Below are 144179 nucleotides of genomic sequence, written 5' to 3'. Positions count from 1 at the left end.
CTCGCAGTCTTAATCCCCATTTCACAGATGAGGTAACTGAGGCACAGAGAAGTTAAGTGGCTTGCCCACTTAAGATGTCATCACAAGATGTCATCTTGTGATGACATCATCTACAACAACATTTTATAAGCACCTGTGGAATATCCATCTCTATCAATCAATCAATCAATGTGTCTAGAAAGAGAATTGGCTTTTGCATTTGAAGCAGCATTGGAAATCAGCATGTCTCAGTGGAAAGAGCATGGGCCAGGGAGTCAGGGAACCTGGGTTTTAATCTTGACTCCACCACATGCCTGCTGTGTGACCTTTGACAAGTCACCTAACATTTCTAGACTTTAGTTTCCCCATCTGTAAAAATGGGGGTGAAATACCTGTGCTATGTCCTCTTTAGACTCTGAGCCCCAGGAGGAACAGGGACTGTCTTGTATCCACTCCAGTGCTTGACATTCAGTAAGCATTTGAAAGTGCCACAATCTTGATTAGTATTATTATTATTTGAAGATGGCACCAACGTTGGTAACGTAAAACTGTGGTTGTCGCTCTCCAATGGCTTCTTCCTGCTGCTTTCAAACATGCCCATGTCTCTCCTAAAAACAACCCTCCTTTTACTCCACAGCTTCCTCCAGCTATCACCCCATCTCCCTCCTGCCATTCCTCTCCAAACTCCTTGAGCGAGTTTCTACACCTCCTGTCTCAAGTTCCTCTCCTCAACCCCCTCCAACCTGGCTTCTGTCCCCTTCACTACACAGAAACTGCCTTCTCAAAGGTCACAAATGACCTACATCTTGCCAAATCCCATGACCTCTACTCCTTCCTAATCCTCCTGGAGCTGAGAAGCAGTAGGAAGCTTCTGGATTAGAGAGCTTGGAGCTGTAAGTGGCTGGGTGCTCATTGCTCTGGGCACAGGGGGTGGCAAGAAGTCCCTTTATTTGAAAAGGAGTGGAGCCCGGGGGTCCAGGTGAGACTGTGCTTTCCCCAGGGAAGGAGTAGAGATGGATGACAGGGGTAGGGGATCCAAGTCTAAGTTCCTACTGTGCCTCTGCACTGACAGCAGGCCACAGGCCCTGTCCCTTCTGGGATCTACCATGTGGTCCCTGGCTGTTGTCCTCAAGGACATGCTCTGAGTTAGACAACAGACCTGAAGCACCTAGCCCATCTGCTGATAGCAAAAACAGAGAAATTGGCATTGGCATGGCCAGTTGGAAATAGCCCTGGCCTGGGAGTCAGGACACCAGGGGTCTACTGCCACTTTGTTGTCTGACTTTGGCAATTCACCTCATTTATCTGTGCTTTGATTTCCTCATCTTTAAAATGGGGATAAAATTCCTGTTCTTCCCTCCCTCTTACAACATACTCTCATGTGGGACAGGGATTGTGTCTTACTTGGTAATCATATATCTAGCCGATTGCTTAACAGGATGCTTAACACAGTAATAATAATTATTATTATGGTATTTGTTAAGTGCTTACTATGTGCCAAGCACTGTACTAAGCACTGGGGTAGATACAAGATAATCAGGTTGTCCCACATGGGACTCACAGTCTTAATCCCCGTTCTACAGATGAGGTAACTGAGGCTCAGAGAAGTTCAGTGACTGGCCCAAAGTCACACAGCTGATAAGTGGTAGAGTTGGGATTAGAACCCACGACCTCTGACTCCCAAGCCTGTGCTATTTCCACTAAGCCACGCTGCTTCTCCTGCTATCTTCCTTCTACCTTCTAGACTGTGAGCCCACTGTTGGGTAGGGACCGTCTCTATATGTTGCCAACTTGTACTTACCAAGCACGTAATACAGTGCCCTGCACACAGTAAGTGCTCAATAAATATGATTGATTGATTGATTCCTGCCTATGATCTCCGATCCCTTCTCTCAACTTATACTTTTAGACTTTGTTTTCCCTGAGGTTCAGGGACCAGGTTTAATCCCCACCTGTGTATCCTCTCCCACCTCTTAGAACAGTGCTCTGCACACAGTAAATGCATATTAATAATTTTTATTCCTACTACTTAATAAATCTTATTCAGTTAACATATCAAGTGCATCCCCCATAAGAGAAAGTTCTTTGTCGGCAGGAAATGTGTCTTCTTTGCTTAATACTTTGAAAGTGCTTTATGTAATTAATTGTGGTATTTAAGTGCTTGCTGTGTGCCAGGCACTGTACTAAGCGCTGGGGTGGATACAAGCAAATAGGGTTGGACCCAGTCCCTATCCCATGTGGGGCTCATAGTCTCAATCTCCATTTTACCGATGAGGTAAATGAGGCACAGAGAAGTGAAGTGACTTGCCCAAGGTCACAGAGCAGACAAATGGTAGAGCTGTGATTAGAACCTTCTGACTGTGCTCTACTCACTACGCCATGCTGCATCATCGTAGTAAAGTACATTGTACCACGGACATAATGTCCCTATCAAGTTAAAGAAAAGCATCTTGGATGCACCCACAATCAAGTCTCCAGCAGAATGCTGGATGGGGCCAGGAATTGAGTGCTGGATTGGGCATTATCCGAGGGACTTCAAGACCACACCAATAATACAGTCATTGTCTGGACCAAGGGCCTCCAAACTGCTGAGACCAGAGCTGATAAGAGACAGGTGGTGTTCAGTTCATTGTTACCTTGTCATCCAGCCACTCTCTTCTATGTTTGGGCATCACTATTAACTGGGGCTGTTATTAAGGTTCATTCATTCAATTGCATTTATTGAGTGCTTATTGTGTGCAGAGCATTGTACTAAGCGCTTGGGAAGTACAAGTCAGCAACATACAGAGATGGTCCCTACCCAATAATGGGTTCACAGTCTAGGAGGGGGAGACAGACAACAAAACAAAACATGTAGACAGGTGTCAAAATCATCAGAACAAATAGAATTATAGCTATATGCACATCATTAACAAAATAAATAGAATAGTAAATATATACAAGTAAAATAGAGTAATAAATCTGTACAAATATATACAGTTGCTGTGGGGAGGGGAAGGAGGTAGGGTGAGGGGGGATGGGGGAGGAGAGGAAAAAGGGGGCTCAGTCTGGGAAGGCCTCCTGGAGGAGGTGAGCTCTCAGTAGGGCTTTGAATGGAGGAAGAGAGCTAGTTGTTTCAAGGAGGAAGGAGGGGCCCAGAGTGTTAAAGACAGGTGAGAGTTTAAAAAACTTTAGGATAGAGAATAACCCATTAGACCTGACTATAAGGAAATTATTGGTGACTTCCTAGAGTGTGAAGGGCTCAAAAACCTGATGATAAAGGGTCAGAAAGAGAGTTGGTTCAGAGGAGAGGCAGTGAAGACAACAGATGAGCATCATGGCTCAATGGAAAGAGCACGGGTTTGGGAGTCAGAGGTCATGGGTTCAATCCTGGTTCTGCCAATTGTCAGCTGTGTGACCTTGGGCAAGTCACTTAACTTCTCTGTACCTCAGTTCCCTCATCTGTAAAATGGGGATGAAGACTGTGAGCCCCACGTGGGACAACCTGATCACCGTGTATCCTCCCCAGCGCTTAGAACAGTGCTTTGCACATAGTAAGCGCTTAATATATGCCATTAAAAAAAAGATTTATCCAGGATTTTGGATAGGATGAAGAGCAGGGAGATGGGGCAATAGCTGGATGGCACTATGGGATCAAGATAAGGCATTTTAGTATGAGAAAGGCCTGAGCATTGAGTGAGAGGAGGAGAGAGAATACAAGTGCTACTGGGGAGAGGGTTAGAGGCTAGATTGAGGAAATGAGTGTAAGTACAGGCTCCTCTGGAGAAACAGCTGTGGAGCAGAAGGATGAAAGGTGGGTGGGGGTGGTGCACCATGCTGAAGAGGTGATAGGAAGACTTTGGGAAGGCAATACCTGATCTTTTCGACTTTGCCAATGATTTTTCCCATCCACATAGACCTTAATTGACCACTGAAACAAAAGTTTACAAAAAATGATTTTTGACAACTGGGTTTTTTTTTTTTAAGCCTACAGCTACCATGCTATAGTAGGCATTCCAGGTTGATGTAGCACAACTTGAATGAGTTTTGGAGGACTTGTGGAGAGTCCAAAACAGAGCAACAACAATGATGGAGGAGGATGGTTTTCAGGGGAAAGACTTAGAGAATCTGGGATCCTTTATTTGAAGAAGTAAAGGATGGAAGGAAGGGAAGGATTTAATAATAGTCTTGAACCACATGACAAATATTATTTAGGAAGCAGCATTGAGAACAATCAATCAATCAAATTATTGAGCCCTCTGAGTGCAGAGTATTGTACTGTTTGGGAGAGAACAATACAACAGAGTTAGTAGACACATTTCCTGCCCGGAAGGAGACTACAGTTTCGAGCGGGAGACAAATATTAAAAGAAATTATGGATATGCACCTAAGTGCTGTGGGGCTCTGGATAGGGTGAATAAGGGGTGATAATAATAATAACGATGGTATTTGTTAAGCGTTTACTCTGTGCCGAGCACTGCTCTAAGTGCTGGGGCAGTACAAGATAATCAGGTTCCGATCACTGTTTCTCTTCCCCACTTTGTAAAGCAAATCACTTACTTTCTCTATGCTGCAGTTTCCCTAGCTGTGAAATGGGGATTAAATACTGGTTACTCCTTGCTGTTAGACAGTGAGGTCATGTGGAACAAGAACTATGTCCAATCTGGTTATCTTGAATCTAGCCTAGTGCTTATCATGCACTGAGAACTGAATAAAATCCATTATTATTATCAATAATAATTCCTCAAAGATAAGAACTGTGCCTAATAAAATATCCGGCAAGCCTAAATGAAAAAAAAAATCAAAGCCACTGCAAAATACTTAGATTTTACCCATCACTGAATGTCACTCTTGTCTCTTCCAGATACTCAATCTGCTCTCTCTTTCCATCCTTGCTCCTCTCCCACTATAACCCAGACTGCAAATTTCCCAATACCAACCTGTTTTTCAATCTCATATCTCTCAATGTTGATCCCTTGCTCAGACCCTCTCTCTAAAATAATCTCTCCTCCAGGAAGCCTTCCCTGACTAATTTCACCCTGTTTTCCCTCCCCACTGTTTCAACTCTGCACTTAATCCCACCCCCTAATGTTACACATTGAATGCAGGGACAGGTTTGAGGATTAGCAAAGGGAGAGTGAGAGACCAGAGTCAGAAATGCTCTGGGCATGGGAGACCCACAGCAGACTGCTGCAAGTCTTGATCCACTTCCCAGAATGTTGGGGGCAATAGGTATTTTTACCTGTCCTTCTGGGCCATTCAGAATTCTGGATTCCATTTTTCCAATCTCTGCACCGTCCTCTGACTCCTCCATACCTTATTTGGTTTGCATCGGGGAGAAGGCCATCGTCTGCATTCCTGGCCTGGGGTGTCTGGTGGCTTTGGTTTTGGGGGCGGTACCCCACCCATGCTTCTGAGTTCTGCATTGTTAGCTCAAGCAGTCACAAGATAGTATTTTGACCTTCAGATGGCAGGTGCCCTGGTTCAACTTGGTACACCTAAGCACTTGGAAATCCCCTTATACTCACCCTTTATACTTATACTTGGTTTCTTCCCTTACCTGCAATTTATTTTAATGTCTGACTTCCCCACTAAATTGTAAGCTCCTGTCTACCGATTGTATTGTACTTTCCCAAGGGCTTAGTACAGTACTCTGCACAAAGTACATTGCCAAGATCCGCCCTTTCCTCTCCATCCATACCGCTACCCTGCTCATTCAAGCTCTCATCCTATCCCGTCTGGACTACTGCATCAGCCTTCTCTCTGATCTCCCATCCTCGTGTCTCTCTCCACTTCAATCCATACTTCATGCTGCTGCCCGGATTATCTTTGTCCAGAAACGCTCTGGGCATATTACTCCCCTCCTCAAAAGTCTCCAGTGGCTACCAATCAATCTGCGCATCAGGCAAAAACTCCTCACCCTGGGCTTCAAGGCTCTCCATCACCTCGCCCCCTCCTACCTCACCTCCCTTCTCTCCTTCTACAGCCCACCCCGCACCCTCCGCTCTTCCGCCGCTAATCTCCTCACTGTACCTCGTTCTCGCCTGTCCCACCATCGACCCCCGGCCCACGTCATCCCCCGGGCCCTCCCTCTGCCCATCAGCCAAGCTAGCTCTCTTCCTCCCTTCAAGGCCCTGCTTAGAGCTCAACTCCTCCAGGAGGCCTTCCCAGACTGAGCCCCTTCCTTCCCCTCCCCCTCGTCCCCCTCTCCATCCCCCCCATCTTACCTCCTTCCCTTCCCCACAGCACCTGTATATATGTATATATGTTTGTACATATTTATTACTCTATTTATTTATTTATTTATTTTGCTTGTACATATCTATTCTATTTATTTTATTTTGTTAGTATGTTTGGTTTTGTTCTCTGTCTCCCCCTTTTAGACTGTGAGCCCACTGTTGGGTAGGGATTGTCTCCATATGTTGCCAATTTGTACTTCCCAAGCGCTTAGTACAGTGCTCTGCACATAGTAAGCGCTCAATAAATGCGATTGATGATGAAAGTAAGTACTGTTGATTGGTGCTTGTTTCTACAGAATGTATAGGCTGAGGAGAGAATTAGATGCTTACCCATCCTCAGATGCTAAGAGTCAGTGTAAGATCACAGCCAGGCATAAGAATAGGGCCATCTAATTCTCAGAAGGGGACAGAGATTGCTATGTTTGACTGTGATCTCCACTGACTTTGACAGGCAGATAGAGGGAAATGGCTGATGGCCTGTCTGTAGAAGCTCTTTTAATCCCCGGGAGAAATCACCAGGTGAAGCACTTGAACCTCACAGAGGAAATACCTTTTTCTTTGAGCCTAAAGCAGGATGATAGGAGGTTTTCAGCCTGAGGACAGCAGCTGGCATGTGGATTTCAGCTGTCTCCCCCAGGGCCAAAGGAAGGTTCCAGAATTGTGGCTATTTGTTTTATATAGCTTAGAATTTGGAACTCAGAGCAAAGATAATTTAGAAATCCATGGGATAGCAACAGTAATTTCAGTGGAGTTGTCTGTCTCATCAATCAATCAATCAATCATATTTATTGAGTGCTTACTGTGTGCAGAGCACTGTACTAAGCGCTTGGGAAGTACAAGTTGGCAACATATAGAGACAGTCCCTACCCAACAGTGGGCTCACAGTCTAGAAGCGGGAGACAGAGAACAAAACAAAACATATTAACAAAATAAAATGAATAGAATAGATATGTACAAGTAAAATAAATAGAGTAATAAATACGTACAAACATATATACATATATACAGGTGCTGTGGGGAATGGAAGGAGGTAAGGCAGGGTAGATGGAGAGGGGGAGGAGAGGGAGAGGAAGGAGGGGGCTCAGTCTGGGAAGGTCTCCTGGAGGAGGTGAGCTCTCAGTAGGGCCTTAAAGGGAGGAAGAGAGCTAGCTTGGCGGATGTGTGGAGGGAGGGCATTCCAGGCCAGGGGGATGACAAGGGCCGGGGGTCGATGGCGAGAACGAGGTACGGTGAGGAGATTAGCGGCAGAGGAGCAGAGGGTGCGGGCTGGGCTGTAGAAGGAGAGAAAGGAGGTGAGGTAGGAGGGGGCGAGGTGATGGAGAGCCTTGAAGCCGAGGGTGAGGAGTTTCTGCCTGATGCGTAGATTGATTGGTAGCCACTGGAGATTTTTGAGGAGAGGAGTAACATGCCCAGAGCATTTCTGGATAAAGACAATCTGGGCAGGCAGCGTGAAGTATGGATTGAAGTGGGGAGAGACAGGAGGATGGGAGATTGGAGAGGAGGCTGAAACAGTAGTCCAGACAGGATAGGATGAGAACTTGAATGAAATCTCATGATTTCTTTGTCTCTGTCTCTGCTTCTGGATCTAGATCTCTGCCTCAATTTCTCTGTAACGTTGTATTTGTGCCTCTCCAGATCTGCATTGGTCTCCTGTATTTTCCATTGGCCTTTCCATATCTATAACCTCTATGATTCTTTTTCTCACTCAACCTGTCAATGGTATTTGTTGAGTGCTTACTGTGTGCAGAACACTCTACTAAGCACTTTGTCTCACTATGTCCTTCTATCTGCTCCCTTTGTCTTTGTCCTTTTCCCATCTGTCTTTTGGAGCCTTTCTCTTTGACTTTTTCTATTTCTGTCTCCCTATGACTATCTTTTCCCCTTGTTGTCTCCCTTCTCTATGTTTGTGTAGTTGCCTGTTCTGGGTTTTCTGTTCTCTCTGTTCTGGGTTTTTTAATGTCAGCTTCTGGATGTGTCTCCCTGTCTCTTTGTGTCTTTCTCCATTTTTCTGGTCTTTCACAAGAGACCGTCTTTAGCTATCTGGCTTTGCCTAAGTGGGGCAGGGAGGGGAGAGGAGAGGGGCAGGCCTGTGCCTATCTCTCTTAGGCTTTGAAGCCTCTAAATCAGTGGGATTGTAGACAGTTAGTGGATATGATAATGAACCCTTTGAGAATATTTAGAATTTGAAGAAAGGTTGATGGAGCAGACCATTAAATAACCCAATCTGGGGAGAGCTCTGTTTTTGGTAGAGGGTCAATCTGTCAATCAATCAATCAATCATATTTACTGAACACTTACTGTCTGCTGTACTAAACACTTGGGAGAGTACAACATAGAGTTGGTAAACATTCTATAGGCAAGTCTAACAAAGCAATGCTCAAACAAGCAAGCCAATCACAATTTCGGTAGTTGGCTTTGACTAAAGGAAGGGCTCCATTCATTCATTCAATCGTATTTATTGAGCGCTTACTGTGTGCAGAGCACTGTACTAAGAGCTTGGGAAGTACAAATTGGCAACATATAGAGACAGTCCCTACCCAACAGTGGGCTCACAGTCTAGAAGGGGGAGACAGAGAACAAAACAAAACATAGTAACAAAATAAAATAAGTAGAATAAATATGTACAAGTAAAATGAATAGAGTAATAAATATGTACAAACATATATACATATATACAGGTGCTGTGGGGAAGGGAAAGAGGTAAGGTGGGGGGATGGAGAGGGGAAGGAGGGGGAGAGGAAGGAAGGGGCTCAGTCTGGGAAGGCCTCCTGTAGGAGGTGAGCTCTCAGTAGGTCCTTGAAGGGAGGAAGAGAGCTAGTTTGGCGGATGTGCGGAGGGAGGGCATTCCAGGCCAGGGGGATGGCGTGGGCCGGGGGTCGATGGCGGGACAGGCGAGGAAGAGGCATGGTGAGGAGATTAGCGGCAGAGGAGTGGAGGGTGCGGGCTGGGCTGTAGAAGGAGAGAAGGAAGGTGAGGTAGGAGGGGCCGAGGTGATGGAGAGCCTTGAAGCCAAGGGTGAGGTGTTTCTGCCTGATGCGTAGGTTGATTGGTAGCCACTGGAGATTTTTGAAGAGGGGAGTAACATGCCCAGAGTGTTTCTGGACAAAGACAATCTGGGCAGCATTGTGAAGTATGGATTGAAATGGGGAGAGACATTAGGATGGGAGATCGGAGAGGAGGCTGATACAGTAATCCAGACGGGATAGGATGAGAGCTTGAACGAGCAGGTCAATCAAGCAATCAGTCAATCGAATAGGGCATTTGTTGAACATTGCCCTACACTAGGCACTTGGGAGAATACAGTTTTACTGCCCTCAAGGAGCTTACAATTTAGTGAGGAAGACATGAATTTAAATAAATTGCAAGTAGGGGGAAACAACAGAGAAATAAGAGAAGGATAAATAAGATTAAGACCAATTAATCAGTAGTATTTACTGAGCACTTACTGGACACAGAGCATGCTACTACGCACTTGGGAGAGTACAATGTTTGCTGCTTTCAGGGAGTTTACGATCTAGCAATGGAGACAGACATTAAATTATTGGATGGGAAGGCAACTGACTCTAAGGATTTGGACCTCAGTGCTATGGGGACGCAACTCATTGGGTAATTCTGGGCCTTAGTTTCTCCATTTGTCAAATGGAGCTAATTAAACCTACCCCTTTCTACCTCACGGGAACATTTTCCAAATAAAGGAGATGATTGATTGGATTACTAACATTGGAAGTAATGAGCATTGGAAGTCCATTTTGCCAGGGCAAGTTTACCCTGTTCCCACACCCTCCAATGGTAGCTTTATGAAGCTACTATGGGTCAGATGAGGGCAGCAATTAGAGCAATGGTGGGGAAGAGTCTTTCCCTTCCTAATATCATTATTATTATTAATAATAATAATAACGATAATAACAACAACATCAGTAGTGATATTTGTTAAGTGCTTACAATGTGGCCAGGCACTGTAATAATAATGGTATTTGTTAGGTTTTACTATGTGCAAGGCACTGTACTAAGTGCTGGTACAGGAGAATAATAATAATAATAATGTTGGTATTTGTTAAGCGCTTACTATGTGCCAAGCACTGTTCTAAGTGTTGGGGCAGATACAAGGTAATCAGGTTGTCCCAAGTTGGGTTCACAGCCTTCATCTCCATTTTACAGATGAGGTAACTGAGGCACAGATAAGTTAAGTGACTTGCCCAAAGTCACACAGCAGACAAGTGGCAGAGACGGGATTAGAACCCATGACCTCTGACTCCCAAATCGGGTTGGACACAGTCCATGTTCTAAGTGGGGCTCACAAAAGTGACTAGCTGAAGGTCACACAGCAGATAAGTGGTGGAGCCAGAATTAGAACAACCCATGACCCGAACTAGCACTGGGGTAGATACAAGCTCATCAGGTTGAACACAGAGGTGACTGAGGCTTAGAGAAGTTAAATGACTTGTCCAAGGTCACACAGCAGACAAATGGCAGAGCCAGGATTACAATCCAGGTCTTTCAGACTCCCAGGCCCATGGTTTGCCCACTAGCCCACACTGCTTCTCCTAATACAATGGCATTTTTAAGCCCTTATTTTGAGCCATCCACTGTGGTCAGGGCTGGTGAAGATATAAGGCAGTCAGATTGGGCTCACAGTCTAAGAAGAAGGGAGAAGAGGTATTTTATCCCCCTCATCCCCCTCTCCATCCCCCCGTCTTACCTCCTTCCCTTCCCTACAGCACCTGTATATATGTATATATGTTTGTACATATTTATAACTCTATTTATTTATTTTACTTGTACATATCTATTCTATTTATTTTATTTTGTTAATATGTTTGGTTTTGTTCTCTGTCTCCCCCTTCTAGACTGTGAGCCCACTGTTGGGTAGGGACTGTCTCTATATGTTGCCACTTGTACTTCCCAAGTGCTTAGTATGGTGCTCTGCACACAGTAAGCGCTCAATAAATACGATTGATTGATTGATTGATTTAACATATGAGAAAACTGAGATGCACAAAAATTAAGTGATCTACCAAAGGTTACACAACAAACGGCAGAGTAGAGACTAGAGCCCAGATTCCCTGACTACTGGTCCTGTACTCCTTTCCATCAGACAACATTGCCATCCTTACCCCTGTATTTTAGAAGGGGCCTGTGGGTTGGGGGGGTGGGGAGGAGGAGGAGGAGGAGGAGGAAGACAGACATAACACAGGCACCTGTCCACACCATCCTCCACTCAGCACAGCACCCTATGGCTCCATTATAACCAGGTCCAGAGGTATGGTGAGGCTTGGGGAGGAAATGAATTGAGTAGGGAGGCAGGGAGGAGAAGCTAACGTTTAATTTGGGCCGGGCAGGGGCCCTTCACTAGCTTCCTCCAAGTGTTACTGTTGTTTATTGTCTGTCTTTGAAAGCCAACTTGAGAAGCTTACATTTTCCAGAAAATAGCCTGCTGTTGGGAATCCGTGTTTCCTTAAAGGAAAATGGCATTTTAAAGAGTGAGATAAATGACTGGCTCTTAAAAGCCACACAAAGGAAATTGGAATGGCACACCACTTTAGACAAACTGTAGCTTCCTGCTGTGCTGAACTTCAGTAATTACTCTGCTGCATCTGAAAAGGAAAGTGATGGTTCCTGCCTGATCTCCACATCCCGGGAATGGGGTCACAGTTGTGCAGAAAGTCATTCATTCATTCAATCATATTTATTGAGTGCTTACTGTGTGCAGAGAACTGTACTAAGCATTTGGGAGAGTACAGTACAACAATAAAGTCATCACATTCCCTGCCCAAAACAAGTTTTTGTCTAGAAGAGCTCTCCACAGCCATTTCTAGAGGAAATGAGGTGGGTGGCTTGCTGCTAGTCCCAAGATCCTCTGGCTATCTACAAGGAGCCTAGATTTGGGACCTTCAACAAGTTGGTTGAGTTGGTCAAAACCCAGTGAGTTATTGGGATTTAAATTAACATTTTGGGTTTGAATGGTCCAATATATAAACTTCTGGATATCGAAGGACATAGCACCTGCCTAGACTGGTCTCCATTTGGTTTGAACCATATGATGATGATGGTATTTGTTAGGCACTTACCTATGTACCACAGGTTGATGGTTGGGTGGTGGTGGGTTTGGGTTCGGGTGTAAATTGGGATAGATGGATCCAAAGAGCAAAAATAACTTTACACTTTTAAATATACTCAGCAGTGAGAGATGCTCTGAGCTTCCCAGAATGACACACCTTCAAAACAAAATGTGGAGGACTTTTTTTTTTCATTTTCATACATTCATTCATTCAATCAATCATATCTATTGAGCACTTACCATGTGCAGAGCACTGTACTAAGCACTTGGAAAGTACAATTGATGGGGGCCCCTCATGCACCATGGAAAGGTTGCAGATATTGTTTGAATGTACGTGGTTCTGTTGCCATATCTGGTACAGGCCTTAGATCCTGCAGCCCACTGGCTGGGTCCAGGAACCAAACCAAATAAGGTGATAGACTCCGCCCAGCTCTGCACCAAATCTGGAACAAATCTGCACCAATCCAGTCCCCACTGTTTTCAAATCTACCAATCACTGTGATCAGCAACAGCAGTATATAAACCCATTGTATCGGGCACTCGGGGCCTTTTCCCTTAAGGAAATGAGCCCGCTGGGTGTGTTACCCCCTATTGGGTCTTCGGCCTTACCAATAAAAACTTTATTAAAACTTTCGGCAGTCACATGCTGTCTGACTAATTCTTTAGTCGCCCGGCGACTTGGTGGCCATCCGGAATAACCGCCGCCATCATTTTGGTGGCCCGTACGGGGAGATCCAGTAGATGTGACTGCCGCCGTCCTGGCTGACCACAGCACAGCATGAAGCCATCGGAGTGGTGAGTTCTTTTTTTTTGAATTGTTCTTGTCTGTGCTCACGGAGGCACCCTCTAGTTCCCGGGTACACTAGTGGGGAAGGAAGGACTGACCGGGTCGGTCCAGGAAAAGGACCTCTCGTCAGGAGGCGGTCCGGGAAAAGGACCTCTCAACAGGAGGCAGTCCGGGAAGAAGACCTCTCGTCAGGGGATGCCCTGAGTTGGAGGGACCACAGCTTGGGCAAGTGGGACGCCACGCGGTGCTCGGGCGTAACCTGAGACAGGCACAGAGCCGGAATTGTTCTTGTCTGCTCTCGTGGAGGCACCCTCTAGTTCCCGGGTACACTAGTGGGGAAGGAAGGCCGACCGGGTCGGTCTGGGAAAGGACCTCTCATCAGGAGACGGTTCGGGCATTTCAGCACTAGTGGGACGCCACTCAGTGCACGGGCATAACCCGAGACAGGCACAGAACCGGGATTGTTCATGTCTGCTCTCAGGGAGGCACGATCTAGTTCCTGAGTACACTAGGGGGGAAGGAAGGCCAACCGGGTCGGTCAGGGAAAAGGACCTCTTGTCAGGAGGTGGTCCGAGTATTCCAGCACCAGTGGGATGCCACGTGGCACTCGGACATAGCCCGAGGCAGGCACAGAACCAGCATTGTTCTTGTCTGCTCTCGTGGAGGCACCCTCTAGTCCCCAGGCTCACTAGGGGGGAAGAAAGGCCGACCGGGTCGGTATTAACCTGAAACAGACACAGAACCTCAAAAAAAGGAACGTTTTCCACCCACTGTGGGACAAATTTTTTCCAGCACCCCAAAGGAGGAATGTTTTTCACCCGTTATGGGACAAGGTTCCTCAATTCCAGGCGACTCCCCATTGGGTTGCCTGCTGAACACCAAGAATAAGGACAAATTTGGTTTGGCTGATTTAAAATGCCAGCAACTGATTTTCCTGTGCACCACGAAATGGCCCCAGTATAAATTAGAGGATCAGGAGGTCTGGCCCGAATATGGGTCCGTAAGTTATAATACTATTTTCCAGCTGGATTTATATTGCAGGCGGTTAGAGAAATGGTCGGAAATCCCTTATGTCCAAGCTTTTATGGCTTTGTCCCAAAGCCCTGAAGGAAAACCTGCCGCATGTGTTTTTCCTGGGCCCCTCCAGGGGGTCCAGCCCTAAGGTCTGATTCCTCAGATATACTGGATGATCCTCTCCTCTGCAGGGAGCCCCGGGGGATGATGGCTTTCCCCCTCCCTCTGGCTGGGAATCTCAGGTACCTTCACCCCACCTCTGCCCCCTGAGGGAATGGGAAACACCAACCCTTTATGTCCTCCTCCATACCAGTCCACCTCCTCCTGGGCCCTAAGCCCTTCCAGCACCCGGGGAGGCATGCTACACCCCTCTGGAAGGAGGGGAAAGGATACTCCCCTTAAGGGAGGTTGCAGGGAAGAGGGGAAAGATAGTGCGGGTGCAGGCTCCCTTCTCTTTGAGCGAATTGGAAATGGCAAAACAGAAATTGGGACAGTATTCTGCAGACCCCGCATGCTTTCGGGACGACCTCCGTAGCCTGACTTTGCAGTATGACCTGTCATGGGAAGATCTTAATCTGTTGCTTTCCTCCTGCCTGACCGTAGAGGAAAAGAGAATTGTTTGGGATTATGCTGAAAGGGCAGGGGATGAAGCTGCTGTGAACAGTCATGGGAGGCACCCACTGGGAGCAATAGCTGTCCCTCAGTCCAAACCAGATTGGAATTATCAGGGAGACAGTACTGATAGACAGCTCCGGGATCATATGATTACATGCCTACTGGCAGGCATGGAGAAAGGAATTAGGAAGCAAGTTAACTATGATCGGGTCCGAGCTGTGACCCAGGACTCTACCGAGAACCCTGCTATGTTTAGACTCAGACTGGCGGAGGCGATTCAAACGTACACCCAGCTTGATCCTGACTCGGTAGAGGGAAGTGTCATTCTGAATGTGCATTTTATTAATCAATCAGCTGAAGATATCCACCGAAAATTACAGAAGGAGCAGTTGGGGCCACAAACCCCCACGGATCAGTTGATAGAGGCTGCCTTTAGAGTTTTTAACAACCGTGACCAGGCATCCCAGGATGAGAGGGACCGCAGGTCCAAAGTGAAGGGCAGAGAGCAGGCCCAGTTACTTGTAGCGGCCCTGATGAAGGGTCAGTCTCACCCTGGAAGGTCCCCCGATGTGGCCACGACGTTTGTCCGTGGCCCAGGGTCCGGGAAGCCCTGTTTTGTGTGCCACCGGTCTGTTTTTTTGGGCTCGGGAGCGCCCCCAGGCATGGAGGCCTGGTCACAGCCGCCAGCCACCTGGACCGTGCCCCCTCTGCCAGGGACACGGGCACTGGAAGCGGAACTGCCCACTACTGGAGGCGAGCACCGACCCTGAGGCTGGCCAGTTCCCGGCTGTTGGCACATCTGAGAGCCGGGACTGACGGGGCCCAGGGAACAGCCGGGCACCCACAGGAACCATATCCGTGGCCAAACCCAGGGTGAGTGTAGTAGTGTCCGGTAAGATTATAAATTTTCTTATCAATACAAGGGCCACCTAGTCTGTCCTTCCCAGTTTTCACGGTCCTACCCATCCATCTTGAGTAAGGGTGGTGGGGATCGACGGCATCTCAAAATCTTGTCGCCAAACTGCCCCCCTATCTTGTTTATACCAGCAAGAACTGTTTGGCCTGACCTAGCCAAACCTTTTGCCTTATATGTAAATGAGCAGCAACACCACTGTGCTGAGGTTCTAGGTCAATCCTTGGGGTCAGACTTTCGGGCGGTAGCGTATTTTTCCAAGCGGTTGGATAGTGTCGCCTCTGGTTGGCCAGCATGTCTCCATGCGGTAGCAGCCACTGCTGTAGCAGTACAGGAGAGCAGAAACCTGACTTTGGTCTAAACCTTTACCGTCTCCATGTCTTACATGCTCATGGGACTATTTGGAAAGAGTGAGGTTTCCTCACTGCCTGAGGCACCCCTATCAAACATGCAAAGGAAATCCTCCAGCTACTTGCAGCAGTTTGGGAACCCTGGGAAGTGGCTGTGATTCACTGTCGGGACACCAAAAGGGGAATACAGAAATAATCAAGGGAAATCGTTTTGCGGACTCAGCTGCTCAACAGGCAGCCCGCACCAAAACTGAGGACACCTCTTGTCCCAGATTTTTCTGATTCTCCCCAGGAGGACACTTCCTCACAATACACCTGTGACCGAATCGGTGACCTCCGCCTCTGGCTCTGCAGGGAAGAGCACCAACCCACGGGACAGAAGTCAACTGACAAACCTGAGGGGGACACTGCCCCCATCTTGCAAATTCTACGAGAAATCACCCCGACCGTGACACCACCTCCATCTCGCTGTCGAGCTCACGGCCGGTTTTTGGTACACCCATACGACCCTGAACACACCTAGTTATGAGTTCATCGCCCACTGTCAGCATGAAGCTGCTCTAGAAGATGGACCATCGACCCTCAGCAACCCCTTAGGAATAAGGGTCGTATGTCTTTGAGGGGGGAATGATTGGGGCCCCTCATGCACCATGGAAAGGTTGCAGATATTGTTTGAATGTACGTGGTTCTGTTGCCATATCTGGTATGGGCCTTAGACCCTGCAGCCCACTGGCTGAGTCCAGGAACCAAACCAAATAAGGTGATAGACTCCGCCCAGCTCTGCACCAAATCTGGAACAAATCTGTACCAATCCAGTCCCCACTGTTTCAAATCTACCAATCACTGTGATCAGCAACAGCAGTATATAAGCCCGCTGTATCAGGCACTCGGGGCCTTTTCCCTTAAGGAAATGAGCCCGCCGGGTGCGTTACACCCTATTGGGTCTTCGGCCTTACCAATAAAAACTTTATTAAAACTTTCGGCAGTCACATGCTGTCTGACTAATTCTTTAGTCGCCCGGCGACTTGGTGGCCATCCGGAACAACCGCCACCATCACAATTTGGCAACAGATGGAGACATTCCCTATCCAACATTTTGGCACTGAGCTGGTGACTGGGGATTCTGGACTGGGGACTCCATGGCAGGATGGGGGCTGGACTACCCCTCCCTGGCATGGTTGTCCATGTGAAGGGACAGACATGGCTCTTAGAGGATACCAGCCCCCACAGACTGTGGTGTGCCAGCAATATCGGTGGCCCTCCACAACAAGCCCACAGAGAGTCTAGAGGGCAGCCTGTGGCAGTGTTATGGGAAAAGGCATTCTTGCTCTTTCTCAGTAAGCAGGCATGAGCCTGGGGACTTGTGCATTTCCCATCATCCTTTCTGGCCACAGGATAAATAGGAGCAGTTCTTATCTCTCCCTTTCCTTATGTTAGCAGGATTGTTTTCCTTTCACCCCTGAATAGATTTGGAAGCTCCTCAAGGGCAGGGATCATGTCCTTATCTTCTCTATGTGTTCCCAAGCATCCAACAGAGGGAGCTTGGCACACAGTAGATGCCTAATCAATACTGCTGCTGCTAGCAATGATCATCAGCAGAGTAGTCTAGTGATAGGACTGGTCATGTGCCTTTAGCAAGTCGATTAACTTACCTGTAGACCTTCTGTAAATATACTGGGGAAGAAACCACTTATAATAATAATAACAGTATTTGTTAAGTGCTTACTATGTGCCAAGCACTGTTCTGAGCACTGGCATAGATACGAGGTAATCATGTTAGCCATAGTCCCTGTCCCACATGGGGCTCACAGTCTAAATTCCCATTTTACAGATGAGGTATCTGAGGCACAGAGAAGTTAAGTTACTTGCCTGAGGTCACACAGCAGACCAGTGGGGGTGTAGAATTAGAACCCAGATCCTCTAATTCCCAAACCTGCACTCTTGCCACTAGGCCATGCATTTATCACATAGAGGGTTGTAAAATACCATTGCTCAAAAGGCAAAGCACAGGGGATACTGGCAATGAGATGTTTTAGGGGATTATAAACTCTAGTGAAACTTTTCCTTTCCCACACCACCCAACAACTTTCAAATCCAGAACAGATACTTGGGCAACTTTCATTGTTTTCAAAGGACAAACTGCAAATCTCTGAAGGGAACTCAAGTGAATTTCAGAGTTGATAGCATTTCTTCACCTATTTATGATGAGAACACATACCCCCTGGCAAGCACAGCCTTCATTTACAGGAAGGGGAGTTGTATAGTTTAAGTGACTTGCTTGAATCAAGGGACTTTAGTTTTAATATATGTACCACAGCTCATGATTGTGATTTTCCCCTAGACAGTGATTGTTTTAATTGCTGTTATTATTTTATTGTCTGGCTGACATCAATCAAAAAAAAAAAAACTGCCTTCCAAACCTGGAGCATTTGCTAAATTAAGGAACATCAGCCAGGCGAACTCAAACCTTTGATGGAGCTACAGGTACAGTGAACTGATGGTGCTGAGATGCTTCTGTTGGTGTCATCTGTATCATCATTGATTCATTCATTCATTCACTCAATCATATTTATTAAGCGCTTACTATGTGCAGAGCAATGTACTAAGCGCTTGGGAAGTACAAGTTGCTTACATATAGAAATGGTCCCTACCCAACAACGGGCTCACAGTCTAGAAGGGGGAGATAGACAACAAAACAAAACATGTAGACAGGTGTCAAAACCGTCAGAACAAACAGAATTAAAGCTATATGCAAATCATTAACAAAATACATAGTAAATATGTACAAGTAATAAATAGAGTAATAAATCTGTACAAATTTATGTACAGGTGCTGTGGGGAAGGGAAGGAGGTAGGGCGGGGTGGGGGTGGGGGGCAGACTTCCATTCCCTAGGAAGCCTTCATTTCTAGCTTTATCTCACCTCCCAATTCTTCTGTTAGAAAAGAAGATGGTTTTCCTAGGTTATTATATTAAAAATTGTCATTTTATGATAAAACAAACTCTTGAAATTCCAACAATCGTACCTAATATTTTCCAATGAATGAAAAATACTCTGAGAATAAGACATTTTTTCTTTTTCACACTAATTAATGTACACCCTGTTTGCTTTCATCAGAGAATGACCTAGTGGACACAGCTAGTGGAAACAACATGGGCTTGGGAATCAGAGAACCTGGGTTCTAATCCTGACCCCACTACTTCCTTGGTGTGTGACCTTGGGAAAGTCATTTAAATTCCTTGCCTCAGTTTCCTCATCTGTTAAATAGTTATTCAACACTTGTTCTCCCTTCTACATAGATTGTGAGCCCCATAGGGGACAGGGGCAGTGTCTGACCAGGCTAGTTTGTATCTAAGCCAGTACTTGATACTTTGACAGTACTTAATCATATTTATTGAGTGCTTACTGTATGCAGAGCACTGTATTAAGCACTTGGGAGAGTACAATATAACAATATAACAGACACATTCCCTACCCACAATGAGCTTATAGTCTAGAGGAGGAGATAAGTATTTTTTATAATGGTATTTATGTGTAAGCACTGTATTAACACAAATAAATAAATTACAGATATATACATAAGTGCTGTGGAGCTGGGAAGGGGGATGAATAAAGGGAGCAAGTCAGGTGATGTGGAAAGGAGTAGAAGAAAAGGAAAAGAGGACTTAGGGAATGCCTCTTGGAGGAGATGTGTCTTCAATAAGGCTTTGAACTGAGGAAGGGTAATTGTTGGATATGAAGAGGAAGGACAGAGGTAAGACATAGGTGAGAGGTCAGCGCAAGATAGATGACTCTGAGGTGCAGAGACAAGGAGTGAGTGAATAATAATAATAATAATAATAATAATAATGGTATTTGTTAAGTGTTTTCTATGTGCAAAGCACTGTTCTAAGCACTGGGGGATACAAGGTGATCAGATTGTCCCACATGGGGCTCACAGTCTTGATCCCCATTTTACAGATGAGGTAACAGGGGCACGGAGAAGTGAAGTGACTTGCCCAAAGTCACACAGCCGATAAGTAGTGGAGCTGGGATTAGAACCCATGACCTCCGCCTCCCAAGCCTGTGCTCTTTCCACTGAGTCAGGCTGTTTCTCTGAGTGAAGTGTGCAGGCTGGGTTGTAGTAGGAGAGTAGCAAAGTGAGTCAGGAGAAGCCAATGTTTTAAAGCCATTGGTGAGGAATTTTTATTGAAGGAGTGGTGGATGGGCAACAACTGGAGATTCTTGAGGAGTGGGGAAACATAGCCTCAACACTTTTGTAGAAAAATGATCCAGGCAGCAGAGTTTAGTATGGACTGGAGTGGGGAGAGACAAGAGGCTAGGAGGTCAACAAAGAGGCCAATTCAGTAATCAAGGCAGGATAGGGTGATTGGATTAACGTGGTAGCAGTTTGGATGGAGATGAAGGGGATGCTCCACAGTGTCAAAGGCAGCTGAGAGGATGAGGAGGATTAGGGTAGAGTGGAGGCCACTGGATTTGGCAAGAAGGAGATCACTTGTGACCTTTGAGATTGCAGTTTCTGTGGAGTGAAGGGAATGGAAGCCAGATTGGAGGGGCTCAAGGAAAAAATTGGAGGAGAGGATATTGAGACAGCTTAATACAATGCATGGCATACAGTAAGGGCTTAACATATACCAATGTTACTATTATTTGAACTTCGGTAAAACTGAAACTGTTGGGCCCCATAAAGCTATCTGCAACAGCAAAGCCAGTTTCTTTTCATTAGGCCATTATCGGTCCTGCATTTTATTAGAATGGAATTTTCCTTTCCTAGTAACAGTTGTTATAAGTACTAATAGTAGCACTCACAGTAATGGTATCCATTAACTGCTTAATGTGCACAAAGCAATGAAATAAGTACTGGGGAAGAATACACTGGAGGGAATTAAACATGCTACCCAGCCCTCACAATCTAAGTGTAGAAGGGGAGAGAGGGGACTATTCATTCATTCATTCAATCATATTTATTGAGTGCTTACTGTACTTTAAGTACAGTACAGCATAGTACAGTACAAAGCACTGTACTAAGTGCTTGGGAGAGTACAATATAACTACAAACACACATACCCTGCTCACAACGACCTCAGAGTCTAGAGGGTGAGACAGGCATTAGTATAAATAAATAGATAAATAAATTACAGATATATACATCTGTGTTGTGGGAATGGAAAGGAGGATGAATGAAGGAACAAGTAAGAGAGGCACAGAAGGGAATAGGAGAAGAGGAGAGGAGGGCTTAGTCAGGGAAGGCTTCAGGGACTGGTAACAGACACATAAGGAGAGATGAAACAATAAAAGTTCAAACAACTTAAGATAAAGACAATTGCAAAGTAAAGAGAAAGAAAGCAAAGCCAACAGACAGGAAGGAGTAGAGTTCTCTTCTTGGAGGAGCAAAGTTTCATGCTTCTGATGGCTCAAAGTCCAGCTACCTCCGCAACCTTCCAGCAGACTGCACTGCATGTTGACTTAGTACTGCCACTGAGTGTGTTCTTCGTGCCACCATGGTACCAGAAAGGACAGGATCATGGGCCAGGGATGGCATGAAGAGACCTGGTGATGATGATGATAATGATGGCATTTGTTGGTGAGGTAGCAGGATAGTCTGGTTGGTGGGAGGCTGAGGACACTGGCACTGCTTCCGACCTTTCCTGTGACGGTGCTTATGCCTGCATGGTGAATAGAATTCCCTGTTCTGCCTGAAGTCAGGGTAAGTCTAAATGGCAGGTGCCTAATGAATGCTGGGTCAGGTGAACAGGAGGTGTTCACTACCAGCCCCGCCTGTGAGTCCTTGAGAATGCTCTAGGTGCCACAAGCTCTCATAATAATAATAATGATGGCATTTATTAAGCGCTTACTATGTGCAAAGCACTGTTCTAAGCGCTGGGGGGATACAAGGTGATCAGGTTGTCCCACGGACATTTTACAGATGAGGTAACTGAGGCCCAGAGAAGTTAAGTGACTTGCCCAAGGTCACACAGCTGACAATTGGCAGAGCCGGGATTTGAACCCACAACCACTGACTCCAAAGCCCGGGCTCTTTCCACTGAGCCACGCTGCTTCTCCTATCCTGTCTGGACTACTGTATCAGCCTCCTCTCCAATCTCCCATCCTCCTGTCTATCCCCGCTTCAATCCATACTTCATGCCGCTGCCCGGATTGTCTTTGTCCAGAAACGCTCTGGGCATGTTACTCCCCTCCTCAAAAATCTCCAGTGGCTACCAATCAACCTACGCATCAGGCAGAAACTCCTCACCCTCAGCTTCAAGGCTCTCCATCACCTCGCCCCCTCCTACCTCACCTCCCTTCTCTCCTTCTACAGCCCAGTCTGCACCCTCCACTCCTCTGCCGCTAATCTCCTCATCGTGCCTCATTCTTGCCTGTCCCGCCTTCGACCCCCAGCCCACGTCATCCCCCTGGCCTGGAATGCCCTCCCTCCCCACATCCGCCAAACTAGCTCTCTTCCTCCCTTCAAGGCCCTACTGAGAGCTCACCTCCTCCAGGAGGCCTTCCCAGACTGAGCCCCCTCCTTCCTCTCGCTCTCCTCCCCCTCTCCATCCCCCCCACCTTACCTCCTTCCCTTCCCCACAGCACCTGTATATATGTATATATGTTTTTACGTATTTATTACTCTATTTATTTATTTATTTTACTTGTACATATTATATTTATTTTATTTTGTTAATATGTTTTGTTTTGTTCTCTGTCTCCCCCTTCTAGACTGTGAGCCCACTGTTGGGTAGGGACTGTCTCTATATATTGCCAATTTGTACTTCCCAAGCGCTTAGTACAGTGCTCTGCACACAGTAAGCGCTCAATAAATACGATTGAATGAATGAATGTTGTGTGACCTTGGGCAAGTCATTAAACTTCTCTGTGCTTCAGTTACCTCATCTGTAAAATGGGGATTAAGACTGTGAGCCCCATGTGGGACAACCTGATTATCTTGTATCTACCCTAGTGCTTAGAACAGTGCTTAGCACATAGTAAGCACTTAACAAATACCATTATTATTATTATCATTATTGTTGTTATTGTTATTATTACCTCCCACCTGCAGAGCCAAACTACACTTTACGGTTTCCATCCTCCAACAATGGCTTCTACTGCTGGCAGAGGGAGAAGAGGAGGCCAGATTTGGCCACCAGGACACTTGGAGAGGACCCCTCAGTAAGGCAGATTCTTTGGCCAACCAGTGTTTCAAATGAAGGCACACAAATATCCCAGGAAAATTACCCTCTTTGCCTGAGTTCAATCTCACATTTTTTAATCTTGTTGAGCTGAACAGCACTAAAAATTGATAGTATCAAATCCTCTCAGCGTTATCATCATTTAAAATCTTTACTGAGCTCCATGGGAGCACAGAACAGAAGTAGTAGACATGGCTTGTGCCCTCAAGGAACTTAAGCCTTAACGGAGGAGACAGGCAGGCATACATGTCCAAGAATCCGACTGGTAAGATTAAGGGCATAGTTAGAGATGATGAAAACAAAAGTATGTAATTAAATAATTAAACTGCTATGCAGAGGAGTGTTGTGCAACAGTAGTCACAGTATTTTTTAAGTGCCTACTGTGTGCAAAGCACTCTACTATGCACTGGGAAAGAACGCACGAATGAGAATTAGATAGGGTCCCTGAGGCTCACAATCTAAGAATAAAAGAGGAAGAGGAGACTGGTAACAGAGATATAATGGGAAGCATGGGAATGCATGACATGCAAAGTGGACATTGATCAGGGAATGCCCACTGGAGGAAGGGGTCTTAGGTGTTTGAAGGATGGGGAGGTCATGATTTTTTGGATTAGGGAGCGGGAGATGGAGGGAAAGTCATGCACTATTAAGTTGGAGAGCATTTTTTTCTGGAAAATGGATAAGGCTTTAAGATAGGTGGATTACGGGGTTGTTAGGTTGGTCCAGTCCATCAAAGCCTCTGAACATATTATCTCTACAGAGACTGAAACAAGGAAGCTCAACTATGCTTTGAGAACATAAAGGGAGAACTTTAAAATCTTCTTGGAACAGGATTACCTTTTTATTGGAAATAATGCTTAGAGCACGGTTTTTCAGGCTTTAAACAAATACTATTGTCTCTTTTTTATTAAAATTCTGGCAATTTTAAAATTATCATCATAATCATCATCATTATCATGGCATTTATTAAGGGCTTACTACATACTAAATGCTGAGGTAAATACAATGTTATCAAAGTCCCTGTTCCACAATTTATACAGATGAGGAATGGCAGATCCAGAGGAGTCAGGTGATTTGCTCAAGGTCACAGAGAAAGACAGCATCAGATCTGGGGCTCATGATTTCAATCAATCAATCAATTTTATTTACTGAGTGCTTACTATTTCCAGTCCCATGTGCTTTCCCTGAGGCCACACTACCTCACCAATGAAAGTAAATGGGAAATCTGGACCATAGAATGAGAACCAGTGTCCACCTGAGGAACAAGCAGAGGGGACAGGCTGGGTCTAAAGGAGCAAGAGCTATGGGTAGAATCAGGTTCCTGAAACTGCCACTATCTCCTTATCCACCCTCATTGCTGGAAGCTCCCAGGGCTCAGAGCAGCAGGAGCCCAGAAACACTCCAGCTCCTCCTCTCTGTCATCTTTCTTCCTCCCTCAGTTCTCATTCTTGTGGGGCACTGGCTCTCTGTACTCTGAATGAAGAATAGACCTGGCGAGGCCATGGATTCATAGCTGCACTAGCCAGGAGAGAGACTTTAGGACATAATTTATGAGGACACCCTCATTGCTAGGACAGTGTTATCGACAAGTAGGGTGCAAAATAGGTTAACCCGTGTAAATCAGCTGCAGGGTTCTTGTACCCAAGGTGAAGCAGATAGGAAAAATGACTCGGAGACATGAGTTCAGATAGAGCAGTAAAGAAGGAAAGTGGCTACCTGCCCGTTCATCTCCCGGTAGAGGTACGAGTGACAAGCAGCCCCGATCCCAGCCGCTTCTTCCTCTTTTATTGGGTTTCAAATCCGAGCTACACAAAGGATTCCCGAGAGTAGTGCCATACTGAGGTCTTGGCATTCCTAGATCCCAAGTTAAAGTACAACCGTTTGTTTGTCATGGTTTGGTTAGTGTTAAAATCCCTGTTTACAAGATGTTATCAGGAGATAACGGTCAACACAGGATCGTATTTATTGAGCGCTTACTGTGTGCAGAGCACTGTACTAAGCGCTTGGGAAGTACAAGTTGGCAACATATAGAGACAGTCCCTACCCAACAGTGGGCTCACAGTCTAGAAGGAGGAGACGGAGAGCAAAACCAAACATATTAACAAAATAAAATAAATAGAATAGATATGTACAAGTAAAATAAATAAATAAATAGAGTAATAAATATGTACAAACATATATACATATATACAGATGCTGTGGGGAAGGGAAGGAGGTAAGACGGGGGGATGGAGAGGAGGAGGAGGCAGAGAGGAAGGAGGGGGCTCAGTCTGGGAAGGCCTCCTGGAGGAGGTGAGCTCTCAGTAGGGCCTTGATGGGAGGAAGAGAGCTAGCTTGGCGGATGTGGGGAAGGAGGGCATTCCAGGCCAGGGGGATGGCGTGGGCTGGGGGTCGACGGTGGGACAGGTGAGAACGAGGCATGGTGAGGAGATTAGCGGCAGAGGAGTGGAGGGTGCGAGCTGGGCTGTAGAAGGAGAGAAGGGAGGTGAGGTAGAGGGGGCGAGCTGATGGAGAGCCTTGAAGCCGAGGGTGAGGAGTTTCTGCCTGATGCGTAGGTTGATCGGTAGCCACTGGAGATTTTTGAGGAGGGGAGTAACATGCCCAGAGCGTTTCTGGATAAAGACAATCCAGGCAGCGGTGTGAAGTATGGATTGAAGTGGGGAGAGACACGAGGATGAAAGATCGGAGAGAAGGCTGATGCAGTAGTTCAGACGGGATAGGATGAGAGCTTGAACGAGCAGGGTAGCAGTTTGGATGGAGAGGAAAGGGCAGATCTTGGCAATGTTGCGGAGCTGAGACCAGCAGGTTTTGGTGATGGCTTGGATGTGAGGGGTGAATGAGAGAGCGGAGTCGAGGATGACACCAAGGTTGTGGGCTTGTGAGATGGGAAGGATGGTAGTGCCGTCAACAGTGATGGGAAAGTCAGGGAGAGGGCAGGGTTTGGGAGGGAAGACAAGGAGTTCAGTCTTGGGCATGTTGAGTTTTAGGTGGCGGGAAGACTTCCAGATGGAGATGTCCTGAAGGCAGGAAGAGATGCGAGCCTGGAGGAAAGGAGAGAGAGCAGGGGCAGTGAAGTAAATTTGGGTGACAGCGTAGAGATGATAGTTGAAGCCGTGGGAGCAAATGAGGTCACCAAGGGAGTGAGTGTGGATCGAGAACAGAAGGGGACCGAGAACTGAACCTTGGGGAACCCCCACAGTAAGGGGATGGGAGGGGGAGGAGGAGCCTGCAAAAGAGACTGAGAATGAATGACCCGAGAGATAAGAGGAGAACCAGGAGAGGACAGAGTCTGTGAAGCCAAGGTTGGAGAGCGTGTTGAGGAGGAGGGGGTGGTCCACAGTGTCGAAGGCAGCCGAGAGGTCGAGGAGGATTAGGATAGAGTATGAGCCATTGGATTTGGCAAGCAGGAGGTCATTGGTGACATTTGAAAGGGCAGTTTCCATGGAATGTAGGGGACAGAAGCCAGACTGGAGGGGGTCGAGGAGAGAGTTGACATTGAGGAATTCGAGGCAGTGTGTGTAGACAACTCGTTCAAGGAGTTTGGAAAGGAATGGTAGGAGGGAGATGGGGCGATAACTAGAAGGTGAGGTGGGGTCAAGAGAGGGTTTTTTTAGGATGGGAGAGACATGGGCATGTTTGATGGCAGAGGGGAAGGAACCAGTGGAGAGTGAGCAGTTGAAGATGGAAGTTAAGGAGGGGAGAAGGGACGGAGCGAGAGATTTCATGAGATGAGAGGGAATGGGGTCAGAAGCACAGGTGGCTGGAGTAGCACTTGAGAAGGGGGAGGAGAGCTCCTCTGAGGATACTGCTGGGAAGGATGGGAGAGTAGCAGAGAGCATTGAGAGCCGGGGGGTTGGAGAAGGTTGGGGAGTGACTTTGGGGAGGTCGGACTTGATGGATTTAATTTTATTTATGAAGTAGGAGGCCAGATCGTTGGGGGTGAGGGAAGGAGGAGGGGGAGGAACCGGGGGCCTGAGAAGGGAGTCGAATGTACGGAAGAGCTGACAGGGATGATGGGCCTGGATGTCAATAAGGGAGGAGAAATAGTTTTGTCTGGCAGAGGAGAGGGCTGAGTTAAGGCAGGAAAGGATAAACTTGAAGTGAACGAGGTTGGCATGGTGTTTAGACTTTCGCCAGCAGCGTTCGGTAGCTCGAGCATAAGAGCGAAGGAGGTGGGCAGTGGCAGTGATCCAGGGCTGTGGGTTAGTGGTACGAGAGCGGCAAAGGGATAGGGGAGCGAGTGAGTGTAGCTGAGTAGAAAGGGTAGAGTTGAGCACAGTAATCTGATCATCAAGATTGCGTAGAGAGGAGAGGGAGGTGAGGTGGGGTGTGAGGCACTCAGAAAGATGGATGGGGTCAAGAGAGCGGAGATCTCTGTGAGGGAGTAATATGGATTTACAGGGGAAAGGAGTGTGAGTGAGGAGGCAGGTGAGAAGATTATGATCAGAGAGAGGGATTTCAGAGTTGGTGAGGGTGGACACAGTGCAGCGGTAGGAGATGATGAGGTCAAGGGTATGACCAAGTTGGTGAGTGGGTGAGGTGGGGTGGAGCCAGAGGTTGGCAGCGTCAAGGAGAGATAGAAGGCGGGTGGCAGAGGAGTCATCAGGGATATCCATGTGGATGTTGAAGTCTCTGAGGATCAGAGTGGGCATGGAAAAGGAGAGAAGGAAGGTGAGGAAGGGGTCAAAATCATTAAAGAAGTTGGAGGTGGGGCCGGGGGCGGGGGGCGGTAGATGATGGCTACAAGAATCTGGAGGGGGTGGTAGAGGCGAATAATGTGGGCTTCAAAGGAAGGGAAGGAAAGAGAAGGGGGAGGAGGGATAGTACGAAAGCGACATTGGGGGGCGAGAAGGAAACCGACACCTCCTCCTTTTCCAGTGAGTCTGGGGGAGTGGGAGAAGAAGAGGCCTCCACTGGAGAGAGCAGCAGAAGAGACCGTGTCGTCCGGAGACAATCATGTTTCAGTTAGGGCTAGGAGTAGAGAGCTGGAAAGGAATAGGTCCAGGATGAAAGGGATCTTACTTATAATGGAGTGGGGGCTCCAGAGGCGACACTTGGCAGTAGCTGTCGAGGGAGGGGAGGGAGGGGGAAGGGTGCGAGGGGTGGGGAGGGTTTGGATTGGGATGAGTTGGCGGGGGGCCTAGGCGGGGAGAGTGGGATGAGGGGTGGTGATGGGAAAGGAGAACTGGGATGGGGTGGGGGCGGGGAGGAGGGGAGGGAGGGGGCTGGGAGGGAGGAGTAGAGGATTGGCGCTGGTAAAGAGGGATCCTTGGTAGGGAGTGAAGGGGCATGGTCTTGGTGGGGGAGAGAGAGGGAAAAAGCTGGGTGGGAGAGGGGAAGGTGAAGAGTGGGAATGGCAGTTGGGAACAAGGGAATTGAAAGTTCATGGTGAGGTCATCAGGAGGTTAATTGAGATGCAGAAGTGATAAAACAGTAGCAATGATACAAATAGGGGATGGCATCACAGGGGGTAGTTAACGATTGACATGCTATGGCAATAATAAAATTTGCAGATAATGATGTCAAGGAGAGCAGATACAAACTATTATGTGCTAGAGTAGGGTGGACCTGTTTAGGGGGTCAGGGAGCAGAGATACCTGGGGAGAGGAGTGAACAGCCAACTAGCATGGGGAGGCTGAGTAGGTCCGAATGAGGTTGTTAAGGATGGGGACATTCCAGACAGAGAGGAGCCACTTTGGTTAATGTTACTTTACAAACACTGGAGTGCTTTCAGTCTGCATAAAATAAAGGGTTACTGTTGGTATGCACAAGATGGAGTCAGTTATGCCAAGTTTGCTGGCAGACAAGAGACAAGGACAATTTTAAAAAGGGCAGAGAAAATAAGGCTTTTGGAAAAGGGAAGAAACCGAATAGGATCTCAGGGACCATTGTTCAACAGACCATATCGTAATCTATGATACAATACTCTATAATTTTCACACTTAAAAAAAACTTTATTCACCAGCTATAAATTGATTACATAAATTTCACATGTAGAAATATTACAATATGTGCCAAAAAACTAGTTTAGCATTATTAGGTTTTATTCCCTGTTTGCCTCTAATGATTATTAATTCTTTTCCCCCCTTCACAACCAGCAGACCATCACTCTCCATTTTCAAATACCTACTAAAATCACATCTCCAGGAAGCCTTCCTTAACGGAATTTTCCTCCCACCTCCCCATTTCCCTCCCTGTTGTGTAATCTACATGGTTGAACCCTCTTTCTCACTAGATTGTAAACTCCTTGAAGGTAGGGATCAAGTCTACTCAACCCATTGTATTCACCCATGCACTTAGTACACTGCTTTACACACAAAAAGTATTTCACAAATACTGCTGATTGATTAGTTGATTAATAGCTACAGCATTTTATACTTTGATCACAAACCACAAGAATTACTGTGAATTAGGGGTGTTGCTAAAATAAATTATTGCCAATCCCTCCTTCAAAAATGGGGTAGTATAGCTCTTCCAGGATGTAGTCAGCTTCAATTCTAATTGATTTGCTTTGGCTTTCCCTATTCTCATGCATCAATCCCAATTTGCATATTGAAAAGCTACAGGGAAGAATGGGAGTAGAGATGTTGTGGTATATAATTCTTATGTGCCAAGAATTGAAGATCACAAATTTGGGGACTGGAAAGAAGCAGTGACATTTCTACCTTGCAAAAGACTAAAAGTTATTATTAATAATAATAATGATGGTATTTGTTAAGCACTTACTGTGTACCAAGCCCTGTTCTAAACGAATGGCACTGTTTTATTACTATGGGCTCTGTAATATCCCACTGCGTAATTCAAACATCCCCACTTTGTGTAATTCCAGAAGCATTTAATCCAATGGAAGTCAAAGTCTCATTGCTTTTACTCTTCATGGGAGAATGTTCAAGCAATTATAGATGATTTTCAAATTAATTTAATTTAGTTTAGTTTAATTAGTTTAATTTAGTTTTCCAGTGCCAAGTCAAAAGTCAAAAGACCTGAATCATGTTTCTTGGTATTCATTGAGAATTTGGACAATGTGTATTTTGCCAGAACTGACTGGAATTTATTAATAAAATTAATACTTGGAGTATTTGTTCAAAACTTACAGTAAGTCAAGTGCCAGGGCAGATATAAAACAATCAGATTGGACACCCACCTAGGGATCACAAAGCAGGTATTTAAATCCCAGTGGACAGATAAGGAAACAGGAGCAGAGAAGTTAAGTGATTTGCCCAGAGTCACACAGCTAGCAGTGACAGAACTGGGTTTAGAACCTCCTGTACTCTTTCCACTGGGCCATTAGGATTTCCTTCGGTTTTAAAACTCAAGTTTGGCAAGAACTTTCAGAAACCAGTTCTTCAGTGTTCAACCAGGATCTAGCAGCAGTTCCTCCTAGAACCTTTGCCACCCTCCAGAGGTTGAATTGTATTGTATTTAATGAGTGTTTATTGTGTGCAGAGTGCTTGGGAAAGAAGTGATTTGAACATAGCCTTGCATGTTTTCCTTTTTCCCATGAGTTCCATATTCAATTCCAACTGAAAGTAAACGCTGGGAATTTTCATCTTTGAGGTTTGTTTTCCTGCCAACTTTGCTAGTGCTAATGAGCATAGGGGCAATGTGTCTCTTCAAATAAACTCAGGAGCACCACTTCTTTTCAAATGAACTTGGGAGCACTGTGTCTATTCATTCTATAGAAAGTGATTCAAACAGAGACGATCTTTTGTTAGGTTCCACCTGAGGCAGTGATTTAGCATGACCAATAACCCTGCTCTTGGCCCAGTGGAAAAAAACCCTGCTCTGGAAATCAGGAGACCTGGGTTCTAGTTTCCACTGTGCCTGTCATCAATGGTGAAGATTCCCCTAGGGAATTTCATGAGGTGAACAGGCCAGCAGAAATCTGAAAAAATAGTTAGCTAATATGGGCAGCAACGACCACAGTACCTACTAAGGCAGAAGACCATTGAGATAATGGCACTCAGTCACAGCATTGGTCTTACACTGTGGTCACTTTGGTGGTTAATAAATAAAGATCTTCACATGCACTTTGCAATGCATTGCACCCCTGCCCGCCTATACCCTCATTCCACTCTGGATCCTGGCAGATCCAGATCCTGGCTGGGATGAGAGAATATGTGTATCGCTGCACAACCACTAGCACTACAATCAATCCATCAATCAATCAATGATATTTCATTCAATCGTATTTATTGAGCGCTTACTGTGTGTGGAGCACCGTATTAAGCGCTTAATATTAATTGAGTGCTCATGCTGTGCAGACAACTCTTCTAAGCATTTGGGAGAGCACGATACAATAGAGTTGCTAGACATGATTGCTGTTCACAAGAAGCGTTTAGAATCTAGAGGGGGAGAGGGATTTTGAAACAAACTGCAGATAGGGGACATCTCAGGGTAAAAGGATATTTACAGAAATGCTATGGGGCTGAGGGTGGAGTAAATATCAAATGCTCAAAAGGTATAGATTCAAGTGCATAGGCAATACTGATGGGAGAGCAAGTAGGGGAAATGAGTGTTTAGTCAGGAAAGGCTTTTTGGAGATGTGCTTTTAATGAAACTTTGAAGAGGGGAGAGTGGTGGTCTGTCAGGTATGAAAGGGGATGGAGTTCCAGACCAGAGGGAGGACATGGGCAAGATGTCAGTAACAAGATGTCGGTGTCAGTGACAGATGACATCAAGGCACAGTGAATACGTTGAAATTAGAGGAGCCAAGTGTGCTGGCTGGGTTGTAGTAAGCAAGTGAGGCAAGGTAGGAGCGGGAGAGCTGATCCTTAAAGACAATAGTAAGGAATTTCTGTCCCATGCAGAGATGGATGGTCAACTGTTGGAGGCTTTAGAGGAGTGAGGAGACATGGGATGAATGGATTTTTCTTTTAGGAAAACGGTCTGGGCAGCAGAGTGCAGTATGACCTGGAGTGGGGAGAGACGGGAGGTAGGGTGGACAGCGAGGAGGCAGGGAGGTTATTCTTGCGTGTGGATTCTTGGTCCTGAGGTTTCTGGACCATGGCTCATCTGTCATTCTCGGTGAAAGTCTCTATCATCACCATCACTGCCACCATTCAACTTCAAATTCAGATTCTACTCTCAAGAATTAATAGGCTAATCCCACTGAGTTCCTTGGACAAATGCAGAAGAGCCAGGCTTTAATAATAATAATAATAATAATAATGGCATTTGTTAAGTGCTTACTATGTGCTAAGCACTGTTCTAAGCTCTGGGGGGGTACAAGGTAGTCAGGTTGTCCCATGTGAGGCTCACACTTTTAATCCCCATTTTACAGATGAGGTAACTGAAGCTCAGAGAAGTCAAGTGACTTGCCCAAAGTCACACAGCTGACAAGTGGCAGAGCTGGGATTAGAACCCATGACTTCTGACTCCCAAGCCCGTGCTCTTCTCACTGAGCCATGCTGCTTCTCAGTTCAGAGGAGGTGAGCATAATAGAAGAAGCAGTGTGGCCTAGAGATAGAGGACAGTCCTGAGAGTCAGAAGGACTTGAGTTCCAATCCCGCTCCACCCTTTGTCTGATGCTAAACCTTGGGCAAGTCTCTTAACTTCTCTGTGCCTCAATTACCTCATTTGTAAAATGAGGATTAAGACTGTGAGCCCCATGTTTGACAGGACCTATGTCCAACCTGACAAATTTGTATGTAACCCAAAGCTTAGTACAGTGCCTGGCATATTGTAGGAACTTAACGCATACCACAATTATTGTTATTGTTATTATAATTACCTTAGGCCTGTCATTAGCCATGATGCTGGGTCCTAATTCTCCCAGCAGCATTTGTCCCAAGAGAAAACAGTACTGGGGCACTAGAGCTTCTCTACAATTTATGAGGGAGCAGAAATATCTAGCTTTCCGACAATATAAGCCTACCACTGAGACTTGTTAATAAATTTCTAAAACCAATAATATTTCAAACAACTACTAAATTGGAATATTAAAAAAATTTGAATGAGAAAAGTAGACTTGCTGAAAAGCATGCTCACAACTCCCAGACTTCTGGAAATTCATATTGGAATAAACGATCACGTACAACTTCAGTCCAAGATACTGGGTGGAGAAACCACACCTGAAGCAATGACAAGTCACGGAAGCACTTATGCTGGATAAAGTAGCCTGCAGTTCATTTATTATCACATTAATATCCCTGACCCGTGTATTAGACCTATTTACATTTAAACTACCTGGTACAATAATGTTGCTTTGTATTATTCCCTAATAGGCACTGGGATTAAGAAATTAAATGTGTTTGGAGAAATAGTTTATGATTTCTTGTGGTATGCTGTCCTTTCCTAATTCTTCTCACCTTATTCAGTTTTTATCATTTAAAGTGACCTTGGAAACAGTTAAAGTACCAATCATTTTTGAAATGAATTGTTTGAAAAATCTTCCTGCATTTTTAAAAACCAAGGAGGAGGTCTCCATTCCTTCTCAGTGGAACTTAAACTCCAATGTTCTTCTTCCCCTAAAAGGGCAGAACTAGAATCTTCTTCTATTCTTCTATGGGAGCTGAAATCAGAAAATAATTTTTTGAGAAGCAGCATGGCTCAGTGGAAAGAGCATGGGCTTTGGAGTCAGAGGCCATGGGTTCAAATCCCAGCTCCGCTAATTGTCAGCTGTGTGACTTTGGGCAAGTCACTTAACTTCTCTGGGCCTCAGTTACCTCATCTGTAAAATGGGGATGAAGACTGTGAGCCCCCTGTGGGACAACATGATCACCTTGTAACCTCCCCAGCACTTAGAACAGTGCTTTGCACATAGTAAGTGCTTAATAAATGTCATTATTATTATCTGGGTCCTTAACTTTTATTCTGAAAGTTTTACAGACCCTGCTACAGTCCTTCCAAAATATGTTCCAATATTTTTTTAGTTTTTTGTTTGTTTATGGTGTTTGTTTAGTGCTATGTGCCAGGCACTGTATTAAGCACTGGGGTATATATATGATAATCAGGTTGGACACAGTCCATGTCCCACATGTGGCTCACATCTTCAATCCCCACTTTACAGATAAAGTAACTGAGGCACAGAGAAGTTAAGAGTTAAATATAGGTCACAGGAGGAAGGGCCTGATTTCTTATTTTTGCATTTTCCTTAGGTAATTTCTCACCAACCCAGTGGAAGCTTTAGATATAAATGACACAAACTGAGTATGATCTTTTCACCCTCTTTCCCCATGGCTACCTTGCTACATCCATTTCAATGATGTGGTGTGTGTAGGACTGATAACCTTTTGTCTTTAAGAGACGAAAAATATGGAAATGATCTTGTGCAATTTGTTTGTAGTTTAATGCAACTCTAAGTTTGATTTACACTCCTTGCCCCAACAATGGGGCTTCACTGGGCAAAAAATAATTTTTCTCTTCCAGGTGAGGTGTTTTGTCTAGTGTCTTCCATATGGCATTTCTTTAATAATTCAAATAATAATTATATTTGTTAAGTGCTTACTATGTGCCAAGCACTGTACTAAGTGCTGGGGGGGATACAAACAAAGTGGGTTGGACACAGTCCCTGTCTCACATGGGGTTCACAGTCTTAACCCCAATTTTACAGAAGAGGTGAAGTGAGGCACAGAGAAGGGAAGTGACCTTCCCAAGGCCACACAGTAGACAAGTGGCAGAGCCAGGATGAGAAACCAGGCCCGTGCTCTATCCACTATGCCAAGATGCTTCCCTTTAGGAGTTTAGCTCTGAAATTTCCTGGGAAAGTTACTGAATTTAGTCTAAAACATCTACTTTAGACCTTGAGAGAAAAGCTCTATAGATTGTGAAGGACCATCCTTGTTCCTCCTGAACACACAAAATTCTATTTCATACAAGTGGCATTGTAGACCTCTTTATGAGGCCATGAAAGAGCTGAGGGAATGTTTTGTTTTTTAAAAATCTATCTGAATCTTTTTATTTGTACAAGAAAGAAGGAGAAGGGGTAAAAAAGGCACAGAAACAACATTTGTCTTTTCTGAATTACTCATTCTAAAATAGATGGTGGCCAAAAAAAAAGATGCAGTATTTTTTCTTTTGAAGTGTAATTTCTCAGGGCAAAAATGTTAGCTGAGGATCATGCGTCTTAACTCAGATGTTTATATGCCAGAAAAATGTGACTATTTAACCCTCTAGTGCCCCAACTTGAAATATAATAATGATAATAATAGTAATAATGGCATTTGTTAAGCACTTCCTTTGTGCCAGGCACTGTACTAAACACTGGGGGTGAATACAAGCAAATTGAGTTGGACACAGATCCTGTCTTATGTGGGGCTCACAGTCTCAATCCCCATTTTACTGATGAGGAAACTGAAGCACAGAGAAGTGAAGTGACTTAACCAAGGTCATAGCAGATAAGTGATGGAGCCAGGATAAGAAGCCATGGCCTTCTGACTCTAAGGCCCATGCTCTATACAGTATGCCACACTGCTTCTCAAAAAATAATTATTGTATCTGTTAATAATAATAAGAGAGTCTTCAATCAGACCTAGCAGACTTTTATACATGTTAAAGCAATTTTGACTTTTGGATCAAATTTTCCATCCCTCTAAATAAGAAAGCATTGAACTTATATACTTTTAAGTTTAACTAAATAAAATCTGATCTGTATGGACTTCACTGTTTTAGTTAAATGATTCTTAAAGCCAGTTCACTTCATAATTCAACAAAGCGAAATAATTGGGTTGTTTCAGTCAATGACTAATCAATATTAGTTCAGCAATTTGAGGGCAAGTAATGAGTAACTTGTTTCTGTGACATTCTCCCAAGAGCTTAGTAAAGAGCTCTGTATTTAGAGCTTGCCCAATAAACACTGTATGCATGACCTTTGTAATCTTATGCCACCACAGATTTTTAAATAGGACCAACCACTCTCATGGCATTTATAATAATAATAATGGAATTTATTAAGTGCTTACTATGTGCAAAGCACTGTTCTAAGCGCTGGGGAGGTTACAAGGTTATCAGGTTGTCCCAGAGGGGGCTCACAGTCTTAATCCCCATTTTACAGATGAGGTAACTGAGGCACAGAGAAGTTAAGTGATTTGCCTAAGGTCACACAGCTGACAATTGGCAGAGCCGGGATTTGAACCCAAGACCTCTGACTCCAAAGCCGGGGCTCTTTCCACTGAGCCATGCTGCTTCCAATACTAGGCTCGTGCCCTGAAGCCTAGTTCTCTTCAGATATTTCACCTCTGTGACTTATTCAGAAATATTTAGTTCCAAGGTAGAAAAGCATTATCTGTTTCATATACAGTAGCATCCTGCTCCTTTCCATTCCACTGCTGCTGCTGCTGCTGGGAAAATTTAGGAATATTCATCTGCAGAAGTATAGGGGGAGCTGATGAAACCGGAGCTGGTGGATGCAGACTTGGAATTTCTGCGGGAGCAGCCGTTGAAGCTGGGATCCCGGGGGGCTCCTCTCAATTTCCGACTAGATTTGGAGTTTTCTGTGTCTTTGGAATCAAACACCACCGTCATGCTCGACTCCATCCTTGACACGGTGTACAGACTGCTTTGCCGGGTGGGATGGAATCTGGCAGCCTGGAGTTCCAGCTCATCATAGCTCGACACTTCGATGAAGGGACACCAGCGGAAAGCCCTCTTGAATCCAGCTCGAAATCTGAGCATCAACAGATGCAGAGGAAGAAAGTACTTAGTTGGATCCACCAAGGAAATTCCATTCAATTCAAACACCCAAATCCACTTAAGGCATTGAAAAAAAAAATCTGCATGTGGGCCATGTTTTGTCGGGGTGTGCTGATATTTTTTTTTTGGTTTAGAATTTAGATTTTAGCCCCCTAAGATGAGGCAAATTGAATACAGGAAATTACCATAAAAGCCCCTCTTTCTGATGCTGAAAATGTTATATTTTATGATAGATTCATTCATTCAATCATACTTATTGAATGCTTACTGGGTGCAGAGCACTGTACTAAGTGCTTGGGAAGTACAAGTTGGCAACATATAGACATATTACAGTAAGCAGCTACCACAATAGAGGAAGAATGAAATATGAAAATTTTTTTCAGGTTGGCATTAATGCATCACAAGTAATGCAGGAAAGAGTTTGTTGTACCTTGTTGAATATTCGTGGAAGTGCACATTACTGTTTCCATTTGGAAATCAAAACCATACCATCTTGCTTTCCTAAGGGCATCCTAAATGTGTTGATTTACAATGGAGAATTGAAATATTAACAGAGCATCTGGTTACAGAATGAATCCTTATTTTTATTAGTGGAAGTTCTTGTAATTCTGTAGAGCAGAGTTGATCAATGAAGAAGTAGATAATCAGACTGCACATTAACAGTCGGCCTGAATAAAACAGGAGGCAATTCTAGTTCTTCACATGATCAGCCAGAGAGAGGTAGGACAGGATTTTTAGTTAAACTGTAATGGTCTACGTCACTTACCTACAGAAAGTGTGTTTGGTTTAATTATTTCTGCAATGATTCTTATAAAATAATGTAAATATTAAAGTAATTATACTTAAATAGGGAAGCAGTGTTGCCTCACGGATAGAGCATGGTTCTGGGAATCAGAAGGACCTGGATTTTAATCCCTGCTCCCCCACTTGCCTGCTGTGTGACTTTGGGCAAATCATTTAACTTCTCTATGCCTCAGTTACCTCATCTCTAAAATGGGGATTAACTTAGTGAGTCCTGTGTTGGACATGGACTGGGTCCAACCTGATTAGCTCGTATCTACCCCAGAGCTTAGGACAGTGCCTGGCACACAATAAGTGCTGTGCACACAGTAAGCGCTCAATAAATATGATTGAATGAATACCACTAAAAAACAAAACAAAACAAAATAAAAAAACCTTGCCACTCAGAAAGACAAATTTCAAAATACTGATTCCCAATTAATTGTTCAACCACCAATTGGAGACAGATTTGATTTGGGAATTTGGCCAATCCTCTTGTTTGTTCCAACAAACAAATCTATAAAATAATAAAAGAAATTGAAGACAGATTTCCATGGCACACTGTAAAACTGGATTAGTTAAAACCAGGAGCAGTGCAGGAATACAATATGTGTATGTCCTGAAAATAAACATATCAACATAACAATATGCCAATATCAAACACAACCAAAAATTATGCCTTTTTGTGGGCAAAATGTGGCCAGCTCTGTGGATCCCACAGTGGGCTTTTCCATTCATTCATTCATTCAATCACATTTATTGAGCACTTACTGTATGCAGAGCATTGTACTAAGTGCCTGGAAGAGCACAATACAACAATAAACAGACACGTTACCTGTCCACAATGAGTTTACAGTCTAGAGAGGGGAAGACAGACATTAATATAAATACATGAATTACAGATATGTACAAAAGTGCTGTGGGGCTGGGATGGGGGATGAACAGCAGGAGCAAGTCAGGGTGATGCAGAAGGGAGTGAAAGGAGAAGAAAGGGGGGCTTAGTCAGGGAAGTCCTCTTGGAGGAAATGTGCCTTCAATAAGACTTTGAAGTTGGGGAGAGTAATTGTCTGTTGGATTTGAGGAGGGAGGGCATTCCAGGCCAGAAGCAGGGCATTCCAGGCCAGGGGCAGGACATGGGCGATGGGTCAGTGGAGAGATAGATGAAATCAAGGCACAGTGAGAAGTTTAGCATTACAGCAGCAGAGTGTGTGGGCTGGATGGTAGTAGGAGAGTAGCAAGATGAGGTAGGAGAGAGCAAGGTGATTGAGTTCTTTAAAGCCAATGTTGAGGAGCTTTTGTTTGATGTGGAGGTGGATGGGCAACCTTTCGACGTGCATTCATGGGTGAAATTTACTATCAGTAATGTATTCTTCAGATGGGAAGAACCACTAGGCCTGGATTACCGCAAGAGTTCACGGGTTTTAACTTCATGGCCCTGGGCTCAAGAGGGCCCATGGGTTCTCAGAAGTCCTCCCCACCGCTATTATATTACCACTACAAGGAAGTCCTTTTAAAGCAGTGCTGCCAATAGTGCCACTACTGTACATGGTTCCACACCACATGTTCCACTTCTTACCTCCCTCCCTGCCCCTGTCCCTAGCCTACGGCTGATGCTACCATCACTTAGACCTCCATCTTGAAGGAAAAGGAGGAGAATGATCTGCCTCTAGTTAAATCTATTGACCTAATCCTCTTTGACTGCTCAGTTGCCTTCGATACTGTTGACAACCCCCTTCTCCTGAAAACATTATCCAACCTCGGCTTTACCGACAGTGTCCTCTCCTAGTTCTCTTCCTATCTCTCTGGCCACTCATGCTCAGTCTCTTTTGTGGGCTCCTCTTATGCCTCCCACCCTCTAACTGTGTGTGTTCCTCAAGGTTCAGTTCTGGGTTCCCTTCTATTCTGCATTTATATCCACTCCTTTGGAAAACTCATTCACACCCATGGCTTCAACTACCACTTGTATGTGGAAAATACCCACATCTACATCTCCAGCCCTGATCTCTCTCCCTCTCTGCAGTCTCACATTTCATCCTGACTAAAGCAACTCCACTTGGATGTCTTGCCATCACTTCAAACTTAACATATCTAAAAGAGAACTCCTTATCTTCCCACCCAAACCCTGTCCTTCCCCTGACTTTGCTATCACTGTAGTTGGCACCACCATCCTTCTTGTCTCAAAAGCCCATAATCGTGGCATTATCCTTGACAGCATGGCTCAGTGGAAAGAGCATGGGCTTTGGAGTCAGAGGTCATGGGTTCAAATCCTGGATCTGCCACTTGTCAGCTGTGTGACTTTGGGCAAGTCACTTCACTTCTCTGGGCCTCAGTTCCCTCATCTGTAAAATGGGGATGAAGACTATGAACCCCACGTGGGACAACCTGATCACTTTGTATCCTCCCCAGCGCTTAGAACAGTGCTTTGCACATAGTAAGCGCTTAATAAATGCCATCATTATTATTATTATTCAGCCCACATATTGAATCCAACTCTAAATCTTGTCATTTCAGCCTTCGCAACATGACTAAAATCAGCCCTTTCCCCTCCATCTGAACAGCTATCATGTTAATCCAAGCACTTATGCTATCCCTCCTTGATTACTGTATCAACCTCCGTGCTGATCTTCCAGACTCTGTTTCTCCCCATTCCAGTCCATACTTCACTCTGATGCCTGGATCATTTTTCTTTCATCAATAATATGCACTGAGCATTTACTGTGTGCAAAGCACTGTACTAAATTCTTGGGAGAATACAATATAACAATAAACAGACTCATTCCCTGCCCACAAGTTAACAGTTTAGAAAAGGGGAGACGCAAGCCTGCGTTAGTGGAAAGCACATGGGTTTGGGAGTCAGAAGTCATGGGTTCTAATCCCAGCTCTGCCACTTGTCAGCTGTGTGACTTTGGGCAAGTCACTTAGCTTCTCTGTGCCTCAGTTCCCTCATCTGTAAAATAGGGAGTAAGACTGTGAGCCCCACCTGGGACAACTTGATAACCTTGTCTCTCCCCCAGTGCTTAGAACAGTGCTTGGCACATAGTAAGTGCTTAACCAATGCCATCATCATTATTATTATTATTTCAGTAAGTGCTCAATACATATGATTGAATGAATGAATGAATGAAAAGTGTATATAATTTATTTATCTATAATAATAATAACAATAACAATAATAATGATGCCACTGTTCTAAGCACTGGGGTAGATACAAAGTTCTCTGGTTGTCCCACATGGGGCTCACAGTCTTAATCTCCATTTTACAGATGAGGTAACTGAGACATAGAGAAGTTTATAGTGACTTGCCCAAAGTCACACAGCTAAGTGGCAGAGGCAGGATTAGAACCCACGACTGATGACTCCCAATCCCATGCTCTTTCCATGTCTGTCGCCCCCTCTAGACTGTAAGATCGTTGTGGGCAGGGAAGGTATCTGTTATACTGTACCCTTCCAAGCGCTTAGTACAGTGTTCTGCATACAGTAAGTGTTCAGAATATAATACTGACTAACTGACTGACCTTCATGGGGCTCCTGCTGGTTTCTCTAGACACTGCCATGGGCCTTCTAACCACTGCTGCAGCCACAGACACATGGACAAGGATGGGACTGCTAGAGCAAGGAGCCTGCATGTCCCCAGGAGGTCCTGTTCAAAATCTTCCTCCTCAGCCTCATCACCAGTGCTTATCATCCCCCTTCCCTGGCTCTTCATCTCCAAGAGGAATCTTCTTAATCCCTCGGTTGGGAGAGGCCACTAAGGTGATAGTGTATAGAAAGGGGAAACATATTTTTGCTGTGTAAGTGGTATAAAGATGACACTTGCCTCCTGGCCATTTGTTTATTTGCTCATTGGGATTTCACCCTGCTGTGGGATGTCAGTGGGATGAGGGGGACTCTTCCACTGCTCTTCCTCCCCTCCCCTGCCCTGCCCCACAGCAATCTCTGCTTTCGGAAGAGCTAGCCATAAGGCGAAATGTGAAGAGAGAGAGAAGAGGAGAGGTGAGAGAGGAAATGCCACTTGGTCACAGTAGGAGGCCTCCTGATTCCCACTCTCTCCTTACTTTCTCCTCCTTCCACCTTCCCCACACCAAGACCAAAGGCCTCCAGTTTCCAGCTGCCTCATTAGCTTCTTTACATCTCTGCCACCACGCTACCTAGTGGTGTGTAATGTTGCCAGTGAGAGCCACGTGATAGGAGGCCACAGTTACATGATCCAGCCCAGGATCCCAACTTCTCTCAATATAATCATTCATTCATTCATTCAATCGTATTTATTGAGCGCTTATGTGTGCAGAGCACTGTACTAAGTGCTTGGGAAGTACAAATCGGCAACATATAGAGACAGTCCCTACCCAACAACGGGCTCACAGTCTAGAAAGGGGAGACAGACAACAAAACAAAACATGTAGACAGGTGTCAAAATCGTCAGAACAAATGGAGGAATTATAGCTATATGCACATCAATAACAAAATAAATAGAATAGTAAATATGTACAAGTAAAATAAATAGCGTAATAAATCTGTACAAATATATACGAGTGCTTTGGGGAGGGGAAGGAGGTAGGGTGGGGGAGGAAAACTCTCTGTGTGTGTGTGTGTGTGTGTGTGTGTGTGTGTGTGTACACACATATCTAATCTAAAACAGTAGATTCTTTCCCAAAGGTTTTTAATTGTGTACACTCAAAAAGTAAACATAAAGGTGCTTTCCTCTGCTATGGACTAATGAGTTACCTTTTGAGAAAGCAGAAGACAGAAGTGGCAGATTTTAATACTAAAAAGCCACTGTGTCGGCTCAACTGCACAAATTCACACAGCTTTTAACATTGAAAAGAGCAATGTGAAGAATTTGAGAGCGATCTTTCCTTTGATCACAAAGACAGAGGAAAAAAACGTTTAAGAAGCTATTTCCATAGTGCTCCCAATAGCAGAAACCAGCAGTATGTAGCTTGAGAAATTGACATTACAGTGCCTCACTGTGTGCAGCATCATCTTTGAAAATGAAGTATATTCATAAATAATGCCATCTTTACTCTGCACTGAGAGTGTAGTTTTATGGTCTCCTAAATAGGGATTAAGCTCACCAAAGCATCCTAATTATACATACAATATTTTCCAATTATAGGGACAGCACAAAAGGGAACTGAAAATGAACAGCTAATCCTTAACTGGATTCTTAAAGATCTGATTGTGCTGTTCTTAAGGAGCTGAACTGAAAGTCAGTGTATATGGAATTATGAATGAGTGGGCAATTGGAAAAGTCCTGTATCCTGTATTCCTGTATCAAGAACCTTTAAGTATATTTCTACAAAATATGAATTGCTAAGATTGCATTTTGCCGTTTGGTGGCATCCTGGTAAAAGTTCTTTAAGCCAAATTTAGGATAACAGTAATGCACTCCAAGAATAAACACAAACCAATGTTCATCTCAGGTATTAACTTTTGTTCCCTTTGTGGGTGGGGAGAAGGGGAGAGCCAAGAAACCGAGTGAATGAGTTTGGTATTTTGTGGTGAAATTCACACTTAAGTTCTTGAATCTGCTGTGTGCTTCTCCCTTACCTCTTATTTAGACAGCAGTAGATGATGGGATTGTACATAGTGGAACTCATGGCTAACCAAAAACTGGCCAGGTAGACTTGCTGGATATATTTCCACCGATTCAAGTGCTGATAGATCCCAGTGACTATGAAATAAATATGGTAGGGCAGCCAGCAAATTGCGAATGTCACCACGACGACAATCATCATTTTTACCACCTGTAGAGAAACATTTCCAGTTAATTTAAAAGTTATCTGAGATACATACAAAAAAAGAAAAGCCTATGTAGAGAAGCAGTGTGGCTCAGTGGAAAGAGCACGGGCTTTGGAGTCAGGGGTCATGGGTTCAAATCTTGGCTCTGCCAATTGTCAGCTGTGTGACTCAGGGCAAGTCACTTAACTTCTCTGGGCCTCAGTTACCTCATCTGTAAAATGGGGATTAAGACTGTGAGCCCCCTGTGGGACAACCTGATCACCTTTAACCTCCCCAGTGCTTAGAACAGTGCTTTGCATATAGTAAGTGCTTAATAAATGCCATAATTATTATTATTACATATACTACAGAAAACTAATTTTAATGGACCTCTGGGAATCTGGTTTCATTTGCTTAATTTAATATACATTTTCCTGAATTTAATGGAGCAGAGCTCAACTTTTTAACTAAAAGTTGCTCTCGATTATCTGGCCTCTGACCCCTCATTTACCAATCAATTAATCAATGGTATTTATTGAGTGCCTACTTTGTACAGTGCATTGTACTAAGCACTTGGGAGGGTACAGTACAACAGAGTTGGTAGACATGATTCCTGCCCTCAAAGAGCTTGTAGTTTAGAGAGAGAGACAGACATTAAAATAAATTACTGAGAGGGGACTCCTCTCAGGGTGGCACCTGGAGAGTTTCCAGTACTCTGCCAGTCTTGGTTACAGGAGGGAGAGTCAAGCAGAGGCATGCCCATTCCATTCCTAGTTTGACCAGTGGCTGCTGAGTGGAAGGCAATCTGCTACAAGTCAAAACTCACCCATGTTGGGCAGCAGTGGCACGGGAGAGAGTCAAGGGTGGAGACTCAAGTTTACTGTGTGGAAGGAGGCGTTGGTAAACCCCTTCTGTATTTTTACCAAGAAAACCCCATGGATCCATTACCAGAATGACGGCAGATGGAGAGATGGGTGTTCTGGGAGAGATGTGTCTGTGGTGGTGCTTTGGGTCAGAAATGACTTGATGGCATAAGACAAGACTGAGAGAGGTACTGGGAGAGTATAAACTCACTAAGGACAGTAAACATGCCTCCTAATTCTGCTGTATTGTACTCTGCCAAACAGTACAGTGTTCTGCACATAATAAGTGCTCAATAAATACCACTGATTGACTGATAGATGCATAAATGTTGTGGGACAGGGGGTGGGTGAGTATCAAAATGCAGCCTCAAATGAGGAGGTCATGTTGCTCCCCTTGGCTTGGGACAATCTCCCAAACCACTGCATTCCATCTTCAATCCAATCAATCAATCAATCAATCGTATTTATTGAGCACTTACTGTGTGCAGAGCACTGTACTAAGCACTTGGGAAGTACAAGTTGGCAACATACAGAGACTGACCCTACCCAACAGTGGGCTCACAGTCTAAAAGGGGGAGACAGAGAACAAAACCAAACATACTAACAAAATAAAATAGAATAGATATGTACAAGATAGAATAGATATGTACAAATCCATTGTATTTACTGAATGCTTACTGTGTGCAGAGCAATGTAATAAGCACTTGGGTGAGTACAATATAACAGAATTGATGGACAACATTCCCTGCCCACAAAGAGCTTACATTCTAGATGGGGAAGCAGACATTAATATAAATTTATAAATAACTTTATGGATATACTCATAAGTGCTTGTGGGACTAGGTGGGGTGAATAAAGGGAGCAAATCAGGATGATGCAGAAAGGGAGTGGGAGAAGAAGAAATGCATGGGCTAGTGGCAAGAGCAGGGTCTTGGGAGTCAGAGCATGTGGGTTCTAATCCCAGCTCCACACCTGTCTGTTGTGTGACCTTGGGAAGTCACTTCACTTCTCTGGGCCTCAGTTACCTCATCTGTAAAATGGGGACTAAGACTGTAAGCCCTATATGGGACTACCTGATTACCTTGCATCTATCCCAGTGCTTAGAACAGTGCTTGGCACTGTAGTAAGTGCTTAACAAATACCATGATTATTATTATTATCATTAGTCAGGGAAGGCCTCTTGGAGAAGATGTGCTTTAATGAGATTTTGAAGTGGGGAGAATTATTGTCTGTCGAATATGAGGAGGGAGGGCATTCCAAGCTACAGGCAGGACGGGGTGAAAGGTCACTGGTGAGATAGATGAGATCAAGTTTCAGTGAGTACTGCTGGCATTAGATGAGCACAGTGTTCATTCATTCATTCATTCAATTGTATTTATTGAGCGCTTACTGTGGGCAGAGCACTGTACTAGGCGCTTGGGAAGTACAAGTTGGCAATATATAGAGATGGCCCCTACCCAAAAACAGGCTCACAGTCTAGAAGGGGGAGACAGACAACAAAACAAAACATGTGGACAGGTGTCAAGTCATCAGAATAAATAGAAGGAAAGCTAGATGCACATCATCAACAAAATAAATGGAACAGTAAATATGTACAAGTAAAATAAATAGAGTAATAAATCTGTACAAACATATATACAGGTGCTGTGGGGAGGGAAAGGAGGTAGGGTGGGGGGATGGGGAGGGAGAGAGGAAAACAGGGGCTCTGTCTGGGAAGGCCTCCTGGAGGAGGTGAGCTCTCAGTAGGGCTTTGAAGGGAGGAAGAGAGCTAGTTTGGCGGATGTGCAGAGGGAGGGTATTCCAGGCCAGGGGGAGGATGTGGGCCGGGGGTCGACGGCAGGTCAGGCAAGAAGGAGGCCCAGTGAGGAGGTTAGCGGCGGCAGAGGAGCAGAGAGTGTTGGCTGGGCTGGAGAAGGAAAGAAGGGAGGTGAGGTAGGAGGGGGTGAGGTGATGGACAGCCTTGAAGCCGAGAGTGAGGAGTTTTTGCTTGATGCGTAGGTTGACTGGTAGCCAGCCTAGGTTGTAGTAGGAGAGTATTGAGGTGAGATAGGAGGGGGCAAAGTGAATAAGTGCTTTAAAGGCAATGGTGAGCAGTTTCTGTTTGATGAGGAGGTCCTTGAGAAGTGGGGAAACATTGACTAGATGTTTTTGTAGAAAAATGATCTGGGAAGCAAGTAAAAGATGGACCGGAGTGGGAAGAGACAGGAGGTAGGGAGATGAGCAAGGATACTGATACAGTAATCAAGGCTCTTTCTGAACATGGGCCTGGGAACAAAAGGCTTGAGTTCTAATTCCAGTTCAGCTACTTGTCCGCTGTGTGATCTTAATCATGTCACTTATCTTCCCTGTGCCTCAGTTTTCTCATCTTTAAAATGGGGATTCATTACCTGTTCTCCCTTCTACTTGTAGTATAAGCTCTGTCTGAGACAGGAGCTGTACCTGACTAATTTACATCTACCCCAACACTTAGTATAGTGCCTGGTACATAGAAAGCAGTTAATAAATACCACAATTATCATTATTATTATTAATAATAATAATGATAAATATAATCGACAACACCCTAGTCATATCAGCCCAACTGTCACATTTAGCCCTTATGTAATATATTTTATTTTCCTATCCCCAGTACTTATGTAGTATACATTTTTATTTGGATTTTCATTTATTTCTTCAATTGCTCTTTCTCCTATTCAATCCTGATGGACTTGAATCATTTCCTATCTCCAACCCTCCACCCCCAAGTGCACTGATTACACATAATTTATGTCTTCCCCATTAGGTTTGAGTTCCTGGAGGGCAGGGAGCATGTGTCATACTTCTCTTGTCCTCTCCCATTACCTAGCACTCAGTAGGGGCTGAACAAACACTAATGATAGACTGGTAGAGGAGTCCATATAAGCCCAATTTGAAAACTTTCTTAATTATTATGAGGGCATTCTATTGAGAGAGGACTGAACTACTAATGAAGTGCACAATGAGTGTGGGAGTAACCACATAACAAAATGACTTAGCACAGACTAGTTTGATGACGTTATTAAAATGCCTGGTGACCTATATATACAACATTCATCAGCTTTGAGAGGATTGAAAAATCTACTTAGAAATCAAAATTACATCTAGTTCTCCCAACTAGTGCTCCTCTAGAACCCCACATCAAGTACCACTCTGTAATACTGAGCACAACACCGCACAAATGTGCACAATCATTTAAGATTCTGTTAAGCTATTCTGTTAAGCCCTTACTAAACGCCAAGCACTGTGCTAAGTGCCGGAATAGAACCAATACAATCTGGCCAGACACAGTCCCTGTCCCACTTGGGGCTCAAAGTCTAAGGGGGAGGAAGAACAGGTACTGAAGTCCCATTTTACAGATGAGGAAACTGAGGCCCCAAGAAATGAAGTGACTAGTCCAAGGTCCCATAGCAGACAAGTGGTAATGCCAAGATGAAGACCCATGTTTACTGACTCCCAGTCCTGTGCTCTTTCAATCAGGCCATGCCGCACCATTTCCGCTTGCCACCGGTTGTGCTCCATGCAGGCAGGAGCCAGCATGCTCAGGAATTCTGCCATTGCTTCCTAGACAAAATGTGTAAAGAAAGTACATGTTACAGCAGAACTGAGTTCATTTCTCCCAGACTACACAGATGGCTTTTCCAATATATTTTACATCATAGGTGTACGCCACAATTCAGCTTGATACATTCCCTGAAAATGTGACTCTAGTGTGGGGTGAGACATACTGCATGGTCCAATTTAAAGAGCACAGACCTGGCCGTCGGAGGACCTGGATTCTAATTCCAGCTCCACCACTTGTCTGCTGTGTATCCTTGGGCAACTCACTTAAGTTTTCTGTGCTGCATATTACCCCAGTGTTTGGTACAGTGCTTAATAATAACAATGATGATGGCATTTGTTAAGCGCTTACTATGTGCAAAGCACTGTTCTAAGCTCTGGGGAGGTTACAGGGTGATGGGGTTGTCCCACGTGGGGCTCACAGTCTTAATCTCCATTTTACAGATGAGGTAACTGAGGCCCAGAGAAGTGAAGTGACTTGCCCAAAGTCACACAGCTGACAATTAGTGGAGCCGGGGTTTGAACCCATGACCTGTGACTCCAAAGCCTGGGCTCTTTCCATTGAGCTACACTGCTTCTCTATGCTTGACACATAGTAAGCACTTAATAAATACCATTATTAATATTATTATTATTAATGTTCAGAAACAGCTCTAATATGAAGATCGGTCCCTAGAGAGAAGCAGCATGGCTCAATGGAAAGAGCCTGGACTTGGGAGTCAGAGGTCATGGGTTCTAATCCCGGCTCTGCTACTTATCAGCTGTGTGACTTTGGGCAAGCCACTTAACTTCTCTATGCCTCAGTCACCTCATCTGGAAAATGGGGATTAAGACTGTGAGCCCCATGTGGGACAACCTGATAACCTTGTATCTCCCCAGTGCTTAGAATAGTGCTTGGCACATAGTAAGTGCTTAACAAATACCATTATTATTATTATTATTATTATTATTATTATTATCAATAAATATTACACTGAAAATCCTTTTCTGATGCCCTCTCTTCTTATCCTTTTCCCTTCCTTACTCCAAGGGCCTTTCCAGCCCTTTATATCCTGAACTCAGTAGTCGTAATAGTATTTATAAAATGCTTACTGGATGCAGAACACTGTAGGAAATACTGGGAAAGTAATACGGAGGTGGGAATTACACACAGTCCCTGATCCTCAAAAGTCTCACATTCTAAAACCATAAGGGCAGGAAATGTGTGTACCAACTCAGTTATATTGCACTCTCCCAAGATCTCAGTACAGGGCTTTTTCTCTGTAATAATAATAATAATAATAATAGCATTTATTAAGCACTTACTATATGCAAAGCACTGTTCTAAGTGCTGGAGAGCTTACAAGGTGATCAGGTTGTCCCACACGGGGCTCACAGTCTTAATCCCCATTTTACAGATGAGGTAACTGAAGCACAGAGAAGTTAAGTGACTTGCCCAAAGTCATATAGTTGACAACTGGCGGAGCCGGGATTTGAACCAGGATTTGTACACAGTAAGCACCCAATAAATATGTTTGATTTATTGATAAGAGGGGAAAGGAGAAAGGAGACAGACACATAAGGAGCAATGAAACAACAGAACACTAAGACAAGGACAAATATACACAATAAAATCTCAGTCCCCTCCTCTTCTAAATCCCTCTATGCACTGTTGTTTTTATGTTAACTTTGGTGTTCCTGCAGGGGTAGACAGCTCCTTGGTCTCAGATGTCCTCCCTCCCTCTCCCAACCTTGGGCAGGAAGGGCAAGGGAAGGGGACTGGCCTCCCGAGGAAGCTGGCAGTTGCAACCACAGCATTCTGACTCTGTTCCTGTCTCTAGTCCCATGGCTGGGGTGGAGGGGGGAAGGAGGAAGTGGGGTCACAAGAGGGAAGGAGGGGAGGGGCAGTGAATTTTGCCCAGGGTGTGAGCGCAGCAGGTGTGGATCGGTGATGATTCAATCGCTGACACAGGGGTGGGAAAAAGAGCACTTGATCTGACCAGTTTTGGGCTGGCAATGGTGGGGGCAAACACACTTAAAGATGGACTAGTAACCTCCCCAGCGCTTAGAACAGTGCTTTGCACATAGTAAGCGCTTAATAAATGCCATTATTATTGTTATTATCCTAATCGCAACAGAACTTAGAACAGTGCTTGATACAGAGTCAGTGCTTAATACCATAATTTTCCATATTTTTGTGTGTGTGTATGGCTTTCTGTAGTGGCCTGTACGGCTTAGGGTGGCCTGTAGTTAGTTATGGCAGGTGTGGCTTAGGATTCCAACAGTGGCACTGTACAACCCTAGTTTAAAAATCATGGAACATGGAAGGAGAGTTAGGGAAGGGATAGGGCAAGTTCTGGGTGCAGGAGGAATGACAGAAAAACTGCTTGGAACATGGGAGAAAGGGTAGGGAATAGAGCTAGGGGAGGAGGAAGGGATGACCAAATTCGAATCAAACTTCTGGTGCTGAGCTTTTGGATCCTGGGGTAGGTCAGAAGTTAGGGCTGGATGTACTTCCCAGTTGTCCGGATTGTACTGTGGCCACAACCCAGGGGATTTGTTTCATCAGGTCAGGAAAGTTTCTATCCACATTCAAAATGGTTCTTCTTGATACCTGATAACTGAGGATCTTGGGGAACCACTGACAGAAAAAGATACAGAACAAGTAGGATCTCCCTTTCTTGGGGACACTTTGTCCTGAAAGGGCAGGCCCAGAAATGGGTTCTTGCCTTGCTTTTCTGGCCTTACAGAGTTTGGGTTAAGTGACCAGGTGGCCTTGCAAAATGTTAGATTCCCACCACCCCAAACTGGTCCTTTTGGCCAGGACTGGGAGAGCAGGAAGGAGAGAGAAGCACTAAGAATAAGTGTGGTAGTCCAATTCAATTCAATCAATCATATTTATTGAGTGCTTACTGTGTGCACAGCACTGTACTAAGCACTTGGAAAGTAAAATACGGCAATAGAGACAATCCCTGCCCACAACGGGCTTACAGTCTAGAGAGTGGGAGACATACATCAAAAGAAGTAAACTGGCATCAATATAAATAAATAGAATTACGGATATATACATATATACGTAAGTGCTGTGGGGGGGGTGGAGGGCAAAGGGAGCGAGTCGAGGTGATGTGGAAGGGAGGGGAGCTAAGGAAAAGGGGACTTAGTCTGGGAAGGCTTCTGGGAGGAGGTGTGCCTTCAGTAGGGCTTTGAAGGGTTGCGGGGAGAGTGATCGTTTGGCGGATTTGAGGAGGGAGGGCATCCCAAGCCAGAGGTAGGACGTGGGCTATGGTCGGCAGCGAGATAGGCGAGAACGAGGCACAGGGAGAAGGTTAACACCAGAGGAGCAGAGTGTGCGGGCTGGGATGTAGAAGGAAAGAAGGGAGGTGAGGTAAGACGGGGCAAGTGATGGAGAGCTTTAAAGCTGATAGTGAGGAGTTTTTGTTTGATACAGAGGTGGATAGGCAACCACTGGAGATTTTTGAGGAGCGGGAGTGACATGCCCTGAACATTTCTGTAGCAAGACGATCCAGGCTGCGGAGTGAAGTATGGACTGAAGTGAGGAGAGACAGGAGATTGGAAGGCCAGAAAGGAGGTTGATGCAGTAATCCAGTTGGGACAGGATGAGATTGTACTAACATGGTAGCGATTTGGATGGAAAGAAGAGGGCAGATCTTGGCGATGTTGTGAAGGTGAGATCGACAGGATTTGGTGACAGATTATATACGCGGGGTGAATGAGAGAGCAGAGTCAAGGATGACACCAAAGTTACGGGCTTGTGAGACAGGAAGGATGGTTTTGTGCTGTCTACATTGATGGGAAAGTTTGGGAGAGGACAGGATTTGGGAGGGCAGATAAGGAGCTCGGTCTCAGACACACTGAGTTTGAGGTGGCAGGAGGACAACCAAGTAGAGATGTCTTGAAGGCAGGAGGAGATGCAAGCCTGGAGGGAGGGAGAGAGAACAGGGGAAGAGATATAAATTTGGGTGCCATCTGCTAAAGAGTGAAGCCAAGGGAGTGAATAAATAATAATAATAATAATAAATAATAAAAAAATAATAAGTTCCCCATGGGAGTGAGCATAGATGGAGACTAATAATAATGGCAATTATTAAGCGCTTACTATGTGCAAAGCACTGTTCTAAGCGCTGGGTAGAAGAGGACCAGGAACTGAACCTTGAGGGAACCCTACAGTTAGGGGAAGGGAGGGGGAGGAAGAGTCCGCAAAAGAGATGAGAAGGAATGGCCAGAGAGATAAGAGGAGAACCAGGAGAGAACAGAGTCAGTGAAGCCAAGGTTGGATAACGTTTTGAGGAGAAGGGGATGGTCCATAGTGTCACTGGGGAAGGAGAACAGGTACTGAATCCCCATTGTACAGATGAGAAAACTGAAGCCCAGGGAAGTAAAGGGACTTGTCTAAGTGGCGGATACAGGATGAAAACAGGCCCTAGGGCTCCCAGCTCTAGACTCTTTCCAATAGGCCCTACTGTAACATGTAAGGGAAAGAGTGGCTAGTTCCAGAACTACCTGCCACATCAATACTTCCATGGCTGGACCATTCTACCCTCTGTGGAAATGACTGTGGGAACAAAACTAGGCAGCTTCTGCACCAGTGGGAATGGTAGCAAAAACCCTACTTTGAAACTCCTGCTCTTTCCATTTTGAACTTTCATGGTGATTTTACAATTGGGCATTACTGCCCCAGACAGACATCTTTTCTTTTGCCTTAGGTTAGCTTCTCATTCCCTAAATATCTCCATTTTGATCTTCCTTGGGTAAATTTTCTGAACAGCTAGTAAAAGGAGAAAATTTGGAACGGCTACTGCTATCTCGGCTCACATTAATCATGCAATACAGACTTTTTATTTTGTTTCAAAGATACTTCATGGAGATAATCTTAATTTAAACTCAGAAATCTTCAGGCCTCAAGCAAACTTTTCCTTTGTTTTACCATTTTCAAAAACGTGCTCTTTTATTCATTCATTCAATCATATTTATTGAGTGCTTACTGTGTGCAGAGCACTGTACTAAGTGCTTGGGAAGTACATGTTGGCAACATATAGAGATGGTCCCTACCCAAAAATGGGCTCACAGTCTAGAAGGGGGAGACAGACAACAAAACAAAGCATGTGGACAGGTGTCAAAATCGTCAGAACAAATAGAATTAAAGCTATATGCACATCATTAACAAAATGAATAGAATAGTAAATATGTACAAGTTAAATAAATAGAGTAATAAATCCGTAAAAATATATACACAAGTGCTGTGGGGAGGGGAAGGAGAGGAGGAGAAGAAAAAAAGGGCTCAGTCTGGGAAGGCCTCCTGGAGGAGGTGGGCTCTCAAATAACTGATACTTTGCTTTTCAATGCACAGTATTTTCTTTTAAAAAATACCTCAAAGTTTTTAAACAAATCTTTTTCAATTCTTCAACTGGGAAATTGGAATGAGTATATTAGAGGCCTGAAGATTTCTGAGTTTAAATTAGTATTGTCTCCATGAAGTACAGAGTGCGAAAGATGCTCTCTGAAAGACACTCGGGAATATAGTTTTGCTTTTGGTGGTGTCGCCTTTGAACGGAAAGGTCAACTACCACCGCTCTGACCCAACCGTGTTACTTCTGCATTCTTTTTTGAACGATAAAAGTAGGAGGTAAAACACTCCAAGAAAAATGAAGGTGAAGTCCTTGAAATGAATGTATTTTGTAATGGACACATCTTTAAGTATCTCCATTCTTAACTACAGTCAGTTCTGTAATACCAGGGTGGAATTCTGGCAGGTAATGGAAAACTGGTATTAACAATAATAATAATAATAATTGTGGTATTTGTTAAGCTCTTACTACGTGCCAAGTGCTGGGGTGGACACAATATAAGCAGTTCAGACTTAGTCCCAGTACTACACGGGACTTGCAGTCTAAGTTCGAGGGAAAACAAGTACTTAATCCCTATTTTATAGATGAGGAAACTGAGGCACAGAGCAGTGACTTGGCTTGCCCAAGATCACACAGCATGCAAGTAGTAGAACCCAGGGCATCAGGTTCCCAGGCCCATACTCTTTTCTTTAGGCCACAATGCTTCTCGGGTATCTGGGGAGTTTTATTTAAACTGTTTTTTTCAGTCTACCAAAAGAAGTGGAATGTGGCCTCTTCTGCTAGGCCCTTGTTATAAGCAGTAATATAATAATAATGACAGTATTTGTTAAGCGCTTACTATGCACCAAGCACTGTTCTAAGTGCTGGGGGAGATACAAGGTGATCACACTGTCCCATGTGGAGCTCACAGTCTTAATCCTCATTTTACAGATGAGGTAACTGAGGCCTAAGAGAAGTGAAGTGACTTGCCCGAAGTCACACAGCTGACAAGTGGTGGAGCTGGGACCTCTGAGTCCCAAGCCCGGGCTCTTTCCACTGAGCCACGCTGCTTCTTTGAGCTGAATGTATATTGCCTAAAACTTTACCTGTAATCAAATCCTGCTGGATGGACTATATGGAAACACAACAATTTAAAAGATTTGATAAAAATGAGCCAAATGATTATTTTAGAGTCTGCTGAAGCACCAGTGCGGGCTTTTTCTGCCTCTGCTCATTAGACTTGAGAGTTTATCCTGGAAAATTGCTGCCACTGATGACTTAATATCTGTAAATCAAATGCATATTGACTGGGTGAGTAAACTAGCTAGTAATCGAGACTAATTCTTCCCCCACATGCTCAGTCATATATAAACTTAATAGAAGAGTAGGCAAGGAAAAGTTATTTTGAGAGACTGACCACCACTGTCAAGGATTTAATGCTCAAATGTCTGGACTGTTCTAAAGAAAACCAACTAAAACATGCGATAATTCCAGTGACTTATTGTACATTATCTTTATGTTAGGTTAGGTTTAATTAGACTGTGGAGGGAAATTTGAGTCTATCTGGGGGAAGGTGGTTGTTTTGATCTTTAATCTGGTGATTTTATAGGCACAGGAAACGTTGGTGAATGTTGTTTGCACTGATGTAATTTTCTGGTCTGGTGATGAAATCGATCATGGCCTGGGGATTTGTCAGTCTGAAAGGTTCCATGGTATGCCTTTCACACTGTGTCATGGCCTCTGATTATAAAACATTGAGGGCATTTCTCAAAACCCACTTCTGTGCATTTATCAAGGCAGGATACATACTGGAGCAAAAAGAAAAGTAGTAAAGCTGACAGCCTGATATACGGCATTGAGCATGCTCAAGTGGGAGTGGAAATGAAATGAAATACTGGCCCGCTCCATGATTTAGCAGGGTTATGTTCCTTGATTTCCTTGATTGCTGAAGACGTTTGCCTGTACTTAGAGCATTTCTCCATGGGGATCCCTGTTCCCTCCCACACCCATATTCCTGACCCTCCCCAGACTCTGTCAGCACAGGCATCACTTGAAAGCCACCAGACTACAGAGGAAAAATATAAATGAACATAATACAGGATGAGAATAACACACCAAAATTTCAAGAATTAAATAGTAAAAGCAATGATAAATGCAATCATAATAGTAATGTCAAAATGCCCATGCTTCAACTTTGCACTTTACCCCTTCGAGCCCCACAGCACTTAAGTATATTAGCTGTAATTTTATTTATTTGTATTAATGTCTGTCTCCCCTCCCCTTAGACTTTAAGCTCATTGTAGCAGGGAATGTGACAATTTATTGCTGTATTGTACCCACCCAAGTGCTTACTACAGTGCTCTACACACAGCAAGTGCTCAATAAATATGATTGAATGAATGAATTGAGTGAATAAAGCACCTCTTTCTCTTTCAAACTTTATCCAACCTTGGAGTAACTGATACTGTCCTCTTCTGGTTCTCCTATAGCTCTGACTGCTCCTTTTCAGTAACTTTTGCAGGCTCCTTCTCTCCTTCTGATCCTCTGACAGTAGTTGTTCCTCAGGGTTCAGTTCTAAGTACCCTTCTTTTCTCCCTCTACACCCATTCCCTTGGATAACTCATTCACTCACATGGCTTCAATTACTATATCAATGCAGGTGACTCCCAAATCTACATCTCCAGCCCTGACCTCTCACCTTCCCTGCAATCTTGCATTTCCTCCTGCCTTCAAGACATACTGACTTGGATGTCTGGCCAACACCTCAAATTCAATGCCTAAAACTGAACTCCTTATCTTCCCATCCAAAGCCTGATCCTCTCCCTGTCTTTCCCATCTCTGTATATAACACCACTATCCTGCTTGTCTCGCAAGCCCAAAACCTTGGCATGGTCCTCAGCTCATCTCTCTCATTCCACCCACACATTCAACCTGTCACCAAATCCTGTCAGTTCTACCTTCACAATGTTTCTAAAATCTGCACTTTCCTCTCCTTCTAAACTGCTATCATGTTGACCCAAGCACTTATCCTGTCCCACCTTGACTAAAGCATCTACCTCCTCGCTGACTTCCCAGCCTCCTATCTCTCCCCACTCCAAGCCATAATTCACTCTGCTGCATGGCTCATCTATCAACAAAAACATTCAGTCCATGTCTCCCCACTCCTCAAGAACTTCCAATGACTGCCTATCCACTTCTGCACCAAACAGAAAACCTTTATCTTCAACTTTAAAGCACTTTAAAGAACTTTAAAGCTCACCCTATTTTACCTCCCCTAATTAATCTCCTACTTCAGCCCAGCCCACCCACCCTGCTCCTTTAGTGCCAGCTTATTCACTAAGGCCCGATCTTTTCTACCTCTCTGCTGACCCATTTCCCATGTCCTCCTCATCCTAGCCTGGAACTCTCACCCCCTCCATATATTCTACACGACCACTCACTCCACCTTCAAAGCACAATTAAGGTCACATCTTCTCGATGTGGTCTTTCTTAAGTACTCTTTTCACCAGCTCACTGTCCCTTCTGTGTTGTCTATGCACTTGGATCTTTGACTTTTGAACCTTTGACAGTTTCCCCACCCCCAACCCCACAAAACCTTTGAACATATTTTTAAATTATTAATTATGAATTATTATTCATATTCATGTCTGTCTCCCCATCTAGACTGTAAGTTCATTATGGGCAGGGACCATTTCTGCTAATTCTGTTGTATTATATTCTCCCAAGTGCTTAGAACAGTGTTAGTTCTACCATTACAACATTTCTAAAATCTGTCCTTTCCTCTCTATCCAAACTGCTACCATGCTGAACCAAGCCCTTATCCTATCCTATCTTGACCACTGCATTTCCCTCCTTGCTGACCTCCCAGCCTTCTGTCTCAACCCACTCCAATCCATACTTCACTCTGCTGCATGGACCATTTATTAACAAAAATGTTCAGTCCATAACTCCCCACTCCTCAAGAACCTCTAGTTGCTTCCCATCCACCTCTGCATCGAACAGAAACTCCTTATCATTGGATTTAAAGCACTCAATCGGTTTGCCCCATTCTACCTCACCTCACTAATCTACTACTATTCATTCATTCATTCATTCATTCACTCACTCACTCACTCAAACGTATTTACTGAGCCCTTACTGTGTGTAGAGCACTATAGTAAGTGCTTGGGAGAGTACAATATAACAGTAAACAGACACATTCCCTGCCCATAATGATCTTATGGTCTAGAAGGGGAGGCAGACATTAATATAAATGATAAATTATAGATATGTACAGAAGAACTGTGGGGCTGGGAGGGATATGGATAAAAGGAGCAAGTCAGGGCAGTGCAGAATGGAGTGGGGAAAGAAGAAAGGAGGGCTTAGTCACAGAAGGCCTCTTGGAGGAAATGTGCCTTCGATTAGGTTTTGAAAGGGGAGAAAGTAATTGTCTGTTGGATTTGAGGAGGGAGGGTGTTCCAGGTTAGAGGCAGGATGTGGGTGAGCTGTCGGTGGTGAGATAGGTGAGATCGAGGTACAGTGAGGTTAGCATTAGAGGAGCAAAGTGTGAGAGCTGGATTGTAAGAGAGTAGAGAGGTGACATTTGAGGGGGCATGATGATTGAATACTTTAAAGCCAATGGTGAGGTGTTTTTGTTTGATGCAGAGGTGGATGGGCAACCATTGGAATTTTTTGAGGAAACACCTATTACATACAGCCCAGCCTGCACACTCCACTCCTCTAGTTCCAGCTTACTCACTGTGCCCTACTCTCATCTATCTTGTTGCTGACCCCTTTCCAAAGTCTTCCCTATGGCTTGGAATGTCCTTAACTTTCTATTAGACATATTGAAAGTCAAGGACTTACAGGTATTTCTTCTTTGCATTATCTACTTCTCCACCTTCCAACCAAGGGTGAAAAAAGTTCCCTATAAAAGTTTTGAAATGTACCAGAGAGTAAAAAAATCCACCAAAAACAGACATTGTTTTGAAAACGGAGGTAATCATTAGTTGTAAGGCCATCCAGTAGGAAAGAAATTCTTGTTGAAGCCTTCATTCATATCACTTACAATCCATATTCCACATCAAATAGTAGGCCAGCTTCACTTAAAATAAGCCCCTGAAACAGAGTCAGCTCTCAAACAAAAAGGCAATAGTCATGGAAGCACAATGTCCCTATATGAGATCTGCTAAAGGAATGAATGAAGGAATGACTGGACACCAAAGCAGCTTCTGAATGTTGAACTGAAATGCATCATAAATTAGCTGTAAACTCTAGACTGTAATCTCATTATGGGCAGGGAACATGTCCACTAATTCTACTGTACTGTATTCTCCCAATCACTTGGTACAGTACTCTGAACATAGTACGTGCTGAACAAATATCCTTGATTGATATACTATCCAGAACAAGAGCCCAGAATACGAGTATTGAATACGCTTCTGCTCCTCTGGGAAGCCCTTCTACTTCTACAGGTTTAGAGCATCAACCAAAGTCCTAGAGACAGTCAAAAAAAAGAAATGCTGTAGGCATGTAAAGTAGCATCCTTCACCAGGAGAGCCAACACATAACCAAAAATCCACATCAGCAGCACAGAACTCCGCTTCCTTGGCAGCCAAGTGACTTGTCTGCATTGACTTGTCTGCATTGACAGGCAAAAAATTAGAAAATAGAACTGAATCAGGACAATACATCCTTTAGTAGAGTGTTAAAGTGTAGAGGCACTGAAGTCATTAGCTGCAGAGCTGTCCATCCTTCTCTATGGCTGTGAGACCTGGATTCTCCACCGACAGTATGGCTTACTCCTTGAGCAGGTCCACTAGATCAGTAATCGGTTCTGCTCAAGATAACAAATGGCAAGGATCAGGATCACAAATAACAAAGCCCTAGAATGAAGTCAGCCTCCAAGCACTGAAGCTAAACCCAGTTCAAGGAGAGTAAGGGGGGGCAGCGAGATCTGTAGTTCTGTTGGGGGACCTGAGACTGCAAGGTAATGGGGTGTCAAGTCCAGGAGGGGTCAGTGGCCGAAAGGAGTTTGTCTCCTGGAACTATGGGAATTTAGTCGGTTCCACCTGCTTCCTGGTCATGTCATCTCACAATGATTTGAAACTTTTAAAAATAAAAGTAAGGAAGACATCAAGTTAACCTGCTTTCAACTTGCAGTCTGTGACCATTCCTCCTGGTGGGCATCCATCTCTCCATCACCAAAGCTGGCTGGATCTGAAATTCCTACTAGAAAATCCCAATAATAGAGCAGATTGATTGCTCACCCACCACTATGTGTCCATTTGGGAGTGCTCCAGTCAAGCAAAAAGCAGCTCAGGAGGTAGCTAAGAGGCTTCCTTGCCTGTTTCTAGCTCCGTTTGACAGGCAAGGTAGTCCACATGGTCACTGAGCCCACTGGAATTTCCCACTATCTCCCTGGGCCAGTCCAACACCGCTTATCACTACTCTTCTGTGACCTCCAGTTTCATCTCCCGAATGCTCCAGCCCAGTCCAAGCCACCCAACTGCACTTACCCAGTGTAGCTCAGTGGAAAGAGCATGGGCTTGGGAGTCAGGGATCGTGGGTTCTAATCCTGGCTCCGGCACTTGTCAGCTGGGTGACTTTGGGAAAGTCACTTAACTTCTCTGTCCCTCAGTTACCTCATCTGTAAAATGGGGATTAAGAATGTGAGCCCCACATGGGACAACCTGATTACCTTGTATCTCCCCCAGTGCTTAGAACAGTGCTTGGCACATAGTAAGTGCTTAACAAATGCCATTATTATTATTATTATTATTATTATTATTATTATTATTATTACCCAGTTTTATTGTTTAGTTTCCTGGGAGATCTGATGCTTCTTGCCCCATAGGGATTACAATTGGAAGCAGATGGGTGAAGAAGCACTCCGCCCAGGGCTGGAGCACTACAGTTTTGCATATTTCAGATTTCCTGACAGGGACATTATCGTGGCTCAATGGAAAGAGCAGGGGTTTGGGAGTCACAGGTCATCGGTTCTAATCCCTGCTCCACTGCTTGTCAGCTGTGTGACTTTAGGCAAGTCACTTAACTTCTCTGTGCCTCAGTTACTTCATCTGTAAAATGGGGATTAAGACTATGAGCCCCACGAGGGACAACCTGATCACTTTGTATCCTTCCCAGTGCTTAGAACAGTGCTTTGCACATAGTAAGTGCTTAACAAATGCTATTATTATTATTACTTTTATTTTATATTTAAAATCTGTCTCCCCCTTAGACTGTAAGCTCATTGTGGGCAGGGAATATGTTTGTTATACTGTTTTGTTTTGTTTTGTTGTCTGTCTCCCCCTTCTAGACTGTGAACCCATTGTTGGGTAGGGACCATCTCTATATGTTGTCAACTTGTACTTCTCAAGTGCTTTGTACAGTGCTCTGGACACAGTAAGCGCTCAATAAATACAATTGAATGAATTGTTATATTGTATTCTCCCAAGCACTTAGTACAGTGCTCTGCACACAGTAAGCACTCAATAAATGCGATGTGATTGACTGATATACCGAGGGCATAATTTCTCATCTTTTCTCCTCTTAAACCTTCCATTCTCCTTCTCTGCCCTTGGCTCTCCACTCTATGCTTCTCATCTGACTTCCACTATTTATGGACTCACACTGGGATAGATACAGGTGAAAGAATGCACTATCAGGAAATGGGTCCCCAAGGTCCCAGCCTGCTGAGGGGGATTTCAAAGCCTCTAGAGAACTTCAGAGGCTATATGATTTCAACAATTACATCACCCTACCACTGAAGCCCACCAAGTGAATTCAGCATAGTGGGGAAAGAGACCATACTGGTAAAATAAACCCCATGGTCTGAGATCTATGATCCCAATGGATTTGGCACCCTGTAAAGAAGGATATCCTATGATTTTCTTAAAATATCAAACAGAGCAGTGGCTTGGCCTAATGGACAGCACATGGGCCTCGAAGTCAGAAGGACCTGGTTTATAATTCCAGCTCTGCCACATGTCTGCTGTGTGACCACGGGCAAGTCACTTCACTTCTCTGTGCCTCAGTTGCCTCATCTGTAAAATGGGGATTAAGACTATGAGCCCTAAGTGGGATAGGGACTGTGTCCAACATGATTAACTTGTATCTACCCCAGCGCTTAGTACAGTGCCTGGCACATAGTAAGCTTTTAGCAAAAACTATATTTAAAAAAACACCAAAACTGATTTATCCAGATATTTCAACCCAGTGCACTCCTATGGCTTTAAAGATAGGGTAATTAATGCATAACACTATTCATTATTGACAGTAAATATTTAACAGAGCTAACCATAGATATTCTTCTTTTCTAGAGCTATCAGTCAATCAATGGTATTTATTGAGTGCTTACTGTGTGCAGAGCTTGGGAGAGTACAAATCAAACAGATTAGTAGACATGCCTCCTGCCTCTTGAAAGACCTTACAATCTAGTGGGGAAAACAAACATTAAAATAAATTGCAGACAGAGGAAGCAGCAGAGTATAAGGATTTGTACATAGGTACTGTAGGCAATGCAGAAGGGAAGGTGACTAGGATGGGAAAATGAGAGGAAAGGCCTCTTGGAGGATATACTATTTGAGTAGGGGTTTGAAGATGGGGAGAATGGTCATCTGTCAGTTATGAACTGTAAGCTTGTCCTCAGACTGTAAACTTGTTTGGGGCAGAAAATGTGTTTACCAACTCTGTTTTACTGTACTCTCCCAACTACTTAGTAAAGTGCTCTGCACATAGTAAGAACTCAATAAATACCATTGATTGACTGATTAATGGAGAGGGAGTTACAGGTCAGAAAGAGGATGTGTGCAAGGGGTCAGTGGTGAGAGAGATGAAATTGGGGTATAAAGAGTAAATTTGGCATTAGAGGAGCAAAATGTGAGGGCTGGACTGAAGTAGGGGATCAGTGAAGCAAGATAAGAAGGGGAGAGCTGCTTGAGTGATTTAAAGCCAGTGGTATCCATGGACTTTGTGTTTAATGTAAAGATTGATGGACAACCATTGCAGGTTTTTCAAAAGTGGAGGGACATGAACTGAACAATTCTTTAGAAAAACGACCCATGCTGCAGAATGATGTATGGACTGGAGTGGGGAGATTCAGGTGGCAGGGAGGTCAGTAAGAAGATGGATGCAATAGTCGAGGTAGGAGATGAGTGCTTGGAACTGTGTGGTAGCAGTTGGGACGGAGAGGAAATGCTAGATTACAGAGATACTGTGAAGGTAGAACCCGCAGGATTTGGTGACAGATAGAATATACAGAAGCAATATTACCTGCAAGAACTTTATCTGGTGACACTACAACACACAGGATTACTGCTGTGTCCATGACTATATCACTAAAAGAGAATCTCTCACTATTTTATTATTAATTATAGTACTACTAATAATAATAGTTCAAGAAACTACATCATTTGCTCCTCCTTACGCCCCAGAATTGAGAGACCCTTCTGGTCCCTGGTCAAAGGCAGCACCTCTGACCACAGACAAACATTTCACAGAGCTCGTTGCTGGGCCCTGGTTTAGGATCCTCTGATTCCTGAGGTGATGAGAACAGTGGGGGCTTCTTAATTTTCTCAGACACCAGAAGCCTTTTGCCTCACAATGATGAACATTTATTACCACACTATCCATTCCCAATAACTGGAGGTAGCATTTGGCAGAGATAATTAAGCTGTGGTTTTCTGACACATAATAAAAGCAACAGTTCCAGCCCACCTTTCCTAAGAGGCAGGTATATGGAACTCCTGGGCAAAGTTCAAATGCTTCTAGGGTTGAAGTCTGTTTACTGGACAATTGGGATGGTGCTGCCTGGATCTCTAATGGCTTTTATGGAATAATATCACTTTCCTGAAGGCATCCTTCCATCATGATCAATCGCCTGGGTGATCACTATGGGGGACAAGGTGAGGAGGGGGTGCAGAACAGAAGATAAAATGATCAGAGAGAGCTGGACTGAAGTACAATTGAATGTTTGCTCAGGAGAGACAAAAGACCACCTTCCACTCTAACACTGGGGGTCTGCAAGACAAGGAGGTGGGGGCATTGCTGGAGACCCTCTCCCTTAAGTCCCACCACCTAGGGGGTAGCAACTGGAGGCAAAGGGCTGACTTGCAGGGAAAGTGAGGGAGGGAAATTGAGGAGCAGGGGCTCAGGGATTCAAAGACCCCCTCATAACCCCCGGTTCAGCAGGGTTGATCCCCAATCTAGCAACTAAAGCCCTCCCTAAAACAGTGGCAGTGGCCAGGAAATTGCAGATAGGGTCACATAGCAGGGAATGAGGGGATCATCATCATCATCATCATCATCAATCGTATTTATTGAGCGCTATGTGCAGAGCACTGTACTAAGCGCTTGGGAAGTACAAATTGCCAACATATAGAGACAGTCCCTACCCAACAGTGGGCTCACAGTCTAAAACGGGGAGACAGAGAACAAAACCAAACATACTAACAAAATAAAATAAATAGAATAGATATGTACAAATAAATTAAATAAATAAATACATAGAGTAAAAAAATATGTACAAACATATATACATATATACAGGTACTGTGGGGAAGGGAAGGAGGTGAGATGGGGGGATGGAGAGGGGAACGAGGGGGAGAGGAAGGAAGGGGCTCAGTCTGGGAAGGCCTCCTGGAGGAGGTGAGCTCTCAGCAGGGCCTTGAAGGGAGGAAGACAGCTAGCTTGGCGGATGGGCAGAGGGAGGGCATTCCAGGCCCGGGGGATGACGTGGGCCGGGGGTCGATGGCGGGACAGACGAGAGCGAGGTACGGTGAGGAGATCAGCGGTGGAGGAGCAGAGGGTGCGGACTGGGCTGTAGAAGGAGAGAAGGGAGGTGAGGTAGGAGGGGGCGAGGTGATGGAGAGCCTTGAAGCCCATGGTGAGGAGTTTCTGCCTGATGCGCAGATTGATTGGTAGCCACTGGAGATTTTTGAGGAGGGGAGTGATATGCCCAGAGCATTTCTGGACAAAGATAATCCGGGCAGCAGCATGAAGTATGGATTGAAGTGGAGAGAGACATGAGGATGGGAGATCAGAGAGAAGGCTGATGCAGTAGTCCAGACGGGATAGGATGAGAGCTTGAATGAGCAGGGTAGCGGTTGGGATGGAGAGGAAAGGGCGGATCTTGGCAATGTTGTGGAGCTGAGACCGGCAGGTTTTGGTCACGGCTTGGATGTGAGGGGTGAATGAGAGAGCGGAGTCGAGGATGACACCAAGGTTGCGGGCTTGTGAGACGGGAAGGATGGTAGTGCTGTCAACAGAGATGGGAAAGTCAGGGAGAGGGCAAGGTTTGGGAGGGAAGACAAGGAGTTCAGTCTTCGACATGTTGAGCTTTAGGTGGCGGGCAGACCTAGGGGATGGCAAGGACACGTCAGTTAGGAAGATACAGAATCCCTGTCCCTGGGACAATAGGGTGGGGAAGGGAAGAGCAGGAAGCAGGAGCAGTGGCAAGCAGCCAGCAAAAAAGCAGCATTTGAGAAGTAGAGACAACCAACTGGGGTCCAGTCAGGCCTGTTTCTTTTCCCAGCTCCCTCAGAGACTCCAGGGGAGTGAGCCAGTGGCCACTTGGGTAACATTGCCTGGGGTTCCACCTGGGATTGCCACAGCTTAATTATCCCTGCCAAATGCTACCTCCAGTCATTGGGAATGGATAGTGTGGTAATAAATGTTCATCATTGTGAGGCAAAAGGCTCCTGGTGTATGAGAAAACTAGGCAGTCCCTCTGTTCTCATCACCTCAGGAATCAGGTGAACCTGGAACCTGGAGCCCCCAGTCAAGCAAAATATTGGCCTCCAAAACAGTGGGAAATGGGGAAGAGCTAAGGGCCCCCACATTCCCACATACTGATGTGGAAGCAAACGGCAGGGTGTGGATCCCCCTACTGAGAAATCCAGAGGGGATCTGGTGGAGCAACAACATTCCCTACACCAGACTGTTCAGTTTGCATCACACTACCTCCCTCTGCCCTCTCTGCTCAGTGTTTCCCACCTGGGCTCAGGGGAAAATATTTCCACAAGCCCTGACTCCCCATCCCGTTTGGGGCAGGGAGTGGCAAAGAGTTTGGTTTGTCGGTTTGTAGGCTGTTCCCCTTGCATTCATTCATTCGTACAGCCTGCACCAGGTAGGCTTTGGCAGGGTGAGGCTGTGGGGATGGCTCTCCTGTCCAGTAGCAACAGCTTCTCTGGGCCAGAGCAGAAAAGGAGATAGGAGAGGATCAATCAATCAATCAATCAATCAATCGTATTTATTGAGCGCTTACTATGTGCAGAGCACTGTACTAAGCGCTTGGGAAGTACAAATTGGCATCACACAGAGACAGTCCCTACCCTACAGTGGGCTCACAGTCTAAAAGGGGGAGACAGAGAACAGAACCAAACATACCAACAAAATAAAATAAGTAGGATAGAAATGTACAAGTAAAATAAATAAATAAATAAATAGAGTAATAAATATGTACAACCATATATCCATATATACAGGTGCTGTGGGGAAGGGAAGGAGGTAAGACGGGGGGATGGAGAGGGGGACGAGGGGGAGAGAAAAGAAGGGGCTCAGTCTGGGAAGGCCTCCTGGAGGAGGTGAGCTCTCAGCAGGGCCTTGAAGGGAGGAAGAGAGCTAGCTTGGCGGATGGGCAGAGGGAGGGCATTCCAGGCCCGGGGGATGACATGGGCCGGGGGTCGATGGCGGGACAGGTGAGAGCGAGGTACAGTGAGGAGATTAGCAGTGGAGGAGCGGAGGGTGTGGGCTGGGCAGTAGAAGGAGAGAAGGGAGGTGAGGTAGGAGGGGGCGAGGTGATGGACAGCCTTGAAGCCCAGGGTGAGGAGTTTCTGCTTGATGCGCAGATTGATCGGTAGCCATTGGAGGTTTTTGAGGAGGGGAGTAATATGTCCAGAGCGTTTCTGGACAAAGATAATCCGGGCAGCAGCATGAAGTATGGATTGAAGTGGAGAGAGACACGAGGATGGGAGATCAGAGAGAAGGCTAGAGCAGTAGTCCAGACGGGATAGGATGAGAGCTTGAATGAGCAGGGTAGCGGTTTGGATGGAGAGGAAAGGGCGGATCTTGGCAATGTTGCGGAGCTGAGACCGGCAGGTTTTGGTGACGGCTTGGATGTGAGGGGTGAATGAGAGAGCGGAGTCGAGGATGACACCAAGTTTGCGGGCTTGTGAGACGGGAAGGATGGTAGTGCCGTCAACAGAGATGGGAAAGTCAGGGAGAGGACAAGGTTTGGGAGGGAAGACAAGGAGCTCAGTCTTCGACATGTTGAGCTTTAGGTGGCGGGCGGACATCCAGATGGAGATGTCCTGAAGGCAGGAGGAGATGCGAGCCTGGAGGGAGGGGGAGAGAGCAGGGGCAGAGATGTAGATCTGGGTGTCATCAGCATAGAGATGATAGTTGAAGCCGTGGGAGCGAATGAGGTCACCAAGGGAGTGAGTGTAGATTGAGAACAGAAGGGGACCAAGCACTGAACCTTGGGGAACCCCCACAGTAAGAGGATGGGAGGGGGAGGAGGAGCCTGCAAAAGAGACTGAGAAAGAACGACCGGAGAGATAAGAGGAGAACCAGGAGAGGACGGAGTCTGTGAAGCCAAGGTCAGATAGCGTGTTGAGGAGAAGGGGGTGGTCCACAGTGTCAAAGGCAGCTGAGAGGTCGAGGAGGATTAGGACCGAGTATGAGCCGTTGGATTTGGCAAGCAGGAGGTCATTGGTGACCTTTGAGAGGGCAGTTTCCGTGGAATGAAGGGGACGGAAGCCAGACTGGAGGGGGTCGAGGAGAGAGTTGTTGTTGAGGAATTCTAGGCAGCGCGTGTAGACAACTCGTTCAAGGAGTTTGGAAAGGAATGGTAGGAGGGATATGGGACGATAACTAGAAGGTGAGGTGGGGTCAAGAGAGGGTTTTTTTAGGATGGGAGAGACATGGGCATGTTTGAAGGCAGAGGGGAAGGAACCAGTGGAGAGTGAGCGGTTGAAGATGGATGTCTGTGGAGTGATGATTAGAAGAAATATAAGATGGCAGAGATAGGTTGGTGGAAAGTAGAGTAAGGTGGGCCTACTTTCTGGTCAGTTGATCATCTATCACTTGGATAAGCCTCACAAGCCACTGAGCAACAGGAGACGGGAGCTCTTAACTCCAGCTCTGATCCCCGCGGGGCCCGACTCTCATTGCAAAATTTTCCTGTGCTGTGGTTGCTTTGTCTGAAAACCGAGGGAGAGTTGTGCCCACCCATCCAGTGGAGGTAGGGAGGGTTAGAGGCCCAGATCTATTTGTTCTGACTATTTTGACACCTGTCTACATGTTTTGTTTTGTTGTCCATCTCCCCCTTCTAGACTGTGAGCCTATTGTTGGGTAGGGACCGTCTCCATATGTTGCCGACTTGTACCTCCCAAGCGCTTAGTACAGTGCTCTGCACACAGTAAGCGCTCAATAAATACGATTGAATGAATGAATGAACATTAGGAGAGTCTGGGGCGAGAGGTATCCCGAGTCTAGACTGTCTTCCCCTTTCCCCCAAATCAGGTCACTGATAAAGTCCATTAACAACTTCTTACAGCAATAATGTTGCAGAGGAAACCATATTCCCCGTCAAAGACTTCCTTGAACTCTGGAAACACGATAAATGACATAATAATAGTTATGTCTTTGTTAGGTGCTCATTATCTGCCAAGCATTGTACTAAGCAGTACAGTGGGGGTAGATACAAGTTAAATCAGGTCGGAAGCAGTCCTTATCCAATACTGGGCTCATAGTTTAGAGGAGAAAGAGAACAGGTATTGAATCCTCATTTTTCAGATACAGAAATGGAGGCACAGAGAAGTTACGTGACTGACCCAATTTACCCAGGAGGCAAGTGGCAGAGCTGAGATTAGAACCCAGGTCCTCTGACTCTCCAGCCCATTTTCTTTGCACTAGACCACCCCACTTCTCTAATGATTCACTATATCAATCAGTCAATGATATTTATTGAGCACTTACTGTGTGCAGAGCACTGTACTGAGCACTTGGGAAAGTACAGTACAACAGAATTGGTTGACACAATACCGTTCACAAAGAGTTAATCTACAGGAGGAGTTTCTAATTGGCACTATATGTATCTGGACTATAATCTGCACTATATGTAACACTTGCCACAAAAGGTTGCCAATGGTTGGGTCTCAGCTCCCAACCTGCTATTTGTTGCCAGTGTCCCCTGGATAGGTGCTTGGGATTTGAGGTAGGGAGGATGGACCATAAGTGGAGATTTAGGGCCCTTAACAGGTTAGTAAAGGGTCATCGATAGCAATTATTCATTCATTCAATCATATTTATTGAGCACTTACTGTGTGCAGAGCACTGTACTAAGCAATTGGGAAAGTACAACAGTAAATAGTGACATTTCCTGCCCACAACGAGCTCACAGTGTAGAATGGGGGAGACACACATCAATAAAAATAAATAAAACTAATGATAGGTACAGAAGCAGCATGGCTTTCTGGAAAGAGTACGGGTTTGGGAGTTGGAGGTCATGGGCTCTAATCCAGGCTCCGCCACTTATCAGCTGTGTGACTCTGGGCAAGTCACTTAACTTCTCTGTGCCTCAGGGACCTCGGCTGTAAAATGGGGATTAAGACTGTGAGCCCCATGTGGGGCAATCTGATTACCTTGTATTTACCCCAATGCTTAGAACAGTGCTTGGCACATAGTAAGCACTTAACAAATATCATCATCATTATTATTACTATTACATAAGTGCCTTGAGACAGGGAGGGGGTGAGAGCAAGGGGAGCACGTGACGCAGAAGGGAGTGGGAGATGAGGAAAAGTGGGGCTTAGTCAGGGAAGGCCTCTTGGAGGAGATGTGCCTTCAAATAAGCCTTTGAATTAATCAATCAATCAATCGTATTTATTGAGCGCTTACTGTGTGCAGAGCACTGTACTAAGCGCTTGGGAAGTACAAGTCGGCAACACATAGAGACAGTCCCTACTCAACAGTGGGCTCACAGTCTAGAAGCAGAAGCACAGTCTTTGAAGCAGAAGAGAGTGGTTGTCTGTTGGATTAGAGGAAGGAGGGCATTCCAGGCCAGAGGCAAGACATGGGCTAGGGGTCGGCAGTGGAGACAGATGAGATCGAGGCACAGTGAAAAGGTTAGCACTGGAGGAGCAAAGTGTGCATTACAAAGCAAAGCTTTAGGTAGAAAGCAAAGCATTAGATGGAAAGCAAAGTTGATTGCTCGGTATGAAGCAGACAACTGTCCCAACAGATGACCCCTCATTTGAAGGGGAGGCAAAGAAGGGAAATCTAGGAACCAATACAAGCTACTTTTCTTATCCAGTCTCAGGGGGAGAAGTTTCTTGGAGATAATAATAATCGTAATAAGCCCATTGTTGGGCAGGGATTGTCTCTCTTTATTGCCGAATTGTACTTTCCAAGTGCTTAGTACAGTGCTCTGCACACAGTAAGCACTCAAAAAATACAATTGAGAGAATTATAATATAATAATTAAAATCATAATTATGATAATAGAGATATTTGTTAAGCACTTACTGTGTGCCAAGCACTATACTAAGCACTGAGGTAGATAAAAATTCACGCATTCACTCAATCGTATTTATTGAGCACTTACTGTGTGCAGAGCACGGTACTAAGCGCTTGATAATCAGGTCGGACATAGTCCCTGTCCCACACGGGCTGTGGCTAGAGGTTCTTTAGCTACTCTCTCCATTTAGGAGCTATGTACCATGCTGCCACACCTCCCAGGGGAGGAAAGACTAGTCTTGTGGAAAGCCAGACCTGAAGTAATTTATCAAAGGAAAAAAATTAAATGAAAAGGAAATGCATTGTCCACCACAAGATGATCTGACTGGTTTTTAAATAATCCAGAAGAAAAACAGTCTGAGGCTAGGGAGAAGCAATGACAATATTTAAGTCATCACTATCAAAATAATTTAGTAAGGGGTTCTCTTTACTCCTTGAGCTACATTGAGTCCAAACCCAGTAAATTTAGACACAGTCTCCATCCTCTCCGAGCTTTGTCTAGGATTTCACAATCTAAGAGACAACACAGCCACAGATCTACAGATCTAAAAGGCAAGCAGACAGACAATTGTAAATTTCCTATACAACCTCACTGCACAAAAATGAAATTGTATGAAAATGTGTAACATCTTTCAATCCAATTTTCCAAGAAACTGAAAGCCATTCTCTAGTAGCTCCTGCACAATTTCAATTGTTCCCCCGAAAGAATGTGGTTTTGGGGGGTTTCCATATTTTTAGGCAATGGTTGCCCATCCTTCTCCACAACACACAAAATCTCAGCTCTCTTCCCCCACTGACCCTTACTCCTCTCCCACTATGACCTAGCCTGCGTGCCTTGCTCCTCTATACCAACCCACTCACTGGGCCTTGCTCTCAACTCTCTCACTGTTAACCCCTTGCTCCCACGCTTCCTCCCTTCCTGAAACAACTTCCCCCTTCACGATCTCCAGCGGACTGCTTTTCCCATCTTCTCATCTCCCTGCCCTATTTCCCCCTCTACTGCATCAACTATACACTTGAGCCCTCACTGCCTGTTTAGATACTCACTCCACATCCTCCCCATCCCCATCTCTAATGTACACATATTCATATTTGGTTGCTTTTACTACCTTTAATTTATTTTCGTGTCTATCTCCTCACATTAAATTGTAACCTTTTTCAGGGCAGGAACTGTGTCTATCAGGCCCCCTGTTCCTCCCCCTTCTCCATCCCTCACCAACAACGATCTGGCCTCCTACTTCATTAGAAGCAGCATGGCTCAATGGAAAAAGCACGGGCTTTGGAGTCAGTGGCATGGGTTTGAATCCCGGCTCTGCCACATGTCTGCTGTGTGACCTTGGGCAAGTCACTTAACTTCTCTGAGCCTCAGTTACCTCATCTGTAAAATGGGGATTACGACTGTGAGCCCCACGTGGGACAACCTGATCACCTTGTATCCCCCCCAGCACTTAGAACAGTGCTTTGCACATAGTAAGCGCTTAACAAATGCCATCATTATTATCATTATTAGTAGTAGTAGTAGTAGTAAAATTAACTCCATCAGGTCTGAGCTCCCCGAAGTCACCCCTCTCCCTTCTCCACCCCCCTGGCTCTCAACCCTCTCTGCTACTCTCCCACCGTTCCCAGCAGTATCTTCAGATGAGATCTCCTCCCTCCTCTCAAGTGCTACTCCATCCACCTGAGCTTCAGACCCCATTCCCTCGCATCTTATGAAATCTCTCACCCCTTCCCTCCTCCCCTCCTTAACTTCCATCTTCAACCCCTCACTCTCCACTGGTTCTTTCCCCTCTGCCTTCAAACATGCCCATGTCTCCCTCATCCTAAAAAAACGCTCTCTTGACCTCACCTCCCCCTCTAGTTATCGCCCTATCTCCCTCCTAACCTTCCTTTCCAAACTCCTAGAATGAGTCATCTACACCCACTGCCATGAATTCCTCAAAGCCAACTCTCTCCTTGACCCCCTCCAATCTGGCTTCCATCCCCTACACTCCACCGAAACTGCCCTCTCAAAGGTCACCAATGACCTCCTTCTTGCCAAATCCAATGGCTCCTACTCTATCCTAATCCTCCTCGACCTCTTAGCTGCCTTCGACACCACCCCCTTCTCCTCAACACACTATCCAACCTTGGCTTCACAGACTCCATTCTCTCCTGGTTCTCATCTTATCTCTCTGGCCATTCATTCTCAGCCTCCTTCACGGGCTCCTCCTCTCCCTCCCATGCCCTTATTGTAGGGGTTCCTCAAGGGTCCATTCTTGGTACCCTTCTGTTCTCTATCTACACTCACTCCCTTGGTGAACTCATTCACTCCTACGACTTCAACTATCATCTCTATCCTGATGACACCCACATCTACATCTCTGCCCCTGCTCTCTCTCCCTCCCTCCACGCTCGTATCTCCTCCTGCCTTCAGGACATCTCCATTTGGATGTCTGCCTGCCATCTAAAACTCAATATGTCCAAGACTGAACTCCTTATCTTCCCTCCCAAACCCTGCCCTCTACCTGACTTTCCCGTCACTGTAGACGGCACTACCATCCTTCACGTCTCACAAGTCTGCAAACTTGGTGTCATCCTCAACTCCCCTCTATCGTTCAGCCCTCACATCCAATCTGTCACCAAAACCTTCCGGTCTCACCTCCACAACATCACCAAGATCTGCCCTTTCCTCTCCATCCAAACCGCTATCTTACTGGTTCAATCTCTCATCCTATCCCGACTGGATTGCTGCATTAGCCTCCTCTCTGATCTCCCATCCACCTGTCTCTCCCCACTTCATTCTATACTTCATTCTGCTGCCCAGATTAGCTTTGTGCAGAAACGCTCTGGGCATGTTACTCCTTTCCTCAAAAATCTCCAGTGGCTGCCTGTCAACCTACGAATCAAGCAAAAACTCCTCACTCTCGGCTTCAAGGCTCTCCATCACCTCACCCCCTCCTACTTCACCTCCCTTCTCTCCTACAACCCAGCCTGCACCCTCCGCTCCTCTGCCGCTCGCCTCCTCACTGTACCTCTTACTCACCTGTCCCGCCGTCGACCCCCGGCCCACGTCATTCCCTTGGCCTGGAATGCCTTCCCCCCACACATCTACCAAACTAGCTCTCTTCCTCCCTTCGAAGCCCTACTGAGAGCTCACCTCCTCCAGGAGGCCCAGACTGAGCCCCCTTTTTCCTCTCCTCCTCCCCATCCCCCCTCGACCTACTTCCTTCCCCTCCCCACAGCATTTGAATATATGTTTGTACAGATTTATTACTCTATTTTACTTGTACATATTTACTATTCTCTTTATTTTGTTAATGATGTGCATATAGTTTTAATTCTATTTGCTCTGACGATTTTGACACCTGTCTATATGTTTTGTTTTGTTGTCTGTAGCCCCCTTCTAGACTGTGAGCCCGTTGTTGTGTAGGGACTGTCTCTATATGTTGCCGGCTTTTACTTCCCAAGTGCTTAGTACAGTGCTCTGCACAGAGTAAGCGCTCAATAAATATGATTGAATGAATGAGTGCTATTGTTCTCTCCCAAGATCTTAGTACTGTGCACTGCACACATTAAGTGCTCAGACTGTAAGCTCATTGTAGGCAGGGAATGTGTCTGTCATATTGTTGTGTTGTACTCTCTCAAGTGCTTAATACAGTGTGCTGCACAGAGTAAGAGCTCAATAAATACAATTGATTGATAAATACTATTGATTGATTGGTTTCTGTCATACACACTTCCAAAATTACAGTGTGACAATGCTCCAGGCCCCAAACATGCTCTGGATAAACATGATGTACGAGCAATGGGGCGCATGTTTTTATAAGATGTAGAGAGAATTAAAGGGGTCTGCATGATGAGGCATGCTCTGGCAGGGCTGAAGTGAAAAATCATAACATTTGAATTAACCAGCATACTACTCATCCACTGTTTTTATTGAGCATCTTCTGCGGGCAGAACACTATACTAAGGACTTGGTATGATACAACAGCAATAAAAGAGCCAGTTCCTTATCTAGATGATATTAATTCCTCAACTAGATAGTTGGAAAACTGGTATACATAAATTGCCAAATAATTAAATTAAGGAATTATAAGAAAAATTAAACCAAAGTCCAGGTCTTTCTTCTCCTTAAAATCCTCCAATGGCTGCCTGTCCAATTTACACCAAACAGAAATTTCTTACTATTGGCTTTAAGGTACGCAATCAGCTCTCCCTCTCCCACCTAATCTCACTGAGTTCTTACTACAAGAAAATGTGCTCACTTGGCTCTTCTAACACCAACCTAATCTCGGTACCTCGATCAATCAATCAATTACTCTCTTGTATTTACTGAGATCTTTCTGTGTACAGAGCACTGTACTAAGTGCTTGATAGAGTACACTACAACAATGTAACAGACACATTCCCTGCCCACAAATGAGTTTACAATCTAGAAGGGGAGACAGACAATATAAATGTCGATCTTATCTAACTCTGCACAGAATAGGTGTTCAATAAATGGTATTGATGATGATGAGGATGATGACGTCTATCCAGTCAGAGAGGTTTCATGATGGGATAGCCATCTTTTATGTCATCAGAAGAAAAATGGATATGTCAGTGCTCCCAGGTGATTTACCACTACCCAGTCTCTCCTGCCACCTCTCTATAAATTTTTCTCCCTCTATGGCCTCCCCTAACCTGGCTTTTAAAATAGTTTCTCCATTCTCTGCTTGGCTCTCCTTCAAGCCCCTCCTTCCAAAACACCATAAGAGGGGCTAGGGATGTAATGTCAAAACCAAATGTGTTGTAAACCCAGAACAAGAAGCAGCATGGCCTAGTGGATAGAGTGCAGGACTGGGAGTCAGAATGACCTATATTCTAATCCCAGCCCCACTACTCATCTGATGAGTGACCTTGGGCAAGTTGCTTCACTTCCTCTGTGCCTCAGTTACCTCACCTGTAAAATGGGGATTGATACTGTGAGCCCCATATGGGACATGGACTGTGTCCAACCTGAAGGAACGTGGCTTAGTAGAAAAGAGCATGGGTTTGAGAGTCAGAGGTCATGGGTTCTAATCCCGGCTCCACCACTTGTCAGCTGTGTGATTTTGGGAAAGTCACTTAACTTCTCTGTGCCTCAGTTACCTCATCTGTAAAATGGGGATTAAGACTGTGAAGCCCCAACTGGGATAACCTGATAACCTCGTATCTCCCCGAATGCTTAGAACAGTGCTTGGCAAATAGTAAGTGTTTAAAAAGATGTTATTGTTATTATTATTATTAACTTGAATCTACCCCATTGCTTAGTACAGTTCGTGGCACATAGTAAGGGCTTAACAAATACCAATTAAAAAATACCCAACAAAAACACAAGGTGTCTATTTAGAAATGTTACAAAGTACCGTTTGTCTGACCATGAAATATCTTAGGGCAAGAACTTCTTGACAAACACTTTCACATAACATGAATTCTTCCCCTTAGTGTGTGTATTAAGATGTAATAATAATAATAGCATTTGTGAAGTACTTACTAATAATAATCATCACGGTACTTGTTCAATGCTTACTACATGCCAAGCACGGTTCTAAGCATTGGAGTAGGTACAGGTTAATCAGGCTGGACACAGTCCCTGTCCCACATGGGGCTCACACTCTTAACCCCATTTTTGGATGAGGAATACTGCCACAACACAGAGATACTAGCTTGTTTCAAGCAAATTCAAAGGATTGATTTGTAACCCTATTATCAGCTCATTAGCACTGCAGAGAGAACAAACTGTAGCTTTGTAACCATGCTTATTGGGAACAGGACATCAAAATCAAGGCCTGAAGATTCATTCATTCAATTGCATTTATTGAGTGCTTACTGTGTGCACAGCACTGTACTAAGCGCTTGGGAAGTACAAGTCAGCAACATATAGAGACGGTCCCCACCCAATAACGGGCTCACAGTCTAGAAGGGGGAGACAGACAACAAAAGAAAACATGTAGACAGGTTTCAAAATCATCAGAACAAATAGAATTATAGCTATAAGCACATCATTAACAAAATAAATAGAATAGCAAATATGTACATGTAAAATAGAGTAATAAATCTGTACAAATATATATAATTGCTGTGGGGTGGGGAAGGAGGTAGGTCAAGGGGGGATGAGGGGAGGAGTGGAAAAAGGGAGCTCAGTCTGGGAAGGCCTCCTGGAGGAGGTGAACTCTCAGTAGGGCTTTGAAGGGAGGAAGAGAGCTAATTGTTTCAAGGAGGAAGGAGGGGCCCAGAGTGTTAAAGACAGGTGAGAGGTTAAGAAACTTTAGGATAGCGAATAACCCATTAGACTTGGCTATAAGGAAATTACTGGTGACTTCCTGGAGTGTGAAAGGCTCAAAAACCTGATGATAAAGGGTCAAAAAGAGAGTTGGTTCAGAGGAGAGGCAGTGAAGACAACAGATGAGCATCGTGGCTCAATGGAAAGAGCACGGGTTTGGGAGTCAGAGGTCATGGGTTCAATCGTGGTTCTGCCAATTGTCAGCTGTGTGACCTTGGGCAAGTCACTTAACTTCTCTGTGCCTCAGTTCCCTCATCTGTAAAATGGGGATGAAGACTGTGAGCCCCACGTGGGACAACCTGATCACCTTGTATCCTCCCCAGCGCTTAGAACAGTGCTTTGCACATAGTAAGCGCTTAATATATGCCATTAAAAAAAAAGATTTATCCAGGATTTTGGATAGGATGAAGAGCAGGGAGATGGGGCAATAGCTGGAGGGCACTGTGGGATCAAGATAAGGCATTTTAGTATGAGAAAGGCTGGAACATTGAGTGAGAGGAGGAGAGAGAATACAAGTCCTACTGGGGAGAGGGTTAGAGGCTAGATGGAGGAAATGAGTGTAAGTACAGGCTCCTCTGGAGAAACAGCTGTGGAGCAGAAGGATGAAAGGCGGGTGGGGGTGGTGCACCATGCGAAGAGGTGATAGGAAGACTTTGGGAAGGCAATACCTGATCTTTTCGACTTTGCCAATGATTTTTCCCATCCACATAGACCTTAATTGACCACTGAAACAAAAGTTTACAAAAAATGATTTTTGACAACTGGGGATTTTTTTTTAAGCCTACAGCTACCATGCTATAGTAGGCATTCCAGGTTGATGTAGCACAACTTGAATGAGTTTTGGAGGACTTGTGGAGAGTCCAAAACAGAGCAACAACAATGATGGAGGAGGATGGTTTTCAGGGGAAAGACTTAGAGAATCTGGGATCCTTTATTTGAAGAAGTAAAGGATGGAAGGAAGGGAAGGATTTAATAATAGTCTTGAAGCACATGATAAATATTATTTAGGAAGCAGCATTGAGAACAATCAATCAATCAAATTATTGAACCCTCTGAGTGCAGAGTATTGCACTGTTTGGGAGAGAACAATACAACAGAGTTAGTAGACACATTTCCTGCCCACAAGGAAACTACAGTTTCGAGCGAGAGACAAATATTAAAATAAATTACGGATACGCACCTAAGTGCTGTGGGGATCTGGATAGGGTGAATAAGGGATGATAATAATAATAATGATGGCATTTGTTAAGCGCTTACTATGTGCCAAGCACTGTTCTAAGTGCTGGGGCAGTACAAGGTAATCAGATTGTCCCACTTGGGGCTCACAGTCTTATTCCCCATTTTACAGATGAGGTAACTGAGGCACAGAGAAGTCAAGTGACTTGCCCAAAGTCACACAGCTGGTCAGTGGTGGAGCCGGGATTAGAAACTACTCCTCTGGTACAAATCCAAGTTCAAGGGTGAAACCAAAGGGCGAGGGAGTAGGGGAAATGAGGCAAATCAATCGAAATTGTTACAGAAGGGAGATGGCTTGGGCCCAGAGATAAGCACCCCCACCCCCTACTGTAAGAGAATGAGAAACTGAAATGCACTGGAAGCAGTGTGGCTCAGTGGAAAGAGCACAGGCTTGGGAGTCAGAGGTCATGGGTTCTAATCCTGGCTCCACCACTTGTTAGCTGTGTGACTTTGGACAAGTCACTTAACTTCTCTGGGCCTCAGTTACCTCATCTGTAAAATGGATCTGTAATGTAATCTGAGCTCCACGTGGGACAACCTGATCACCTTGTATCTCAGTACTTAGAACAGTGCTTTCCACATAGTAAGCGCTTAACAAATGCCGTTATTATTATTATTATTGGAAAAATATGGTTTTAGATACAACTCTCACACTGAAATGGTAGCAGATCTCTCTTGCCCAACACCTGCTGAGATCTTAATTTACTATCTTTTCCTCATCTTCCCTAGGCAAAATGATTCAAAAAGACCTTGTGAGGAATCAGCTCTTTTCACTCCAAGCAACAGGAGGGTGGTCCCTTTGATCTCTTGCATTTCTTTTCAGAGCTCTTATCCATGGTATACCCCTGATGGATTGGCCCTGAATAGGGCCAATAACCTTTTAAGTGCCTTGGAATTTCATTCCAGCCTTTCAGAAAACTGAATGTGGGACTCTGCATGTGCAGCGTGGCTCAGTGGAAAGAGCCTGGGCTTTGGAGTCCGAGGTCATGGGTTCTAATTCCGGCTGTGCTGCTTGTCAGCTGTGTGACTCTGGGCAAGTCACTTAACTTCTCTGTGCCTCAGTTACCTCATCTGTAAAATGGGGATTAAGACTGTGAGCCCCACGTGGGATGACCTGATCACCTTGTATCCCCCCAGTGCTTAGAACAGTGCTTTGCACATAGTAAGCACTTAACAAATACCATTATTATTATTATTATTATTATCCCCTCCTAATGTTATTATGGGGGCCTGGCAAATAGATCTTCCTTGGGAGATGCATGCATTACACATCCAAATTGTCTCAATCCCTTAATAAGAGAGGCTGTGCTTTCTACCCCCAACTTTGCACCCAAAACTTCTTTTTATGGGGTCTTGATGGGAGGATGGTGTGAACCAGTAAACTTCTGATGCAACGTTCTTACTGAATAAGATAGATCAGAGTCTGAACACAGGAAACAGGCTTCTCTGGATGTTCATTTCATAGTCTTAACAGTAGCTTTGTTACATAGTTGCTGCATCTGGTCTTTATACCTCCTCTTTCATTGGTGTGTTGATGTTATGCATGGTAGCAGCATGGGTTAAAGATGGAAAATACCCCTTTCAGTACTAATTTCTAACGTGGCTAGGACTTGTAACCAAATATTAAACACTGAGGCAGATTTGTCAACGTTTCTGGTTTTGATATTGCTTTGGATGTAGTTGATTGTATTGTGTACTGGGGAGCTCACTGTTCAAATTCTCTCTGTTTCTTCAGAGGGAGCTTTTATTGTTTTTCCAAATGGTTTATTTTATGTCCTCTGGGCAGCAAGAAAACAGTACTTAGAAATGTGTTCTGTGTGCTCCAATCCAAATATCACAATTATTCTTACTTTTAGGGGTCATCTGCTGGAATAGGAGCATTCTCATTCTTGGAGATGAACCCTTCTTTATTTTGGGGTGTGTGTGAATGTAACTCAGTAGGATTGTATAGACCTAGGAATTGATAACACAAACAGTGCACCCTTCCTTTGTTTCCACAGTCCTGTATATTGACAGCACGTTCATGTTTGAACTCGGTGAATTTTTAAAATGTTTTTCCTTCATGTCCTTGAGCCACATCTACCTGTGGCTGGGTTTTGTATTGGTTAAAAAAATCCCTACTCATGAGGTGAACTTATTGGAAATACAATACCTTTCTCTTAGCCTTGAGCTGTTCATGATACTTGTCAGATGTGTCTCCTGGGATCTCTCCTCCCCACAGGGTAATTCCAACTATGGTGTAAGTGATGCCCATGACAAGCAAAGGAAAGCAGTACACCAAGACAATCACAATGATGTGGTACCTGCAGAGGGAGAGACCAGAGTGCTGAAGATTTGGGATTTGGCTGGAAAGATGCAAAAATCAGCTATTCCACTTCTCCTTTAGTTTCAGAGTTTTTTAAAAATAGATTTAACAGGCTGACCCAAACTGTCAAAGTTTAACTGTAACCCAGGAGAAAATGACATTTCACTTCGTGTCTACTGTCAACTGAAGTTATGCCCTGGAATCATCAGCTGGCCTTAGCGCTGTCCTCTGGGGTGGATGAACAAGCTAACTTGCCATTAGGTCAAGGGCAGTACAGAAGACCATATCAAGTTTGCATTTTGGTTTGTTTTTCCCCCGCAAGGGTGGATTCATCTTCTTATCTGAAATTATTAAGATGACTTTTAAACAACTGTATTAGCCTAAGTATAGCTGGTAATTTAGTTTTGCATTATAGGTTAAAGAAAAAAATCAACCCATCACATTCTTATCATCCTGTGCCATTTTCACCAGCCCTTCTAACATTTATAGATGTCAGGGCGTATCTAATGGCTGTGGGCATTAGTTGCCAGAAAAAAAATGCAATGCCAGTTCCGTGGGTCATCTTTTCAATTTCAATTCATTTTAATGCATTTATTGCCTGATTTCTCTTAAATTCTTTTGGAGGTTTGTTTGTTTTTTTCTGACCCTGGGTTTGCACATCTGAGCTAGTATGCCCGGCTGTTGCAGATTGAGGCTGTGGTTTAAATTCAGTAATCTTCCTAAAAATAAACATTACTAAGACTTCTGAAATATGGAAATCCTGAAACTTCATAGAAAACTAAAATAAAACAACAACTGACTGAATTTTAAGGCAAGATGTCAACAGAAATATGGTTTTCTTCCACATGGATTGTTTTTAAGTCAGTATGAAAGAGGACATATCTCTCAAAACTTTGTTATTCAGTAGGCTTAGCTAGTGGGAGTTGCAGATTAGTCAAAATTCCTGGTTTTTCAGCACCTCAGTGAAGTCTTGGAAAGGTCTTGGAAAGGAGTGAATCTTGATCCCTATTTTACATTCCAGTGGGACTTTGCAAATCAGGTTAAGATGCCCAAAGGAAAGTACTGTTTGAGTATTGTTCGTTAATTGCACTGGTGGAACAATGTATCAGAATATTCACAGCTTGAAGCAGGGGGAGCCTGCTGAGGGAGAACTCCCAGGCTGCAGGAAAACTGAAAATGCTTGCTAATCATACTAACAAAGAACTTCTGCAAACCACCCTAGGGAGTACAAGGATGAATACAATGTTGTAAACGTTTTTTCCACTGAGAGAAACTGGCAGTTTTTCCAAGTAAGGGGAATCAACCAAGAAGAGAGAAATGTGCTGTATGACAAGGCTTTATTCTGAAAAATTAAGTACATGGAAATATTATATGGCACACAGTGTAATGTCTATGGAGCAAAACTGAAGAAATTCACTCACGTAAAATGTTGATTTGACCCTTCTGGCCACTGAACATAACAAAGGGTTCGTCCAGGCATCACTTTGGTTTTGGAGTACAGACACTGGGGAATTGCGAGCAGGAAAGCTAGAATCCATATACTCCCAATGACGACCTTGGTAGCAGTTGCAGAGAGTCTAGGCTTCAAGGGGTCTATGATAGCCATATACCTGCATATAAAAGTCAAATCACACTTATGAGAGAGAACTCGATGAAATAAGCTCTTTTGTTATGGTCAGGGGTTTGAGGAAATGTGGGGAAATATTGTATGTTTTTTCTCTCAAATATTGCCAACTCCACTGAAATAATAGGATAGTGACGATCTCTGATCAGGAAGGAAAGAAAAGCAGGATATCTATCACTGAATAATAATTGTAAAAAACACACACAAAACTCCTATAAGATGACTTGTGGTCAACTCAACATAATGTTCACCAGTATAGAACTAGCTTGAAATTCAAATTTAGGAAAGGAACCACAGAGAAATTCTAATTACAAACTGTAAATTATAATTACTACCTTTTCCTTTGTTACCAAAAATGAGGACATGCCTGTTTAAAATTAGTATTTTAAATCTGGAAAAATCAAGCATTGCATACAGAGAAAAGATAAGATAATTTGCCAAAGAGTCCTTATGATTTGGTGGGGGGGGAGAGATAAAGGATGCATACTTGTTATCTTACATGGTGTTCACATTTCAAAGCGACTTTATATATAATATACATATATATATATATATATATATATATATATATATATATATACTCACCACCTCTTATAATAAAGATCAGCTGTTCTTGATTCCTCCAAAATGTACGCTAAATACTGCACACAGAATCCAAGGATCTAAATTTGGGGTTTACAGGTATTTGAATATGAAACATGACACTACTACTAAATGTAACCTAAAATGCATTACTGATTCAGCATTTGATAAATCAGTCTGATTACCAAATTACTGAAGTAAACTAAAAATGTATATTTTTAGGAACTGAGAGCATACATTCAGAGTAGCAAGAGATAACGAGGAACTTGGCTTTTTCACCTTACTCACTCACATTTATTGAGCACTTACTGTGTGCAGGGCACGACACATTCCCTGTCCACAATGAGCCTGCAGTCTCGAGGGGGAGGCAGATATTAATATAAATAATAATTAATATGAATAAATACATTTACACCTCATTCCCAGAAGAAGCGTGGCCTAGTGCAAAGAGCTTGGGCCTGGGATTCTGAAGATTTGGGTTCTAATCCCACTCCCCTGCATTCCTGCTGTGTGACCATGGACAAGTCAATTAACTTCACAGTTCCCTCATCTACAAAATGAAGATCCAATATCTGATCTCCTTCCTACTTAGACTGTGAGCCCCATGTGGGATCTGATTATCTTGTATCTGCCCCAGAGTTTAGCACAGCGCTTGGCACATAATAAGTGCTTAACAAATACCACAATTATTATTATTCATATCAGACCAGGAAGCAGAATGTTTAAAAATAAAGGCCTTCATGAAAATGAGAGTTAAAGTTCCTGAAGGCCTTCACAGCTGGCACTGTAAGGGAAGAACTGCATGAGTCTAGAGGTTCGAGACACCATTTCTGAATTATTTTCTTTGGGAGTTTGGTAAGATTATGAAATAGGTCACTTCTATAACATGAAGTCTTTAAATCTCCATCATATATAATATAGCTCTTATATTTACATAGAAAGCTACTAAATTGTCTTCTTGAGACCATGAGAAAACTCCATGAGAAAACTAAGACAGGAGCACTTCGGCCAACAGGCCGAACAGGCCGGCCAACAGGACCCCACCATGGAGTCCTCTTTGGCCACCAGTGTCAAATGATTAACCATTTGGCATTAAAGGTTAACCATTTGGCATCTGTCCTAATCCTCCTCGACCTCTCAGCTGCCTTTGACACTGTGGACCACCCCCTTCTCCTCAACACGCTATCTGACCTTGGCTTCAGAGACTCCGTCCTCTCCTGGTTCTCCTCTTATCTCTCCGGTCTTCTTTCTCAGTCTCTTTTGCAGGCTCCTCCTCCCCCTCCCATCCTCTTACTGTGGGGGTTCCCCAAGGTTCAGTGCTTGGTCCCCTTCTGTTCTCAATCTACACGCACTCCCTTGGTGACCTCATTCGCTCCCACGGCTTCAACTATCATCTCTACGCTGATGACACCCAGATCTACATCTCTGCCCCTGCTCTCTCCCCTTCTCTCCAGGCTCGCATCTCCTCCTGCCTTCAGGACATCTCCATCTGGATGTCTGCCTACCACCTAAAGCTCAACATGTCGAAGACTGAACTCCTTGTCTTCCCTCCCAAACCTTGTCCTCTCCCTGACTTTCCCATCTCTGTTGACGGCACTACCATCCTTCCCGTCTCACAAGCCCGCAACCTTGGTGTCATCCTCGACTCCGCTCTCTCATTCACCCCTCACATCCGAGCCGTCACCAAAACCTGCCGGTCTCAGCTCCGCAACATTGCCAAGATCCACCCTTTCCTCTCCATCCATACCGCTACCCTGCTCATTCAAGCTCTCATCCTATCCCGTCTGGACTACTGCACCGGCCTTCTCTCTGATCTCCCATCCTCGTGCCTCTCTCCACTTCAATCCATACTTCATGCTGCTGCCCGGATTATCTTTGTCCAGAAACGCTCTGGGCATATTACTCCCCTCCTCAAAAATCTCCAGTGGCTACCAATCAATCTGCGCATCAGGCAGAAACTCCTCACCCTGGGCTTCAAGGCTCTCCATCACCTCGCCCCCTCCTACCTCACCTCCCTTCTCTCCTTCTACAGCCCAGCCCACACCCTCTGCTCCTCCACCGCCAATCTCCTCACCGTACCTCGTTCTCGCCTGTCCCGCTATCGACCCCCGGCCCACGTCATCCCCCGGGCCTGGAATGCCCTCCCTCTGCCCATCCGCCAAGCTAGCTGTCTTCCTCCCTTCAAGGCCCTGCTGAGAGCTCACCTCCTCCAGGAGGCCTTCCCAGACTGAGCCCCTTCCTTCCTCTCCCCCTCGTCCCCCTCTCCATCTCCCCATCTTACCTTCTTCCCTTCCCCACAGCACCTGTATATATGTATATATGTTTGTACATATTTATTACTCTAATTATTTATTTATTTATTTATTTATTTATTTATTTTACTTGTACATATCTATCCTATTTATTTTATTTTGTTAGTATGTTTGGTTTTGTTCTCTGTCTCCCCCTTTTAGACTGTGAGCCCACTGTTGGGTAGGGACTGTCTCTATATGTTGCCAATTTGTACTTCCCAAGCGCTTAGTACAGTGCTCTGCACATAGTAAGCGCTCAATAAATACAATTGATGATGATGATGATGATAAAGGGAATGCTGGTGAATTTTGAGGTCCTGGCCCACCACCCCAAAATGGCCAATGGGACTGCTGAAAGTCCACGGCCAGTCAGTCAGAGTGGCGGCCACAAAAGTACAGTAGGTAAATGGAGGACAGAGGAGGCTGTACAATGTTAATCTTCCTCTTCCACTTGTTTCCAGTGGGGCTGGAGTTATACCACACTGGCAATCCTGGAAACTTCCAGGAAACAACCTGTTGTATAGCTTCTGTGCCCGGACATCTTGATGGCCTCCGTAGCAGAGGAAGTAGTAGTGGTGAGTGAGTGAGTGAGAGAGAGAGAGAGAGAGAGAGAGAGAGGGAGAGAGAGAGAGAGAGAGAGAGAGAGAGAGAGAGAGAGAGAGAGAGAGAGAGAGAGAGAGAGAGAGAGTTTGTGTGTGTGTGAGACAGAGAGGGAAATATCCCCCATGAACTGTGCTCTTATATTAAAGGAGGCCTTCAAAGGACACACATGGGCAGAAATTAGTCCTGGAGTGGGATAGTTTTCTGGGGCAGTGACCACAAAGGGGTCTTTCCTGAGCCCAAACACAATTGTTTAGGGAAGCAGCATGGGCTTGAAAGTCAGAGGACGTGGATTCTAATTCCAACTCTGCCACAGGTCTGCTGTGTGACCTTGGGCAAGTCATTTCATTTCTCTGTCTCACTTAAGTCACCTATAAATGGGGATCAAGACTGTGAGCCCATGTGGGTCAGGGACTGTATCCAACAGTTATGTACATATCTGTTATTTATTTATATTAATGTCTGTCTCCCCTTCTAGACTGTAAGCTCGTTGTGTGCAGGGAATGTGTCTGTTTATTGTTATATTGTACTCTCCCAAGCGCTCAGTACAGTGCTCTGCACACAGTAAATTACAGATATGTAGATAAGTGCTGTGAGGCTGGGACAGAGGAAGAAGAAAGGGAGCAAGTCAGGATGACACAGAAGGGAGTGGGAGAAGGGGAAATGAGGGCTTAATCAGGGAAGGCCTCTTGGAGGAGACGTGCCTTCAATAAGGTTTTGAAGGCGAGGAGAGTAATTGTCAGATATGAGGAGGTAGGGTGTTCCAGGCCAGAGGCCGAATGTGAGCGAGAGGTTGGTGGCAAAATAGACAAAATCGTGGTAAAATGTGTAGGTTGGCCTTAGGGGAGCCAAGTGTGCGGGCTGGGCTCTAGTAACTAAACCACAGACCTGGGTCACCTGCACAGTCTGCCTCCTCTGCTTTTGTGTCCAAGTTTAGAGTGTTGCTGGTGGAGAAGCAGTGTGGCTCAGTAGAGAAGCAGCGTGGCTCAGTGGAAAGAGCCCGGGCTTTGGAGTCAGAGTTCATGGGTTCAAATCCCGGCTCCGCCAATTGTCAGCAGTGTGACTTTGGGCAAGTCACTTCACTTCTCTGTGCCTCAGTTACCTCATCCGTAAAATGAGGATTAAGACTGTGAGCCCCCCGTGGGACATCCTGATCACCTAGTAACCTCCCCAGCACTTAGAACAGTGCTTTGCATATAGTAAGTGTTTAACAAATGTCATTAAAAAAAAATCTAAATATCAGGCCGACTTCGTCCACTTCAAGTTTATCCTTGCATACTTCAACTCAGCCCAGCAAAATTATTTCTCCTCCTTTATTTACACCCATGCCCATCACCCTCGTCAGTTGTTCCAGACATTTTACTCCCTCAGGGCCCTGTTCCCCTGCTTTCCCCATCCCTTGCTCCCAGTGACCTGACTATCCACTTTAATGAAGTGGTTAATGAAGAAAACTGACACTATCAGGTGTGAGCTCCCTAAAATCTCCCCTGCCCCTCCTCAGCTACTTCCCCTTTTAGCCCCCTCTTCAACTATCCCATCTTTCCCAGCAGTATCTCTGGAGATCGCCTGCTTCCTCTCAAAATCCTTCGCACCTTATCAAAAAACTCTTGCCCCCACCCTTCTTTCCTCCTTAACAGCCATCTTCAACTATTTGCTCCCCAATGACTTCTTCCCCACTGCTTTCAACAAGCCCATGTCTTCCCTTTCCAAAAAACACCCTCGCTTGACTTCTAAGGCTCCCTCCAGTTATCACCCATCTCCCTCCTACCGTTCTTCTCCAAACTCCTTGAGTGAGCTGTCGACACCCACTGTTTCAAGTTCCTCTTCTCCAATTCTCCAATCTGAAACCTCCTCCAATCTGGCTTCCATCCCCTTCACTGCACAGAAACCACACTTTCACAGGTCTCCAGTGAACTCTTTCTTGCCAAATCCAATGGCCTCTACTCCATCTTAATCCTCCTAGATCTCTCAGCTGTCTTCGACACTGACAACCAACCCCCTTTCCTGGAAAAATTGTCCAACCTTCGCTTCACTGACACTGTCCTTTCCTGGTTCTCTTCTTATCATTCTGGACGTTCATTCTCAGACTCCCTTCGCAGGCTCCTCCTCTGCCACCTACCCCTTAACTGTGGGGGTCCCTCAAAGTTCAGTTTATGGGTCCTCTTCTATTCCCCATCTACACCCTCGCCTTTGGAGAACTCATTTGCCCCCGTGGCTTCAACTACCACCTCTAAGATGATGACACCCAAATCTACATCTCCTGCCCCAATCTATCTTCCTTGCTTCAGTCTCAAATTTCCTCTTGCCTTCAAAACATCTCTACTTGGATGTCTTCCTCTCACCTCAAACTTAACATGTCCCAAATCGAACTCCTTATCTTCCCACCCAAACCCTGTCCTCCCCCTGACTTTCCCATCACCACCTCTATCCTTCATGTCTCAATCCCATAAGCTTGTGTTATCCTTGACTCCTCTAATTCAACCCATTTATTCAATCTATGACTAAATCTTGTCAGTCCCACCTCCACAGCATCACTAAAATCAGCCCTTTCCTTTCCATCCAAACTGCTACCCTGTTAATACAATCACTCATCCTATCCCAGCTGGATTACTGCATCAGCCTCCTTGCTGACCTCCCAGTCTCCTGTCTCTCCCCACTCCAGTCCATACTTCACTCTGCTGGCCAAATCATTATTCTACAAAAAAGTTCAAGACTTGTCTCCGCACTCCCCCAAAAAGTCCAGTGGTTGCCCATTCACCTCTGCATCAAACAAAAACTTCTCAACATTGGTTTTAAAGCACTCAATCACCTTCCTTCCTCCTACCTCACCTTGCTATTTTCCTACTACTATCCAGCCCAAACATTTGTTTCCTCTAATGCTTCCTTCTCACTGTGCCTCAATCTTGTCTCACTGCTGCCCATGCCCTGCCTCTGGCCTGGAAAGCCCTCTCACCCCAAATCCAACAGACACTCTCCCCCTCTTCAAAGTCTTATTGAGGGCACATCTCCAAGAGGCCTTCCCTGACTAAGCCCCACTTTCCTCTTCTCCCAGGCCTTTCAGTGTCACCCTGACTTGTTCCCCCCACCCCACCTCATTTATTTATATTAAATAAATAATATTTAATAATTTGATAATACATAAATAATATATATATAAATGAATAGTATAAATATAATAAATATTATTACATTTATATAAATATAAATATAATAATACCCCCTCTCTAGATGGTAAGCTCATTGTGAGCAGGGAAAGTGTCTGTTTATTGTTGTATTGTACCCTCCAAAGTGCTTAGTACAGTGACAGTAAGAGCTCAATAAATATGAATGAATGAATGGAGAGTAACAAGGTGAGGCAGGAGGGTAGAAGGGTTCAAGGTAAGCACTTTAAAGCTGATGGAAAGGAGTTTCTGTTTGTTGTGGAGTTGGATGTGCAACCAATGGAGGTTCTTGAGGAGTGGGGAAAAAATGGACTGAAAACTGATCCATGCAGCAGAGTGAAGTATGGACTGGAATGGGGAGAGTCAGGAGGCTAAGGGGTCAGCAAGGAGGCTGATGCAGTAATCAAGGGGGGGTAGGATAAGTGCTTGGATTAACATAAAAACATAAAAACATTTTGACAAGTTTGAGGTGATGGCAGGGCCCATCTCAGGGTCGCACCTGGAGAGTTTCCAGTACTCTCTCGGCTACGGGAGGGAGAGTCAAGCACAGGCCTACCCGTTCCATTCCTAGCTTGGGCAGTGGCTAGTGAGTGGAAGGTAATCTGCTACAAGTCAAAACTCACCCATGCTGGGCAGCAGCGGCATGGCAGTGAGTCGAGGGCGGAGACTTGAGTTTACTGCGCGGAAGGCGGAAATGGTAAACCACTTCCGTATGTTTACCAAGAAAACTCTATGGATACATTACCAGAACGATTGCTGATGGAGAGCGGGGAGTTCTGGGAGAGATGTGTCCGTGGTGTCGCTATGGGACGGAAATGACTCGACGGTATAAAACAAGACAAGGTGTCAGGACATTCATTCATTCAATCATATTTATTGAGTGCTTACTGCGTGAGAGCACTATACTAAGTGCTTGGAAAGTACAATTTGGCAACAAATAGAGACAATCCCTACCCAACAATGGGCTCACAGTCTAGAAGGGGGGAGACAGACAACAAAACAAACCAAAACAAGACAGGCATCAATAGCATCAGCAAAAATAGAATTATAGATATATACATGGTGTTAATAAAATAAATAGAATAATAAAAAAATAAATATGTACATATATACACAAGTCCTGTGGGGCCGGGAGGAAGAGCAGAGGGAGGGAGTAGGGGCAATGAGGAGGGGAGGAGGAGCAGATGAAAAGTGTGGCTTAGTCTGGAAAGGCCTGCTGGAGGAGGTGAGCTCTCAGTAGGGCTTTGAGGGGGGGAAGTGTGCTTCTTTGGCAGATGTGAGGAGGGAGGGCATTCCAGGCCGGAGGTAGGACGTGGGCCAGGGGTCGACGGCGGGACAGGTGAGAATGAGGCACAGTGCAGAGGGTAGCGGCAGAGAAGCGGAGTGTGCAGGCTGGGCTGTAGGAGAGAAGGGAGGTGAGGTAAGAGTGGGCAAGGTGATGGAGAGCTTTGAAGCCAATAGTGAGGAATTTTGCTTGATAAGAAGGTTCATAGGCAACCACTGGAGATTACTGAGGAGGGAGGGTGACATGCCCAGAGCATTTCTGTAGAAAGATAATCTGGGCAGCAGAATAAAATATAGACTGAAGTGGGGAAAGACAGGAGGTTGGGATGTCAGAAAGAAGACTGATGCAGTAATCCAGTTGGGATATCAATCAATCAATCATATTTATTGAGTGCTTACTGTGTGCAGAGCACTGTACTAAGCGCTTGGGAAGTACAAGTTGGCAACATATACAGTCCCTACCCAACAGTGGGCTCACAGTCTAGAAGGGGGAGACAGAGAACAAAACCAAATATATTAACAAAATAAAATAAATAGAATAGATATGTAGAAATAAAATAAATGAATAAATAGAGTAATAAATATGTACAAACATATATACATATATACAGGTGCTGTGGGGAAGGGAAGGAGGTAAGATGGGGGGATGGAGAGGGGGACGAGGGGGAGAGGAAGGAGGTGGCTCAGTCTGGGAAGGCCTCCTGGAGGAGGTGAGCTCTCAGTAGGGCCTTGAAGGGAGGAAGAGAGCTAGCTTGGCGTATGGGCAGAGGGAGGACATTCCAGGCCAGGGGGATGACGTGAGCCGGGGGTCAACGGCAGGACAGGAGAGAACGAGGCACGGTGAGGAGATTAGCGGCAGAGGAGCAGAGGGTGCGGGCTGGGCTGTAGAAGGAGAGAAGGGAGGTGAGGTAGGAGGGGGCGAGGTGATGGAGAGCCTTGAAGCCGAGGGTGAGGAGTTTCTGCCTGATGCGCAGATTGATTGGTAGCCACTGGAGATTTCTGAGGAGGGGAGTAACATGCCCAGAGCGTTTCTGGACAAAGACAATCTGGGCAGCAGCATGAAGTATGGATTGAAGTGGGGAGAGACAAGAGGATGGGAGATCAAAGAGAAGGCTGATGCAGTAGTTCAGATGGGATAGGATGAGAGCTTGAACGAGCAGGGTAGCGATTTGGATGGAGAGGAAAGGGTGGATCTTGGCAATGTTGCGGAGCTGAGATCAGCAGGTTTTGGTGACGGCTTGGATGTGAGGGGTGAACGAGAGAGCGGAGTCGAGGATGACACCAAGGTTGCGAGCTTGTGAGATGGGAAGGATGGTAGTGCCATCAGCAGTGATGGGAAAGTCAGGGAGAGGGCAGGGTTTGGGAGGGATGACAAGGAGTTCAGTCTTGGACATGTTGAGTTTTAGGTGGCGGGAAGACATCCAGATGGAGATGTCCTGAAGGCAGGAGGAGATGCGAGCCTGGAGGGATGGGGAGAGAGCAGGGGCAGAGATGTAGATTTGGGTGTCATCAGTGTAGAGATGATAGTTGAAGCCGTGGGAGCGAATGAGGTCACCAAGGGAGTGAGCGTAGATCGAGAACAGAAGGGGACCGAGAACTGAACCTTGGGGAACCCCCACAGTAAGGGGATGGGAGGGGGAGGAGGAGCCTGCAAAAGAGACTGAGAATGAACGACCGGAGAGATAAGAGGAGAACCAGGAGAGGACGGAGTCTGTGAAGCCAAGGTTGGATAGCGTGTTGAGGAGAAGGGGGTGGTCCACAGTGTCGAAGGCAGCTGAGAGGTCGAGGAGGATTAGGATAGAGTATGAGCCGTTGGATTTGGCAAGCAGGAGGTCATTGGTGACCTTTGAGAGGGCAGTTTCTGTGGAATGTAGGGGACGGAAGCCAGACTGGAGCGGGTCGAGGAGAGAGTTGGCATTGAGGAATTTGAGGCAGCGTGTGTAGACGACTCGTTCAAGGAGTTTGGAAAGGAATGGTAGGAGGGAGATGGGGTGATAACTAAAAGGTGAGGTGGGGTCAAGAGAGGGTTTCTTTTAGGATGGGAGAGACATGGGCATGTTTGAAGGCAGAGGGCAAGGAACCAGTGGAGACTGAGCGGTTGAAGATGGAAGTTAAGGAGGGAAGAAGGGACAGAGTGAGAGATTTCATGAGATGAGAGGGAATGGGGTCAGAAGCACAGGTGGCCGGAGTAGCACTTGAGAGGAGGGAGGAGAGCTCCTCTGAGGATACTGCTGGGAAGGATGGGAGAATAGCAGAGAGTGTTGAGAGCCGGGGGGTTGGAGAAGGGTGGGGAGTGACTTTGGGGAGATCGGACCTGATGGATTTAATTTTATTAATGAAGTAGGAGGCCAGATCGTTGGGGATGAGGGAAGGAGGAGGGGGAGGAACCGGGGGCCTGAGAAGGGAGTTGAATGTACGGAAGAGCTGATGGGGATGATGGGCTTGGGTGTCAATAAGGGAGGAGAATTAGTTTTGTCTGGCAGAGAAGAGGGCTGAGTTAAGGCAGGAGAGGGTAAACTTGAAGTGAACGAGGTTGGCATGGTGTTTAGACTTTCGCCAGCAGCGTTCGACAGCTCGAGCATAAGAGCAAAGGAGGTGGACAGTGGCAGTGATCCAGGGCTGTGGGTTAGTGGTACGAAAGCGGCGAAGGGAAAGGGGAGCGAGTGAGTCTAGCTGAGTATGATGAGTGATTGTACTTAACAAGGTAGCGGTTTGTATGGACAGGAAAAGGTGGATCTTGGCGATGTTGTGAAGGTGAGACAAGCAGGTTCTGGTGACAGATTGGGTATGTGGGGTGAATGAGAGAACAGAGTCAAGGATGACATCAAGGTTGTGGGCTTGCGAGACAGGAAGGATGGTAGTGCCATCTACAGTGACGGGAAAGTTAGGGAGAGGACAGGGTTTGGGAGAGAAGATAAGTTGCATGTTGGACATGTTGAGTTTTAGGTGGTGGGCAGACATCCAGGTGGAGATATCCTGAGGGCAGAAGGAGATACGAGCCTGGTGGGAGGGAGAGAGAACAGGGGAGGAGATGTAGATCAGGATGTTGGACGGATGTAGGACATCCACATAGAGACATCTTGAAGGCAGAGGAAATGTGAGACTGCAAAGGGAGAGAGATCTGGGCTAAAGATGTAGATTTGGGTGTCATCTGCATAGAGGTTATAGTCGAAGCCATGTGAGTGAAAGAGTTCTCCAAGGGAGTGGGTATAGATGGAGAATAGAAGGGGATCCAAAACTGAACCTCGAGGCACCCTCACATTTAGGGTGTGGGAAGCAGAGGAGGAGCCCATGAAGGAGACTGAGAATGAATGCCTAGAGAGATAGGAGGAGAACCAGGAGAAGACAGTGTCAGTGAAGTCGAGGTTGGGTAATGTTTCCAGGAGAAGGGAATCGTTGACCGTGTGGAAGGCCGCTGAGAAATTGAGGATAATTAAGATGGAGTACAGGTTGTTGGCTTTGGCAAGATGGAGACCATTTGGACCTTTGAGAGGGTGGTTTCTGTGGAGTGAATAGGGAAAGCCAGAGACAGGAACACCTGGGCCACCCCAACTATTGGTTCCGACTCACATCCCCACCGAGGCTAAGACCTGGGGAAAATTATGACAGTGAAGAAGCCACATATTTCAGCAAGGCTTTTTATTCTATCTCACATGATAAACATTCTCCTCCCTGACAACTCTGCCCCCGAGGAAAAGAACATCTGGACCAGCCAGGACACTGGAATTACTGAGGGATTAGATTATCGAGGGATGAGGTCTGGTTGGGGGTTTTCCAGAGAAGCAGTGTGGCTCAGTGGAAACAGCATGGGCTTTGGAGTCAGAGGTCATGGGTTCAAATCCCGGCTCTGCCAATTGTCAGCTGTGTGACTTTGGGCAAGTCACTTAACTTCTCTGTGCCTCAGTGACCTCACCTGTAAAATGGGGATTAAGATGGTGAGCCCTTTGTGGGACAAACTGATCACCTTGTAACCTCCCCAGTGCTTAGAACAGTGCTTTGCACATAGCGTTTAATAAATGCCATCATTATTATTATTATTATTCCAGGGCCAAGTAGGGTAGCCTTTCCTTCAGCACCTTGAAAGATGGAATTCAGAGCTACCAATTAGATTTAAAGCTCCTTGAGGGTAAACGGCTGGATCTACTCTACCAACACAGGTCCTAATTCCGGTGTCAGGGTAGTCGATTGGGAAGAGGAAGGCTACCATAAGCAAAATGTGGTAGGATGGGGATGACATCACTGCTTTTGACTTCATGCCATTTCTCTGAGATGGCAGTGAGAAAAATGCAGTCAGAAGCCTCCTTGCCACTGGTTAGGAGGCCGTTACCTCTTCCCACCCTGAAACAGATTCATTCAATCATATTTATTAAGCGCTTACTGTGTGCAGAACACTGTACTAAGCGCTTGGGAAGTACAAGTTGGCAACATATAGAGACGGTCCCTACCCAACAGTGGACTCAGTCTAGAAGAGTGGGCTCACAGTCTACAAGACAGATGGCTGGAAGGAGCAGAAGCCAGAAGGACTGAACAGAACAGATATGAGAGCTCAGAGGCAAGCCACAGTTCCCCTGCTCCTCTGCCAGTGGTTGCTTCATCTTCCTCCCCCTACCAGGAGAGTCAATTCACAGAAAAAGACAAATCAAAACAAGCCATTGAAAGCCACAGGATTCTTAAATGGGATTTGAATTCGTCTTCTGCTAGGTATGTTCACCAGTCAGATGAGAGTTTCTTTAAAGTTAGGGGTAGATTACCTTAAACCTGGCTTTTGTTTTAAGAAGAAAATGCTCTCATTTCCATCTCTAATGTTGATATAGTTTCTTAAAATTTCCTGAACAGTAAACAGACTAATCTAAAATGCATTTTTTTCCTGTTGCTTACAGTCTCTAGCAGTAGATTCTTAAGTCAGAATTTAGTTTACAGTTTCATTGATGAGCCATAATAAAATTCCAAATTGCATTTCCGTAGCTAAACTGGCACTGTAGGGATGTCAGCTGCGATATCTTGTGTCCCTCTGTAATTTAAGCAAATATGACTCAGAGGAGCTGTAGGGAAATATACTGCAGAGGGAAAAGCACTTCCACAAAGTCATTTTCCTGACCTTAGTCACCCATTAAAATTGATTTGTGAGATGGGGGTCTCCTAGAGAGACACAGATTTTTCAAATCTATGTGAACTTCAGTTTATCTCTCTTTCATAATGTTTTATTTCACAGGCCAGCATGCATAGCACATTGTCAAATAACTCTTTCAATTGCCATTGGGATTATATGCAGACGTTTTGCTTAAAATAGGACAGCATGCCTGCAGTAACAACCATATTGGAATACTCCTTCATATGCCATCAGACAGTCTTCATGTTAAAAAACAAACAAACCATGAACAGGGGTACCTATATTAAAGGCCAAAATTTTAATTAATCTCTTTTTTTATAAACTCATCAAACCAGTAATGAAGCTGCCGGCATTCTAAATGAACAGGAATGCATATTTTTTAAGGGATTAAACTGCCACATTTGTCAGCCACATAAATGCAATCATTTTGGCAGCTGGTAGAAAAACAGTTATGGACCACAGAGAAAAAATACTGGGATTATTTCAGACTTCCATCAGAGAAGTGGGGACGATGGGAGTGTAATAAGGAGGATGGGGTGAAGAATGTTGGGATGGTGAAGAAGGGAAGAAGGGGATTTGAAGGATGTGGACAGAGTAAATGCAAATTTAGCACGGCTAGGTAGAACTTTTGTGGCAAGGTTTATGCTTTTTAAAAGCAAAGCTGGTGTGTCTCTCTAATGAAGGAGGTGGATGGACAGACCAGCAGCATGGCCTAGGGGAAAGAGCATACAACTGGGAGATGGAGGACCTGGGTTCTAATCCCACTTCTGCTATGTGAATATTGTATAACTCTAGGCAAGTCACTTAATTTTTCTGGGCCTCAGTTACCTCATCTGTATAATGAGGATTGAGACTGTGAGCCCCACGTGGGACATGTACTGTGTCCAACCTAATTATCTTGAATCTACCCCAGTGCTTAGTAGAGAGCCTGGCACATAGTAAGCACTTAACAAAGAACCACACACATCCCAAGGACAGGGATTCTGCATCTTCCCCCAGAAGTCTGTTTCATTGTGTAATTGCCCTTCTAGATTAGGAAATTTTTCCTGAAGCCAATTCATTTTTCTTCCTTTTAGATCCAATTCCTTTAGTTCTGTCCTCTGTGGCAATGCTGATGGACTGACTGTACCACCCCCGATTTATAATCATTTTTAAAAGCAGTGAGGCCTAGTTAAAAGACCACAGTCTTGGAGCCAGGGGACCTGGGGTCTAATTTCAACTTGCTTGCTTGCTTGCTCCCTTGCTTGATGGATGACCGTGGTCAAGTCACCTAATTGCTCTGTGCTTCAGTTCCCATATCTGAAAAATGGGGATTCAATAGTCATCCTCCCTACAAAGACTGTGAGCTCCATGAAGGATGGGGACTCGTTTGACTTGATTATTTTGTTTCTACCCTAGTGTTTAGTATTATGCTTGGCATATAGTAAACACTTACCAAATAACATATTATTATTACCTCTATGGACATGCAATAAGGGAAGAATAAATTTCATGCAAAAATTTGTCCAGTTAACAAGCCATACATAAAGTCCTTGATTTAAGAAATTTCAAGTTAAGCCAAATGGCACTAACGTTTCAGCAAAGACACCCTGTTCTACATTTACAACACATTTTATGGGGGCATCATGAGGGTGCTGGCAGGGGGGCATCATGGAGACATAGGGAAGTAGCTTAAAAGCGAAGGCTGCAGGGGGGAAGGGGCAATGGGAGAGAAAGTTTTATAGAAGGATAATGTGAGAGTCTGGGGAACAGGCTTTTGTGGATTAACTGGGTTATTGGGTGAGTCACCTGAGAGGGTGTTATATCCATTTACCTTCTGGTGTGGTAAATATTGACTGTACTATTCTCTTCCCTTATTGACACCCATAACCATCACCCTCTTCAGCTGTTCAGGACATTTAACTCCCTCCTCGGACCCCCTGTCCCTCCCTCTCCCCCATCCCTCACCCCCAACCATCTGGCCACCTACTTCATTAGGAAAATTAACACCATCAGGTCTGAGCTCCCCAAAATCACCCCTCTCCTTCCATCCCCCCCCCTCTCAGCCCCCTCTTCTACTTTCCCATCCTTCCTAGCAGTATCTTCAGAGATCTCCTCCCTCCTCTCAAGTGCCACCCCCTCCTCATGTGCATCAAACCCCATTCCCTCCCACATTATAAAACCGCTCGCTCCTTTCATTCATTCATTCAATCGTATTTATTGAGCGCTTACTGTGTGCAGAGCACTGTACTAAGCACTTGGGAAGTACAAGTTGGCAACATATAGAGACGGTCCCTACCCAACAGTGGGCTCACAGTCTAGAAGGGGAGACAGAGAACAAAACAAAACATATTAACAAAATAAAATAAGTAGAATAAATATGTACAAGTAAAATAAATAGAGTAATAAATATGTACAAACATATATACATATATACTGGTGCTGTGGGGAAGGGAAGGAGGTAAGGCGGGGGGGATGGAGAGGGGGAGGAGGGGAAGAGGAAGGAGGGGGCTTAGTCTGGGAAGGCCTCCTGGAGGAGGTGAGCTCTCAGTAGGGAGGAAGGGAGGAAGAGAGCTAGCTTGGCGGATGTGCGGAGGGAGAGCATTCCAGGCCAGGGGAATGACGTGGGCCGGGGGTCGACGGCGGGACAGGCGAGAACGAGGCACGGTGAGGAGATTAGTGGCAGAGGAGCGGAGGGTGTGGGCTGGGCTGGAGAAGGAGAGAAGGGAGGTGAGGTAGGAGGGGGCGAGGTGATGGAGAGCCTTGAAGCCGAGGGTGAGGAGTTTCTGCCTGATGCGTAGGTTGATTGGTAGCCACTGGAGATTTTTGAGGAGGGGAGTAACATGCCCAGAGCGTTTCTGGACAAAGACAATCCGGGCAGCAGCATGAAGTATGGATTGAAGTGGGGAGAGACAAGAGGATGGGAGATCAGAGAGAAGGCTGATGCAGTAGTCCAGACGGGATAGGATGAGAGCTTGAATGAGCAGGGTAGCGGTTTGGATGGAGAGGAAAGGGCGGATCTTGGCAATGTTGCGGAGGTGAGACCGGCAGGTTTTGGTGACAGTTTGGATGTGAGGGGTGAACGAGAGAGCGTTCCTTCCCTGAGCTGGCTCATGATTCAGAAGAGTTGTTCCAGGATCTCAGCCAGCTCCAGGAGGCTTGGTTAGCTGAAGCACAAGTTCCTGATGATGAACAGCTTGTTCCAGGTTTTCAGTCTGATAACCCCCAGCTCGCACCCTCCGCTCCTCTGCCGCTAATCTCCTCACAAGGCCTGGGTCTCGCCTGTCCCGCCTTCGACCCCCGGCCCGCGTCATCCCCCTGGCCTGGAATGGCCTCCCTCCCAACATCTGCCAAGCTAGCTCTCTTCCTCCCTTCAAGGCCCTACTGAGAGTTCACCTCCTCCAGGAGGCCTTCCCAGACTGAGCCCCCTCCTTCCTCTTCCCCTCTTCACCCCCCAGCCTTACCTCCTTCCCTTCCCCACAGCACCTGTATATATGTATATATGTTTGTACGTATTTATTACTCTATTTATTTATTTTACCTGTACATATCTATTCATTTTATTTTGTTAATATGTTTTGTTTTGTTCTCTGTCTCCCCCTTCTAGACTGTGAGTCCACTGTTGGGTAGGGACCGTCTCTATATGTTGCCAACTTGTACTTCCCAAGTGCTTTTTACAGTGCTCTGCACACAGTAAGCACTCAATAAATACGATTGATTGATTGATTGATTGATTCCCTCCTCCCCTCCTTAATTTCCATCTTCAACCGCTCACTCTCCAATGGCTTCTTCCCCTCTGCCTTCAAACATGTCCACGTCTCCCCCATCCTAAAAAAAAAACCTCCTTGACCCCACAGCCACATCCAGTTATTGCCCCATCTCCCTCCTACCCTTCCTTTCCAAACTCGCTGCCTTGAATTCCTCTCCTCCAACTCTCTCCTGGACCCCCTCCAATCTGGCTTCTGTCCCTTTCACTTCACAGAAACCACCCTCTCAAAGGTCACCAGTGACTTCCTTCTTGCCAAATGCAATGGCTCCTACTCCATCCTAATTCCCCTCAACTGCTAGGCTGCCTCTGACACTGAGGACCATCCCCTTCTCCTCAATACGTTATCCAACCTTGGCTTCACTGACTCTGACCTCTCCTGGTTCTCCTCATCTCTCTGGCCGTTCACTCTCTGTCTCCTTCACAGGCTCCTCCTCCCCCTCCCAACCCATAACTGTAGGGGTTCCTCAAGGGTCAGGTCTTGGTGCTCTTCTATTCACCATCTGCACTCACTCCTTTGGTGAATTCATTCACTTCCACGGCTTGGCTTCCACTATCATCTCTATGCGGATAATAATAATAATAATAATGATGGCATTTGCAGATGACACCCAAATCTATATATCTCCTCCTCTGTTCTCTCTCCCTCCAGGCTCGCATCTCCTCCTGCCTGCAGAACATCTCTATTTGAATGTCCTCCATGCACATGTCCAAGACATGTCCATGTACGTGTCCAACTCAACATGTCCAAGACAGAGCTCCTTATCATCCCTCCCAAACTCTGTCCTCTCCTGAACTTTCCCGTCACTGTGGACGGCACAACTATCCCTCCCATCTCACAAGCCTGAAACCTTGGTGTCATCCTTGACTCAGCTCTCTCATTCACTCCACGTAACCAATTCATCACCAAAGCCTGCCTTTCTCTCCTTCACAACATCGCCAAAATTCGCCCTTTCCTTTCCATCCAAACCGCTACCACGTTAGTACAGTCACTCATCATATCCCTACTGGATTACTGCATCATCCTTCTTTCTGACATCCCAAACTCCCGTCTCGCCCCACTTCAGTCCATACTTCACTCTGCTGCCCCAATTATCTTTCTACAGAAACATTCTAGGCATGTCACTCCCCTCCCTAAAAATCTCCAGTGGTTGCCTATCAACCTCCATATAAAGCAAAAACTCCTCTCTATTGGCTTCAAAGCTCTCCTTCCCCTCTCCTTGGCCCCTCCTACCCCACCTCCCTTCTCTCCTTCTACATCCCAGCCCGCATACTCTGCTCCTCTGGTGCTAACCTTCTCACTGTGCCTCGTTCTCACCTGTCCCACCGTCAACCCCAGGCCCACATCTTAACTCTGGCCTGGAACGCCCTTCCTTCTCAAATCCACCAGGCAATCACTCTCCCCACCTTCAAAGCCCTGCTGAAGGCGCATCTCCTCCAAGAGGCCTTCCCAGACTTTCCCTCAGCTCCCCCTCCCTCCGCATCACCCCAACTCACTGTCTTTGCTCTACCCCTCCCCCGCATAGCACTTGTGTATATATTTACATATCTCTAATTCTATTTATTTATATTAATGCCTGTTTATCTGTTTTGACGTGTGTGTATGTCTATAATTCTATTTATTTATATTGATGCCTGTTTACTTGTTTTGATGTCTTTCTCCTCCCTTCTAGACTGTAAATCCGGTGTGGGCAGGGATTGTCTCTCTTTATTGCTGAATTGTACTTTCCAAGCACTTAGTACAGTGTTCTACACACAGCAAGCACTCAATAAATACGATTGAATGAGTGAATGGAACTTCTCTGACTGGATAGAAACCATCATGACCATCTCAACAGCACTTAACTGAACACCTACTCTGTGCAGAACATTGTACTAAATGCTTGGAAAAGAACAAAAAACATTAAAAGGCACAAACCCTGCCTTCAAGGAGCTTAAATTCTAGTGGGGGAAAGACACAAATCAATTACTGAGGGAGACAGTAATAGAGTATATTCATTCATTCATTCAATTGTATTTATTGAGCGCTTACTGTGTGCAGAGCACTGTACTAAGCGCTTGGGAAGTATAAGTTGGCAACATATAGAGACGGTACCTACCCAACAGTGGGCTCACAGTCTAGAAGTACATTAAATAGGTATATGAAATATGTATATACTCATATGTATATGATTATATGAAATATGTACAAAGGTACTAGAGGGCCACGGGTAATTTAAGGGCTCAGGAGTCAAGGAAGGGCCCCAGTGGCAGTTGGGAGATATAAGATGGGATGATGAGGTTACACTGGGAAGGCCTCCTTGTAGGAGAGTTGATTCAAGAAGGGCTTTGAAGAAAGTGGTCGCTTGGATGTGAAAAGGTAGGGAATTCCAGGCAGCAGAGATGATGTGAGCACAGGGGATAGCAATGGGAGAGGTAAGAATGAGACAAGTTAAGTGAGTAGCTTAATTTGAGTATATTGTTATCTGTGTCTGACTGAATATGCAATTCTGTGTAATTTTGGTTAAAAATAGGATTTACAATCTCAGTTTAGGGATGAATTCCTCCTTTACAGCACTGTTCTTTCAAGATAATTGGTTTCAACAAACAGGTTTTCAACTTAAGGTGCAGTTTTCAGGAACCAACTGTGTCCTAAGTGAAGAGACTGCCTAAAAAAAATAAGTGGCATGATATAAAATTCAACTGGAGGAAAAATCTTAATGGAACAAATCATATTTACTCTAAAAGAGAGGGAGGCTTATTTCAATTCAGTTTTCAGATTTACCCTGTAAGTAATCCTGTTTGCAATTCTTGGACTAAATATCCCCATCATTCTGGGCCTTGCAACCATCATCATCAATATGAGTGCCTACTGTATGTGAAGCACCGCGTGACTCAGTGGAAAAAGCCTGGGCTTTGGAGTCAAAGGTCATGAGTTCAAATCCCGACTCCGCCAACTGTCAGCTGTGTGACTTTGGGCAAGTCACAACTTCTCTCTGCCTCAGTTACCTCATCTGTAAAATGGGGATTAAGACTGTGAGCCCCCCGGCGGACAACCTGATCACCTTCTTACCTCCCCAGCACTTAGAACAGTGCTTTGCACATAGTAAGCGCTTAATAAATGCTATTATTATTAGTGTTATTATTATTATTACTATTACAAGGGCAAGCCTAGAGCTAACATCTCACAGAAGCAGTGTGGCTCAGTGGAAAGAGCATGGGCTTGGGAGTCAAAGGTCATGGGTTCAAATCCCAGCTCTGCCGCTTGTCATCTGTGTGATTGGGCAAGTCATTTCACTTCTCTGGGCCTCAGTTCCCTCATCTGTAAAATGGGGATTAAGATTGTGAGCCCCACATGGGACAACCTGATCACTTTGTACCCTCCCCAGTGCTTAGAACAGTGCTTTGCACATAGTAAGCGCTTAACAAATACCAAAATTATTAATTATTATTAGTGGAAAGAGCACAGACTTGTGAATTGGGGGACGTGGGTTCCTACTCCCAGGTCTGTCGCTTGTCTGTGTGACCTTCGGCAAATTACTTTATCTTCTTTTTGCCTGTTACCTTATCTGTAAAATGGAGATTAAGCCTGTGAGCTCCTGTGGGACATGGACTGTGTCCAACCTGATTAGTTTGTATCTACCTCAGCACTTAAAACAGTGCTTGACACATAGGAAGTGCTTAGCAAATACCATTAAAAAAAAAAAAGCCAAGTATCAACTGAGTGGAGGCAGAAGCCACACAGTGACACTAACTGGCCCAGGCACTTGTCATATCATGGCTGAACTGATTCAGCTTCCTAGCATGGTCACCCTGTTTCCACCATGTCCCCACTCCAGTCCATACTTGAGTCCATACATAGGAGAAGCAGCGTGGCTCAGTGGAAAGAGCACAAGCTTTGTAGTCAGGGGTCATGGGTTTGAATCCCGGCTCTGCCAATTATGAGCTGTGTGACTTTGGGCAAGTCACTTAACTTCTCTGTGCCTCAGTTTCCTATCTGTAAAATGGGGATTAAGACTGTGAGCCCCCCGTGGGATAACCTGATCTTCTTGTAACTTCCCCAGTGCTTAGAACAGTGCTTTGCACATAGTAAGTGCTTAATAAATGTCACTATTATTACTTCATTCTCTTGTCCAATCAGTTTTCTAAAATGTCATTTTGTACACATTTCTCTATTCTTCAAAAATACTTCAATAATTACCCATTCTTCTCCCCATCATGCAGAAACTCCTGACCATTTGCTTTAAGGCACTCTATCAGCTCTCTCCCTTTCACTTATCCACTCTCCACTCTACATTCCAGCTCACACCTCATTTCTCCCAAACTCACCTTTTCACTATGCCTTATTTTTTAAGTTGCTTGCCTCTGACTCCGGCTTATGCCCTTCTTCCTGCTGAAATTTCCCCTCCTGGCAAATCTGATTGCATCTCTCCATCTTCAAAGCCTCTCTTAAATCCCATCTCCTCCAGGGTTTCCCCAGTTCATTTTTCTTCTCCCAGGAAATTTCCTCCCAATTGCCAGTAATGCACTTACAAGGACCTGAAACATTTTAATGCATGTTGATTTATATATTCTGCCATTTAAGCAATTCTTATTTATATATATTTATAAATACATATTTATTTTATATAAATATATATGTATATGTATATATATATATATACATATACACATATATAAATTATTGTGTGTCTGTCTCCCCCTGCTGGATTGTAAACTCCTTGAGGACAAGGACTGTGTTTTCGACATCTAATAATAATAATGATGGTATTTGTTAAGCTCTTACTATGCGTCAAGCACTGGGGTAGATACAAGGTTATCAGGCTGGGTTCAGTCCCTATCCCATGTGAGGCTCACAGCCTTAATCCCCATTTTACAGATGAGGTAACTGAGGCCAGAGAAGTGAAGTGATTTGCCCAAGGTCAGACAGCAGACAAGTGGTGGAGCCACGATTAAAGCCAGGTCCTTCTGGCTCCCTGGCTGGGTATTCTATCCACTACACCATGCTGCTTCCCAAGTGGGTAGGCCAGTGATATGGACAGGAGGCACTCAATAAATATTACTGATTATTTGAGGAAGATAACCCCCACATTATAAGAAAGCCAAGGTCAAGGTAAATAATTGAACATAAATATATGCATACGTGTTAAGGGTGACTGCTAGGTTGAGGAGATTTGGGGGGAAGCAGCGTGGCTTAGTGGAAAGAGCACGGGCTTTGGAGTCAGAGGTCATCAGTTCAAATCGCAGCTCCACCACTTGTCACCTGTGTGACTTTGGGCAAGTCACTTAACTTCTCTGTGCCTCAGTTACCTCATCTGTAAAATGGGGATTAAGACTGTGAGCCCCACGTGGGACAACCTGATCACCTTGTAAACTCCCCATGCTTAGAACAGTGCTTTGAACATAGTAAGCGGTTAATAAATGCCATCATTATTATTATTATTATTATTATTTGGGATGTTGAAATTAATTGGAAAAAAAGCTACCTGGAATAGGTCGTATTTTAAAAGGGCTTTAAGACATGGGCATGGCAGGAGAGAATTAGATACAGAAAACTCCAGGTTTTGGGTTGGGGAAATAAAGAGGGGGTGGGGGTGGGGGGAAGAACCTCTTGAGTGAGGTACGGTTAAGAGGAGTGATGGAGTACACCTAAGAGGAAGATCTCTCTCCACATTACTTATCCTCCCTCTTCTCCCACTACAACTCAGCTCACACACTTCACTCCTTTATAGTCAACCTACTACTGTGCCTTACTCTTATCTTCTTTGCTGCTGAACCCTTGTTCACACTCTCCCTCCTGACTGGAACTAACTTCCCCTTGCTATACAGAAGCTGAGTGCTCTCCCGCAGCATGGCTTAGTGGACAGAGCATGGGCTTGGGTGTCAGAAGTCGTGGGTTCTAATCCTGGCTCTGTCACTTATCAGCTGTGTGACTTCAGGCAAGTCAATTATCTTCTCTGGGCCTCAGTTACTTCATCGGTAAAATGTGGATTAAGACTATGCGCCCCCCATGGGACAACCTGATGACCTTGCATTGCTGAGAACAGTGCTTGGCACATATTAAGCGCTTAACGAATACCATCATTATTATTATTATCTTCGAAGCCCTTTTGAAATCATAGCTCCTCCAGGAGGCTTCCTGGATTAATTTCTCAACTACCTCATACCCAGTCAATTTCTCTGCATTCTGTCACTGCCCACTCTCAGGATTGCACCTGGAGAGCTTCCAGGACTCTATCAGTCTTGGCTAAGGGAGAGGGAGTCAAACAGCGGCATACCCATTCCATTCCTAGCTTGGGTAGTGGCTAGCGAGTGGAAGGCAATCTGCTACAAGTCAAAACTCAATTGTTCTGGGCAGCAGCAGCATGGAAGAGGGTCAAGAGCAGAGACTGAAGTTTACTGCGCAGAAGAAGGCAATGGCATATTACTTCCATATTTTTATCAAGAAAACGTTACGGATACACTACCATAACAGTTGCAGATGGAGGTGGGGCATTCTGAGAGAGAGGTGTCCATGGAGTCGCTATGGGTTGGAGACAACTCCACAGCCTAAGACAAGACAAGACTGTCACTTCAACACTTCCATGTCACCTATGCACTTGAGTCCTCATCCCTTAGCATTTGGGTACTCACTCAGCCCCTCAATACTTATGCATGTCATTTTAAACTCTGTTGCTTCCCCCTACCTGTAATTTATTGTAGTATCTGTCTGCCCCACTAAGGAAATGGAGGGATCATGCCTACTAACTCTCATATGCTCCTCAGTGCTTAACACAATGCCCTACATATTGTAAGCACTCAATAAATACCATTGATTGATTGAGGGAAAAGCACAAGCAGAAGCCAGTGAAGAAACCAATACTTCAATAGGAAAAGCTGAGGGAGAGCCCTGACACAAGTAGCAGCACTTAGAACAGTGCTTTGCACATAGTAAGCACTTAACAAATACCATGATTATTATTATTATTAACAAGGAGCTTTTGGCTGGCTGGAAGCTGATAGTTGTCAAAATCCTATCAAAGACGTTCATACTTCTTTCCCTTTCCAAATAGTCTGGGTTCCCTAGGACTGGAGCAAAGAGGCTATGGAGGGACACCAAAGTACAGAGTGAGCAGAGAGTAGGAGAGTGTTCCTTACATCAGAGGGCAAGAAGCCATTCAGGAAGCTGTGCTTTAAAGGTGCTGGAAGGCAAATTCAGGGCTACCTACTATGTGTATCCAGTTTGCTGGGTCAAGTTGCATAATTGTTGCTGACCAGATCCTATTAGATAGATAGTGATGAAAAGATTCTGATTCATTTCAGTCTTACTGTTGCTGATTACTTTCCTTAGCATTCCAAATAAGATTTTATGGCTCTCAACACCAAGGCAATACAAACCGGTACCTCATTGGTTATTTTGACTGCAAGCACCAAATAAAGGCTTGCAGCCAAAAGGCTTGGAGAAGCAGCATGTCTCCGTGGAAAGAGCATGGGCTTTGGAGTCAGAGGTCAGGGTTCAAACCCCAGCTCCGCCAATTGTCAGCTGTGTGACTTTGGGCAAGTCACTTAACTTCTCTGTGCCTCAATTACCTCATCTGTAAAATGGGGATTGAGACTGTGAGCCCCCCGTGGGACAACCTGATCACCTTGTAACCTCCCCAGCGCTTTGCACAGTGCTTTGCACATAGTAAGAGCTTAATAAATGCCATCATTATTATTATTATTAATAATGGCTGGTGATCTCAATGACATTTTCTCCAACAAATGGTATATTTACTTTTTCTCTACTTCTTGAGAAGTTGAATTTTTAAAAAGGTTATCCTCATAATTTTTTTTATGTAATAATGGTGAAAATGCCAGCAAATATTAGTGTTTCGGGCAAATAACATTATAGCCACAGTCCCATTTTTACTACAATATCCAATGTACATTAGAACTGCTTAAAGCGCTCCATTAAGAGAAAGGCAATATTAGGCTTCACTTTTCTCCCCAGTGGATTCACTTTTATTGCTCAGCAATATTACAAGAGTCATGAAAAATATCCCAATCTTAACACTAAGTAGGCTATGCTTAATAAACATGGCAAAGACAACATTGCTTAATTTTCCTCTCTGCCCCGTCCATCTGCATTTCCACTTGCTAGCCACTTCCCAAACAAGGAATGGAATGGGTAAGCCTCTGCTTGACTCTCCCTCCCATAGCCAAGGCTGGTAGAGTACTGGAAACTCTGGCCATTCATTACAATAAATACCTGGACTTTTTTCTAATAAAATTGCAAGTGAATGAAATTTTCTAACTGTCAATGTGGTTGAATGACCTGCACTTGTAAACCCAAAGACTTTGATTATTATTAGTATGGTATTTGTTAAGTGCTTACTATGTGCCAAGCACTGTTCTAAGCTCTGGTTCCAAGACTAAATAAAAACATAAACTCTGAGACCTTGAGAGTTACTGAGCATTGGAAACGCTGCACAGGCTCAAATGGGTAAACTGACAGCATATTAATGTAACTAACAGTAATTACTGTAATGAAGCATGCTTGTGTTCCATATGTCAGGTGAAAATACTGAAGGTGAACTTAAGCTTTCTCTATGAACCAATTTTCCCTCCCACTACCCCTCACCAAGTTTTCTTTTCTATTGTGAGGTCTAAATTAATCATCCAACAAATGTTATGTGGAGCCCTAGTAAACCTAGTTTGGAAGTACGAGATTCACCCACTGAAAAAACAAAGGTTATTATTTCTTTGCTACAGTGCTTCAGAACCATGATTACCTATCATTTTCTGTCTGGCCAGATAATTCTTTTTCATCTTTGAGATTAAGTTTCACTTGTGTGAGGCTGAGGTTCCCTTTGACTCTCAGAGGGCAGAGGTCTTACTGAATTATCCTTTGCTCCTGATCAGTAGCAGACACGCTTTACAGATTACTTCATTCATTCATTCATTGTCATATTTATTGAGCGCTTACTGTGTGCCGAGCACTGTACTAAGTGCTTGGAAAGTACAATTTGACAACGGATAGAAACAATCCCTACCCAACAACGGGCTCACAGTCTAGAAGGGGGAGACAGACAACAAAACTAAACAAATAGGCATCAATAGCATCAGAATAGATAAATAGAATTATAGATATATACACATCATTAATAAAATAAATAAAATAATAAATATGTACAAATAAAAAATATGTACACAGGTGCTTTAGGGTGGGGAAGGGGGAAGAGCAGAGGGAGGGAGTAGGGATGACGGGGAGGGGAAAGGGAGCAGAGGAAAAGGGGGATCAGTCTGGGAAGGCCTCCTGGAGGAGGTGGGCTCTGTAGGGCTTCTAAGGGGGGAAGAGAGCAAGTTTGGCAGATGTGAGGAGGGAGGGCATTCCAGGCCAGAGGTAGGAGGTGGGCCAGGGGTCGACGGTGGGACAGGTGAGAATGAGGCACAGTGAGGTGGTTAGCGGCAGAGGAGCGGAGTGTGCGGGCTGGATTGTAGAAGGAGAGAAGGGAGGTAAGGTAGGAGTGGGCAAGGTGATGGAGAGCTTTGAAGCCAATAGTGAGGAGTTTTTGCTTCATGAGATGGTTGATAGGCAACCACTGGAGAATTTTGAGGAGAGGGATGACATGCCCAGACAGTTTCTGTCAAAAGATAATCCAGGCAGCAGAGTGAAGTATAGACTGAAGCAGGGAGAGACAGGAGGCAAAATTTATGTGGGAAGGGAGTTCTTTTTTTCCATCATTCTTGTCCGTTCTTTGTTGACTGACATTGCTCCAGTTCCTTTGGATCTGAATTTCAATAATCCTCAATGTGAACTCCAGGCCACCCCAATCCATGATAAAAGAAGTCATTTTAAAAATGTGACAAAAATTCTATTGAGTAAAATATTATGGTGCAGAATTTGAACGTTTAAAATGCATCTTTTTAATGGTATTTGCTAAGCGTTTGCTATATTTCAGGCACTGTATGAAGTGTGGAGTAGATACAAGACAGGTTGGACACAGTCCATGTCCCACACTGTACCTGACATATGCTGCCCAGCACAATAAGGATTGTGAACAGTACCTCTGTGCATGCACATTCAATTAAAAGACAAATACTACATCTTCAGAAAATCTAAGTTAAGCATTTACTATGTGCTGAGCATTGTACTAAACACTGGAATAGATACAAAACAGTCAAGTTGGACACAGTCTCTTTCCTACACAGGGCTCACAGTCTAAGGCGGAGGGAGAATAGGTATTGAATCTTCATTTTACAGAAGGCACAGAGAGGTCTTGCCCAAAGTCACAGAGCAGACAAGTGGTAGATTCAGGATTAGAACTCAGGTCTCCCGATTCCCAGACCTGTGATCTTTCCCTTAGCCTACACTGCTCCTTTATGGCTAAAGCTTTCATTCTCACTGAGGGCACACCAAAGAACTAACACAACAGCCCAACATAGGGCTGTCTGTGCATGGGCACTGTATGCTGGAACATAACCTGAAGCCTTTTCTGACTGAGGTGATGAATTTGGGGTCAATAAATTAAAAACTGCAGCAGAATTTTAATTTGGCAGAAAGGTCAGTGAGGATGAGGTAAATAGTGCTTAATATTAAACCAATAAGAGTTCAAAAGGTCCAAATGGAGTTATAATCTCCCTCCAAGTACAAATATTATTCTGAAATTCACAGGGGGTTTTGGCCAACTTTGATGAGAAGCGGCATGGCCCAGTGGAAAGAGCACAGGCCTGGGAAAACAGAGAACCTAGGTTCTAATCCCAATTCTGCTTCTTATCTGCTGGGCAAGTCATTTAACTTCTCTGTGCCTCAGTTACCTCATCTGTAAAATGGGGATTAAGACTCTGAACCCCATGAGACACTTGGACTGTGTTCAACCTGATTAGCTTGCATCTACCCCACTGTAAACTGCCTGACACATAGTAAGTACTTCATTCATTCATTCAATCAATCGTATTTATTGAGCACTTACTGTGTACAGAATACTGTACTAAACAATTGGGAGGGTACAGTACAACAATTAACAGACACATTCCCTGTTCACAGTGAGCTTCCAATCTGGGGGATGGGGCAGAGACGGATGTTCATTCATTCATTCATTCATTCAATCGTATTTATTGAGCGCTTACTGTGTGCAGAGCACTGTACTAAGCGCTTGGGAAGTACAAATTGGCATCATATAGACACGGTCCCTACCCAACAACGGGCTCATAAATAAATAAATTACAGATATGTATACAAGTGCTGCGGGGCTTGGGAAGGTGGGATGAACAACAGGAGCAAGTCCGGGTGACGTGGAAGGGAGTGGAAGAAGAGGAAAAGGGGGTTTAGTCAGGAAAGGCCTCTTGGAGGACATGTGCCTTCAATAAGGCTTTGAAGGGGGAGAGAGTAATTGTCTGCTGGATTTGAAGAGGGAGGGCATTCCAGGCCAGAAGGAGGGCATGGGCGAGGGGTCAGCAGCAAGACAAACGAGAACGAGGCCCAGTGAGAAGGTTAGAATTCGAGAAGCAAAGTGTGCAGGCTGGACTGTAGTAGGACAGTAGGGAGATGAGGTAGGAGAGAGCAAGGTGATTGAGTCCTGTAAAGCCAATGGTGATGAGTTTCTGTCTGATGCGGAGATGGATGGGCAACCACTGGAGTTTTTTGAGGAGTGGGGAGGCATGTCCTGAATGTTTTATAGAAAAATGACCTGGGCACCAGAGTGAAGTATGGACTGGAGTGGGGAGACACAGGAGGCTGGGGATCAGCAAGGAGGCTTATAGTAATCAAGGTGGGTGAAGATAGGTGATTGTTTTAACGTGGTGGCAATCTGAATGGAGTGGAAAGGGCAGATTTTAGCGATGTTATGAAGGTGAAACTGACAGGACTTTGTGAAGCATTGTATGTGTTTTGAATGAGAGAGAAGAGTTAAGGATAACACCAAGGTTATGGGCTTATGAGGCAAGGTGGATGGTGGTGTCCTCTACAATGATGGGAAAGTCATGGGGAGGACAAGGTTTGGGTGGGAAGAGGAGTTAAGCTTTAGGTGATGGGAGGACATCTAAGTAGAGATGTCCTGATGGCAAGAGGAAATGCGAGACTGCAAACTTGTACTTCCCAAGCACTTAGTACAGTGCTCTGCACACAGTAAGCACTCAATAAATATGATTGAATGAATGAATGAATGACTGCAGATAGGGAGAGAGATCAGAGCTGGAGATATAGATTTGGGTATCATTTGCACAGAGGGAAGCCATGGGAGTGAATGAGTTCTCCAAGGGAGTGGGTGTAGATGAAGAATAGAAGAGGATCCAGAACTGAACCTTGAGGGGCACCCATACTGTTAGGGGATGGGAGGCAGAGGAGAAGCCCATGAAGGAGACTGAGAATGAATGGCCAGAGAGATAAGAGGATAGCCAGGAGAGGACAATGTCAGTAAAGCCAAGGTTGGATAGTGTTTCCAGGAGAAGGGGAAGGCCAACAGTGTCAAAGGCAGCACTTAAATACCATTAAAAAAAAGAAACTGGTTGCAAGGATTTATAAATTATTGGATCTGATCCTGTTGTGGAGGTGGGAATGATTGTTGTTTGAAGCACAATTCCCTCACCCCTTAGAAAATGGCCTCTTCTGCCAGGAAGTGAACTTCCAAATTTTCTATCTGGAGGGAGGCACCAGATTTGTCCTCTTTTTACCCCAACCACAGAAGCATCCCTATATGGTGGGACCAGAAGCCAAAGCACCCAGGAAATGCTGGCACTTCCAAACTCAATTTTGGAACTACTTCTGGAACAGAAGTTCCACTTCTTAAACTACTCCCTGAGGAGCAGGTCCAAGAACTCTTGGTAGCTCTTTCTAAAATCCCCCTAGTAGCCCTTCAACCTCACCTATGTTCACTGTTCCTTGAATGTGGTCCCCACCCTCTACTGTAACTTCCACAATCTATCTGGCTTTACTCCATCTATCACAGGCCACTGCACACTTCTAGTGCCTTCCCTTAATATAGAAGTGCAGACCCTCAACTCTGACCCCTCCACCAATCTAAATCTCCAGTATCCCACCACCATTCTCACACCACCCCCCTGAACACTGGATCAAACCCACAGCTGCTTCCTTTAGTGTCGGGCTGGGGTGACTGAGTGCAGCCGGCAGAAATCCAGGCTGACTTCTTCCATTACAAAATCAGCCTGTCCGGATAGAGTCCAGTTCTGTTTTCTATTCACCAACTCTACTATTCCTCCTTTGTTGACTCCCATGCCAACAACCCCCAGCGTAGCTCAGTGGAAAGAGCACGGGCTTTGGAGTCAGAGGTCATGGGTTCAAATCCCGGCTCTGCCAACTGTCAGCTCTGTGACTTTGGTCAAGTCACTTAACTTCTCTGTGCCCCAGTTACCTCATCTGTAAAATGGGGATTAAAACTGTGAGCCCCCCCGTGGGACAACCTGATCACCTTTTAACCTCCCCAGCGCTTAGAACAGTGCTTTGCACATAGTAAGTGCTTAACAAATACCAAAAACCCCCCACCCATTTTCCCAAACTTCAAACTCCCTCTTTAAGGCCTTAATGCCCCCTCTTCTTCCTTCCCTATTCCCTGATGACCTTACCAACTATTCAGTTAGTAAAACTGAAATCATCAGGCATGAACTTCCCAATCTCCCCTCTCACATCCTTCACTCGGGTATTGCTTCCTCATCTTTTTCCTGCTTCCTAGCTGGATGTTTTCTGTTGTTGTTGTTGTTGTTTTAATAGTATTTGTTAAGAGTTCACTATGTGTCAAATACTGGGGTAGGTACACGTTAATTAAGTCAGACATGCTGGGGTAGGTACATGTTAATTAAGTCAGATACAGTCCCTCTCCCACATGGGGCTCACAGTCTAAATAGGAGGGAGAACAGGTATTCCTATATACAGTTGAGGAAACTGAGGCAGAGAGAACTGAAGTGACTTGCTCAAGGTCACACAGCAGACAAGTGGCAGAGCTGGGATTAGAACCCAGTTCCTGGAGTCCCAGGCCTGTGGTCTATCCAGTAGGCCAAGCTGTTTCTCAAGTGACGGTCACTTGCCAGACCTCTAAATCCACCCTCTTGACCTGCGCCTCTGACCCAATCCCCTCTTACTTCCTAAAAATGCATGCTCCCATTCTCTTCCCCATCCCCATTGCTATTTTCAGTCTCTCAATTTCTGATGGGTCCTCCCCTTCTGCTTTCAAAGCTACTCGACTCCCTGTCTAAAAAAGCTGTCTCAGTCTCAATCTCTTTCAACAGTCCCTGCCCTCATTCCAATTTAAGCTGCCAGAATGGAACAACAGCACGAGCTGCCTTTATTTCTCCAGGAACAATCTTTTTGACTTCCTATAATCAGGTTTTCATCTCCTTCACTCCAGCGAGACTGAACTTTCCAAGGTCTCCAATAACCTCCTTATAGCCTTTTCCAGAGGGCTCAGCTCTGTTCTCATCCTCCTGGACCTTTCAGCTGCCTTTGACATGGCAACCCCTCCCTCCTCGACACCCTATGAGGCCTTGGTTTTGCTGGCCCATTACTGCTGACCTAGTTTCCTCCTACTCTGCCCATCCCTTCTCAGTTTTGTTCTCTGGATTCTCTTTGGCTTCTCATCTTCTCACCTTGAGCATTTGGCAAATGCCCTGTTCTGTGCTCCCTCCTCTTTTTGCTTTACACTCACGTACCACCACTATATAGATGACTCTCAAATCGACGTCACCTGCCCTGACCTCTCATCCCACTTACAATCCCATATCAACTCCTGCCTCCAGGACCTCTCTATATAATCCAGAACTAACTACTCATCCCCAGCCTCCTCCAAACTCCCTTTGCTTCTAACTTCCCCAACTCCATCACTACCACTACCATTCCTGTCCCAGAAGCCCACAACCATTATTGTCTCCATCTCCTCGCTGTCTCTCAACTCCCACATTCAATCTACTGCCAGATCCTGCCTGATCGTCCCACCCTACATCTCCCAGCTCTACCCCAATAGCTCTACTCCAGTCCAAACTCTCATCATATAATAGCTCGGTTACTGATTTAGCCTTCTTGTTCACCTCCCTGCCTCCTACCTTTCCCTGCTCCAATCTACATTTTCAGCTGTGGTGCTAATTATCTTCTTGAAGCATTGCTCAACACACAGCTCCCCACTCAAAACCTACATCTCTTCCATTTCAAGCAAAAACTGCTCACAATTGGCTTAAAAACTATCAAATCTCCCCCACCCCCCAATATCATATCTGCTATTTTCATCATTCCTCCCCTGCTAACATGACTGCATCTTGCTCTTAATAATAATAATAATAACAATGATGGCATTTGTTAAGCGCTTACTATGTGCAAAGCACTGTTCTAAGCACTGGGGGGGATGCAAGGTGATCAGGTTGTCCCATGTGGGACTCACAGTCTTAATCCCCATTTTACAGATGAGGTAACTGAGGCGCAGAGAAGTTAAGTGACTTGCCCAAAGTCACACAGCAGACACGTGGAGGAGCTGGGATTTGAACCCGCGACCTCTGACTCCAAAGCCCGAGCTCTTTCCACTGAGCCATGCTGCTGCTCTTGACTCTCCCATGTCTGTTCCCTCATTTGTGCTGTTTTCCCAGCCTGTAACTCCCTCCCTCCCCAAATCAGTCAGATCACAGCCTACTCCATATTCAGAATCCCCCCAAAATTCCTCTCCCCCAACAAATCTTTCCCGCTTGGTCCAACATCCCAGACAAAACAAAAACAGCAGCCATTTCTAGCATGTGTATCTTTTATTTATGCCCATCCTCACACTTGTGTACTTATGTTTAGTCAGTTGTACATTCAAGTATTCATTTTGATTACTCTAGTTGCAAATGTTTTTGACTGCCTCCCCATTAGATTATAAACTCCTTGTAGGCAGAGGGCAAATCACACTGCTCTGTGTTGTACTTTCCCAAGCACTTGGTACCAATACGTTTATCCAGTGAACATTCACTAAATACTATTAACTCCTCCTCCTCCTCCTCTCCCAAGAGGGTGATTTGGTACCTCATCAAGAAAGCATTTTTGCTCCTGCTCCTAGAGTGGCAAGGCCCAGTAAAGCATGGGACCCAAGGTGGGCATCCCAATTCGATGAATTAGAAATGTCTCTGACTAAGAATGCAACTCACCACTCATCCTACTTGGTGGTCTTTGGCTCAACCCATCCCCTTCCCACCAGAAGGACAGAAGGAGGTAAGGGGAATGGACAGAGGTTTGGGCATAGCCCCCGGGGCAGATCCCAGGTTGGAAGCAGCACATTGGTACTAAAGAGGTGGGACAATGGTCCTAGTCCTGTGTGGACCCTCTGGGGAAACCTGGGGGGCTACCTCACTCCTGTGGCACCCTGGGAAAGAGCCAGCATAGGGCTGTTTGTTCTTCAATTGAGGAGAAGGCGATTTGAAGAGGGAGCAAAAAGGTCTCTAAAGGTCCTTTCTCTTTTGATTTCACCTGCTTCTCACCCCAGAGTTCCACCATCCTTCTCAGAAACACATTCAACTCAATGTGATGAATCATGATGCATCTCTTCAAGATAAACAGCTTTCTCCTGATTTCCTAGTAAAAGTTCATGAACCAGGGTGGGGGCAAAGAAGTAGTGATTTTCTTCAGAAGGTATGAAGGTTGATGAAAAAGACAATGGGAAATATGATGATTCTAAAATTACCAGTTCTTAAGATTCTAAAATATCAGTTTTTCGTTTGATAATTCTCTAGAATTGAGGGTATTAAAATTGAAGGGCAACACCTAAAAGTAGATCAGTGAGATAAAAATGAGATGTGAGCAGAACAGGTAATGATACACATGAGATGAAACTAGTGAGGACAGTGAAAGGCCACTTTGAGTTTTAGTCCTCTGTGAGGAAATAATTGAAATAATATTTGAGGTTAAGAACTTCATTTTGAAATAACGGAAGAACAGTCTGAAAGTTACCTAAAAACAAGCACTGAGGTGGTAATAATGATTTAGCTCACAGAAAACAGTATGCTCATTAAATTTACTAATGACATCAAAATTGGGTAAGGAGATGCTAGCATCTTGGAGAATTGAACTGAATTTCAAATTGACTTTGAGAAATCAGAGAGGAAGTTTATTGGACTGAGACAAGTGTAGCGTAAAGATAGTGAACTCATTGAGGGCAAGGATTGATTTTTTTTCTTCTTTTTGCCCCCAAGTGATTTGGGAAGAGATCTGCCCACACTAGCTGAGCAATATCAGTGATGTAGATGATGACAATATGTAGAGAAAAAAACAAACTGCTTAATTACAAAATGGAGCAGGACTAGCTTTACACCATCATGGCAGAAAAAGATCTGGATAATGTGGTCATTTACATGGATTTCCCCATTATCAATCAATAGTATTTAATGAGCATTTACTCACTGTTCCTGTTTCCTTATCTGTAAATTGGGGATGATACTGCTCTCCCAATTTCTTAAATTGCAAACCCTGGGTGCCTGTGATTGTGTTTGGTTTGCTGATTTTGTATCTCCCCAGCACTTTGCTAAGTCATAAATTATTTAATTATGACTTTCTATTTAGCATTAGCTAAGGACTGCCTTCATTTTGTTAGCACGTGACATGTTTGTTTTGTTATAATACTAAAGAAACACTTTGAAAATAAAGTATCTGCACATATACTTATAAAAAGAAAATCTACATAATAATAATGGTATTTGTTAAGCGCTTACTTTGAAGCACTGTTCACTCATTGATTCATTCAATCGTATTTATTGAGCGCTTACTGTGTGCAGAGCACTGTACTAAGCGCTTGAGAAGTACAAATCGGCAATGTATAGAACATATATACTTACTGCTCTAAGCACTGGGGTAGATACAAGGTAATCAGGTTAACCCACGTGGGGCTTACAGTCTTAATCTCCATTTTACAGATGAGATAGATGATACACAGAGAAGTTAAGTGGCTTGCCCAGGGTCACACGGCAGACAAGTGGCGGAGCCAGTATTAGAACCCATGACCTCTGACTCCTAAGCCCATGCTTTTTCCACTAAGCCATGCTGCTTCTCTAATCTACTGTCTATTATTGCTATATACTTACATTGTACTTGTTATAGTAATTATATTTATTGTTTTGTTTCACTGTTTTTACAATACAATTATGTTGATTTCACCCTTCTTTTGTTAATATGTTTTGTTTTGTTGTCTGTCACCCCCATCTAGACTGTGAGCCTGCTGTTGGGTAGGGACCGTCTCTATATGTTGCCAACTTGTACTTCGCGAGCACTTAGTACAGTGCTCTGCACACAGTGAGCGCTTAATAAATACGATTGAATGAATGAATCTTAAGAATGCAATAATGCACATTAGATTACTTCCGTGGAAGAGTATACACTCTGTTCTGCCATTGGTTTGACACACTGGCTATGAGAATGAGGAAACCTTCTTCTAACAAAGGGCAGCTTGAGTACCCAGCAGGATGTGATATTGGCAAAAATAATGGTGCGCTGTGTGTTTTCCATAATGCAGGGCTTGTCAAGAACACAAATCCCACAAAGTGACAGTGTTGTACAATGGAAAGAGCTCATGACTGGGAGTTGTGGTGAGAGTTGTAGTCCCAGCTCTGCCACTGACCTTTACAACAGAGTTGGAAGACAAGTTCCCTGCCCACAAAGGAGAAATATCACCTTTAGTGGTCTTTTGCTTAACACTCTATTTATGAGAAACCAATTAAGCGCTTAACTGGGGATTTCATGATCAAGATATGAAAATTAGCAATATAGCACAATTAAAAAACAAACAAACCTGAGATCCAGTGAATTAAAAGTCAAACTCATACACCCAGATTAAATCCTACTCTCAGCAGTGGTTCACAGTACCATTACAAAGAAAAATTAAATAATTACAAGTACACCACACAGGAAACGGCATGTATTCCTCCCACTCCAGTCATATTTGTAAGGGCTTTGCATTAGGACACTGGCTTCAATTTGGGGTTTCACAAATGAAGCAAAATTGTCCAGAAGAGAACAACCACACTGAATGTAAGCTCACTGTGGGCAGGGAATGTGTCTGTTTATTGCTATATTGTACTCTGCCAAGTGCTTAGTACAGTGCTTTGCACGCAGTAAGCACTCAATAAATAGTACTGAATGATCTAGATCAAACTACATTTATTGACTGCTGTTTGCAGAGCACTGTACTAAATGCTTGAGAGAGTAAAATAGAGTGGATAGACATAACCCCTGCCCTAAAGGAGCCAATGAATGGGCTGGCTTGGTGAAGCGCTCAGAGATAGTCCCTTTCATGAACTGTTTTAGTCTTATTTTACCCATAATTTTTTTTCAACTGCTGTATTATAACCTTTTTTCATTATTCTTGTTCCGTATGTTTGACATTCCCTTGTACAGAGCCCCTGAAGGGCAGGGATCATGTTACTCAATCAATCAGTGTTATTTAATGAACAGTTACTGTCTGCAAAGCACTTAGAGCTGATTTTCTTGTATTTACTCCAGGATTAAGCACAGTATAAGAGCCCTTGATGATGACGATGATGATAATAATAATAATGATAATAATGAAAGAGATGGTCCCCTAGTGGCCTGAAAGAATTGGTACACATCACAAATATCTCAGAAAACTTAGAAAGGAGAGGAAGATGAGTGAAGATGGCTCACGAATTCCTTTCCAAACCCAATCCTTAGTAAATTAAGCAACATTTCTCTCACTATCTGTCTTCCACACAAACACAATAGTTAAATGATTACTTCTAATTGGAAAGTGTCAATTATTGCTATCATTATAGTCTTACAAAATGAGGACCAAGAGATGTTTTCACATTCACAGCTACTCAGCAGCCTGCAACTCGCAATCCCAAATTAAAAAAAAAATTCAGAATGAAAGTTGAATGGATTTCTTTAGCCCTAGCTTGGTCCCTTCTAAACAGTGGCATATGCTTAGAAGTCCCCAGCCTACCAATGGAACCCAGCCCAATTTGCACAGCTCTGCTAATCTTAAAGCTACTCGATTCTTGATCACTTTAAAGTAAAACCAAATTTTGAAATTTTGAAATGTTTTGGCGCATGATCACATACTAGGATAGTACAGGCTGAGTTCAACTACCTTGTTAAAAAGGTCATTTGAGATGTGTGTTTTTTTTTAATTCCGCTTTTTCCAATTCCTAATTTTCTATTTTGGATTTTTTTTTTCTTTACAAGGTGTAAAATGTAACTGTGCTTCTTAGTTTGGATGAGGAAAAGTTTGGTTATTTAACTATTTGTGTTTACAGTTTTGGAAACTATTGGAAATAATTAATCTGCTAATACATGTGCCATTAGAGATAGGATATATGTTTTTATGCTCTTTGGACAACTAATGACAATGCAAAGTCAGAAGTTTGTAATCCATTGATTGTATTTTTGAAGCACATGTGCTGAGAACTGTACTAAGCACTTGGTAATTCTGTTGTATAATAGCAGCCTCTACTAAATCAAACTACATTTATTGACTGCTGTTTGCAGCACACTGTACTAAATGCTTGAGAGAGTACAATAGAGTGGATAGACATAAACCCTGCCCTCAAGGAGCCAATGAATGGCCTGGCTTGGTGAAGCGCTCAGAGAGAGTCCCTTTCATGAACTGTGTAGTCGTATTTTACCCATCATTTTTTTTTCAAGTGCTGTATTATAACCTTTTTTCATTATTCTTGTTCCGTATGTTTGACATTCCCTTGTAGAGAGCCTTGTACAGTATAATACAACAGAATTAGCAGAAATGTTCCCTGCTCATAATGACTTTACAGTCTAGAGATGAGCTTAATGAGAGGGAAACTAAATCAGTGACCATTAACAAGACCTGAACAAATTCCATCTGTAAAAGAAATATGTAAAAGCAAATTCATTATTCTGAAAAGCAAACAAACAAAAAAACTCTCCACGTTCAGGCTGAGTAATATGGAACTGAAAAAAATGGCACTTTCATTTATCTTAATCACTGAATCAAATAATACAAGGGACTCCAAGAGGTCACTGGGCCCAGCCCATGCCTCCAAGTGATTACATTACCCAGGGCACGTAGTTGTCCATTTTGATAAATATTTTCAAGCCGCTGACTGTTATCCTCAGTCAGTATGAGAGGCTGGGGAGGTTTTCCTGCTCTAAATTTCCCCTGAGAACCACGGGTCTATTTTGTTTTGGCAATAAGGTAGAAAATAGTAGATGAGAGGGTGTGAATGGCTCAGCACAAACCATCATTGCCCCTACAAAAACACCGTAAGATTCCGACCCTTTTTCATGCATAGAGTGTACAAATCATCATCATCATCATCATCAATCGTATTTATTGAGCGCTTACTGTGTGCAGAGCACACACTCATGGATGCAGTCTCAATGCTTTCCCTTTTTAACCTTTGGTTTCTGATCAGTGATCACTCTAAATGCACCACAATAGTGCCATAAATGATGCAGTATTGTATTTTCACAGCGCATTGTGTCACTTTCACCCATGGATACAATCTCACCATTTGCAACAGAATCTTCACCCCTAATGGCAACTGCTACTAGTATCATGACTTGGCACGCTGATAGGATCTGCTTTTAAAATACACACACACACACACACGCACACACGCGCCCTTCCACACCCTACAAATAAACTCAGCTCCTCCACCCCTGACATTTCAAAGCCCTCAGTTTCCCTGTCTCATATCTGTTCTTTGGACAAGCTGGTGAGCTTCATTCCTTCTACCTTTGTGCCTCTTTTTATTCCACATTTACAAATTAATTAGATCTTTTAGCTTGTGTGACTCCTGTGTGATTCTGGTACATTGGTTCACAGTAATTTTTAGCTGCTGAATCAGCCAATGGCTTAAAGGTTTCACACACTTGGAAAGAGAAATGAAGTGGGAGCCCGAGTCCCCTTCTGCACTTCCCAAACTAATGAAGGTACTCTTCCAATTCTGAAAAGTGGATGCCTCAGCCAGGCCAGGACATCTAACATCGCTTGAGATGTTCTACTCCCAGCTCTTGCCACTTGGGCCAGTCACTTAACTTCTCTGTGACTCAGTTACCTCATCTGTAAAATGGGAATTAAGACTGTGAGCCCCACATGGGACAAACTGATTACCTTGTATTACCTCCAGAGCGTTTGGCATACGGTACGTACTTAACAAATACCATCACTACTATTATTATTGTTATTGCTTGAGACAGAGACCTGCCTGAGGACACAGAGATTCATTAATTTATTCATTCATGCAATCACACTTATTGAGCACTTACTGTGTACTGAGCACTGTACTTAGCACTTGGAAAATACAATTTGGCAACAGATGGAGACGATCCCTACCCAACAACGGGTTCACAGTCTAGGAGGGAGACAGACAACAAAATAAAACAAGTAGACAGGTATCAATAGCATCAAAACAGATAGATTGAATTATAGATATATACACATCCTTAATAAATAGAATGATAAATAGGGAAGGATAGAGAAGCAGTGTGGCTCAGTGGAAAGAGTATGAGCTTTGGAGTCAGAGGTCATGGGTTCAAATTCTGCCTCTGCCAATTGTCAGCTGTGTGACTTTGGGCAAGTCACTTAAGTTCTCTGTGCTTCAGTTACCTCATCTGTAAAATGGGGACTAAGACTGTGAGTCCCCCGAGGGACAACCTGATCACCCTGTAACCACCCCAGCGCTTAGAACAGTGCTTTGGACATAGTAAGCACTTAATAAATGCTATTAATACCATTATTACTATAAATATGTACAAATCTACACAAGTGTTGTGGGGAGGAGGGAGGGCAGAGCAGAAGGAGGGAGTAGGGGTGATGGGGAGGAGAGGAGGAGCAAAGAAGAGGGCTCAGTCTGAAAGGCCTCCTGGAGGAGGTGAGCTCTCAGTAGGGCTTTTTAGAGGGGAAATGAGCTAGTTTAGAGGATGTGAGGAGGGAGGGCATTCCAGGCCAGAAGTAGGACATGGCCAGGGGTCAACGGCGGGACAGGCGAGATCGAGGCACAGTGAGGAGGTTAGCGGCCGCAGAGGAGCGGAGTGTGCGGGCCGGGCTGTAGAAGGAGAGAAGGGAGGTGAGGTATGAGGGGGCAAGGTAATGGGAGAGCTTTCAAGCCAATAGCTAGCAGTTTTTGCTTCCTATAAAGGTTGATAGGCCTGGAGATTTTTGAGGAGGGGGGACCTTGCCCAGAGCGTTTCTCTAGAAAGATAATCTGGGCAGCAGAATGAAGTATAGATTGAAGTGGGGAGAGACAGGAGGTCTCTCTCAGCCAAGATGCCTCAGTCAGCCCAGGACATCTGGACAACTAACATCACTGGATTACAGAGAGCTGCTTGAGGACACATGGCTCTACCTTGGCGAGCTGCCTGAGCCAGCCCAGGACATGGAACATTGGAACCGCTGCCTACCATCCACTTGTTCCCAAACTGCTGCAGCTGAGAAATGGCCATTCCTTGATCTTCCCTGTCTGTGCAGCCCAGCCTTAATACACAGTGGAGAACATGTTGGACACACTGGTGACAATGACCCAGCTTTTAATATATCAATAGCAGCCAGCTCTCACATAAACCGGCTCTCTGCTTACTCCCAAACCATCACCTCTTCACTCTCAGGGACCCAGGACCCATATTCAATTCAGCAAATAATCAATGGACTCAATCATATTTACTGAGTGCTTGCTGTGCACAGTACATGGGAAAGTACAATATAACAGAGTTAGTAGACATGTTCCCTACCCACAACGAGTTTACAGTCTAGAGGGGAAAAGAATCACTAGATTAAGCAATTATTGCTGTTGACAATCTCAGATTACCACCCTTAAAACGTCTCTGCCTCCACCATGTCCCCTCAATCCCCTTCTTCTAATCAGCTCTATCCTCCCTTCCCAGCACAACCTTTCATTTCCCTCCAACCAGCTTCTCGATCAATCGATGGTATTTATTGAGTGCTTACTGTGTCTTGAGCCTGCCTGTACTCAACACCTGGGAGAGTAAGCAGCATGGCTCAGTGGAAAGAGCACGGGCTTGGGAGTCAGAGGTCATGGGTTCTAATCCCACCTCTGCTGCTAGTCAGCTGTGTGACTTTGGGCAAGTCACTTAACTTCTCTGAGCCTCAGTTACCTCGCCTGCAAAATGTGGATTAAGATGGTGAGCCCCCCACGGGACAACCTGATCACCTTGTATTCCCCCCCCCCCAATGCTTAGAACAGTGCTTCGCACATAGTAAGCACTTAACAAATGCTATCATTATTATTATTACTACAATACAACAGAGATGGCACACACATTCCCTGCCCATAATGAGTTTATAGTCTAGAGGGGTAGGTCTCCCTATCCTCCTCCCTCCTTGTTGCACCCCTCGTGCCTTCCCCTCCCCCACAGCCTCAGCCAAAGTGCGGCCTGTAGAACTCCATAATGTGAGTGCTTCCCTTTATCCTTGACCTGTTTCTGACTCCTCCTCCTTGTCATCAATGAAACCTGGCTCTCCTCAGACAACAGGGGGACCAGAGGGAGCCTCATCTTTTTTCTATCATCATTCCTGTCTAAACTCCTTGAGCAAGTTGTCTGCAATCCCTACCTCCGTTTCTCCAATTCTCTCCTTTGGCCCCCTCCAATCTGGTTTCCACCCGCTTTACCCCAAAATACTGCCTTCTCAAAGGTTACCCATGATCTCCTTCCTGCCAAATCCAATGGCCTCTACTCCATTCTAATCCTCAACCTCTCAACTGCCTTTGACATTGTGAACCACCTCCTACTTCTGGAAACATTATCCAACCTTGGCTTCACTGACATTGTCCTCTCCTGGTTCTCCTCTTATCTCTCCGGTCAGTCATTCTCAGTCTCTTTCATGGGCTCCTCCTCTGTCTCCCATCCCATAACGGTGGTAGTCTCTCAAGCCCGGTTCTGGGTTCCCTTCAATTTTCTCATCTACACTCACTCCCTTGGAGAACTCATTTGCTTCCAAGGCTTCAATTACCACAGGCCCAAATCTCTCACCTTCTCTGCAGCTTCGTATTTCCTGGACAAGGGGAGGGGGGTAGAAGGGGAATAGTCCACCGCCCCCGCCCCCGGCCTGCACCTTCCGAGTCGGGCAGGTCCCCGGCCCAAGCCCCCTTTTTCTGCCTGATCTCTTCCCGCCTCCACTCTGGGCCGTCCCTGTCTCTTCCTTTCATTCAATGAGTCTGTGAGACCAAGACTCTGGGGGAGCCCCTGCAATACTTATGAATCCGTGGGGCTCACGGCCTCCCATGTGTCATCTGCAGAACAGTGGGACTATTCGTGAGGCCTAGTGTCATCTGTGGGTCTGTGTGTCTGTCCGTGTGTCATCTGCGGAACAATGGAACTATCCGTGAGGTCTAGTGTCATCTGTGGGCCTGTGTGTCTGCTTGTGCGTCATCTGCGGAACAGTGGAACTATCCGTGAGGTCTAGTGTCATCTGTGGGTCTGTGGGTCTGCCCGTGTGTCATCTGCGGAACAGTGGAACTATCCGTGAGGCCTAGTGTCATATGTGGGTCTGTGGGTCTGCCCGTGTGTCATCTGCAGAACAGTGGAATTATCCGTGAGGTCTAGTGTCATCTGTGGGTCTGTGTGTCTGCCCGTGTGTCATCTGTGGAACAGTGGAACTATCCATGAGGTCTGGTATCATCTGTGAGTCTGCCCGTGTGTCATCTGCGGAACAGTGGAACTATCCGTGAAACCTAGTGGGTCTGTGTGTCATCTGTGGGTCTGTGTTCCTAACTGTGAGTCACTTGTGGGTCAGTGGGAAGCCCAACGAGGCCAGGTGTCGTCTTGTGAGTCTGTGCCTGCCCGTGACACATCTACCGGTCCGTGGGCAGTTCCACGAGGCCAGTGCCGTCCCCGGGTCAGTGCGCCTGGCGAAGGTCGTCCGCGGGACCGTGGCACACGGCGTTCTGTCGCCGGACAGGTGCCTGGGCCTCCCCGCACGCTGCCGCGGCCCCAGCACGCCCCGCCTCACCTGTCCACGGCGATGGCCGTCATGGAGTAGATGCTGGCGAAGACGGCGGTGATGGGGAAGAAGTTGTGGAAGCGGCAGTAGTTGGCCGCCAAGTACCACTCGCTGTGCAGCGCGTAGATGAAGTTGACCAGAGTGTTGAAGGCGGCCATGGCGGCGTCCGAGAAGGCCAGGTTCACCAGGAAGTAGTTGGTGACGGTCCTCATGCGTTTGTGGGCCACGATGATCCAGATGACGATCAGGTTGCCGAAAACCACCACGGCCACGACGGCGCCGTAGGCCAGCGACCAGAGAGCGATGCGCCAAGACGGCTGCACGAACTGGTTGGTCAGGTTGGTCCCGGACGGGGTCCCCGCGGCGGGAACCGACGGGGACCACGGGGCCCCCGAGGCGGCCGGCGGCGACAGGTTGGCCGTCGGGGCCGGCAGCCGGCTCCAGCCGTCCCCGGGCTCCTCCGCCTCGACGGCTGGGGCTTCCTCCGTCCAGTTGTTGGACAGGACGGCCAGCATCGTGGCGGGCGGGACGGAGTGAGCCCCCGAGGGAGCGGCCGGGCGGGACGGAGTGAGCCCCCGAGGGAGCGGCCGGGCGGGACGGAGTGAGCCCCCGAGGGAGCGGCCGGGCGGTTCTCGGAGGCGGGAGAAGCTTCTCCCGGCCGCGGCCGGCCGCGGGGCCGAGCGGGGTCCGGGCGGCGGAGGGACCCGCCTCCAGCCTGCCGACAGCTGGGCTGCAAGGGACCAGTCCTCGCTGGCCGGCGGCTCCCTTTATAAAGGCGGGGCCCGGCTGCCGGCGTGACGTGGAGGGCAGCCCGGTCCCCGCCCCGCTCCCGCTCCCGCTCCCTCTCCCTCCCCCTCCCCCTCCCTTCCACGGGCGGCGCGGGGCTTGTCCATCCCCGGTCTGCGATGGAGAAGCAGCGTGGCTCAGCGGAAGGAGCCCGGGCTCGGGAGGCAGAGGTCACGGAGCAACACATGTCTGCTGTGTGACCTTGGGCAAGTCCCTTCGCTTCTCTGAGCCTCAGTTACCACCTCTGGGAAATGGGGATGAAGACTGGGAGCCCCATGTAGGACAACTCGATCACCTCGTGTCCCCCCAGCGCTTAGAACAGTGTGCGTAGTAAACGCTTAACAAACGTCATTATTATAATAATAATTAATATTATTATTATTATCCGGCCTCGGGCCCGCGGAGCTGGAGCCGGGTCCGGATGAGCCCGCGCTCCCGGGGCAGGTGCGGGGGCAGCTTTGCTCCGGGCGCCGAGGCTGCCCTGCAGCGAATAAGCGCGCCCCGGGCGCGGGCAGGGCTGGAGAAGGATGTGCATTTAATAATAATAATGTTGGTATTTGTTAAGCGCTTACTATGTGTAAAGCACTGTTCTAAGCGCTGGGGTAGATACAAGCTAATCAGGTTGTCCCACGTGGGGCTCACAGTCTTCATCCCCATTTTACAGATGAGGGAACTGAGGCCCAGAGAAGCTAAGTGAGTTGCCCAAAGTCACACAGCTGTCAAGTGGCAGACCTGGGATTTGAACCCACAACCTCTGACTCCAAAGCCCGTGCTCTTTCCACTGGGCCACGCTGCTTCCCCTAAATAGAGTTAATTTACTATGTGCAAAGCACTGTTCTAAGCGCTGGGAAGGTTACAAGGTGATCAGGTTGTCCCACGGGGGGCTCACAGTCTTCATCCCCATTTTACAGATGAGGTAACTGAGGCCCAGAGAAGTGAAGTGGCTTGCCCAAAGTCACACAGCTGGCAATTGGCAGAGCCGGGATTTGAACCCATGACCTCTGACTACAAAGCCCATGTTCATTTCCGCTGAGCCACGCTGCTTCTATTAGCTTTAGCTTCTATTAGCTGCTTCATTTAGCTTTAATTCTATTTGTTCTAACGTCTTGACACCCGTCCGCTTGTTTTGCTCCGTTGTCCGTCTCCCCCTTCTAGACTGTGAGCCCGTTGTTGGGTAGGGACCGTCTCTAGATGTTGCCGACTTGTACTTCCCAAGCGCTTAGTACAGTGCTCTGCACACAGTAAGCGCTCAATAAATATGAGTGAATGAATGAATGAGTGAATGAATGAATGAATGAATGAATGAATGAATGAGAAGCTGCGTTCCCCGAGCAGGCTTTCGGTCGGTCTGGGGGAGGGGCTGGGCCTGGCGGGATGGAGAGGGAAGAGGGAAGAGCTCGGTCGGTCCCAACTCCGGACCAACACGGGGGGCGGGCAGGGTCGTTCCCAGGGGCACGGAGCCCCGGGCTCCAAGGGACTGAAAGCAGCCTTCCCTCCGTCCTTCCCGGGCCCCAGTCCCGTCCCGTCCCGTCCCGTCCCGTCCCGTCCCGGTTCGCAGCTCGCGCCCCCGCCGGGACCGGCGCCGGCACCGGCACCGGGACGAATCGCCGGACCCAGCCCGGGACCGCGGTGGGGGCAGCGGCAGCGAGCTCGGGTTTTCCGCGCGTGGAAATCACGTCGGGGCTGGCATTAAAGCACCCGTGGCTCGGCAGCAGGGCCTGGCCGCAGCCTACTCCCCTGCCCCATCACCCCGGTAAGTACGCTCGGAACGGGGTCCATCCCCACACCACTCGGTTTCCTCTTCCTGTCACCCTTCTCCTACTCTCCTTTCCCGACTTGTCCCCTGTTTTGTTTTGTTGCTTGTCTCCCCCTTCTAAACTATGAGCCCGTTGTTGGGTAGGGACTGTCTCTATATGTTGCCGACGTGTAGTTCCCAAGCGCGTAGTACAGCGCCCTGCACACAGTAAGTGCTCAATAAATACGATTGAATGAATGAATGAATAACAACAATAATGGAATTTATTAAGTGCTCACGATGCGCAAGTGCCAGTCATTGCAATATTTCTTAAGCACTTGCTACGTGCCTCCCCTACTTCTTGGGTTTTTCCCCAAGTGCTTGGTAACTCCTCAATTCAGCTCGGAACCAGAGTAGACAATCAGTAGATTTTTGTCATTAATGCGTATTAATACAGATAATGATAATAATAATAATAATGGTATTTGTGAAGCACTTACCATGTGCCAGGCGCTGTACTAAACTCTGGGGTGGATACAAGCAAATCGAGCCCCATGTGGGGCTCACAGGCTCAGTCTCCATTATACAGATGGGGTAATTGAGGCGCAGAGAAGTGAAGTGACTTGCCCAAGGTCCCACAGAAGACAAGTGGTGGAGTCGGGATTAGAACCCATGACCTTCCGACTCCCAGGCCCGTGCTCTATGCACTAGGAGGGAAGACGCCGTGCCATTCAATGAAACTACACTAGACCATGCCTTTTGGTAGCTCACCTTCAAAACCAGCCCCCAGCTAGAGCTCTATCTCAGAACCCCCAAAACACAACGTTTGGGGTGTGAATCTCCTACTTGTCTTGCAATAATAAGAATAATGGTATTTGTTAAGCGCTTACTTCATACTTTACGCTGCTGCCCGGACTGTCTTTGTCCAGAAACGCTCTGGGCATGTTACTCCCCTCCTCAAAAATCTCCAGTAGCTACCAATCAATCTGCGCATCAGGCAGAAACTCCTCACCCTCGGCTTCAAGGCTCTCCATCACCTCGCCCCCTCCTACCTCACCTCCCTTCTCTCCTTCTACAGCCCACCCCGCACCCTCTGCTCCTCTGCCGCTGATCTCCTCACCGTGCCTCGATCTCGCCTGTCCCGCCATCGACCCCCGGCCCACGTCCTCCCCCGGGCCTGGAATGCCCTCCCTCTGCCCATCCGCCAAGCTAGCTCTCTTCCCCACTTCAAGGCCCTACTGAGAGCTCACCTCCTCCAGGAGGCCTTCCCAGACTGAGCCCCTTCCTTCCTCTCACCCTCATCCCCCTCTCCATCCCCCCCATCTTACCTCCTTCCCTTCCCCACAGCACCTGTATACATGTTTGTACATATATATTACTGTATTTATTTATTTATTTATTTTACTTGTACCTATCTATTTATTTTATTTTGTTAGTATGTTTGGTTTTGTTCCCTGTCTCCCCCTTCTAGACTGTGAGCACACTGTTGGGTAGGGACTGTCTCTATATGTTGCCAGCTTGTACTTCCCAAGTGCTTAGTACAGTGCTCTGCACACAGTAAGCACCCAATAAATACGATTGGTTGATTGATTACTATGTGCGAAGCACTGTTCTAAGTGCTGGGGAGATACAAGATGATCGGATTGTCCCACATCGGGCTCACAGTTTTAATCCCTATTTTACAGATGAGGCAACTGAGGCACAGAGAAGTGAAGTGATTTACCCTAAGTCACACGGCTGACAAGCGGCGGAGCCTGGATTAGAACCCATGACCTCTGGCTCCCAAGCCCAAGCTCTTACCACTGAGCCACGCTGCTTCTGATGGGGAGGGGGGGAAGGAGGAGGAGAAGGGGGACAGGGAGGGGGAGGAGGAGGAGGTTTGGAGGGGAAAGGGAGGAGAGGAAAAAAGAGTGAGATTGGAGGTGAAAAGGAGGAGGAGAAAAAGAGGAGGAGGGAGAAAAGGAGTGGGATTGGAGGTGAAGAGGAGGAGAAAGAGGAGGAGAGGAAAAAAGAGGAGTGGGATTGGAGGGGAAAAGAGGAGCAGTGGGGCGGAGGGAGGGGGAGGGAAGAGAGGAACGGATTGGGAGAAGAGTAGGAGGGGGGAAAGAGGGAAAGCAGAGGAGGAGAAGGGAAGAGGAGGAGCGGAGTTCAGGGGAGAAGAGAAGGAGGGGGGAAAGAGGAGGAGAGGGTTTGGGGAAAGAGGAGGGAAGGGGAGGACGAGGAGAGGAGGCCCGGCAGTGCCTGGGCAAACCTTGTACTAATTAGTAAGCAGTCTGTCAAAATGCCACCTGAGCACCCATCAAGTATCTCTGCTATAGGACCTTTCTCTTTCACTCCTCTGGGAAGGAAGGAGAGAGGGAAATAGACTTTCTTGTACAGGTGGAGGGAGAGAAGAAAGTGCCTTATCTCTTGTCTCAAGCTAGGTTTGGTGATGCTGCTTAGTAGGCCACACCAAAAACCAAACCTTGGCTGTGGACCCTGAGAGGGGAATGTGCTGAATGGAGCAACAGAGCTCGTGGATTCAACCCGAGGATTCAGTTTCCGGGTCCTTCCCTACATGTGGCTGGCCCTCCTGGGTGCTGCAGCATTGAGCTTCGCCTCCAGCACCCTATGAGATTGCTGACTGCCTCCCCTTAGGAATCTAGCCACCTTAGAGAACTGGAAGGTAGTTAGGGGAGCTTCCCAGAAAGGGGAAATAGAGCATGGTCCTGGGAGCCAGAAGGACCTGGGTTCTAATCCCAGATCCACCACGTGTCTCCTGGTGATCTCAGGAAAGTCACTTCATTTCTCTGTGCTTCAGTTACTTTATCTGTAAAATGGGGATTAATGCTGTGAGGCCCACTGGGGACATGGACCGTGTCCAACCTGATTAGCTTGCATCTACCCCAGTGCTTAGTATGATGGCTGACACATAGTGAACACTTATCAAAAACCATAAAAAACCCCAAAACTCCTCCGTGAGAAGGTGGCAGAGTGAGAAGATTAGCAGGAACCCCTATTGCTAGAAAGCCGTAGATTCCAGTAAGGAGCCTAGCTTTTGACTGAGTGTGACTTAGAAGAGCTGAGGCTTTCTCTCTTTGCTCAGGGAGATTATAATCCTCAGAATTATTAATCATCATCATAATAATAATGACATTTATTAAGTGCTTACTGTGTGCAAAGCACTGTTCTAAGAGCTGGGGGGGATACAAGGTGATCAAGTTGTCCCACGTGGGGCTCACAGTCTTAATCCCCATTTTACAGATGAGGTAACTGAGGCTCAGAGAATCAATCAATCAATCAATCAATCAATTTATTGAGCGCTTACTGTGTGCAGAGCACTGTACTAAGCACTTGGGAAGTACAAGTTGGCAACGTATAGAGACAGTCCCTACCCAACAGTGGGCTCACAGTTTAGAAGGGGGAGACAGAACAAAACCAAACATACTAACAAAATAAAATAAATAGAATAGATATGTACAAGTAAGATAAATAAATAAATAAATAGAGTAATAAATATGTACAAACATATATACATATATACAGGTGCTGTGGGGAAGGGAAGGAGGTAAGATGGGGGGGGATGGAGAGGGAGAGAGGAAGAGAAGTTAAGTGACTTGTCCAAGGTCACACTGCAGACATGTGGTGGAGTCGGAATTTGAACCCATGACCTCTGACTCCAAAGCCCGTGTTCTTTCCACTGAGCCACGCTGCTTCTATTACTTAGCATCTGAATTTACAGAATCAATCGTATTTATTGAGCACTTACTATGGGCAGAGGGCACTTACTACAGCTCAGAGAAAAATTGATTCGGGAAAATCCCTGATTATCAGGAGCTTGGAATTTGGGACTTCCTCAGTGCTCAGCCTACATGACCCTGCAGCACCTAGAAATCAGCACCCCTCAGGATGGCCCACAGGGTATGGCTGTACTCTACAATGAGAGCACAAAAGTTCTGTCATGCCCTTTCTGAATGCAGATAATAATAATTGCAGCGAAGCAGTGTGGCCTAGTGGAGAGAGCATTTATCTGTTATATACTCACCTTCACAACATCGCTAAGATCGGCCCTTTCCTCTCCAATCAAACCGCTACCAAATTAGTACATTCACTCATCCTGCCCCACCTAGATTACTGCATCAGCCTCCTTTCTGACCTCCCTAACTCCTGCCTCCCCACACTCCAGCCCAAACTTCACTCACCGCTTCCCAGATTATCTTTCTATAGAAATGCACAGGGCATGTCACCCCCTTCTTCAATAATCTCCAGTGGTTGCCTATCCACCTCCGTATCAAATTAAAACTCCTCACTATTAAAGCTCTTCATCACCTTACCTTCCACGTCACCCTGACTCTCTCCCTTTGCTTTTCCTCTCCCTCCCCTCCCTACAGTACTTATGTATATAACTATAATTTTTTTATTTATATTGATAGCTGTTTACTTGTATTTATGTCTTGTTGCCTGTTTACTTGTATTGATGTCTATTTCCCCCTCTCTAGACTGTGAGCTCATTGTGGGCAGAGATTGTCTCTCTTTATTGCTGTATTATACTTTCCCAAGAGCTTAGTGCAGTGCTCTTTACATAGTAAGTGCTCAATAAATACGATTGAATGAATGAATAAACAATAAATACTGTAGCATTGTTCTCTCCCAAGTGCTTAGTATAGTACTCTGCACATGGTAAGCACTCAATAAATAGATTCTGACTGACTGACTTCACTTCTTTGTGCCTCAGTTACCTTATGCATAAAGTGGGGATTAAGACTGTGAGGCTCATGTGGGGTAGGGACTAGCCCCAGTGCCTGGAACAGTGCCTGGCATCTACTAAGTGCTTAACAAATACCACAATCATTATTATTATAATTGTTATTATTAACTATGGCATTTTTAAGCACTTATATATCTTCCAATTCTGTTATTTTCTCCCGAGCACTCAGTATGGTAATGCCATTGATTGATTGATTGATTTGATTGCCAAGCACTGTATTAAGCATTGGGGCGGATTCCAGATAATCAGGTTGGACGGACTCCCTGCCTCACATGGTATTCACAGACTAAGTGGAAGAGAGGACAAGTACTAAGTCCCCATTTTACAGATGAGAAAACAGAGGCACAGTGAGCTTAAGTGATTTGCCTAAGGTCACACAGTATGAAGGGGCAGATTTGGAAGTAGAACTCTGGCCCCCTAAGTCCCAGGCCCGTGTTCTTTCCACCTGGCCCTACCTAAACCTGGGCCCCTTCCCCTTCTCCCTCATTGCCCTCACGTTCAGCTGGGGTAAGGGTACTGGGCAGGAGCAAGGCACAAGTACTCCCACTGCTCCCACTTCCATTGGCGAACATGTAATAGAGAAGCCAATGTATCATAATGACGACTGGAGCTTCACTGCGTAGATGCAGTGAGTTGCAAGAGTTTATAAAGCATTTCTTCTTTTCTGTCTGATGGGTATGCTCTGATTTATTACCACCAACAGTGACAGTTACAAAATCACAACTTTAGTAGTAACTCCTAAAGGGTGCTTTGTCAAGTTTCAAGTGGAGGCCCGACTGTGTTACTCCTGTTGAAAGCTCACACACCATTTTGTATTTATGTTGACATTTACAATCAATCAGTGACACTCATCACTCCCTTCCCTGATGCCAAGGATGTAACTTTCCACCCACTCCATGAAGGACAAAGCAGGTTGCCCATTTTAATTCTTTGGTGCAGACTTGTTTTCCCTTCTGGTTTTCATAAATATTTGTTTTTCTACTGATCTGGCTTTTCACAGTCACAAAATTATTGAGAACAGGCTGGCCAGATGGTCCTTTCCTTTCATTTTGTTGCCGGCTCAATTCAAAGCTAACAATTAATTATTGGAATGAGCTACGTTCCGTATGGGACAATCTGTTTTATTAGTTGTAGCATTCTAGTTGAGAGCATAATGGAGGTTTAAAATGAATTATTTCCTCTTTTGTTCCAATATTGCTTTTGTAATTTTCATTTTCTACATACCATCTGTCATATGGAACATGAATAGATGGCCAGTCCACGGCAGCGTAGGGATTGGCCTCCCCGTGGCCCTGGCCCTGCAGGGACCATGCCATTAGCTCTGCCCCATAGTATATTGGGTAGGACAGAGACCTACCTGTAAAGCTCCAGTTGTCTCAATGGGGCAGAGGCTACTGTTGCCGCCACCTTCTCCCCGACCTCCGGAGCCCCAGAGAGGCGAGCCATCCCCTTCTTGATCCAGCCTGCCTCCTGCGGCTGACACCCTCCATAGAAATCTTGGGGACCTAAGCTGGGCCAACCGAGGCAGAGGTGCCCTGGTCTGGTGGCACAGTGGGTAAGGAGGATATGTGCTCACCCCCTGGGACAGGTGCAAGAACAGATTAATGATCCTAGCCCGATCCTAGCTATTACCTAGTGTAGTAATAGCTCAGGGCATGGCAGCAGCAGATAGAGAAAGGGAAAGGAAAGGCAAACCCGGACAGCTGGCCCCAACTAGAGCTGAGTCCAGGGGCGAGGGCCACCTCTCTGACCAGCTTCTGTTCCCTTGCGGCAGTGCTGGGGGAAGAGGAGAGGGGCAGTGGTGAGATGGTGAGAGTGGTGAGATGGTGAGAGATTCATTCATTCAGTCATATTTATTAAGTGCTTACTGTGTGCAGAGCCCTGTACTAAGCACTTGGGAAAGTACAATACAACAATAAACAGTGACAATCCCTGCCCGCAGTGAGCGCACAGTCCAGAGGGGGAGAGACAGACATTGATACAAATAAACAGACATCAATACCAATAAATAAAATTGCAGATATATTCCGGCTCCGCCAATTGACAGCTGTGTGACTTTGGGAAAGTCATTTAACTTCTCTGTGCCTCAGTTACCTCATCTGTAAAATGGGGATGAAGACTGTGAGCTCCCCATGGGACAACCTGATCACCTTGTAACCTCCCCAGCACTTAGAACAGTGTTTTGCACAAATAAGCACTTAATAAATGCCATTATTACTATTATTACACATAAGTGCTGTGAGGCTGGGGGTGGGGGGAAAAGCAAAGGGAGACAGGGCGATGCAGAAGGGAGTGGGAGCTGAGGAAAAGTGGGGCTTAGTCTGGGAAGACCTCTTGGAGGAGATGCGCCTTCAATAAGGGTTTGAAGCAGGGGAAAGTAATTGTCTGGTGGTTTGAAGAGGGAGGGCATTCCAGGCCAGAGAGGCAGACATGGGCCAGGGGTTGGTGGTAAGACAGGCGAGATCAAGGCACAGTGAGAAGAGAAGGTTAGCACCAGAGGAGCAAAGTGTGTGGGCTGGGTTATAAGAGGTTGTAGGAGGGAAGTGAGGTAAATTTAAAGCCAGTGGTGAGGACTTTTTGTTTGATACAGAGGTGGTTAGGCAACCACTGGAGTTTTTTGATGAAGCGAGGTGACACGTCCTGAACGTTTCTGCAGGAAGATGATGTGGGCAGCTGAGTGAAGAATGGACTAGAGAGGGGAGAGGCAACAGACAGGGTACGTTTGTTCATTAGGTTCCCATGCCTGCTGTGTGCAGAGTGGTGGACTGGGAGAATGACAGTGAGGATGAAACGTCATCATCATCGGCAATGGTATTTGTTGAGCCCTTCCTGTGTGCAGAGCACTGTACTAAGCTCTTGAGAGAGTACAACTAGGAGTTTCTTGTCATCTCTAGACTGTAAGCCCATTGTGGGCAGGGAATATTTCTGTTTATTGTTATATTGTACTCTCCCAAGTGCTTAGTACAGTGCTTTGCACACAATAAGCACTCAATAAATACTGATTGCCCAACTGATTGTCAAAAACAATGATGAGCCTTAGTTCAATAGACTTCAGCCCAGAAAACCAATATAAAGGAATCAGTTAAAATAGATTTGCCTTTTCCTTTCCACCTTCACATCTTTCCGTTTCCTCCTTCTCTTTTCTTCGTTTCTTTTCTTTTTGTCTTTCGTCCCTCCTCTTCTCTCTCCCCTGATTTATCACCCTCCTTTCCTCCTTCATCCACCAAAGCTCTGCCCCTTCAATGCTCAATGTGAGATTGACCTCCACTCTTAAAGCAAAAAGTTGGCACCCCTGGAATGGGGGTGAGAATATAGTAATTTGAAGTTATTTAAAATGAACTTATAATTGTATTTTGCACCTAGTCATCTTCATCTACGCTCTTTCTTTATGGGGAACTTGGTGGGGAATAATGGCTGCTGAAATATAGACCAAGGGGGTCTTACACAGAAAGAGTGACAGAATCTTCCAGAAACCGCCCTGCCGCAGAATACCTGTAGTCTCTTTTATGTGGGTTCCTATGGACCTGGCTGCCCCATCTTGCCTCATATCTTGTAGAATGGTAAAACCTTGAATATATGTAGCAATTTTATTTTCCAAATAAAACTAGTGAAAGTGAAGTTTATCTTAACGATCTCCCAGTAAGGCAGGTATTAGTATCCCTATTTTACGGTTGAGAAAAATGAAATTGAGGCAGAGAGAGAAATTGAGGCATATGGCTTGCCTATAGTTCCAAAGCAAGCCAGTGGAGAGCTGGGCGAAGGCAGAAGCCCTGCCTGCTACATAATAATTGTGATATTTCTATTCCCCAAGCACTTAGTACAGTGCTCTGCACACAGTAAGTGTTCAATAAATACTATTGAATGAATGAACATTTGTTCTTTCATTCATTCATTCACATTTATTGAGCACTTACTGTGTGCAGAGCACTGTACTAAACACTTGTTAATCACTTACTATATGCCAGGAGCCTAGTACCCCAGGCGCTGGGGTAAATACAAGCTAATCAGGTTGTACACAGTCCCTGATCCACATGGAGTTCACAGTTTTAATCCCCTTTTTACAGATGAGGTAACTGAGGGGCAGAGAAGTGAAATGACTTCCCCAAGGTCACACAGAAGACAAGTAGCAGATCCAGGATTAGAATCCCGGTCCTATACTCTATCCTTTATGGCACGCTGCTTCTCTGAACGAGTTTCAGTAGATTCCTTTCCAGTGCTTTCATCAAGCGAAGACTCTGCACCGCTGGTTTAAAGGAACTCAAATCAGCTCTCTTCCCCCTTCACTCCTCACTCCTCTCCCACCTACACCCCAGCCTGCAGAGTTGGCTCCTCTCATGCCAACCCACTCACTGTACCTTGATCTCATCTCTTCCTCCATCGATCCGTTGTCCGTGCCTTCCCTTCTTCCTGGAACTCCCTCCCCGTTCACTTCCATCAGATCACTACTGTCCCCATCTTTAAAGTCCTACTATGCACATCCTAAAACCATCTTGTCCAGGAAGACTTCCCCAACTAACCTCTCAACTCCCCTCCCCATTTCCCTCTCTGTAAGCTCATCGTGGGCAGAGAATGTGTCCGCTTATTGTTATATTATACTCTCCCAAGTGCTTAGTACAGTGCTCTGCACATAGTGTAAGTGTTCAATAAATACAGTTCTAGACTGTGAGCCCGCTGTTGGGTAGGGACCGTTTCTATATGTTGCCAACTTGTACTTCCCAAGCACTTAGTACAGTGCTCTGCACACAGTAAGCGCTCAATAAATATGATTGAATGAAAGAATGAATGAGTCATTTGAGTCCTTAGCTTGAGTCCTTTGAGCCCTAAGTCCTTAGCTACTCACCCCTGCAGCCCCACAGCAGTTATGTACATATCTTTATAAGTGTTTGCTTCCCCTACCTTTACTGTATTTTATTGACTGTCTCCCCAACTAGATTGTAGAGATCCTATCTACGTAGTTTATTATACACTCCCCAGCACTTAGTACAGTGTTCTGCACAGAGTAAGCACTCAATAAATACCATTGATTTATTGACAAGGGTGCCAAAGTTGGATGTTTGGTTTATATGGCACAGACTACCTGGAAATTAATTGGGGAAGGCTTTTTGGAGGAGGTGGGATTTTAATGTCTTTGAATGTTGTGAGAATTGCCGTCTGACAGATTTGGGGAAGAAGATAACAGCGTGCATGAGGGAGTAGAAGCAGGGGAGTGGAGACTGGAGATGAGGAGACTACATAGGTAAGGAGGAGAGATTTGGTAGAGAGTCTTGAAGCTGATTATGAAGAATTTTCATTTGATGTGGAGAGATACAGGAAGCCAGTGAAGGGCTTGGGGGAGAGAAGAAATGCGGGCAAAGTGATGCTTCAAGGAGATGTTCTAGGAAGGTGCACATAATAATCATAATGATGGCATTTAAGTGCTTACTATGTGCAAAGCACTGTTCTAAGAGCTGGGGAGGTTACACGGTGATCAGGTTGTCCCACGTGAGGCTCACAGTCTTAATCCCCATTTTACAGATGAGGTAACTGAGGCACAGAGAAGTTAAGTGACTTGCCCAAAGTCACACAGCTGACAAGCAGCAGAGCCAGGATTAGAACCCATGACCTCTGACTCCCAAGCCCATGCTCTTTCCATTCATTCACTCATTTCATCGTATTTATTGAGCACTTACTGTGTGCAGAGCACTGTACTAAGCGCTTGGGTAGTACAAGTTGGCAACATATAGAGACGGTCTCTACCCAACAACAGGCTCACAGTCTGCTTCTTATATAGTATTTATGGTATAGTATACTGCATATAGATTGGATTGGGGAGGGGTTGGAGGTTGGGAGATCAAGGAGGAGGCTGATGCAATTTTCTAGCTGCTATATGACAAGAGCTTGCAGCAGGGCAGTAGTTATGGGTTCGAATCCTGGCTCTGCCAATTGTTAGCTGTGTGACTTTGGGCAAGTCACTTAACTTCTCTGGGCCTCAGTTAACTCATCTGTAAAATGGGGATTAAGACTGTGAGCCCCACGTGGGACAACCTGATCACCTTGTAACCTCCCCAGAGCTTAGAACTGTGCTTTGCACATAGTAAGTGCTTAACAAATGCCATTACTATTATTATTATTAAGGAGGAGAGAAAGGGGCAGATCCTGAAGAAGAGCAAGAAGCTCGAGCCAGCAGCCCTTGCTCACTGTGCCCTGCTCTCATCTATCTTGCAACCAATCGACCCCTTTCCCAAGTCCTCCCTCTGATCTGGGACTCCTCTCCTCCATCTGTGACAGACCTCTGTTCCTCTCGCCTTCCAAGCCTTATTAAAAACTACATCTTCTTCAGGAGGCTTTCTTCAGTAAAGCCCTTTCTCCCCCTACTCCTTTCTGGTCATCTGTGCACTTAGATCTGTACCTTTTAAGCACTTGATAGTCACCCTGCCCTCAGCCCCACAGCAGTTATGTACATTTAGTTATTTTTAAAAAAATATTAATGTTTGTCTCCCCCTCTAGACTCTAGCTCCTTGTGGGAAGGAAACATATCTACCAACTCTGTTAAAGTGTACTCTCCAAGCACTTAGCGCAGCTCTCGGCAGTCAGTCAGTCAATCATATTTATAAACCACTTACAGTGTGCCGAACACTGAGCTAAGCACTTGGGAGAGTACAGTATAACAATACAACAGACATAGTCCTTGCCCACAGCGAGCTTACAGTGTGGAGGAGACTACCCTATAAAGCTTACTGGCTTGGAGGTGATGTGTGCCCCATGAACAGTCTTGTGGATTCGCAGCTCATTAAAAATCAATAAATCTGCCAGTATATTGGCTTCAGGTGTAGCAGCCCCGGAGGAGTGGCCCCTCTCGTAACCACCTGTCTTAAATATGAGTTGGAGGCAGGGAGAACATGGGGAAAGTGACAGACAGATGGGGAGAGGCTTCAGGTAATGAAAGGAACATAAAACAAGAGGGACCAGGGAAGGATCAAAGGAATACATGGTCAGGGAAAGACTTGTCGTGGAACTTCCAAGGAACCAGGAGAGTATTTGAACAGTTTCTCAGGAGTGAGGAGAAAAGAGGTAAGACTGTCAGAAATAGATGTTTCTGCTAGCTGCGTCTGCATTTACTGTGTATTACACATATGTGTACATGTATTTATATTTATAAATAAATAAATAAAAGCACATGTAAATCACTGACCTGGAGGGTTTTCCAGTGGAGGCAGAAGTCCTCTTGCCAATCAATTGATGGAATTTATTGAGTACTCACTGTATGCAGAGCACTGGGCTAAGCACTTGGGAGACTATACTGTAATGGAGTTGGTAGGCCCGTTCCCTGCCCTCAGTAAGCTCACAGTCCAGTTTCTCAGAAGTGAGGAGAAAAGTGGTATTGTAAGACTGTCAGAAGTAGATGTTTCAGCTAGCTGCGTCTGCATTTATTATATATCACACATATGTGTATATGTATTTATATTTATAAATAAATAAAAGCACACGTAAATCACTGACCTGGAGGGTTTTCCAGTGGAGGCAGAACTCCTCTCTCCAATCAATCGATGGAATTTATTGAGTTCTCACTGTACGCAGAGCACTGGGCTAAGCACTTGGGAGAATATACTGTAACGGAGTTGGTAGGCCTGTTCCCTGCCCTCAGTGAGCCCACAGCCCAGAGGGGGAGACAGATGTCAGCACAAATGAACACATTAACACAAAATGAACACATAAGTGCTATGGGGCTGAGGGACGGATGGACAAACTGCAAGGGGGCTGCAGAAGGGAGTGGGAGTAGAGGAAAGGAGGCCTACCCAATTGGGAAGGAATTGAGGCCCCTACTCCTCCCTCATCCCTATCAATCAATTCATCAATGGTATCTAATGAGCAGTGCTCTGCACACAGTAAGCGCTCAATAAATACGATTGATTGATTGATTGATTGATTGTACACACAGAGGACTGGATGGAGTAAGCACTTGGGAGAGCATTAACCAACCCACTGTCACAGAGAATAACTGGGAGCTATCCTGGCCCCTCCACACCACCCCCTTTTCCCAACCCCTTTTTCAGGGAATCTCCAGCAAGGACCTGACTGCCATTCACTTGGTGTCTTGACATGTGCTAGTATTGAGCAGTCTGATTGACTTATTTGGAAACAGGTAGTTCTGCAAAAGTGTTTCCCACCGTTTCCAGCGTCCTAGCAGTACTGCCCCGGATACTAGGCACCAGTAATAATAATGATGGCATTTATTAAGTGCTTACTATGTAGTCAGAAGAGGTATAATATTACCTGTAGTGGAGTTTGTATTTGTATGAACATTTTTTTCTGGCTTGATTTCATTAAAAGTCCTGGCCCAGTAAAATAATTTGGGTGGTAAGGACACTTCAAGACATGTCTACTTGAATGTCCTCCCATCACCCCAAGCTTAACGTGTCCAAAAAAGAGCTCCCTGTCTTCCCACCCAAACCTTGTCCTCCCCCTGACTTTCCCATTACTGTAGATGGCACCACCCTCCTTCCTGTCTCACAGGCCTGCAACCTTGGCATTATCCTTGATTCCTGTTTCTCGTTCAACCCACATATTCAGTCCATCATCAAATCCCATCAGTCCCACCTTCATGACATCGGTAAAATCCACCCTTTCCTCTCCTTCCAAACTGCTACCATGCTTATACAATCACTCAGCCTAGCTCACCTGGATTGCTGCATCAGTGTCCTTGCTGACCTCCACCTCCCATCTGTCCGCACTCCAGTCCACACCTCACTCTGCTGCCCAGATCATTTTTCTACAAAAACATTCGGGACACGTAACCTCGTTCCTCATAAAACTCCAGCGGTTGCCCATCCACGTCTGCGTCAAACAAAAACTCCTCACCATCGGCCTTAAAGCACTCCACCAACTTGTTCCCTCTCACTTCACCTCGCTACTCTCCCTCTACTACCCAGCCTGCACACTTCACTCCTCTAGTGTTAACCTTCTCACTGCACCTCGGTCTCACCCATCACGCTGCCGACCCCCAGCCCACATCCTGCCTCTGGCCTGGAATGCCTTCCCTCCTCAAATCCAACAGACAGTTACTCTCCCCCACCTTCAAAGCCCTACCGAAGGCACATCTCCCCCAGGAGGCCCTCCCAGACCAAGCCCCTGCCCCCACTTCTTCCTCTCCCACTCGCCTTTGCATAACTTAGAACAGTGCTCCAGTGTTTAGAACAGTGCTTTGCACATAGTAAGCGCTTAATAAATGCCATCAAAAAAAAAAACTTACTCCGTTCTTCCCCGCTCTCAGCCCCACAGCACCCATGAATACATCTACAATTTATTTGTTTGTATCGATATCCATCTCCCCCCTCCAGACTGCAAGCTCGTTGTGGGTAGGGAATGTGTCTTTTTATTGTTACATTGCACTCTCCCAAAAACCCAGCACAGGACTTCACACACAGTAAGCACCCAATAAATACAAGTAGATGAATGAGTGAATGAATGAATGAATGAAGACAGGAATAGTGGGCAGATATGGATAGACATAGGCAACAGATATGGACAGACACAGACCTGGCTTTTTTGTCCCTGGGGGTTACGTGAGGGTGTTTTCCCATCCACAGCGGGGCTGAAAGTCACCTTTAATGGATCTCAATTACTAGTTCAATTACTCAAATTACTTCTCAATTACAGAGAAGCAGTGTGGCTCAGTGGAAAGAGCACGGGCTTTGGAGTCAGAGGTCATGCGTTCAAACCCTGGCTCCGCCAATTGTCAGCTATGTGATTTTAGGCAAGTCACTTAACCTCTCTGTACCTCAGTTACCTCATCTGTAAAATGGGGATTAAGACTGTGAGCCCTCCGGTGGGACAACCTGATCACCTTGTAACCTCCCCAGTGCTTAGAACAGTGCTGTGCACATAGTAAGTGCTTAATAAATGCCATCATTATTATTATTATAGTTGTTATCCTCCAGATTATTCTATTCCCTTGATAAGTGCATCACCTCCACTTCAGTTAAAATTTCTAATTTCACTTAAAATTTGGCCATGACTTTTTTTTCTCTCTTCATAACTTTCCCCTCTCCCAAATCCCAAGACTACAAGAAAGAAAAAAAAAGTCGTTGTCCGTGTCATGGGCAAATCTGATAAAACTTAAAGAGAAGGAGACAGTTAATTTAATCTTATTCAGGCCTGATTTTTTATAAGCCCTCAAACAATCAAGCAACGGTATTTAATGAGTGCTTAGTGTGTGTAGAGCACTGCACTAAGTGCCTGGGAGAGTACAAGAGTTGGTAGACATATTCCCTGCCCACAAGGAGTCCCCAGTCTAAAGAGGGGAGACAGACATTGAAATAAATTACAGATATGTACATAAGTGTGTGGAGTTGTGGGTAGGGTGACTATCAAGAGTTTAAAAGATACAGCTCCAAGTGCATAGGTGACACAGAAAGGAGAGGTAGGGAAGATGAGGGTTCTGCTGGGGAAGGACTCCTGAAGGAGATGTGGCTTTCAACAAGGCTTTGAAGGTGGGGAGAGTGACCGTCCATCAGATATAAAAGAGGAGGATGTTCCCCAGAGGGAAGGTGTGAACAAGAGTCAGCGACAAGATGGACATATTCAAGGTACAGGGAGTATGTTGGTGTTAGAGGAGCTGAGCATTTGGGCTGGGTTACAGTAGGAAATCAGCAAGGAAATGTAGGAGGGGGTGAACTGATTGAATGCCCCAAACTTGATGATAAAGTGTCCTTGTTTGATGCGGGTGTGGATGGGCAACCACTGGAGGGTCTTGAGGAGTGGGGAGATGTGGACTAAACTCCTTGTAGAAAAATGATTTGGGCAGCAGAGTGAAGCATGGACTGGAGTGGGGAGAAACAGGAAGCAGAGAGGTCAGCGAGGGGGCTGATTCAGTAGTCAATCAATCAATATGTGTACAGAGCACTGTATTAAGTGCTTGGGAGAGTACAATATAACAGTGTTGGTAGACACACTGGAGAAGCAGCGTGGTCTAGTGGCTAGATCATGGGTTTGGGAGTCAGCAGGACCCAGGTTCTAATACCAATTCTGCCATTTGTCTGCTGTGTAACCTTGGGCAAGTCACTCCACTTCCCTAAGCCTCAGTTACCTCCTTTGTAAAATGGGGATTAAGACTGTGAGCTCCATGCACACAGTAAGCGCTCAATAAACAACATTGTTTGACTGGGGAAGCAGCGTGGCTCAGTGGAAAGAGCACGGGCTTTGGAGTCAGAGGTCAGAGGTTCAAATCCTGGCTCTGCCAAGTGTCAGATGTGTGACTTTGGGCAAGTCACTTAACTTCTCTGTGCCTCAGTTACCTCATCTGTAAAATGGGGATTAAGACTGTGAGCTACCCGTGGGACAACCTGATCACCTTGTAACCTCCCCAGCACTTGGAACAGTGCTTTGCACATAGTAAGCGCTTAATAAATGCCATTATTATTATTATTTGGCAGGCAGTAGTCAAAGTTATTGAGCACTTACTGTGTGCAGAGCACTGTACTAAGAATTTGGGAGATTACAATACAATAGACATATTCTCTGTCCACAACAAGCTTATAGTCTAGAGGGGGAGACAGACATTAATAAAAATCAATTAATTACAGATATTTACATACATGCTGTGGGGCTGGGAGAGGAGCTAGTCAGGGCAACACAGAAGGGAGTGGAAGAAAATGTGACGGGGGTTGCTCAGGGAAGGCCTCTTGGAGGAGATGTACCTTCAATAAGGCTATGTGGGGGAGAGTAATCATAGGATATGAGAAGGGAAGACATTCCAGGCCAAAGGAGGACATGGGAGAGAGGTCAGCAGTGAGAATGTAAATTGAGTATGAGACTTGAAAAACAGCGAGGAGTCAGGGACGGCTGGGAGGTTGTAAACTTCTGGCACATGAAGGTGGCGGTGTTACATAGGAAATATAGGAGAAGGAGGCTTATGGAGTAAGATGTTCTGCTTTAATAATAATAATGGCATTTATTAAGCACTTACTATATGCAAAGCACAGTTCTAAGTGCTGGGGAGGTTACAAGGTGATCAGGTTGTCCCACGGGGGGCTCACAGTCTTAACCCCCATTTTACAGATGAGGTAACTGAGGCACAGAGAAGTGAAGTGACTTGCCCAAAGTCACATAGCTGACAATTGGCAGAGCTGGGAATCGAACCCATGACCTCTGACTCCTCCTCCAGGAGGCCTTCCCAGACTGAGCCCCCTCCTTCCTCTCCCCCTCAACACCTCTCCATCCCCCCGTCTTACCTCCTTCCCTTCCCCACAGCACCTATATATATGTATATATGATTGTACATATTTATTACTCTTTATTTATTTATTTATTTTACTTGTACATATCTATTCTATTTATTTTATTTTGTTAATATGTTTGGTTTAGTTCTCTGTCTCCTCCTTCTAGACTGTGAGCCCACTGTTGGGTAGGGACTGTCTCTATATGTTGCCAACTTGTACTTCCCAAGTGTTTAGTACAGTGCTCTGCACACAGTAAGTGCTCAATAAATATGATTGATTGATTGATTGACTCCAAAGCCCGTGCTCTTTCCACTGAGCCACACTGCTAATAACAGTAATGATTGTGGCATTTGTTAAGCACTTTCTACATGCCAAGCACTGTTCAAAGTACTGGGGTGGATACTAGTTAATCAGGTTGGACACAGCCCCTGTTCCACATGAGGCTGACACTCTTAATCCTCATTGTACAGATGAGGTAACTGAGACCCAGAGAAGTGAAGTGACCTGCCCAAGCTCACACAGGAGACATGTGGCAGAGCCAGAATTAGAACCCAAGTCCTTCTGATTCCCAGGCCCATGCTCTTTCAACTAAGGCACATTCCAGCGCTTAGAACAATGCTTTGCACATAGTAAGCACTTAATAAATGCCATTATTATTATTATTATTACTGGTGGGAGATGTGCTGGAGGCAAAGTACAGGTGGGGTTACAGGACGTATGAGAGGTCAGGGCTCAAGAGATGGATTTGGGAGTCACAAATACTTAGTACAGTGCTCTGCACAAGGTAAATGATTGATTGATTGGTCCATTAGAGATAGTAGCTTAAGCAAGGTAAGGGGGTGAGGTTCCCCAGGAGAGGGGTGTGTAGAGAGAGAAGAGTGGAAGACCAAGAACAGAGACTTGGGGGGCCGCCCAAGATAGGAGGATGAGAAGCAGAGGAGCAGCCAGCGAAAGAAACTAATACAGAAGGATCAGAAAGTAGGAAGAGAAGCAAGTTATTACTGGTTCTCTTGATAGTATTTCAAGGAGTGAATGGCGTCAGGTATCAAAAGCAGCTGAGTGGTCAAGGAGAGCCTTATGGACATGGCTATAAGGAGGCCATTGTTGATCTAAGAGGGTGCAGTTTC

The 144179-nt window shown here is 45.3% G+C and overlaps 1 protein-coding gene and 1 non-coding gene across 2 annotated transcripts; one reads left to right on the top strand and one right to left on the bottom strand.

Moving 5' to 3' along the window:
* Positions 1–36349: 36349 nt before the first annotated feature.
* TACR3 (tachykinin receptor 3) lies at positions 36350–124156 on the bottom strand. The gene is made up of 5 exons (XM_038769281.1): positions 123597–124156; positions 80759–80947; positions 79185–79335; positions 43083–43279; positions 36350–36726 (listed from the first exon to the last, which is right to left on the bottom strand). Exons 1-5 carry the CDS (start codon positions 124100–124102, stop codon positions 36411–36413), a joined length of 1359 nt encoding a protein of 452 aa, XP_038625209.1. The 5' UTR covers positions 124103–124156; the 3' UTR covers positions 36350–36410.
* LOC119947758 lies at positions 43932–44069 on the top strand. Its single transcript, XR_005456555.1, has one exon. It is a non-coding gene; the product is annotated as a small nucleolar RNA SNORA7 (small nucleolar RNA).
* Positions 124157–144179: the final 20023 nt, after the last annotated feature.

This window comes from Tachyglossus aculeatus, chromosome X5 (genome assembly GCF_015852505.1).
Source record: "Tachyglossus aculeatus isolate mTacAcu1 chromosome X5, mTacAcu1.pri, whole genome shotgun sequence".
Classification (NCBI taxonomy): Eukaryota; Metazoa; Chordata; class Mammalia; order Monotremata; family Tachyglossidae; genus Tachyglossus; species Tachyglossus aculeatus.
The sequence above is the reverse complement of the archived record's forward strand: the minus strand, read 5'-3'. Positions and strand labels throughout refer to the sequence as shown.

Bases quoted from the DNA above. Each gene is read 5' to 3' on its own strand.
- TACR3 (XM_038769281.1), bottom strand. From the start codon at position 124,102: ATGCTGGCCGTCCTGTCCAACAACTGGACGGAGGAAGCCCCAGCCGTC. The intron at 80,948-123,596 runs GTGAGGCGGGGC...TTTTATATGCAG, and splicing joins ACGGCCATCGCCGTGGACAG to GTATATGGCTATCATAGACC. The intron at 36,727-43,082 runs GTAAGGGAGAAG...GTTGATGCTCAG, and splicing joins TACTGCTGTCTAAATAAGAG to ATTTCGAGCTGGATTCAAGA.